The sequence below is a fragment of the Taudactylus pleione genome, unplaced genomic scaffold (genome assembly GCF_031769625.1).
Source record: "Taudactylus pleione unplaced genomic scaffold, aTauple2 ptg000444l, whole genome shotgun sequence".
Classification (NCBI taxonomy): domain Eukaryota; kingdom Metazoa; phylum Chordata; class Amphibia; order Anura; family Myobatrachidae; genus Taudactylus; species Taudactylus pleione.
Genome location: NW_028284846.1, coordinates 703,541 through 847,719, shown reverse-complemented (window position 1 = coordinate 847,719; position 144,179 = coordinate 703,541).

The window sequence follows — 144,179 nt, the reverse complement described above, 5'->3', positions numbered from 1 at the left end:
TAAAAATTTTCTGATTGGCTAATGTATTTTGGAAATTAACAGGAGCAATTTTATTGGTTAGTGTATGAGTCATGTGTTCGACAGGGCCAGAAATCTCTGGAGAGTTAGGATAGGCTTGATGCAGTGACATGCGTAAGCAAATTTAAATAAAGAAATGAACCCAGGGAAATATGCGGGGATCCACAGCAATAGTACAATTGTTTAATTGTGGTTCACATGTTTTTTGAACAATAAAAGCGAATGTTTCATCCGTACGTATTCTGCGGGTAAACACAAACACGCACAAGAGTAAAGTTTCTTGCATTGTGTTGAAAAAAAAAAAACAATTAAGCTAATTGATACATTGATTGGCATGATACGATTGATGGAGGTAGGCAGAATAAAGGAGCAGGTAATCGACATCTGACAAGGCCACTTCCTGTTTATACGTGTGCGTGCGTTCCTTTCAAGCCATTTCGGGGATGTACGCTCGCTATTTCGTACGCTCGTTAGTTAGAGGAGGGGTCGTCAGAGTTTAGGGAGGAATTTTAGATGCGAACGAAAATACGAGCGAGCCATTGAATTTAAATATTTTTGTACGTACGCCTAACGTACGTGCGCCCGCTTGCGAGTGGGTCTGAATGAGGGCCAATATCCGCTAAATACTCTAATAATGTTATGAAAACCCTTGATCTCATGATATTCAGCCTAATCTCCCTCACTCTACCTGAATGACTACTGAATCTGATTCAACAAAGTGGTGAAACTCATGGGGAATACAGTCATAATAATCCTAATTATATTTTATAATATATATTTTTACATGGAGTTTAGAAAGAATATTGTCCATGAATTCAACCTGTATCCATTCATGCATAATTCCTTTCTTCTATACACTGAAAACCCAACATCTGTATTGCGCAAGGAACACGTCCATTAAGGCATCAGCCTTAATGATCAGAATTTCATTGCTTTTTTTAGTTTGAGTGGCAGAAATTCAGTAGGTTTTGTGAAAATTCAGATCATGTCTAAGAAGCCTTAATGGGACATGTGAAACCGTAAGGTTTTTTGTCTATGGAATACTTACCTTTCCTGTAATGCAATCCCAAAAAGAGGGCTCTGGCGGTGCAATCTTCTCCTGCAGTCCTCAGATTTGGCTTTGAATAGGAGGTCAGTTCTGTGCATACACCGGGTCACCTCACAGCTCAGAGCAGCAGAGTAGATATGAGCAGAGCAAGCTGGGCAGGGGGTAATCGGCAGTCTTGAGTAAGGGTCCCATTGCTGGTATGTATGCACAGTGCAGAGTGGACTGCCTAATACATACATATGTTTACATAATGGGTGGACTGATTCTGCAAGGATTGCAGTTGCTCATACGCACGCAATTGGGCGATTGTTTCGAACTGCGCTTGTGTATGCATCGCAGTGCATTTGTGCGATTGGAACTGTGATCGCAGCGGCGATGCAGACCCATCGCAGAGTGATTGACAGGAACTGCCGTTTGTGGGTGTTGATGGGGGGCAGTCGGGCGAACGTATGCGTGACAGTACATTTCAATTTTGTTGCAGGGGCTTGCATAAATTAGCCACTGCGATACCATACGCAGTCTGTCGGCCTCATAGCGTGTGCTGAAGTAAGCAGTTCCTGAGTGAGGTCTGACCCTGCCTTAACTGTGCGTATGGGTCCGATGTTAAACGATGTTACAGATTCTTTCACTATGTTGCCAAAGTATATGGATGTGAGTAAGGGGAAGTGAGCGTCCTTATGTTAGGCTGCGGTCGCAATGCGAATGCAAACATTTACATATCACCACTGATATTAGCAACTGCGTACCGTACGTATTATCAGAATAGCGATCTTTGCTGAATCAGTCCCTATATACATACACATACTATATATATATATATATATATATATATATATATATGTGTGTCACAGAGTGCCCTTCCGCAGATCGCCAAACACAACTCTGAATCAGGCTCGTTTTTCAGATTGAGGTTAAATGAACTACATTTAGAAGTTTAGCCTAGCTTGAATGCATTTGTATATATTCAGCAAACAGAAAATTTGCGATCTCACTTTTGTTGTGTCATCAATCTCAAATCCTTGAGCCTCAAGAAATCCTTTAGGATCAATAACTGAATTTAACATTAGAAGCTAAAGACTGGGATCATAGAGTAGCTGAAGCCACAAATAATAAAGCAATAACGAAAACTGCATATAAAATTTAAACTAGATGGTACTCCATGCATGCTTGCCGAAATTTAGCTCCCTCCTTCCGGGAGGGAGCTGTCGGGCTTACAGGGCTGGGGACGTGACGCGGCCAAAGGGGGCGTGGCCCGGCACATGACGCGGCATTGGGGGCGGAGCATGGGGCGTGACAGCACGATTGCGTCATCGTGGCTCCACCCCCTCTTCACAATGCCGTGATTAATGGCATTGTGCAGCCGGGGGTGGAGCCACGATGACGCGATTCAGCGCGAATCGCGTCACCGGCCCCCCTGCTGCCGGGGTTTGTGATTTAAAAGCTCGGGGGGGTGCGGGCACATCGCCGGGGGCCGGGAGGATTGCCTGCCTTCCCGGGAGGTCGGGAGCGGCACCCGATTTTCGTGAGGCTCCCGCTCAAATCGGGAGGGTAGGCAAGTATGACTCCATGCCTGATTCAGAGATGGGGCCGAATTCAATTAGCCGCGAAAAGCAGAGCCACAATGTTTTCGCCGCCTTCACCTGATTTTGGGCGATACTTTTTCTCTGCGCGCTCCCTCTTATCTCCGTATTCAATTCCAAAAGACACAGAAAGTCAAACAGGCAAAATCGTCGAAAAGCAAAACCGTCGAAAAGTCCACGAGATTTTGGAGAAATCAGTTTGTACCCCAGGAAAAGCTGCACTAACAAGAAATCAATATAGAAGTGTTCTAATAGCCCTAATAAAAGTGTTTTGTGTTCTTAAAGTGTCAGAATTGACTGTTATATGCTTTTATGCATAACTGCTGAAAAATTATAGAAAGGAATTTTTTTGTGGAAAAATAAGTACCGAGGTTAAATTTGGGGTACATGAAAATGGGTACTAGCATATTTTGAAGTCTCTAAGTGAAGTGAAGATTTTAAAAAATCTGAAAAATACCCCTGCTGCAGCCTCGTGCAATGACAAAAACACCTGTCCCATCCATATAGCCCCCCAAAGTACCAGGCCCCCCACTTTTTACCCAATTTCCAACACTTTTTTCATTTTCCAAACAATTTGAAGGGTTTTTTTTGACTGATTAGTCATTAGGGTGGTTCTGGACCAAATCCCCACATTTGCACCCCAAAATAGAGATTTTGCCCTTCCAATTTGCCTGCCTATACATAGAGAAGACTTTTCTCCTGCTTTTTTTCTGCTTAGGCGAAAACTCCTGCAACCGAAAACAGAGATAAGTTGAAAACAGGCGAAAAGTGAAAATCGGCAAAAACTTTTCTCCAAACAGCACTTTTCTCGGGTAATTGAATACGGCCAGATGGACGCTAATGCAATGGCAGCTGCGATTTCATATGGACTGCAGCTGCGAATATATGCTAATAGTTACAAAGCTTACCTGTGCATAGGGATGCCCACTACTGCCTTCTCAACTGCATCTGACGTCGCTTACTAGCATAAATATCGGTAATATCTCATCTGCCCCCTCTCTCCCTCCCTCACTTCCTCCCTACCAGTGACTCAATTTGAGGCTCCGCCCCCCACCCTCCCCCCGGACTAGGAGCTGAAGAGATGATGGCACAGAGAAGACTGTTGGAGCAGAGGAGCACCTGCAAAAAACAGTAAGCAATATTTGGTTTGTGTATGTGTAGCTTTTATGTCATTTATATTAATATTTTAAATACTGCAGAACTAGGTCCGTAATTCAGATATATTTGTATTTTTCCCCATTACATTCAGATTTCACTAATAAATAAAGTAGAGATGAGTGGATCCGGTTTTCTGAGAACCGGACCAATCCAAACATACCTGAGCCGAGGGGGTTCCGAGTCCGGCTCGGGGTTTCCCGCCAGTCTCAGTTTTAAAAAACGAGGCAAAACGTCATCCATTCTCGCAGGTTTTGGATTGCATATAAGTCCCTTCCCGTGGTGATCGCCGCCATTTGCTTCACTCCAGCTGTGCTCTGCTCTGCTGTGTGGTTGAGCTGTGGGTTGTGCTGAGTCCGTCCAGGGGCTGTACTATCCAGGGGCTGTGCTGTCCGTCTAGAGGCCGTGCTATCCAGGGGCTGTGCTTTGTCCATCCAGGGATGTGCTGTCCGTCCAGGGGTTGTGCTGTGTCCATCCAGGGGCTGTGCTATCCAGGGGCTGTGCTGTCCGTCTAGGGGCTGTGCTGTCTATCCAGGGACTGTGCTATGTCCACCCAGGGGGATGTGCCGTCCATGGGCTGTGCTGTGTCCATCCAGGGGCTGTGCTGTCCGTCCAGGGGCTGTGCTGAGTCCATCCAGGGGCTGTGCTTTGTCCATCCATGGATGTGCTGTCCATCCAGGGGCTGTGCTTTGTCCATCCATGGATGTGCTGTCCATCCAGGGGCTGTGCTATGTCCATCCTGGGGCTGTGCTGTACATACAGGGGCTGTACTAAGTCCATCCAGGGGATGTGCTTTGTCTATCCAGGGATGTGCTGCCTGTCCAGGGCCTTTGCTGTGTCCTTCCAGGGGCTATGTTGAACATCCAGGGGCTGTGCTGTGTCCATCCAGGGGCTGTGCTGTCCTCCCAGGGGCTGTACTGAGTCCATCCAGGGGCTGTGCTTTGTCCATCCAAGGGCTGTACTGTCCGTTAAGTGGCTATGCTGTGCTCCATCCATACACTCCAGTGGCTTATCCTGCGCTCAGTTCTGTACTGTGGGCATGATTCAGACCCCCTCGCTATCTGCGTACGCTCGCTGGATGCGTATGCAAATTTGTCAAAGTGATGCCACGGGAAGCGAACGCTCGCAAAGGCATAAGCACGCCCAAAATGTCTTAGCGAGTGGCCACTTTGTGTATGCATACTCCCAATCGCACAGGCAGAGCCGCCCACCAGCACCACGTCATCTCCAAGAAGTGCTTTAAAACATTGGTACATTGAGCACCATCGGATGTGAATGCAGTGCTTGAGGTTGCTTTACCCTACCGCAAGCATTGTGAGGAAATCAGTGTAAAAAAAGGCAAGTGACGTGTACTATGACGCTGCCTGTTAATAATGCACGCCTCTAAAACGGCGTTGATACACTCAGGCACACCTGCGTTGGTTGCATCTCCAACCCCCCGTTATTAGTGTCCTGCCCCTGTAACCACCCACAAATGGCCTCTCCTGTTACTCATTACCCTGGGCTGCCTTTGTTGGGCGAGCGAGAGGGATGCGATTGCATTGTGTAGTTCGCGCATGCGCAGAACGAAGCATTCGCGTACGCAGAGATCGGGCCGCTTGCAAACGCACAGCTCGAGCGAGCGGCTCTGAATCAGGCCCTGTGTCCATCCACTCCTGTGCTGTCGACGCACCTGTCCAGTGTCCATCCGCTCCAGTGCTGCTCATGCTCCTGTCCGGTGTCCATCTGCTCCAGTGTTAAAGAAAAAAAAAGTTGAAAAAAAAAAAAAATTAAAAAGTGAAAAAACACAAGTACTGTGATGCTCCAGGTCGTACCTCAGTGTTATCCATATAAGTACTGTGACGCTGCAGGCCGTACCCCAGTGTGTATACCTAACGCACAAGTACTATGGTGCTTCAGGCTGTACCTCGATGTATCCATACAAGTACTGTGAAACTGCAGGCTGTACCCCAAAGTATTCATATAAGCACTGTGACGCTCCAGACCATACCCCAGTGTGTATCCCTAACACGTAAGTACTGTGACGGTGCAGGCTGTACCCCAGTGTATCCATACAAGTACTGTGACACTGCAGGTCGTAACCCAGTGTGTATCCATAACACAAGTGCTGTGACACTACAGGCCGTACCCTTAGTGTGTTTTAGTAGTTTGCCATACTGTCTGCCACTGCAGTGCCAATCTGGGCCTGATTCAGACCCGGTCGCAAGCGCTGAGTGCTCGCAACCGGGTCGATGGTGGCCCAGAGCGCATGCGCATGATGGAGCCGGCTCCGTCGTGCGCATGCGCGAGAACCAGATAGCGACGGGCAATCCGTCGCTCCGGGTCTCGCACCAAAGGGGGCGTGCTGTCGATGTTGAGTGACAGCACGCCCCCTTTGGTGGGCGGGTCGGGGGGGTGGCTGCCCAGGCGGAGGCGTTCCCATGGGAACGCCTACCGTTTGGGGACCCAAGTGCTATCAGTGGGAGGGCTTTCGGCTCTGTTTGAGTCGAAAGCTCTCTGGGGCTTGCGGCCAAAAGACCCTACCACAAGGGTCTCGTTGCAAGCCCGATGGTCGCGATGATCTTGACCATCGCGACCATCATCCTGGCCGCTCGCATTAGCTGTGGGTGGCAACCCACAGCAATGCGAGTGGCCAGGAGGCCGCTCCATGAAAAAAATAAGACGCCCTGATTCAGAGCGAGCGCTCTGTCAGATCGTCCGGCTCTGAATCAGGGCCACTGTTTCCTAGATGTGCCATGTTTGAAGCTGAACTGCCACATGTTTGTGACGCCCATTGCTGTCGCTTAGCTTGGTCAGCCAGCTAGCTCGGTGCAACTTTTTGGCCTAAACTGGATTAAATCAATATTGTGATCTGTGAGGTGGTCAAAACTGAATGGAAATTAATTTATTGAGGTTAATAATACTGTAGGAACAAAAACAGGCCCAAATTATATGATTTCAGCTGTTTTTATGATTTTTTTAGAAGAAAATACAGATCCAAAACCAAATCAAGGGGGTCTGCGCACATCACTATAATAAATACTTGCCTACTCTCCCAAAAAAGCCATGGTGCCATCACACACCCCGCACCGTCCACCTATGGTTATATTTGTATTGTATTTTTTTTTTCATTACGTTGGGATCCCAGCAATGCCCCGCATCCTAAAGCATAACTCCCAACATTGGTTAGTATGGGATCAGGTCGCCATATGGGCGTGTGTTAAAAAAAAATAAAGGTGTGGCTTCATGGTATGTGAGGCCATGCCTCATTGTTTGTAATTTTTGCAGTCAAGCCCACCTTTCTTGTCACCCTGTGGGCATGCACGGTGTTCCCCGTTCTGTTGGCTGCCCCAGGCTTAATTGGTGTGTACAGGGCCGGTGCTAGGGTGTTCGGCGCCCCCTGCAATCTATAAATTTGCGCCCTCTTTCCCAGCTTTTACAAAGGGACAGTGCGCCCCTTCAGCGTGCACCATAAAAAGGCGCGTGATCTCACAAGGAAGGAACATGGCTACACAATAGTACCCCCAATTCAAATTACTCCACACAGTAGCACAATCTTATTCACAATACACTGCACATAGTGCCCTTGATTCACATTACACCACATACACCTTATGTTATACATAATGCCCACAGTAATGCCTCTTATACACAATGCCAAAAGTAGTGCCCCTTACACAATGACTACAGTAATGGTGCCCATTACACAATACCCACAGAAATGGTGCCTCTTACATAATGCCCACAATAGTAGTGCCTCTTATACACAATGCCCAAAGTAGTAGCGCCCCTCATACAATGCCCACAGTAGTAGTGCCCCTCATACAATGCCCACAGTACTAGTGCCCCTTTTACATAATGACACACAGTAATAATACCCCTTACATATACTTGCACACAGACACACTATACCTACCTAAAGCACTGCTCCTGCGCTCGCCGCTGTCCGACAGCTCCTCACGCTCGGCACTATGGGAGAGACATGATGATGTCTCTCCCTTCACCCACTGCTGGAGCTGGAAGGTGGAGCTCAGGAGTGTTCCCCAGCCTCTGGTTGCAGGGAGGGAGACGCTGGGCGTCCGCTGGTAACAAAATCTCAGCGAGTGCCCGGCAAATGGAGAAGGTGGCAGTGGCACCTCTCCAGCCTGGCACCGCCCTGCTGCATGGGGCCAGCTTACAGTATCGCGCCGACCCTGCCAACAGACACCTCCCACATGGGTCACCCTCTCTGCCATCTCCCGGGCTCTTAGAAAAACAAGAAATTTCGAAGATTTTAAAATGCAAGTAAACCTATAGGATATATAATATGAAAAGCTGTATATTACTGAGCTAAATTATATACCTAGAAATGACACTATAAACCAAACAGCTAATTCATTCAGGTAGCAGCGCATGAGTCAATGCCCCTTACTTAACATTCATGTAAACTCATGTACAATATTACTATTAGTTTGAAACAGGCCCATATTAGAACAAAAGCAGATTGCAGAACTGTTTAGCTTGGACGGAGTTAATTTGAAAGTAAAGGTGACTGCTAAATAATGCAGATAATGTTGTAGTGACCCCAGATAATACAGAGAGCATCGCAGTGACCACCAGATAATGCAGAGAGCGCAGCAATGACCATCAGATAATGCACAGAGCGTAACTGTGACCGCCAAATAATGCAGAGAGCATCACAGTGACCATCAAATCATGCAGAGTGTCGCAATGAACATCAGATAATGAATGGAACAGGTAATGAATGGAACATCGCAGTGACCACCAGATAATGCAGGAAACATTGCAGAGAGCTTAGCAATGACCATAATATAATGCATAGAGCATCGCCATGACCAACAGATAATACAGAGAACTTAGCAATGACCATCAAATAATGCAGAGAGTAACAGTGGCCACCAGATAATGCAGAGGGTGTAGCAATTACCATCAGATAATGCATAGAGTGTAACAGTGACCACCAAATAATGCAGAGAGAATCACAGTGACCTCCGAGATAATGCAGAGTGTCACAGTGAACACCAGACAATGCAGAGACCATCATTGACCCACATATAACACATAATATGAAAACACCCCTAACACATAAACACAATAATACCCATAAACACACATTAATACACCAGCCCAGAGGCATAACTAGAACTTTGTGGGCCCCATAGCAAAAGTTCTAAAGGGGTCCCCCAACACAGGCTTTCTTAGCTTATGCTGCCTAAATCGTTAAAGATATGGACTTTATTATACTCCTTGTACAGATTAATATGTATTATCCGGTTTCTCCAGAAAAATTGATGTAAGTCCTGCTGATACAAAATTTCAGTTTTTCCCTTTTTTTACCATTACTATTTCATTTATTTGAAAAATTATTCTTTAATTTCAAATTAGTCCCAATTACTGGTAAGAGTCCACTTTGGTATTACAATAAATAAAGCACAGGGACAGACACTTAACGTGGCTTGAGCTGACCTGAGTTTTTCTCATGGACTTTATGTGGCCTTTTTACATGTCACATCAAAACTAAATACTTTGTGTAATATAATACTAATGGGCATATTATATTTAAAAACAATGAGCAGGGGGGCATGTCCTAGCGGGCAGCATGAACAGACGTGTCTGCAGGGAGCTCCTACCTAGCGTCCTCTATTTTGGCCCTGTTCAGCCTCCAAAAGACTGCTTATGGTGCCCAATCTGCTCTGACATTAAGGGGCAGCCTACCTGTACTGGAGGACTAGGTGTGCGGAACCGGGGTCCTCTTTATTGTGGTCCTGCGAGTTGCACCTGTCTGCCCATCTCAAGCTGAGGTGTTGCCTGCCTGTGTGATCCGGCCGGGTGCCATTCGGCACTGTGAACTCCAGAGGTCCGGATTCTCCCCTGCTTCAGCCTGACGCCGGTGGACCTAGCGGACTTTCCTCCCTCCAGCTTCCTGCCCACTGTGGGTGACTGAATGCCTCCTGTCCGGGGTGTCTGCGGAGGTCAGAGCCTGCGGCCTCTTCACCCTTCCTCCCTGTGGCTGGCTGCTGCAAATTGGGCTCAGTTCAGGGGATAACTGGAGCGCTGTGAAAGCAGGCTGTACTTGATTAGCCCTGCTAAAATACCTCTCCCAGGGGCCTCTCTGTGGTGCCCTTACTGGATAGTAGTGAGTCCTGTGGGGCCGGAGAGTGCTGTGCCAGTCTCCCTCCTGGGGGTTGCATCCCCCCCCATCTCCAGCCTATTGTTGCTCCTGGCATCCTATGTTATGCTCCTCTACCCCTTGTGTGTACATGTTTGTATTTGTATGTATATGCATATGTATGTTTTCCTCTCTCTCCCTTTACCTGAGTGATATAGTGCCTTAGCTTGTAACAACTTATATATATATCCACTTGGCTCTGCACACTTGAGGCCATCACTGTTGTGACTATTCACACTATAACATTTTTGGGCTTGCAGCTCCCCCCTGTGGTCACATGCTGCTGTCTGGCCATGACCCCCTGACTCACCCATATACTATTGGGGAGGGTACGTGGTAACTGCGTCCCGGGTATGTCTCTCCTGAGGCTCTACATGTCTTAGTATTTTCAGCCAATATTTCTGCTGTGTTTGCTCTTTTTCGCTTTTCTATTTGTGTGTTTTCTTTCTTATCTCCACCCAGTGCTAGGAGAATCGTGGATACATCATCACGGTCCAATCTATTTTGCTATCTCACTCCTAACGGTGGTGCTTTTGGAGACAACGCACATTCCGACTCTAAGTCTTCTCCGTCATCTTATAATACTGGCCTTATGGCAACACCACCTCATACTAGTTTGGGAAGTATGGTAGACACCACTATGGCTAATATCCTGGCTCACTTACGCTCTTTTCCCACGAAACAGGACTTTTTGGACCTTGATAAGTTGGGGCCACAGTCAAAGCAGAAATCTCTACCCTTCAAGCGGGCATTTCTCATGTCACCCATTGGGTATCTGATAAGGAAACCAACCTGGAAGAAGTAGATTCTTTCCAATGACAACTTTGAGACTCTGTTTCTATACATGCATAGGAGATGAGAGCAATGCAGCGGATGACCTCGACAATAGAGGTCGACGCAACAATTTACGTATATTCGGGGGATCCCCGAGGACGTTCAAGGTCTGGATATTATTGATGCGCTTACCAAAGTATTTTACGAACTCACAGACGCAGAGCTGGATAATACGATTCTCTTCAACCGTGCTCACCGGGGCCTGTGCACAAAGGGTCTCCAATCTGAGGCCCCCAGAGACATTATCTGTCATCTCCATTACCACCATATTAAAGAAGAGATCCTCAGCAAAGCACGCAAATTGGATGGTATTGAGTTCAATGGCAGCAAAGTTAAAATTTTCCCTGACCTCTCTTGAAACACACTCCAACAGACACGCCTCCTTCAGTCTATCACTGACATTCTCAAACAGAAAAATATCCGTTTTTGTTGGGGTTTTTGTTGGGGTTTTCCCTTGAGTATACAAGTCTCTCATGATGGCCGTCAAATCATCCTACAGACACCTGATGATCTGGACAAGTTCTGTGACACACTTTCTATTCCTATACCACCTCTTCAGGATTGGACCCAGCTATTTTCTCATTTAGATCCTCCTAATCCCCCCAACACACGAGCTCCTTGGACACCGGTAAAGGGGCAGAAACGTGGTCCGTCCTCTCCACGTCCTGAACGTGTGGCTTCCGGCACTTGATGGACTATAATATCTTGACGTGGCTCTCTGTATCCATCTTGGCTTGGACAAGGATCTTGTCCAGATGCGTATCCTTTTTATACTTTTTGTGGTTAGATTATTTTACTGATTATTTGCTAACCATAGATTCTCCTGTCTCTGTCCAATGATTCGTTGTTTTAAGGGAGTAAGTCCCTGGGAGTGGCTTTACTCTTCTCTCGTAGGCTTGCTGTTTCTGACGTCTCTCATCATACTTTAGTGGAAGAAAGATGTCAGGTATTAAAATGCAAGATGCACAACTGTATACTATTGTGAACATTGTTTCCTCTAATAAAGAACAGAGGCAATTTTTTAGCAAGATTTTAAGACTTCTGGAGCCACTGAGAGAGGGATGTTTAGTATTAGGTGGGGACTTCAATTGGTCTTTGGACCCTGTTTTAGATTGCTCCTCGAGATCATCTCGAGCCCCACTACGAGACCACTGTAGAGTGCATCAACTTTTTTTTTAATATCAATTGATAGATCTATGGAGGGCTCAGCACCCAACGGTCAAAGACTACACGTTCTATTCTACCCCGCAATCAGTGTACTCACGTATTGACTATTTTCTTATAGACTATAGGAGCCTTCAATATTTTCCCCATAGTCATATAGGCCAAATTACATGGTCCGACCATGCTCCAGTGTTTGCCATTGTATGCCTTCCTAATGAGCTTACCAGACCATGGACATGGTGTTTTAATGAGCTTTCACTTAGTGACCCTTGTACTAAAAATTACCTTCTTAAAGCCATTACTGAATAATTTGCTATTAATGATGCTCCAGATATGTCTGCAGTTGTGGTTTGGGAGGCACATAAATGCGTGATTAGAGGAAACTGTATTCAGCTGGCCTCCCAATAAAAAAAGGAAAAGATGGCCCAGCGACAACAACTATTGGTCCATATTAAATCTCCGTAAACATCCCATAAGTCTTCTTTAGATGCGTCTGTACTGCGTGACCTCACTGAAGCTAGACTGGATCTTAACAAGCTTCTCCAGGACAGAACTAAGGGCCTGATTCAGAACCGGTCGCTATTTGCGCTCGCTCGTCCAGAAAATAGGGGTGGCTATTCAAATGAACCGTTCGCTGTTTGCGGTCTGTTCACGCCTCTAGGTCTGAACGAGTGAACAAAACTTGCGGTCGTTTTTTGGGAAACTACGCCCCCTGGCCGCTCGCATCCTACGTCATGTCCGCTATTTATTAGATTAATCGAGTACATCGACCAGGGTATGAACTGCTCGCTATTCTTGTGGTTGGTTTTTGCTACCACAATTTTGCGAGCAGTTCTGGCTATTAAATAACCCAGTGACGTGGTCAATGACGCTGCTGTTTTAATTATGCACTCCCATAAAACGCCCGTTTTGACCTTTAAGCACGCCTGCGTTCTGATTTCCACTCCCCGTTTTCAAGCACCTTCCCCTGTTACCACCCACATACGCCTCATTCTGTCACTCAAATTATCAGGCATTTGCTATTTTGCGAGCACATGATTTTCGACCAAACTGACTGGTTCGCGCATGCGTATAACGATCCGTACGCATGCGCAGTTGGCCAAACATCGCTCGGAGCGAACGAGCTGCCGCTTACGAGTGGCTCTGAATCAGGCCCTAAATTAGATCTACAGAAATCCAGACACAAATTTTATCAATGGGGTAACAAACCTGGCACTAAGAGCTCAGAGGCTAAAATCTTACGTTTCTTCTGTTCGGGACTCTGGGGGTAATACTGTTCACACGTTTCCCCAAATTACAGCCGCCTTTCAAAATTATTATATGAATCTTTATAATTTACGAAAAGACCAACCCCTTGGTACTCCCTTATCACCTAAGGAAGCGGTCAGAGATTATCTCTCCTCAGTCAATTTCCCGTGAATTGCGGAAAATGATCTGACCTCCCTTGGTTGTCCCTTTACTGATGAAGAGTTGGATTTGGCTCTGTCAAATATACCACTTGGAAAGAGTCCCAGCCCCGATGGCTTTCCTGTGAGCTATTATAAGACATTCCGCTCCACTCTTATGCCACTTTTTTGAAGGCTTGCAATGGAGTATCCGACACGGTGGGCTTTTCTCCCCAGAATCTTGAGGCCCACATTTCCATAATCCCCAAAGAGGGAAAAGACCCTGCCCAATGTTCAAGCTATAGGCCCATCTCTTTATTGAATAATGATTTAAAATTATAGCTAAAATGTTGGCAATTAGGTTGAGTTCCCTTCTTCCTGGCTTGAGCCATGGAGATCAAGTAGGATTTGTTCGGGGTAGGGAAGCCAAGGATAATACCTCTAAGATCATTGATATCATCCATCATATTAGAGGTGCTGGGGCTCCTGTTATCATATTATCAACAGATGCAGAGAAGGCCTTTGACAGGATTGATTGGCAGTTCATGGAAGGTCTTCTTCATTATATGGGATTAGGCTCTCACCGTCTTCATCGTATTTTGGCCCTTTATCATTTTTCTTCTGCTAAGGTGAGGGTTAATGGGGCCCTCTCAGACCCCTTTCCGATTCACAAAGGCACGCGCGAGGGATGCCCATTGTCTCCCCTTATGTTTGTGCTCTGCATGGAGGCACTGGCGAGGGCTATTCGGTGTAACAGTGATATTAAGGGTGTGCAGATTGGTGGTCATGATTATAAATTGCCATTATTTGTCGATGATCTCCTTGCTACCATCTCTGCACTGGTAACCTCTCTCCCTGCCCACATGCATGAGTTTAATAGGTTCAGTGAGGTCTCTAATTTTAAGATTAATTATTCCAAGTCTGTTGCCATGAATATATCATCTTCTGACGGTATGGTGGCGGGTCTCAAAGGCTCATTTCCCTTTTTCTGGACCTCATCTCACCTCAAATATTTAGGTATTCTTTTATCTCCCTCTAATAATAACTTGTTTCAACCCAATCCCCCCCCTTTTCTTAAAAAGTTTAAGATAGATTTTCAAAAATGGTCTCTATTGAAACTATCCTGGTTAGGCACGAATAATACGGTTAAGATGTCTATCTTGCCTAAGGTCCTATACTTGATGCAAGTTCTGCCCATTGCGATCCCAGCCTCCTATTTCATTTTGTTTGGGTGTCAGGTCGACCCCGACTGTCGCAGGCTGTATTGACTCACAGTTGCACAAAGGGTGGTCTTCAGCTTCCTCACTTTCTCACTTATTATTTGGTCCTCCTGGCTAGGATCGTTGAGATGTCAGACTACCTGTCAATAAACAATGGCCGCTTATAGTGGGTCATGCAGTTGCTATACCATCCTTTGTTCTCCCTTGGATTGTCAAGTGTCCGTCTCTGACTCACCCAACGCTAGGGCCTACACTTCGCTGTTGGAAAAAATTTAGGAACTCTCCTTTGTTTAGCCCAGGCAACTCATTGCGTATGGAAGATCTCTCCTAAAAGATCTCTCTTTAAAATTGCCTCCCTCTGACTTTACAGCATCTTGCTATGGTTGGTTGAATTTTAAAGAGACTTCTGAGTATAGCTCACATATAACCTTTCCGCCCCCTGTGACATAACACAGTGACTCTTTTCTTACCATATTTTTATAATTTATCTACTATATTTCTTTTATTTTTTAATATATACTGTTCTATTAGTTATGTTTGTTTTTATTTCATTCAGCAATATTTTGAAGGTACAGCAAGATATTTGTCTTTCTGGGGGTTTTTTTATGTTTTTATGTGAGTATGTTTACTCACTGTCTCTGTATTGTTCTTTATACTCATTTTGTTTCTATGTAGGCCGTTGTTGGCCGTATGTGTGTTATGCTGATTTTGCCTCAATAAAATCAGATTACACAAAAAAAAAAAAGAATGAGCAGGATGCAGCACTCTCTAATAGGGAGTAACTCACTCTTAAGACATCACTCCTCACTTACTGCTGCTGCAGTGTTGCACCACACGCGATCCTCTCAGTCCCTTGCCGCCATCCGGAGGAGAAAGTGGTCACAAGTGGCCAGTGATCGCGCTGAGCAAAGTCATTTGTGGGTCCCAGGGACTAATCACTTTAAAAGATTGGGATCCTACTCCACTATTTGTGGGTCCCATCACATATTATCGGGGATGTGAGCAGGAAGCTGTCCCTCACTGCCTGTAGTGCGTAAAAATGTGCTATAGCACATATTTTGCTATTACTGTAGCGTTCCCTCTAGGCTGTTTCAGCGGGGCGCTGCACCCTGCCCTATTTCTGAAGGGCAGAAAGCACTCTGCCCTCCAGCGCGGCATCGCGCTGAAACAGCCTGTGGGTTCTTTCCTCCGTCCCCGGGTCGCAGTGTCCCACAGGTGCAGAAAACGGCAGAGCTGCAGTCACCACCGGTGAATAGATGCCGGGCGCATGCGCCCAGCATTCATTCAGTGACCGCGGCGCTTGGGGGCTGCCCGGCATGTCCGTAAGTGCGAGGCACGCCCCCATGAGTGACGAAAAACGAACGTGTCATAAAGACATGCCCCCTTTTCAGACACGCACACCTTCAGTGCACAGATGTGCCCGAGCTCTAGGTCCGGCGCCCTGCCTGCCACCAGACTTCGAGTGAACACTATGCTGTATTATACTTTACTATTGTTTTGTACAAATATACAGACACAAATATTGACATTAAAATGAAATACACAATCATTAAAAACTCAAGATTGTAACCCAAGATATTTAATAAAACATAAAATAATGGTATCATCCATATACATACAAAAAGGCACAACCACCGTGTTTCCGGCGCTGCACAATAATACCCCTTTCAGACATAATTTCCTAGCTTCAATCGGCTCGTAACCCGGGACACCGAGCATGTGTTGAAGCCGGGATACCCATTTCACACCAAGGGGGGAGACCCAGGTTATTCCCAGGTCGTCACCCCTCTTTCGGCATTCAGTGGGCGCTTGGAGATGAGATCACTGTTTCCGGCCAATCAGTTTGTATAAGGCGGGTCTAAAGACCTGAGTACCACCTTTCACAAACGAGCTGGCCCGTCTACCCAGGTTGCAAGTTCTGGGAAAAGCCCTGCTAGCTAGCAGGGTAGCGGACCCGGGACTATCAACGCACCTTTCAGGCATACGCCAGACCCGGATTGATGCGCGTTCACGCGCAAAAATCCGGGTATTTGGCATAAGTATGAAAGGGCTATTGATTTCCTCCTTATGTGCTCTGATATTTTTCAGAAAAAGAGCCTACTGACAGAATTTTACATGTGTGCAGCTTCCTATGTCACACTAACGGAATATTACGCCAATTTGACATAGAAAGCTGCACACATGTAATGTTCTATGTCACACTAACAGAATATTACATCAGTGTGACATAGAAAGCTGCACACATGTAATGTTCTATGTCACATTAACAGAATATTATGCCAGTGTGACATAGCGTGACAACATTACATGTGTGCAGCTTTCTAACAGAATATTACATCAGTGTGACATAGAAAGCTGCACACATGTAATGTTGTCACACTAACAGAATATTACATCAGTGTGACATAGAAAGCTGCACACATGTAATGTTCTATGTCACACTAACAGAATATTATGACAGTGTGACATAGAAAGCTGCACACATGTAATGTTCTAAGTCACACTAACAGAATATTACATCAGTGTGACATAGAAAGCTGCACACATGTAATGTTCTATGTCACACTAACAGAATATTTCGCCAGTATGACATAGAAAGCTGCACACATATAATGTTCTATGTCACACTAACAGAATATTACATCAGTGTGACATAGAAAGCTGCACATGTAAGTTTGTATGTCACACTAACAGAATATTTCATCAGTGTGACATAGAAAGCTGCGCACATGTAATGTTCTATGTCACATTAACAGAATATTACGCCAGTGTGACATAGAAAGCTGCACACATGTAATGTTCTATGTCACACTAACAGAATATTACATCAGTGTGACATAGAAAGCTGCACACATGTAATGTTCTATGTCACATTAACAGAATATAATGCCAGTGTGACATAGTGTGACAACATTACATGTGTGCAGCTTTCTAACAGAATATTACATCAGTGTGACATAGAAAGCTGCACACATGTAATGTTGTCACACTAACAGAATATTACATCAGTGTGACATAGAAAGCTGCAAACATGTAATGTTCTATGTCACACTAACATAATATTATGACAGTGTGACATAGAAAGCTGCACACATGTAATGTTCTATGTCACACTAACAGAATATTACATCAGTGTGACATAGAAAGCTGCACACATGTAATGTTCTATGTCATACTAACAGAATATTTTGCCAGTATGACATAGAAAGCAGCACACATATAATGTTCTATGTCACACTAACAGAATATTACATCAGTGTGACATAGAAAGCTGCACATGTAAGTTTGTATGTCACACTAACAGAATATTTCATCAGTGTGACATAGAAAGCTGCGCACATGTAATGTTCTATGTCACATTAACAGAATATTACGCCAGTGTGACATAGAAAGCTGCACACATATAATGTTCTATGTCACACTAATAAAATATTACGCCAGTGTGACAAAGAAAGCTGCACACATATAATGTTCTATGTCACACTAACAGAATATTACGTCAGTGTGACATAGAAAGCTGCACATGTAATGTTTGTATGTCACACTAACAGAATATTTCATCAGTGTGACATAGAAAGCTGCGCACATGTAATGTTCTATGTCACACTAACAGAATATTACGCCAGTGTGACATAGAAAGCTGCACACATGTAATGTTGTCACACTAACAGAATATTACGTCAGTGTGACATAGAAAGCTGCACACATGTAATGTTCTATGTCACACTAACAGAATATTTCATCAGTGTGACATAGAAAGCTGCGCACATGTAATGTTCTATGTCACACTAACAGAATATTACATCAGTGTGACATAGAAAGCTGCACACATGTAATGTTCTATGTCACACTAACAGAATATTACATCAGTGTGATATAAAAAGCTGCACTCATGTAATGTTCTATGTCACACTAACAGAATATTATGCCAGAGTGACATAGAAAGCTGCACACATGTAATGTTCTATGTCACACTAACAGAATATTACATCAGTGTGACATAGAAAGCTGCATATGTAAGTTTGTATGTCACACTAACAGAATATTTCATCAGTGTGACATAGAAAGCTGCACACATGTAATGTTCTATGTCACACTAACAGAATATTATGCCAGAGTGACATAGAAAGCTGCACTCATGTAATGTTCTATGTCACACTAACAGAATATTATGCCAGAGTGACATAGAAAGCTGCACACATGAAATGTTCTATGTCACACTAACAGAATATTACATCAGTGTGACATAGAAAGCTGCACATGTAAGTTTGTATGTCACACTAACAGAATATTTCATCAGTGTGACATAGAAACTGCACACATGTAATGTTCTATGTCACACTAACAGAATATTATGCCAGTGTGACATAGAAAGCTGCATTCATGTAATGTTCTGTCACACTAACACAATATTATGCCAGAGTGACATAGAGAGCTGCACACATGTAATGTTCTATGTCACACTAACAGAATATTAAATCAGTGTGACATAGAAAGCTGCACATGTAAGTTTGTATGTAACACTAACAGAATATTTCATCAGTGTGACATAGAAAGCTGCACACATGTAATGTTCTATGTCACACTAACAGAATATTACATCAGTGTGATATAGAAAGCTGCACTAATGTAATGTTCTATGTCACACTAACAGAATATTACGCCAGTGTGACATAGAAAGCTGCACACATGTAATGTTCTATGTCACACTAACAGAATATTACATCAGTGTGATATAGAAAGCTGCACTCATGTAATGTTCTATGTCACACTAACAGAATATTATGCCAGAGTGACATAGAAAGCTGCACACATGTACTGTTCTATGTCACACTAACAGAATATTATGCCAGTGTGACATAGAAAGCTGCACACATGTAATGTTCTATGTCACACTAACAGAATATTATGCCAGTGTGACATAGAAAGCTGCACTCATGTAATGTTCTATGTCACGCTAACAGAATATTATGCCAGAGTGACATAGAAAGCTGCACACATGTAATGTTCTATGTCACACTAACAGAATATTACATCAGTGTGACATAGAAAGCTGCACATGTAAGTTTGTGTGTCACACTAACAGAATATTTCATCAGTGTGACATAGAAAGCTGCGCACATGTAATGTTCTATGTCACACTAACAGAATATTATGCCAGAGTGACATAGAAAGCTGCACACATGTAATGTTCTATGTCACACTAACAGAATATTACGTCAGTGTGACATAGAAAGCTGCACACATGTAATGTTCTATGTCACACTAACAGAATATTATGCCAGAGTGACATAGAAAGCTGCACACATGTAATGTTCTATGTCACACTAACAGATTATTATGCCAGTGTGACTTAGAAAGCTGCACACATGTAATGTACTATGTCACACTAACAGAATATTATGCCAGTGTGATATAGAAAGCTGCACTCATGTAATGTTCTATGTCACACTAACAGAATATTACGCCAGTGTGACATAGAAAGCTGCACACATGTAATGTTCTATGTCACACTAACAGAATATTACATCAGTGTGACATAGAAAGCTGCACTCATGTAATGTTCTATGTCACACTATCAGAATATTACATCAGTGTGATATAGAAAGCTGCACTCATGTAATGTTCTATGTCACACTAACAGAATATTACATCAGTGTGATATAGAAAGCTGCACTCATGTAATGTTCTATGTCACACTAACAGAATATTATGCCAGAGTGACATAGAAATCTGCACACATGTAATGTTCTATGTCACACTAACAGAATATTATGCCAGTGTGACATAGAAAGCTGCACTCATGTATTGTTCTATGTCACACTAACAGAATATTATGCCAGAGTGACATAGAAAGCTGCACACATTTAATGTTCTATGTCACACTAACAGAATATTACATCAGTGTGACATAGAAAGCTGCACATGTAAGTTTGTATGTCACACTAACAGAATATTTCATCAGTGTGACATAGAAAGCTGCACACATGTAATGTTCTATGTCACACTAACAGAATATTATGCCAGAGTGACCTAGAAAGCTGCACACATGTAATGTTCTATGTCACACTAACAGAATATTACATCAGTGTGACATAGAAAGCTGCACATGTAAGTTTGTATGTCACACTAACAGAATATTTCATCAGTGTGACATAGAAAGCTGCGCACATGTAATGTTCTATGTCACACTAACAGAATATTATGCCAGAGTGACATAGAAAGCTGCACATGTAAGTTTGTATGTCACACTAACAGAATATTTCATCAGTGTGACATAGAAAGCTACACACATGTAATGTTCTATGTCACACTAACAGAATATTACATCAGTGTGATATAGAAAGCTGCACTCATGTAATGTTCTATGTCACACTAACAGAATATTACGCCAGTGTGACATAGAAAGCTGCACACATGTAATGTTCTATGTCACAGTAACAGAATATTACATCAGTGTGATATAGAAAGCTGCACATGTAATGTTCTATGTCACACTAACAGAATATTACATCAGTGTGATATAGAAAGCTGCACTCATGTAATGTTCTATGTCACACTAACAGAATATTACATCAGTGTGACATAGAAAGCTGCACATGTAAGTTTGTATGTCACACTAACAGAATATTACACCAGTGTGACATAGAAAGCTGCACACATGTAATGTTCTATGTCACACTAACAGAATATTACATCAGTGTGATATAGAAAGCTGCACATGTAATGTTCTATGTCACACTAACAGAATATTACATCAGTGTGATATAGAAAGCTGCGCACATTTAATGTTCTATGTCACACTAACAGAATATTATGCCAGAGTGACATGGAAAGCTGCACATGTAAGTTTGTATGTCACACTAACAGAATATTACACCAGTGTGACATAGAAATCTGCACACATGTAATGTTCTATGTCACACTAACAGAATATTACATCAGTGTGATATAGAAAGCTGCACTCATGTAATGTTCTATGTCACACTAACAGAATATTACGCCAGTGTGACATAGAAAGCTGCACACATGTAATGTTCTATGTCACACTAACAGAATATTACATCAGTGTGATATAGAAAGCTGCACTCATGTAATGTTCTATGTCACACTAACAGAATATTATGCCAGAGTGACATAGAAAGCTGCACACATGTAATGTTCTATGTCACACTAACAGAATATTATGCCAGTGTGACATAGAAAGCTACACATGTAAGTTTGTATGTCACACTAACAGAATATTTCATCAGTGTGACTTAGAAAGCTGCGCACATGTAATGTTCTATGTCACACTAACAGAATATTACATCAGTGTGATATAGAAAGCTGCACTCATGTAATGTTCTATGTCACACTAACAGAATATTATGCCAGAGTGACATAGAAAGCTGCACACATGTAATGTTCTATGTCACACTAACAGAATATTATGCCAGTGTGACATAGAAAGCTGCACTCATGTAATGTTCTATGTCACACTAACAGAATATTATGCCAGAGTGACATAGAAAGCTGCACACATGTAATGTTCTATGTCACACTAACAGAATATTACATCAGTGTGACATAGAAAGCTGCACATGTAAGTTTGTATGTCACACTAACAGAATATTTCATCAGTGTGACATAGAAAGCTGCGCACATGTAATGTTCTATATCACATTAACAGAATATTATGCCAGAGTGACATAGAAAGCTGCACACATGTAATGTTCTATGTCACACTAACAGAATATTACATCAGTGTGACATAGACAGCTGCACACATGTAATGTTCTATGTCACACTGACAGAATATTATGCCAGAGTGACATAGAAACTGCACACATGTAATGTTCTATGTCACACTAACAGAATATTATGCCGGTGTGACATAGAAAGCTGCACTCATGTAATGTTCTGTCACACTAACACAATATTATGCCAGAATGACATAGAGAGCTGCACACATGTAATGTTCTATGTCACACTAACAGAATATTAAATTAGTTTGACATAGAAAGCTGCACATGTAAGTTTGTATGTAACACTAACAGAATATTTCATCAGTGTGACATAGAAAGCTGCACACATGTAATGTTCTATGTCACACTAACAGAATATTACATCAGTGTGATATAGAAAGCTGCACTAATGTAATGTTCTATGTCACACTAACAGAATATTACGCCAGTGTGACATAGAAAGCTGCACACATGTAATGTTCTATGTCACACTAACAGAATATTACATCAGTGTGATATAGAAAGCTGCACTCATGTAATGTTCTATGTCACACTAACAGAATATTATGCCAGAGTGACATAGAAAGCTGCACACATGTACTGTTCTATGTCACACTAACAGAATATTATGCCAGTGTGATATAGAAAGCTGCACACATGTAATGTTCTATGTCACACTAACAGAATATTATGCCAGTGTGACATAGAAAGCTGCACTCATGTAATGTTCTATGTCACACTAACAGAATATTATGCCAGAGTGACATAGAAAGCTGCACACATTTAATGTTCTATGTCACACTAACAGAATATTACATCAGTGTGACATAGAAAGCTGCACATGTAAGTTTGTATGTCACACTAACAGAATATTTCATCAGTGTAACATAGAAAGCTGCGCACATGTAATGTTCTATGTCACACTAACAGAATATTATGCCAGAGTGACATAGAAAGCTGCACACATGTAATGTTCTATGTCACACTAACAGAATATTACGTCAGTGTGACATAGAAAGCTGCACACATGTAATGTTCTATGTCACACTAACAGAATATTATGCCAGAGTGACATAGAAAGCTGCACACATGTAATGTTCTATGTCACACTAACAGAATATTATGCCAGTGTGACTTAGAAAGCTGCACACATGTAATGTACTATGTCACACTAACAGAATATTATGCAAGTGTGATATAGAAAGCTGCACTCATGTAATGTTCTATGTCACACTAACAGAATATTACGCCAGTGTGACATAGAAAGCTGCACACATGTAATGTTCTATGTCACACTAACAGAATATTACATCAGTGTGATATAGAAAGCTGCACTCATGTAATGTTCTATGTCACACTAACAGAATATTACATCAGTGTGATATAGAAAGCTGCACTCATGTAATGTTCTATGTCACACTAACAGAATATTATGCCAGAGTGACATAGAAATCTGCACACATGTAATGTTCTATGTCACACTAACAGAATATTATGCCAGTGTGACATAGAAAGCTGCACTCATGTATTGTTCTATGTCACACTAACAGAATATTATGCCAGAGTGACATAGAAAGCTGCACACATGTAATATTCTATGTCACACTAACAGAATATTACATCAGTGTGACATAGAAAGCTGCACATGTAAGTTTGTATGTCACACTAACAGAATATTTCATCAGTGTGACATAGAAAGCTGCACACATGTAATGTTCTATGTCACACTAACAGAATATTATGCCAGAGTGACATAGAAAGCTGCACACATGTAATGTTCTATGTCACACTAACAGAATATTACATCAGTGTGACATAGAAAGCTGCACATGTAAGTTTGTATGTCACACTAACAGAATATTTCATCAGTGTGACATAGAAAGCTGCTCACATGTAATGTTCTATGTCACACTAACAGAATATTATGCCAGAGTGACATAGAAAGCTGCACATGTAAGTTTGTATGTCACACTAACAGAATATTTCATCAGTGTGACATAGAAAGCTGCACACATGTAATGTTCTATGTCACACTAACAGAATATTACATCAGTGTGATATAGAAAGCTGCACTCATGTAATGTTCTATGTCACACTAACAGAATATTACGCCAGTGTGACATAGAAAGCTGCACACATGTAATGTTCTATGTCACAGTAACAGAATATTACATCAGTGTGATATAGAAAGCTGCACTCATGTAATGTTCTATGTCACACTAACAGAATATTACGCCAGTGTGACATAGAAAGCTGCACACATGTAATGTTCTATGTCACTCTAACAGAATATTACATCAGTGTGATATAGAAAGCTGCACTCATGTAATGTTCTATGTCACACTAACAGAATATTATGCCAGAGTGACATAGAAAGCTGCACACATGTAATGTTCTATGTCACACTAACAGAATATTATGCCAGTGTGACATAGAAAGCTGCACTCATGTAATGTTCTATGTCACACTAACAGAATATTATGCCAGAGTGACATAGAAAGCTGCACACATGTAATGTTCTATGTCACACTAACAGAATATTACATCAGTGTGATATAGAAAGCTGCACTCATGTAATGTTCTATGTCACACTAACAGAATATTACGCCAGTGTGACATAGAAAGCTGCACACATGTAATGTTCTATGTCACTCTAACAGAATATTACATCAGTGTGATATAGAAAGCTGCACTCATGTAATGTTCTATGTCACACTAACAGAATATTATGCCAGAGTGACATCGAAAGCTGCACACATGTAATGTTCTATGTCACACTAACAGAATATTATGCCAGTGTGACATAGAAAGCTGCACATGTAAGTTTGTATGTCACACTAACAGAATATTTCATCAGTGTGACATAGAAAGCTGCGCACATGTAATGTTCTATGTCACACTAACAGAATATTACATCAGTGTGATATAGAAAGCTGCACTCATGTAATGTTCTATGTCACACTAACAGAATATTATGCCAGAGTGACATAGAAAGCTGCACACATGTAATGTTCTATGTCACACTAACAGAATATTACATCAGTGTGACATAGAAAGCTGCACATGTAAGTTTGTATGTCACACTAACAGAATATTTCATCAGTGTGACATAGAAAGCTGCGCACATGTAATGTTCTATGTCACATTAACAGAATATTATGCCAGAGTGACATAGAAAGCTGCACACATGTAATGTTCTATGTCACACTAACAGAATATTACATCAGTGTGACATAGAAAGCTGCACATGAAAGTTTGTATGTCACACTAACAGAATATTTCATCAGTGTGACATAGAAAGCTGCACACATGTAATGTTCTATGTCACACTAACAGAATATTACATCAGTGTGATATAGAAAGCTGCACTAATGTAATGTTCTATGTCACACTAACAGAATATTACGCCAGTGTGACATAGAAAGCTGCTCACATGTAATGTTCTATGTCACACTAACAGAATATTACATCAGTGTGATATAGAAAGCTGCACTCATGTAATGTTCTATGTCACACTAACAGAATATTATGCCAGAGTGACATAGAAAGCTGCACACATGTACTGTTCTATGTCACACTAACAGAATATTATGCCAGTGTGACATAGAAAGCTGCACACATGTAATTTTCTATGTCACACTAACAGAATATTATGCCAGTGTGACATAGAAAGCTGCACTCATGTAATGTTCTATGTCACACTAACAGAATATTATGCCAGAGTGACATAGAAAGCTGCACACATGTAATGTTCTATGTCACACTAACAGAATATTACATCAGTGTGACATAGAAAGCTGCACATGTAAGTTTGTATGTCACACTAACAGAATATTTCATCAGTGTGACATAGAAAGCTGCGCACATGTAATGTTCTATGTCACACTAACAGAATATTATGCCAGTGTGACATAGAAAGCTGCACACATGTAATGCTCTGTTAGTTCGAGCGGGTCTGAATCTTGCCCACAGCACATACATGACATCAGGAGTTAGCATGCTAAGTGTAATTATCAGATGTGGCACACAAACTGTACAGAAGCAGCCTGTGCCTCTGCTGACTAACTGAGGTATTTCAAATGCCAGCGTGATCTGTCAGGGCATGCTGGTTTTTGTAGTTCTGCAGCAGCTGGGGGAGACATAGGGATTCCAGTGATACATGGTCAGGCAAGTAATTAGATAAAATGTCTGGCTAGCTGGCTAATGGGTGGTCCGGTGCACACCCGGACCATACGTCTGTTTTGCCTATGATAGGAGGGGGTGGAAACCTCTCAGGCAGGAGGGAGGAAGGGATCCCTGGGGGATCTGCACCAGGGGTTGGCTGGCAACTTTTAGCCTGGGGGGCAAATGCATGCAGGCGGCCCTGGCAGAGGAGTAGCGTGTAGCCAGGGTGCCCAAAAGAACGTGCGTACTATGGCGCCCCCCCCTCCCCCCGCATTAGGAGAGCACACCCTTATGCAGGCCTCGAGTAGTGCCCCCAGTAGTGATCCCCCCTATGCAGTGCCCCTTGTGCCCCCAGTAGTAAGCCCCTTATATAGTGCCCCCAGTAGTGGTAACCCTTATGCAGTGCCCCTTAAATAGTGGCCCCAGTTGTAGTCTTCCCCCTATGCAGTACCCCCACTATTGCCCTTTATATAGAGCCCCCAGCAGTGGTCCCTCGATGCAGTGCCTCCAGTGGTAATCCCCTCCTCCCTATGTAGTGCCCCTAGTAGTAGTCCCCTCCCCCCTATGCAATGCCCCTAGTAGTAGTCCCCTTGTAGTGCCCCTAGTAGTAGTCCCCCCCCAGTAGTAGTCCCCCCCTTGTAGTGCCCCCAGTAGTAGTCCCCCCCTTGTAGTGCCCCCAGTAGTAGTAGTCCCCCCCTTGTAGTGCCCCCAGTAGTAGTAGTCCCCCCCTTGTAGCGCCCCCAGTAGTAGTAGTCCCCCCCTTTGTAGTGCCCCCAGTAGTGGTCTCCTCCTTATAGTGCCAGACCCCCCGCAGTAGACACATAATATAAAAAAAAACCACTTACCTGACACCCGCTCCTGCTCCTGGTCCCGCCGCCGAGATCAGCTCCTCCGTCCGCCGCTTTGCATTATGGGAGTGACGCGTCATGGGAGTGACGCGTCACTCCCATTACCCACTGCGGGAGCCGCAAGATGTCCGACTCTGGCATTGGGAGCAGCAGCCGATGAGAGTCTGCCGGCGGCTGTGTGTTTGCCACTTGTGTAGCGCTGACCGAACTCCGTCCGGTCAGTGCTAGACACGAGGTGCACCCTGCCCCCGGCCCAGCCCGCCACTGATCTGCACTGTGTGCAGCACAGACAGCCGTTCAGAGGACTCCCGATGAGCAAGGGGTGGGACTGTGACACTGTGTGAAGAGCCGCTCAGGCTCGGCAGTGCTTCTTCTCTGCTTTTCTCCAGTAGGCTGCCGCTGCCTGTCATACATTGTGACAGGCACAGCAGCAGCCGGCAGCAACAAGAACTGGCTCGGCAGCAGCTGCAGTGAGAGTGCCTCTCCAGCCTGGCGCCTCCCTGCAGTGCAGGATCTGCTGAGCGGGTTGCGCCAGCCCTGGGTGTGTGTATGTATATATATATAATTTTATTTTATTTTTTATTTTTTTATTTTTTTTTTATTTTCAGTGCACCTGTGTGACTCGGAATAGCTCATACATGTGCAGAAGGAACCCTAAGATGATGCATCACTTTGTTCAGCTAACATTTTGAATCACTCCCCACAACTAGAAAACATGCATGTGAACCTGGGTAGCAGAGGAGCCTGAACAGAGTTTGGCATCAGACGTCACTACATCTGGACTCGCCAGCCAGTCAGGAGCAGGTAACAGTTATTATTTTGATTTTGATAAGGAAATGTGTGTGAGGGGCTGGGAATTGTGTACTAGAGGAAGGAAGAGAGCAGGAGCGGATTAAGAGAGGAAGGGATCCACATGCAGTCTCCATGTGGACCCCTCCTCTCTCTGCGAGTCTACTGTACATGTGCGAGTCTACGGGAACAAGTCACCCCCGTCATCTTCCTGGTGATTTCTGTACTGCGCATGCACACATCTCAGGGAAAATGGGGCCACACTATGTTCCGGGGCACTCTGGAGAGATAAGTATACTAAATGGGTGCAGGGAGTGCGGACTCAGGGGACCATGTGCACTACACACCCTGCACCCATTACAGATATGCTACTGGAGGGCTGACAAGAAACCTTGCACCAGCCCTGATCCAGATGCATAGTAAATAGTCTTTTTTTTAGACTTCAATCCGACATCGATACACGTCAGTTTCAACGGAAAACCCGATGCTTAGTAAAATTTACCCCTGAATGTTTTGTACATGATTAATCAAATAACAGATATTCAGGTATCTATCTATCAATCTTGTCATTTTAAAAGCCCATAAAATACTACAACAAATATTTGTGACTCATATAAACAACGCAGCAAAACTTTTGATAGCAAGGGAATGGAGTATGCAACCCCCCTGCTAGTAACTGCTTGTTGAAATGAATATTGGGCGGGCCTCTTTCAGAGATGCACACTAACCCAATTGTTAGCACACATCTGTGATGGTTTAGTGCCTGCGCAGAACGGGTCCTGTGATCTCGCTTGCAGACCCTCTCCCAAGTCGCACGCAGTGAGTACTCATGCTGCGTATACCATTGCAGTGGCTAATTTATGCATGTCCAAGTAACAGCGGTTAAACAGGCAGGTACACCTGCGTTTCTCCAAGCACTCTTCTGTCACCATCTCCAAACGCTGATCTGATGTCACTCACTCTGCGATGACTTTCTATCTGCGTAGGTGGTCGCAGAGCGATTGCAATGCTAACACACACACGCGCAATGCAGTGCATGTGCAGTACACACCATCGACCAATCTGTGTATGCATCCATGCTGAATCAGGCCCTGAATTCAGCATGGAACTCTGAGAAAACACATACTGCATATACCAAAGGATAGTGATCAGTACACTGATTCATGGTATTAGAGAAATAACAGAGATACTAAATCAATGACTGTCATGGCTGGAACAGAAGACCTCAATAATCTTGAACGATGTGTAACAAGATCTTAATTGAGACATTCAAACTTACTGATGTTTCATGAGAAACGGAGGACACATTGATATCTGTATTGGATTCCAAGGTGAAGACGTCAACAAAGAAAACATAACTGCCCCCATACATCTTTTATGTACATCTCCTAGAGTTATGGCATCTGTCATTTCTTTCAAATAGCAAAACAGATACACATCCCTCAATTAACTGTACTTACCATGAAGCATTAAAAGGGTATGTTAAGATAAATCTGTCTTGAAGTTCTTACTTTGTATACAATGTACATACTATTCTCCTTTTTTTTCCCACCACCTATATTTCTAAGCAGTTCTCACATCTAGCTTTGTCATTGTTAGGGCAATAGGGACTACAGAATGTTCTTCATGACACTGGTGGCTTTCATTGCTTCGTATACAACTATGAATTTGTAAAATGCCCATAGTAATAATATGTGCCCCTAGCACTATGTCATAAATACATCATAATACTAGTGTTCACTCTAGCTCCGGCGGCAGGCAGGGCGCCGGAGCTAGAGAGGGCAACCTTGTGCGCGCACCACAGGCGCGCGCACGCATGAAAAGGGGCGTGGTCATGAAAAGGGGGCGTGTCTATAACACGCGTCCCCTTTTCGTCATACTTGGGGGCGTGCCCGGTGCTTACGGACATGCCGGGCAGCCCCCAAGCACTGCAGAAAGGGAGAATAGATGCCGGGCGCATGCGCCCGGCGTCTATTCTCCGGCGGTGACCGGGTCACCGCATGATTGTCCACCCGCGGGACACTGCGTCCCGCGGGTGAAAACGGCTTCCGCAGGCTGTTAGGGCAGGGCACGTTTTGCCCTCCTCCTGGAGGGCAGGGTGCTTTTTGCCCTCCAGAAGGAGGGCAGGGCGCCGCGCCCCGCTAAAACAGCCTAGCGGGAACGCTATAATACTTTATGCATTCCTCCCAAGATGACCCATTCCAGGAGGGAAAAAATGCTCTGTTCCTGGACTTCATTCTTAATTTATGATTGTCATCACCTGTTTTGAACTATTTGGGAGGTGTTTCAACTAGAGATGTGCGCCAACCCCCGTGTTTTGGATCTGTATTTCCCCTGGTTTTGAATCTGGATTGGTTTTGCCAAAACGTCCCTACAGTGTTTTGTTTTTTGGTTTTGGATCTGGATTTTTTCTTAAAAAATCATAAAAACAGCTAAAATCACATAAAATGGGCCTGTTTTTGTTCCTACAGTATTATTAACCTCAATAACATTTATTTCCACTCATTTCCAGTCAATTTTGACCACCTCACAGCTCACTATATTGTTTTGATCCAGTTTAGGCCCAAAATTTGCACGAAGTTAGCTGGCTGACGGCTAAGCGGCAGCAGTGGGCGGCACAAACACGTGGCAGTTTAACTTCCAACATGGTACATCAGGAAACAAATATTTTTATAATTCAAGAGAGGCCTGAGGGAGTTGGAGTATGTAAGTAGTTGAAGGCAGGGACAGGAAGGGTTGATTGGTAGTAAAGTTAATTAAATTTTTTGATTCCGAAGTAAATTTATGAGGGAGAAGGGGATGGGAGGAGGGGCGGCACTTACAATAAAAATTTGACACATTCACATCAGTCCTTGCCCCAGAAGAATCCTTGAGTGTAATGCCTGCTGCTGGGAGTGGATTTTTTTTCATCCCAGCAGGGGACCAGGAAGTGCTTTCCAAAACAATTGACTGTTAAAAAATCCTTTGCAAAGCTTCCACATGAAATATAATTTCCCAACCTGTACAGGGACATTAACAAAACATAGTTAGCTAGTGGCCTCCAAACTGCCACTTAACCAGCACAGATATGTGGGCAAGCGCAAGATTTAAGATTTAAGATCTTACGTTGTGTCTTTCTTGAGAATCCTGCACCTGCTTCTGCTGCTAGGAGTGAATTTTCATTCCAGAAGAGTACTAGGAAGAGTGCTACTGCTTTCCAAAAAACTTGACTGTTAAATAATCCTTTGCAAATCTTCCACGTAAAAAGCATTTCCCAACCTGTACAAGGACATTAAAAAAAACATAGTTATTTATTTATTATTTTTATTATGCAGCACTTTACAGAGAACATTTGTTTATTCAAATCAGTCCCTGCTCCAGTGGAGCTTACAATCTATATTCCCTACCACATGCTCACATACACACACTAGGGTTAATTTTTTTAGGACCCAATTAACCTACCAGTATATTTTTGGAGTGTGGGAGGAAACCAGAGTACCCAGAGGAAACCCACGCAAGCACAGGGAGAATATACAAACTCCACACAGTTAGGGCCATAGTGGGAATTGAACCCACAACCTCAGTGCTGTGTGGCAGTAATGCTAACCATTACACCATCTGTGCTGCCCAGTTAGTTAGTTAGTTATTTAGTGACCTTAAAACTGCTATTGTACCCACTGTCCACTTAACCAGAGCAGATATGTGGATAAGCGGAACAGAGCAGCAAATGCAACATTTCAGATTTAAGGTTTAAGTCTTACCTTGTGTCTTTCTTGAGCACCATGCCTGCTGCTGGGAGTGGATTTTCATCCCAGAAGGGAAAGAAGACATTGTTTCGTCTTCCCAATGGACACAGATCTGAAGAGATGTAAAGAACTACTTGAAAAAGAGGCGATTTGTAGGCCCTTACACAAACTGCCTTTGCTTTACCTGAGCTGCCCACCTTCCAGTGTGTACTTTTCAACACAGCCGGGAACCTTGTCAGTGATCGGCATGTAACTACTTCCCCAAAATGTGGAAAAGATGATGTCCATCAAAATTAACTACAAATTCTACAAGAAAGACCTTTATCATCAATTACGTGCAAAATTACAAAGGCACTTGTAATGGTGGATTCCAGCGGGGACAAATTAATATTGTGTGAAGAAGATGATATATACATCACCCCAGATTATACCATCACCCAAGCCTATATCATCATCCCATCCTGTGTTGTGTATAAATTATAGCTGCGCTCCCTGTTAGATTGGGGGTTCATTGCCAACTTTAGTGGATGTGAGCTCCATTTTAGTTCATATCACCACACCCCCTACACATCTTCTGACCTGGGCTGCAGAAGGAGTATCTGCACTCTGGAATTCGGTTGCATGGAGTTGCCCCTCTGACTTGACGAAATTCAGGTAGAGGGGCCATGGGTAGGGAGTAGGGACACTATAATCAGAGAACGCAGTTTTAGCTGCTTTATTCCATTTTTTAAACAATATTCTCTATTTTCACCTTTTGAAAATGTTTATGCAAATCTCAGCTGAGGCGTTTGTGATGTCATGGCTAATGCGCACACACACACACACACACAGAAAAAAACAACACATTGATTGATTGGATTATTTTTTTTTGGCACTAGGGGGGAGAGCACCCCTGAATGAGGAAGCAGCCCCTGATAAACAACACAGGCAGAACCCCTGCGCAGCTATGTTGCTGGTGAAAAGTGTGGCTAATGCGCACACACACAGAAAAAAAACACATTGATTGATTAATTTTTGTTTTGGCACTTGGGGCATAGAGCACCCCTGAATGAAGCAGCAGCCCCTTGATAAATGACACAGGCAGCACCCCTGTGCTGCTACGTTGCTTGTGATAAGTGTGGGTAATGCATGGACACACATACACAAAGAAAAAAAAAACACATTGATTGATTAATTTTTTTTGGCACTTTGGGGGAGAGCACCCCCGAACAAGGCAGCAGCCCCTTGATAAACGACACAGGCAGCACACCCGCACAGCTATGTTGCTGATGATAAGTGTGGCTAATGCGCACACACACACAGAAAAAAATAACACATTGATTGATTGGATTAAGTTTTGGGGGGGGCACTTGGGGGGAGAGCACCCCTGAACGAGGCAGCAGCCCCTTGATAAATGACACAGGCAGCATCCCTGCCCAGCTATGTTGCTGATGATAAGTGTGGCTAATGCGCACACACACACAGAAAAAAATAACACATTGATTGATTGGATTAAGTTTTGGGGGGGGCACTTGGGGGGAGAGCACCCCTGAACGAGGCAGCAGCCCCTTGATAAATGACACAGGCAGCATCCCTGCCCAGCTATGTTGCTGATGATAAGTGTGGCTAATGCGCACACACACACAGAAAAAATAACACATTGATTGATTGATTGGATTAATTTTTTTTTTGGCACTTGGGGGGAGAACACCCCTGAACAAGGCAGTAGCCCCTTTATAAACAACATGGGCAGCACCCTTGCGCAGCTATGTTGCTGCTGATAAGTGTGACTAATGCGCAAACACACACACAGAAAAAAAAATGATTGATTTATTGGATTCATTTGGGGGGGGGCACTTGGGGGGAGAGCACCCCTGAACAAGGCAGCAGCTTCTTGATAAATGACACTGGCATCACTTCTGCACAGCTACGTTGCTGATAAGTGTGGGTAACGCACGCACACACAGAAAAAAAAACAATTTCTTTATTTTTTTCACACTGGGGGTGAAGAGAGCACCTCTGTTGGACAGAGCACCCCCTGGACAACACAGCAGCACCCCTTATGGACTGAAGTGACACAGGAGCCACTGAAGCCGCCCTCTTCTGTCTGCAACACAGCTCCTAGTAACACAGCCCTTATGGATAACAGGCACAGCCCAGCACAGCAGCCAGCCCTAGTATGGACTAGTGGACAACAGCCAGCCCCTATGACAAGTGACAACAGCCAGCCAGCCCCTATGCAGTATGGACATTAATCATTCAGCTCATGACAAGTGACAACAGTAGCCAGCCCCTATGCACACACAGCAACAGCAGAGCACAGCAACCACAGCCCTCTCATTCCTCTTCACTCTCCACAGCCAAAATGAAAATGGTGGCGATCGTGGACCTTTTCTAGAATCCAAAACTCGCGAGAATCTGACAGTGGGATGATGATGTTTTGCCTCGTTTTGAGATCCGAGTCAGGTGGGAAAACCCGAGCCGACTCGGATCTCGTCTCAGATCCCTAAGTTTGGGTGGGTTTGGATCTCTGAGATCCGAACCCGCTCATCTCTAGTTTCAACACAGGTGATGGCGATCACAAATTAAGAGGGAAGTCCAGGAAAAGAGCAATTTGTCCCTCCTGTAATGGGTCATGTTGGAAGCTATGCTTTATGTAATAGTTTTACATCTTCACTGAGACATCAAATACATACAGGGGCATAGGGAGGGTGATTCCAGTGGAGCACAAGCTCCAGGCGCCGAAGGTGTCCGGAGGCGCAGCCCGATGTGTACCCGGCAGCTGTCTAAGCTGACAGCCTGCCAGGCAGAGGCGGACAGGGCCGGGGGTGAAGGGTGCCATGTGCCCCCCGGGCTGCAGCGCCATGCGGGCCGCAGGTAGTCTGTGTCTCTGTGACACAGCTGCACCACGCGTATAGCGCTGACCGGACGGAGTTCGATCAGCACTACACAGTGACTGACAAACACACAGCCGCTGGCGCCGGCAGCAGTGTGTTTGTTTTAATTAGTGGCCAATCAGAGTCTGTCAGATGCTCCATCTTCCAGCTCCTGCAGTGGGTAATGGGAGAGATGTCATGACGTCTCTCCCATATTGCAGAGTGGGCCGGCCTGGGAGGACAGACAGAGGAGCGTATGGCGGCGTCAATAGCGGGGATTCAGGAAAGTGTTCTGTTTTTTTATTACGTGTGTCTACTGGGGGGGTGGACACTACTGGTGGCACTACAAGAGGGAGACCACTACTGGCAGCCCTACAAAGGGGGGGAGACCACTACTGGCGGCCCTACAAGGGGGGAGACCACTACTGGGGGCCCTACAAGGTGGGGGACTACTACTAGTGGCAGTACAAGGGGGGGGACTACAACTGTGGGGCTGCTACTGGGGGCACTACAAGGGGGGACTACTACTGGGGGCACCACAAGGGGGAGATCACTACTGGGGGCTCTACAAGGGGAGAGACCACTATTACTAGGGTACTAGGGGCACTACAAGGGGAGGGGACTACTACTAGGGGCACTACAAGGGGAGGAGACTACTACTAGGGGCACTGCATAGGGGAGAGGGGACTACCACTGGGGGCACTGCATCGGGGGACCACTACTGGGCTACTGGGGGCTCTATATAACGGGCAACACTGGGTACTGCATAGGGGGGGCTACAACTTGGGCCACTATTTAATGGGCACTGAATAAGGGTTACCACTAACGGGGGCACTGCATGGGGGGTACTATATGGGGCACTGCATAGGGGGTACCACTATTGGGGGCACTGCATAGGGGGTATCACTACTGGGGTACTATATAAGGGACTTACTACTGGGGGCACAAGGGGCACTGCACAAGGGGGACCACTACTGGGAGCACTATATAAGGGGCAATGCATAGGGGGATCACTACTGGAGGCACCACTGGAGGCCTGCATAAGGGGGTCCTCTCCTGGGTCACAGAAGGCACTACTATAGAGGGCTGCCCCATATCTTCCTCCCTGGAACACTTGAGGGGGGGGGCGCCATAGCACGCACATGCTCCGGGCATCCTGCCTGCACACTACTCCTCTGAATACATATAAAGTTGGTCCTATACCCAGTGGTCCACAGGGGTACAGGGGAATTCCTCTGTGGGCTCCACTGCCTGAGGGCCCACCCCCTCCTCTAGGGATCAGGTTCAAGACTGTGCACTTAAACTATGCATTCTACATATGTTACATTATACTGCACAGGACAATGATGTATTTTCTACAATGCATTGCTGTTATTGATCTGGTATATTATCATGCATGCACTAGCAGTACAGTATTTACTATATATAAATTTTTAAGGTGCCCAGTCCATGCACTCTCTAATGGTTAGCCAAGCCTCTGTGGAGGCTGGCCTCACCCCCTCTGGAGGCTGGCCATACCCCTTAACATGGGCTCCTATCATTGCATGCCCCCATGGGAATCAAGAGGGGTGGAGCGGGTACTGTTTACACAGGCCCGTGCTTCCTGAGGGGCCTGGCGGGGGCCCAGGTCCGGCGCCACCCCCCCTCCCTTCTCTCTCCCACACAGCAGCCCAGCACACAGCATGTGCTGACTTGCAGTGGGAGACTGCTCGTGGCTGCTGAGCAGCAGCCACAGCAGTCTCCTATGCCTGTGGGGGGGAGCGATCACACTGATCGTGCCTCCCCTGGCTTTGCGCCGGGCTGAGGGGCTCACAGCGCCCCCCTTCCCGGCGCGCAGCGCAGCGAAAGTGTTTATTTACTTATGTTCAAGGGGGCGTGACCATGCCTCCCACAATTAGGCCACGCCCCCTCTGTACCTGGGACCGGCAGAGCTCTCTATGGCCCTGCATACCCCCGGTGGGCCTTTCATGCCCCATTCTGACTTTGCACTAGAATATGTGCATTAAAAGTGTGTGGTAGTATCTTGCTCCATTAAAGTTTGAGTCTCCCATATCTGAAGTTCCAAAATCGTAATACTCTGAATACCATAAATTTTCAACATGACGCTGACTTCATGCACACATTACGCTGCTTGCTGAACCTGCCCTGCATAAGTGAAACCTCACTGCAACACCCAGTTTCCACCATGGTAGCAAAGCCACTACGGGTAATACAGGTACACACTGTGTGAAAATATTCCAAAACACAGAAAAATTCCAAAATGCTTCTGGTGCCAAGCTTTTCGGATATGGAAGACTCAGCTTGTAGTAAGCTATTGGTTTTTATCTTTTTTTTTTTTAGAAAAGCCTATTCATTTATGGGGAAATTACATTACAGAATAAATCATTAACATTTGTTTATTAGATGTAGTACTTTACATACACAAATACAGAGGAAAGGGTGGGGATCAGGGACTTAGACTGCACATCCTAATTTTAAACATAATAACTTAAGAGGTGCTACCATGCTGAGACTTCTAGTGACATGTAGGAAATTGAAAATGCAGCTGCCCACTCTTAAGTTCTTAGCACATGTTTGGACAAAAATGTGTGCCCATCTACCATGTGCTAAAATAACCTGTGTTCTGAGAGTAAGGATTTGGAACTCAATGAATACGTACAGTGGTCCTGGAGAAGTGGTGGAACTCATCTCCCCTGCCACCTACTCCGCCCCTCTCCCCTGCGAGGCAGAGCTACTCTGAGAGACCAGAACAACTCTGAAAACTGTTCTTTACACACACACACACACACACACACACTGTTGTGTATAGGAAACTATAGGCCCCCAGAAGCTTTGGGGGTTATAATAGAGTAAAATACATTTTAGATGCTTTTTTAGCACTCCTGCCATCAGCTGAGACTACAATGTTAGGTCACTTAAAAAGAAAAAAAATGTTCTATATCATCAGTGTTACTCTTAATTATTTTTCTGCCGTGCCTCTGAGTTTTTTTATGGGGTCCCCATAAACAAGTCTATGTCACTTGGGTGCCCCATGTTTTTTTCAACCCCTATGTATTGCCTTCGCTTGAGTCTTTTCTTACCTATATGCTGGTTTCTCTGCAATGAGGGATCTCTGAAAATATTGAGCCTCCCTAGGCAGACAGTGTCTTGAGTTAGTATTCAGTATGCATATAGGAGATAATATTTCATCTTCATACAAGAGGTTCAACTAGATAATACATGTGAACTTCCCTGATGAAACATCCCGGAGAGACAACATCCCCCTGCGTCATCCCCCTGCATCTCTACAGTGCCACCCCCTTGCTGCCCATCAATGCCATGCCCCCTGCATCTCACCAGCTTTATCCCCCTTGCGTCTAGACACACACTCACACACACAGAAGAAAAACGTCTCTCCCATCATCCGCTGCGGGTGGAGCCAGAAGACGGAGCTCATGAGTGAGCTCTAGCTGGCTCCCTCCGTGTACGACGCAGCAGCCAATGAGAATCTGTCTGACTCTCATTGGCTGGCTGCTATAATAAACACAAAGCCGCCGCTGGCGGCTGTGTGTTTGCAAACTGTGTGTAGGGCAGACCGCTCACACTGCCCTACACTTGTGAGGCCGGAGGACTAGCGGGGGTAGTCCACACCTTAGCTGCTGGTTGCACTGCCGGACGGCACCCCCCCTTTGTCGGTGCCCCTGGCGAGTGCCATCCTGGCCAATGCGTAGATACGCCCATGATCAGGACGCAGGCTGGCACCACAAAGTAAGTGAGAGGAGAGGTACGACATGGACGGAGTAGGAGGAGGACCATGGAGCCAGAAACTGTAGAAGGGAAGGCGTGGCGCTATGTCTGTGGGACCTCTGTGCAGGGAGAGGTCCACCCCATTCCGGCCCGCTTTAGCCCCTGAATACGTATATGAGACCATAATAAGCATCAAGATTGCTCTGGAACTCCAAGAATATTAGGCTCAAGCAATCGGAAGACCCATAGTTTCCAGAGGAACTGGAGTAGGTGTCAAACTAACCTGTATCCAGACTGGGAAACACCATATCTCAATGAATACCAGTAGAAGACAGGGATATGTTTCAAGCTAGCTGTTGGATTCAGTATAGTCTAAGAGAAATAGGTACAAGTGGAACACATGGAAGACATCAATGTAAAATTATACTTCCTGAGTGTATACAAAGCTGATAGCTGTAGCCATTATACAGTGTCACAACAGCAATTACTAAGGACTGAGAAAATCTGTCAGAGAGACAAGTTACATTTAAACTAGCTAGATGCAACTTGGAGAAAGACTTATTGCCTACCACCAGAAACTTTCCTCAATGAATGAACAGCTGCACCATCAGCCACTACTTATTTTGCTAGTTTGGAGTAACATTTTTAGAGAGAGTGTGGAATACAAGCTATTGTACAATTATATTGAGAGCTTTCTGATCAACTTTTGTGACACCTATACTATTGATTATACGTAATGTATTTTCTATTGTTCAAAGATGCCCTTATATCAGTGGTTTTCAACTACAATCCTCAAGTACTCTCTCCCCCCTTCCCCACAGATCATGTTTTTAAAATGTATTTAAACAAGCAGAGTTCATCTTTTTTGCTTAGTCAGTAATTATCCCATAGACAGAGATCATGAAAACATGACTTGTTGGGGATACTGGAGGTTTGGAGTTGAAAATCCATGCCATATATTGTATTTGAAAACATGACTTGTTGGGGATACTGGAGGTTTGGAGTTGAAAATCCATTAATACAGTTGGTGCGTGTATCATGTATGGGAAGGGAACCCTCTGGATCAAAAGTTTTGTTCCACAATAATAAATGTTTTTTATTATTTACTATGTTTACATTTTAGCATTAGTCTATTGTACTCAACATTTTATAAAGGTATACTGCTTTCAGTGCGCACCTTAAAGACATTTTCATAGCTGCACATAATGAAGACCCTCACAAGTGACAAAGACTAATCTCACAGCAGAACTTTAGTTTGGATTTTTGGCTTGCACCCATAAAAGTGCTATGCACAACACTTTGCAGGTTTGTGTGTCCAGCATTTCTAAAACACAGACAAAAGGCTGAAAGTAATGCTGGCCATACACGCTACAATTATTGGGGCGATCTGCCCGATACCCACGGATCGCCCCGATAATTGTAGCGTGTGTGCGGGCGACCATAGGTTAAATATTGCTCGGTCGGGGATGCCGGATTGTCCAGTATGCCCGTCCAATGCGATATAACAGGTAAACTGATGACAGCATCAGGCTGTGGGCCTGATTCAGGCCCTGAGCACTCGCAAGCGGGTCAATGGTGCCCTAGTGCGCATGCGCACGACGGAGGGAGCTCCGTCGTGCGCATGCGCGAGACCCGCATAGCGATGGCCAAGCCGTCGCTATGGGTCTCGCACCAAAGGGGGCGTGCTGTCGATGGTGAGTGACAGCACGCCCCCTTTGGTGGGCATGCCGGGGGCGTTGTTGCCCAGACGGGGGCGTTCCCTTGGGAACGCCTACCATCTGGGGCCGGCCCCACTGACATCACTAGTGATGTCAGTGGGAGTGCTTTTGGCTCTGATAGAGCCAAAAGCACTCCTGGGCTTGCGGCAGCGAGACCCTACCGCAGGGTCTCGTCGCAAGCCCGATGGTCACCCACAGCTATGCGAGCGGCCAGGAGTCTGCTCCAATTTTAGGTAGGAGGACCCTGATTCAGAGCGAGCGCTCTTGTCAGAGCGTCCGGCTCTGAATCAGGCCCTGTGTATGCCCAGCAACGGCCGACAGACAGACATTTCCTGTGTTCCTTCCCATGGTAGGAACAGGGAAATGTCTCCTCCCCCGGGGGTGGAGCGTAGATGTCGGGCTAATACACTGTGAGAAATAGTACAGTGTATGCCCCGGACATCTGCGGCTGGCAGGCTGCCAGGTAAAATGTCTGTCGGTCTGACAGGCATTTTATTTGGACGTGTATGCCCAGCTTTAGTGTGATGAGAAGAGTAAAATGTCACGTCAAAGTCCATCCCACTACCATGTTAGAACCATCCCTTTCATTAATTGAAACATTTGGGCAGTTTAAATGAATTTATTTATAAGTATGAGTGCAAGGACATCAGGACTATCATTATTACTCTTGTCACTGCTATGTGTTTGAATGTTTTTGAATGTGTCTAGATTAGAGATGTGCGGTTCAATTCTCCAGAGATCTGAATCCAACTGAATTCATGAATCCAGACTGATTCGAGGTTCAAATCTCCTAAAGAGATTCGGATAAATGCGAGTCACGGTCCTGATCTTCCAGCGGTTCGGAATTTGGATTTCTGATTCTGGGTTTTGGATTGCAAACATTACATGATTTTAGCTGTTTTAAAAAACTTTTTAGTATTTGTTGTTTTTTAAAAAAAAAATCCAGATCCAAAACCAAAAGCAAAACACTTGAGGGTGGTTTTGCTAAACCGAAACCAAAACAGAAAGATGCATCCAGATGCAGAATCAAAACACGGGGGTCGGCGCACATCTCTAGCCTAGATATAAACTTTCCCATGTACGGTACACTTGGGAAGTAAAGATGTGCGGGTCTAGATTTCTGAAATCCGAACACTCCCAAATTTAAGGGTTCTGAGTAGACCCGGGTCAATTTGGATTCACTTTTGTGACCCAGTTTGAAATGAGACTCAGGGGGCCATTCAGACCCGCTCGCGAGCAAAGGACGCTCGCAAGTGGGTTGATGTTTCCCCACTGCGCATGCGCACGATGGAGGGAGCTCCGTCGTGCGCATGCGCGAGACCCGGATAGCGACGGGCTCTCCGTCGCTCCGGGTCTCGCACCAAAGGGGGCGTGCTGTCGATGTTGATTGACAGCACGCCCCCTTTGGTGGGCGTGCCAGGGGCGTGGCTGCCAGATGGAGGCGTTCCCATGGGAACGCCTCCCGTCTGAAGCCGGCCCCACTGACATCACTAGTGATGTCAGTGGGAGTGATTTTGGCTCTGATAGTGCCAAATTCACTCCTGGGCTTGCAGCAGCGAGACCCTACCGAAGGGTCTCGTCGCAAGCCCGATGGTCGCGATGGTCAAAGACCATCGCGACCATCTTTTTGGCCACTCGCATATGCTGTGGGTGGTCACCCACAGCTATGCGAGCGGCCAGGAGGCCGCTCCATTTTCAGGTAGGAGGGCACTGATTCAGAGCGAGCGCTCTGGTCAGAGTGTTCAGCTCTGAATCAGGCCCTCAGTTCATATATGTTGCCGGTTCGGAACTTGGATTTAAAAACCGCTCGGGTCTTGGATTCAGACATTTTAGCTATTTTTATCGATGTTTAAAAAGTTTTATATATTTTTATCCTAATCCAAAACCAAAACACTTGAGGGTGAATTTGCAAAACCAAAGCACGAAGATGAATCCAGATCCAAAACCAAACCACGGGGGTGCGCGCACATCTCTATATAAAAGGCACCTGATATTGTCTCATTTTGCAGGGATACAAATGTCCAGCAGCCCTACATTAAGGAAGGAACTGCCACCTAAAGGCACCTTCTCCAACATTGATTCTCATTACAATTATCTTATTCTGCCAAACAAAATCTTAGTATTGTATTCATGTGCCTAACTATTCATGGTCCTAGCTTGCAGTCTGCAAGGAATGCCCTTGTTTTCCCAGATCCTCCCAAAAAAAGATGGAAAACTTTGCACCCCCCTCTAATGGTACCATATCGGATGACATATCCATGTGCTACCGCATAAATATAAGTACATTGTCTCAAAAAATAGTATGTCTTAAGGGCACACTGCTTTTTGAGTGGCTACACCCCCTTTCCCGACACGTGCATAAGCACAACCTTAGATTTTTTATACCCCCACTTCGAAATTCCCATTTCAACCACTGAATTATATTGTGTACACGTGTTGCTATTGCAGTCATGAGGCATAAACAGTAACCAGTGGTGTTGGTTTATTTATAGATAGCAGGTACAGCTGTACTCACCGTTAAATGTACACTAGAAATGGAGCAGAGCTTGAGGAAGTGAGGTTCTATACAGTTCACCAACTGGTGAGTATATGCTGCTTGTGGGTAGCAGTGCAGGATGCTGGAATAGCGTTATATGCAGGTACTGTATTAAACAGATCTTAGATATAGGAGCTAAGCAGGAGACAACTGTCTCCCACCATGTCACTCTTACACACTAAAAGTCAAGATAGCCCCTGCACATGGCCAACTTGGAACAGGAAATGAAGCCTCCCAGGAGGGAAAGGAAGTTGGAGTCTGCACAGCAGCACACTCCTCTTTCAACATCTCCCCTCGCTACAAGCTTCTCCATGTTACACAAACATTCAATTTCAGCTTATCTATAGAAAACTGTAAAATAAATTGGGTGAAACATATGAAAAAGCATCAACATATCATATGACTTTAGCTTGGCCTTCTTGGAGTATACATTAGCAAAAGTTCTTTTACTGCCAGCATGGGCCATAACCACAGTCTCTCGACTCATAAACTTGTGACTGCTGTCACTATCACAATTCTTGATGTTTTTCACACTTGTAGTTTTTAAATCTTGCAAAGTCTCATCAAATATTGGATTTCCATTCACACCATTCAGACTTTAGTTTTGGCTTCTGTATATCTTCAGTCTCACTGACTGCAATGTTTGCAAATTCTTCATAATACCTCTTAGGTGGTTTGCCACTATTTGATCTTACAGTATACCTTTTCTGTGGCTGAACTTCCATGCCAATGGTCTCTGACTCAGATATATCTCCCAACTGCTGGTATGTCCAGTGACACATACCTGCTCTGCATATCAGCTTTCAATTTTTCTTCAATTTGTGTTGTTTCTTTAAAATAACATCTTGTGACTTAAGAAGCTTTCTGATATTTGGATTTCACAATCTGTAACCTTTGCACTCATGGCAAAAGCCAAATATGATGCATTTTACTGACTTTGAATTCAGATTTAATCTTTTTTCCTTTGGTATATGCACATAGGCCATACTCCCAAAAGTTCTGACGTGTCTTACACTTGGTTTTTTCTTTGACCAAACTTCAATATGTGTTTTGCCCTTTAGGGCAACTGTAGAAGAATGGTTCTTGAGATAAGCTGCATGTTTAGGCCTGCATCCTTTAATATGCATCTTGCTCTCTCTACTAGTGTACAGTTTGCTAGTTCACTGATATTCAGAGTCTTAAGTCTGTAACTGGTTTGATTTTCTACAAGTCTCTTGTAATCTGCAGTCTTTTTTCCACTTCAGATTTTTCTCTGATGGAGTACACGTGTTTTCCTTGTGAAGTCATCTATAAATGTCACAAAGTATCTGTATCCACTCACAGATGTCACTTCCATCGGACTACACACATCTGAATGTACTGTTTCTTGTGGTTTTGTAGCTCTGTTTCCCCTTAGATCTAGCAACTGTACTCAGCTTTCACTGACTGCCGATACTTTATACTTGGAGCCATAGTAGTGACATCTTGTGCCGACTCCTATCAACTACCTCACTCACATGTCCCAAATGTACATTCTGGACCATAAAGCACACTGAATCTGAAAAAGATGAGGTAGTAAAATACATTGTTGTAACCTTTACAAAATTATAGTTCTGATGAAGATAATAACTATGAAGATTGTCAATAAGTCTCTTAGGGATGCGTTCGACATCACGGCGGTTGGGATGCCAACACTTACATTACCGGTGCCGAAATACAGACACCGGTCAGAAACCCAGCACCAGCATCCCGGCCGCTGGGATGCCGAAGGTAAGTAGTGGGGTTGGGGAGAGGGTTAGGATTAGGGTTTAGGGTTAGGCACTAGGGGGAGGGTTATGGTTAGGCACTAAGGGGGGATGGTTAGGTTTAGCGTGTGGGGAGGGGGAGGTTAGATTCAGGCACTAGGGGGAGGTTAGGGTTAGGCACCAAAGAGGGAGGGTTAGAGTAGAGAGACAGACCCACAAGTGTCGGTATCTTATCCCTATAAGAATCCCAGTGTCGGGATTCTGACCAAAAGGATCCCGACTGTCAGTATTTCATACCGATCCCATCTCTTGTTATAAAAGATAGGGAAAAAGACAGCTGTCACTCTGAAGAAGATAATGATGATGGCAGATGTAATCTCAATTAGGGAAGGAGCAGTCTGGGTAATATAAGGCAGTTCAAAGCATGCCTCTCCTTCTCTTAGGCAGTAGAATTGGCAGTTGGTATGCGTTTATGATGCCTGCAGTCGCTATGCCGACCGCCGGCATCTCCACTACAGAATCCATGTCGAGGGTTAATTAACCTACGCCGGGAAACCAGTGCCCAGCATCCCGATCAAAGGGATGCCGGGCGCCGAGCCCAGTTAAGGAAGTATATATATATTATCTATATATACACACTTACATATATATATATATATATATATCACTACACTTTTTTAACTGTATAAATATTTTTTCTAAAAATTTACCCAAAATTATGGAATTTTTTTGAATTATCAGATTATATAATGATTATTTAGCCCTGGTTCAGTATAATTTTATTAACAAGTCAGCATATGTGTTAATAAATTTATAGTAAATAGGTATTATTTACATAATTTTATAATAAAAAATAGACAATTTTGGGATGTTTTTGGAAAAAACTTAGCCAGTTTTGTGGTTAAATATACATCAAAAGCCTTTCTTCAGTAATGATTCTTTCTGATTGGTATTATATTTTTAATTTTAGTAACATCAGCAGCATTAACCTAAAACAATAATAATGAACAGGACAACCTGCAATTATCTGGAACAATTCCAGACTGACCCAGGACCTCTAAACTTAACCTCACCACTGTCTGTTCCCATGGGGTGAACTCAGACTCCCACTGTTCCTTTGGCTTGGACCTGGATTTCCTCTGTTCTTCTGTATTAGGTCTAGACTCTCTGTGTTCCTGAGGTACCTTGGACATGATCTTTAGCTGATTAATCTTTGACAATTACAAATTGTCCTCTAGGATTGACAGTTTCATCTGTTACTCTGGCAGCTATCTCTTGTAACCTGTCAGCGCTTCCTGATAGATTGCCAGCTCTTTCAGCAAGACAGTAGAGTTGGTAACTGTTTCTGTCAAATGTCCAGCTTTCTCTACACAGCTCTGTCTAAGGGATGTGTTGCCCACCTCAACTCATACAGTGTCTATGCTGGGGATCCCCTCTACATTTTTGCCTGACTCTGCTGCACTTGCCCACATTGTACTCACTCTCACAGTGATTCAGTGGCTATGGCTGTGTTACTGTCTGTTATCCAGTGGCTTATCATGTGATAGTGATGGTCAATGCAATGACCCTGTCTACCTATACACTCCTGCGCTATTTTTATTTTTGGCACCAATTCCACTTGTTTTGTGGACTCTGATGTCACTTCCTTTGTCCTCACTTCCCAGACACACTGGGATGTGTCATTTTCAGCACTCAAGGCAGCAATGGACAGCCACTGCTGCTGATGATAGCTACTCCTCCAGTGGTGCTCAACTCTGAGGTCCTCCCCCCAACATACAAGTTATGGGGTCTATCCACTAGGCGACCTGAAAGACTGAACGTCTAGCGTTCAGACCTTCAGGTCGCCGAGGTGCAGTGCCCGCACTGAACGGCGTTCATTGAACATCATTCAGTGAAGGAGCCCGACCTCCTATCTCTGAACATGCTGAACCTGACGAGCGTCGTCAGGTCGATGGGCATGTTCACCAGTCGGGGTCAGCAAGGGCCCTGCTTGCACGCGCATCGCTGGTCCTTGCCAGCTATCCATTACCCAACTTTGTTAACAATGCGACCAAAACCTCCTGGTTTTGGTTGGATTGTTCAAAAAGTCAGGTAATGGATAGGCCCCTTAAGCGCTGAGTTTGGTGGTTACACTTCAAAACCATTCTTCTACATTTGCTCTGATCGGTCAGTTCCTACATTGTTTGCCTGTACTTTACAGAATCAAATTTAAAACACTTTTCACATACACAAAGCTGAAGTTCGACCTTTCCATTCTGCACTGTGCCACTAGGCACAGTGTCACTGTTGGAGTATTTGGAGATTTGACCACAAATCAATGCAGGGCTGGGGGAAATGATAAATGTCTAGGAGAGGGTATGCGAGAAAGGTAAATACTTCAACAACCACATAGTCGACATAACAAGTTGATAGGGGTAGTGAGCAGGAGGAAGAGGCTTTCTTTTGGGCCTATTTATCCAGTAATATTTGCACAATATCCCCCAAAAACACCCAACTTGTTTTTTACCAGCACTAACCTTGAGAGACATGTGTTTACTGCCATGCAGGAACTAAGTTCTGTTTTTTTACTTCCAATTGAATATAAAGTTTGTTCTATAAAAAGACATAAAAAGGACATTCCAAACATCCTTGATAAGTGCCCGCAGTGGCGTGAAACGAATTGGTATATCAAGTAGTGAGACTACTGAATCCTGCGGGGCATTGCTGGATTTGCTACACACCATCCGGGGGGCGTCTGATGTCATCGACGAGCACCGCGGCAACACATCATGATCCTTACTTGGAAGAAGACGGCCAGTGAAGAGATAGGGTAAGTCGGGGCAAGTGTTTAGTTACCTGGACTGTGGTGTGATCATTTGCACAGGAAAAGGACCACAATTTCATTTACTCCCACAAATATTGCCCAATTAGGGCTATAAGCATTACTTTTATGGAGTTTTTATTATATTTTTGATACATTTTGATTTTACAATTGTCTCTTAAATTTTATGCTTGCTTCTCTTCTTATCTAGCGCTCGGTTATTTGGTTTTCATACAGTATTTATTGTTACTGAGCTGCTTGTAACATTTTTATTCACTTCATGAGCGCGGAATACTGTTATATCGTTTATAGAGGGACAGTGATATATATCTCTGATATCTGCCATGGCCTCTCCATTTCCAACAGCAAAACAGCCCCCATAGTTTTCTATGGAGGCTGCTATGCAGTCAATTTTACCATGCCCTGGAATGTAAAGTATTCTGGAGCTTGGCCCCGGTTGCTCGTGACTATCTGAAGATGGTGTTAGCCTAATGTGCTATGGTATAGAGAATTATTTTTGGAGATGGATCCTTCAGGTCCCTCTTCATGTCCCATCACTGACATATGCACTCGCAACCTGACATGCATGGGAAGTGTGAGCCAGGGAACCAAAACAGGAAGTAGAGTGATAGTGTTACACAATCACGCTGCTCCCAGCTCTTCGCCAGGATGGGCTCTTATCACAAATCTAGGCAAACTATAATTATCACATCTGCATTAAACGTGTGATAAATATGCCTCTTTGGAAGATGAGCAGGGAGCAAGAACAAAGCAGGATAATTCAGTGCATGATACTGAGGAAGAGAAAGGGGGTGGACTATACCTTTTCATTTCAACATATTTTTTTCTTTTGGTGAAGGTCTCTTCTGATGTACAATGGCTGTGTTAAAATATAGTACAGTACATATTTTAATAATGTAATTGATACATTTGATTGTGATGTTTTGAGTGTGACTATTGTATATGAATAATTGGGTATGGAAGTGTTTTAAGTTTTGGTGTGTAGTTCTGTGAGCATTTGTTATTTTTACATTTACAACTTATTATTGATTTTGAAAGGTCTAATATTTGGGTATGCAGTCGGGAAGCCGGCGGACCTAATCCTGGCAGCCGGCTTCCCGACTGTCATATCCCGGCAAGGGTCTAAAGACAGGCGTCGCTATGCCATGCCGACGCCTGTCGTTAGACATACGCCGGGAGCCCGACACCCGGCATCCCGATCGAAGGGACGCCGGGCGCCGACCGCGGATAGCCGCGGGGGGGAGGGTTAGGTTTAGGGTTCCGGGGGGGACATAGGGTTAGGCACCCTCAGGAGATTAGGTTTAGGCTAGGGGATGGGGGGTTAGCATTAGCCACCCCCGGGGGACTTAGGTTTAAGCACTTAGAGGGGGGATTAGGGTTAGGCACTGGGGGGAAGGTTAGGGGTAGGCACCCCTAAGGGAGGGTTAGGGGGTAGAAAAGGTAAATAAAGGGTTGTAGACAGATATTGAGAGTAAGATACATCCCTTATACAGCAATGCAAAGCAAGGGGTGACAGCTGGATTGGCAATGCAAGTGAGTCATTAGTAAGGTGATTGATTAGCTGATGTGCAGTGAATAAGCTTAGCCTCTCCTCTGTCTACCTACATATATACCAGGCCAATCAATACTGGTGGCCTCTATTAATTTAGGTTTCCATTAGGTGAGATCATGAACGTACTTTAGCACTAGTTGGTTGATAAATGCTTATATAAACCCTGGATGTGCCTCTGCATAAGTAGAGCTGTAAGATCGACTTTTTGTGTGTACTCTTTAAACCAACTGACCACTTATTCCTGGCAAAATTGGTAACAGGCCTATCTCTGTACTCATGTCTAGGAACCACAGTTTGAATATTTAGCTTTCCTTTCAGAACATTCACATGTCATCCATCCTGAAGTTGTCCCAATCGGTTTAACAAACGCCATATTTAATAAGTTCCTTTACCTACCAGCACAGAATATTTGACCTTTTGTGACCCATCTCCTGCCAGACAAAGTTTAAGATTGCTTTGTGAAATAAAGCTGTCGCCAAGATCAGCCTCATAAAAAATGGATTGTGCTTGAAAACCTGTACTACGAACACTGACAGCTCTGAAATATGGAATTAAATTGAAACTAGATTAGTTTGGGAGAAGATATAAGGAGAGAAAAACATATCTTTGAACTTTGGAGTTTTAAAGTTTTTTTAATGAAAGTATTTATCATTTTGTAAGCATTTTTTTTTATCTTCGTTATCTTTGCTCTGTAACCTTAAAGCCAAGTCTTTGACAGTTTACGTTGTAAATAAAGTACTATCTTTTATATTAAACTCCATAAGCGGCATGAACATGTCCTGCTGGTAACTGCAATATAAAAATTGTCACCTTTTATAGTGTAAAGTTAAGAGACCCAGTGTATTAGGCTTAAGCATGACGTATTGCTTCAAGAGAGTTAAAAAGCGTGTTGTGTTTGGATTAATCTGTGTATTTATCTCAGAGCATATCAACTGTAGTTAAAAGGATCTGTGGGCAGAATTTTCACAAAATATTATTGTAAACACATTTTAGAAACTGAATGAACCTTTAATATGAACACTAAAATAATACAGCATTCACAAATGTATCCACACACTTCTTTAAAAAAAAAAATATATATATCTATCAGGTTTTAAATTTATTGTAATATTTATAATGGAAGAGACATCATTTTTTTTTTTTTTTGGGGGGGGGAGGGTCTGATCCTTATTTGGGACACCAAAGGATTCACACTCTTCACAGATTCAATCGAGTCAATTTCATAAATCAAAAAAAATTTTTAACTCAGAATTATTATATTTTTGTATTTTACAAAATATATTGCATCATCTAATCCTATAAATGACCATATTCATGTAAAAAAATTGCCCCTGTTGTATATTTATTTTGTGCCTACACAAATGTATTGGAAATAAATGAGTAGTTTGTAGTGTCTCCTGGTGACTATAACGTATTGTACAGTAGTTATGCACAGTATAATATACTGGTATACAGAGCCGTAACTAGACTTTTTGGTGCCCTGTGCCAGAAAGAGCATTGGCGCCCCCTCATTTTTCAAAGGGACATAATGCACCCAAAAAAGGGCCATGGCTTCATGGGGAAGGGCCAGGGAAGAGATAGGAGAGGCCAGGAGATGCTGGAGATGAAATAAGAGGACGCTACAAGCAAGAATGATAATAAACAGAAATTTGACAGGCCCAAACAGCGCCCCCTGACCTGTGGTGCCCTGTGTGATGGCACCGGCCGCACTACCCTAGCTACGGCCCTGCTGATATACCTGTCACACTGTAAATTAACTGGTACTGGTGCCACAACTACTGTACAGCGCTTTATCAGTTATTAATGGCAGCATGTTCTAACATTTGTTTCAATTCTACTCACACCCTGGAATTGGAGAGAAGTAATTTAGTTTATTGATTATATACCTGATCCTCAGTGGGACGCAAAGCACCCGTAAGTGCAGATATACTAAGTAGTAGGTAGCCAGATCTACCACCTCATGCTAATGTGACTATCTATAAGCTTCATGCATAAGGTCACACCACCCACTTTTTTTCATCCGCAAGCATGATCATTAGCATCGGCACTTATACCAGTAGCATACTCGCTGCTAGGGATACTTCAGAAACCAGCTTCCCTTCTCCGTACACATACCTCTAATTAGCATAATATACTGACTACATGCACACCTTTAAGCCACTCTCATGTGTTCGCAAGATGGTAAACAGTTGCTGTCCAGAAACACCCTATTAGGTGGAGAGATCCAGACATTCACAGAGCGAACTATCTGCTCTCGTATCTTCCACCAAGGTGCGGTGCATGCTAAGTCTGCATCCGCCTAACACAGGAACAGACCCAATGTGTTCAACCAGCACTAGGATGCAGTGGCACACTATTGTGAGAACCATCATGGAGAAGGTAGGAGTATGTGGGGACCAGCCAAGTTAAGGTAGAGAGTAAAGAGAGAGGAGCCAAAAGTATCGGAGAGCGGCGCTGGTGAGGAAAGTGACAGAGAAGGAGTTGTGAAACTCCAGATGAATCAGTGAGACATTCCAAGCTAGCCTTTAGTGAAGAAGCGAGACACCTGACCTTGGTGAATGTTGTGTGAGCAGAGGACTTCATTCAAGAAGAGACTCATGAGCTGTCACACATCATTCCTCCCTGACAGATAGGTGTGCATCTGTGTGGTCTGTGTTTGTATTGTGAGGCATTGGCTATAAATGCACTCAAGGTAGATGGGCTAGCTGGTGTTAGGTGAGAGCTGCTGCAAGCTGGAGGTCACCATCCTCCCAAATGATACAGGTTAGCACTTTTATTCAACTTCTTTACTGTGAGCATAGTGGACACATAGGAGACAGTGCTGAACAAGCTCCTATTGTACTTGGAAGCCCAATATTTGCTGCAAAGACAGTAACATCAGAGGATGCTGTACACAGGATTATAGGGTGTCTGTTTCCAATACTACTATACTGCTGTCTTTCACCCAAGGGCATCTTGTTGGCCCATTTACAAACTCTTTACATCGTCAGGTAACCCATACACAACATAGGTATTGCATTAACAGTACTAAGTACATACTGTATAACAGTAACAGTTATTAAAATAACATGATGTGTGATTGTGTGTCATTTATATTGTGTTTAATTATATAGGGACTTATTTACCATTATCTGTATTATTGTACCGGAAATTACCATGGCTTTATTGCTGCATATCGTGGCAATTTGGAATATTATTTCTAGGCAATTTACTTTAGGGACATCACCAGTACATAGGCTCCAATAAGACACATTGGGGTCCAAGACGCTGTTTCAAGCTTCACTAGCCAGGTTCCCTCAGTTGCGCTCACATAACCTGCCTGGCCAATAGGCTCAAGGAACACCCTATTTTAAAGCTGTCTGGCACTATGCTCATTGCTAAAACAACACTTCTTTCCTGGAGACCAATATCCTGGCTCTTAGCCTCTGTTGCTCCTGCTTCTGTTCCAGATCATGTATCTGACTCAGTCACCAGCTAATTGCATTACCAAATGCATTCTGACTCCATATTCAGTCATTTGCATTACCAAATATATTCTGTATCTGACTCAGGACCTGATTGAGCAAGGAACTCAAAGGAGAAAACGCACGTGATCGGTCAATTAATTTGCACTGCGCATGCGTATGCATCGCACTGCGCGTGCGCGAACTAGCAAGTGCGATCGGGTTATTGTACGCAGACTACATGCAGTGTGCACGCAGACCCTTCCGATATTGATTTACTGGAAGGGACGTTTGTGGGTGGTGACGGGGGTGTGGTCAGGCGAACGCAGGCATTATACCGCCATTATAGGGGCGTGCATAATTAAGGCAGTGCGGCAGCATACACAGCCATACCCGTAAGCTGTACACAGGAAGCAGCCAAAATCCTGCGGCAGCTCAGGTCAACCACTATTGTGCGTATGAGTTGATGGTTCTCGATGTTACCGATGTTTACGCTATCTTGTGTACTGATCAGGCTGTGAGTAATAGGAGATGGGCGTTTTAATATGGGGCTGGGCATTTGCATCTTGTGTTGCAGTCTCCATGCGTATGCATTGATTAGCATATTCTCGCAGCGGAGGGGTGCGTGTGTCTGCTAGCGTGCTTTCCTTGCTGAATCAGGCCCACAGTCTGTAGCCATTTGCATTACCAAGTGCATTTTACATCTTACTCAGTCTCCAGTCATTTGTATTACCAAGTGCATTCGTACAGGTGTCTGCTTTTAGTCTGGGTTCCTATGGGATTAAAAAATGAAGTAACCATTTCGAAAAATAGCAATGCTGTTTCTTTAAACTATTTTCCATATATGATCATTTATGTTCAGCAGATACTGAATATTACCTGTTACCTGTCTTTCCAGCAGATATAGGTTCTGATTCTGAGTGTTACAGATTTCTGTGCATGGGTGCAAACTATAGACCCAAAACCAAAACCACCCTCAAGTGTTTTGGTTGGGATTTGGATTTTTTTATAAATTGATAAAAAGACCTACAATAATGTATCTTGGACCTGTTTTTGTTCCTATAGTATTATTAACATTAATTTCTAGTCCATGCTGACCACCTCCCAGCACCTGATATCATAAGAGAGAAACTTAAAGGCAATCCAAAACACATGAGATCCGAATTGCGAGAAGATCCATTTCGGGACTCAGTGCTACTCAGAACCCCAAAGTAATTCCGCAACTGGGACTCTGTTCAACTCGGAATCCCTAATTTCGGGTGTGTTTGGTTTTCACAAAAACTGAACCGCTCATTTCTAATGCAAACAGCTAGTTTTTGCATGCAGCACATGTGCAGATGCGAATTTACGCATTTTTGGTATCTCTGTCCTATCCTGAGTCAGACAGAACTTGGCTGGATCTGTCTTTCTGTGAAATTGGGCATATTGAGTCATGAACTGGGTGGTGACAATGTGATCACACTTAACCACCCTGACTTGTGGGTGTGTTGTGCATGTACAGTACCAAAAGCTCCATGCGATTCTGAGCTGTGAATACAGGGAAGGGAAGCCTCTTTCTGACATACAATATCTATTGCACCTGCAATGGGGCTGGTGTAAGTGCAGATACTAATAATGTAGGTTGCAGTAGTTTGCGTAAAATCAATGGGCACCACAGCTTCCTGCTTGCAGATGCACAGACCCCTGCATTAGCCCTACGGAATCTCGCATTAGCATAAGGTAGAAAATATGGTTTCCTCGGCTGCCCACAACTACAGCCCCTACAGCCACAGTGTGATTTAGAATCAGCCCCTTAAACAACTGACAGGACCATTGTACTGGAGTGTACAGAGTGTAGAAGCAGCAAGATCCTACAAGGAGTACACTACACTTTTGCCCTTCTAGCTGTTTGTAACCTCAATTCTCAGTAAAGGGATACTACTAAATCACTATACTAGCCTGCACATTTGTGGACTGGTGGTATTAGTGGTAAGAGAACACAAATATGAACACCTGCATGTGTGACACCCCTAACAGTGGGTGACCATATTCAATGTGAATCATATCTGGTCCCTGGAGGCTCTTCTTCCTGTCATGGAACCGCAGAGGAACATAGATCCCCCAAATCCCCAACACAAGAGTGACTACAAAAGTAAAGTGTTGTTTGGTTTAGTAAACGGGATCACTCAATCACTATGAATCTGTTTAGGCAGTAAGGAGTCAATAACATACACGATGCAATACTTTACACTTTAGGACACTGGACCTTGGTTGTCGCTATTGGCAACACTGTAGGGCCTTAACTGTAGTATAAACCATGCAGTATCAATACCACAATCTGCAAATACTATTGTAGTATTAAATATGATTGTTACTGTTACTGTTTCACTTCACAGTACTCTGAGTACTTTAAATACATGTCACATGACCAAAGGCCCAACAGCAATCTGTGCTGTGACCATTATACACTATAATAACTGCACATGTATATCTAAGCAAATATAATGCCTGAGAATGCGGTAACAAAGTATATTCTCAATACCATAAATAACACTCAATATAATCTATGTAGTGTAAGGTAAATTAAACCACAATAAATATACAGATAAATGTAACCCGTAATACAGTATATAAATAACATTTTCCAGGACCGGTGGCCAGCAATGCCCCCACTCTACACCCCAAATGCTGCAGCATGTCATGCTGTGGCTTTGGAGGGTCTGCGGGTGAGATCACTGGACCCGTTCTCAATTTTAACAGCCATACATAGTACAGAGTTCATGGAACAGCTGGAACTAGCAGGCTGGGCTTTGGTCTGTCAAGATTCGATTGGGGTATCAGTAGGGGCAGGAAAATTTCTTCATGAAAACATCTCCAGTTGTCTACCAGGTCAGGTCCCATACTGGAATGGCCACGAAGAGTTTACTGTAGTGATCTCTGATGGGAGGGCGTACTAGAATCCTGATAGGGTGTAATCAAGAGTAATAGATTGGGTTTGTTTGTTTTTTGCAGTTTAAACAAGTGTTTTATTTGTTCTCACAATGGAACAATAAAAACAGTTAAAAACCATGAAAAGTATGATAAAAAATATCCCAAAAATATGCAATATAAAACTGATATCAGGGCCAAAAAAAATAAGTATGATACCGGACTTCTCGGGAAAAGGTTATAAATGTGTGCAGCCATACTCTGGGACTGAATCACCACAAATCACAATTGCAACTGCGCATGGTGAATGACGGTACATCAGCATTTGGGATTGGTGACGGGGGAGTGGTCGGAGAAACACAGGCGTGCCTGTTCATTTGAACGCTGTTGCATGGGTGTGCATAAATTATCCACTGCAATGGCTTCAGTATTCACAGTGTGCGATGTGACTTGCAATTTCTGAGACAGGTCAGAGCTGCTGTAATTCTGCGTTAGGGTCCAATGCAGGGTTGCCTACTTTTAACATTCTCTTCCCGGGAGAAGCCCGGGTAAGAGATACAGCAGGGGGCCGACAGGGGCGGGGCTTGACGATTCACGTCATTAAGCCCCGCCCCCTCACGGTAAAATTGCCGCGATTGGGCACAATTTACATAGGGGGCGGGGCCAAATGCTGTGATTCATGCAGAATCACAGCTTAAGCCCCGCCCCCTTCACAGAGACCCGCGATTGCCGCGGGTATTCTCCTAATTCTGCCCACTTCACTAGGAAGTGGGCAGAATGCGGGAGAAATGCCTACCCTTCCGGGGGTGCGGGGGGTTACCCGAAAAATCGGGAGCCTCCTGCGAAAACCGGGAGGGTAGGCATGTATGGTCCAATGTTACTCAATGTTACCGATGTGCACGCAGGACTGCGAGGTATTACGGATGTGAGAGAGCGGTAGTGGGCGTCTCTATGCTGGTTGAGCGTTTACAAACTTTAGCATATTTTCGCAGCAGAACTGCGTGCGATTACGCAGCCGCGATCGCATTAGTGATCTATGCTGAATAAGGCCCATTGTACTGCAGTTGTCAGTCAGAACTGAAAAGGTCTTTCCAAAAGTACAGTTTCACTAGTTTATATCTCCAGTCCCTTACTTCTGCAGTCCAAGTGGCATCAATGTGTTTCAGACACATGGGGGTAAATTTACTAAAGTGAGAGTTTTAGAAGTGGAGATGTTGCCCATAGCAACCAATCAGATTCTAGCTATTATCTTACAGAAGGTGCTAGTTATGTAACCCCTTTTCTTATTGGGTCAATAAAATGTGCCTCCACCCAAGCTTAATTATATGCGTGTATAATACCTAGGCTCGCTTGGGTAAGCCTGATTAAACTTAAGTGTATTTTGCAATGTGGTGCACACAATAATTATCACAATAAATCACCTACTTCTTTCTCCCTTTTGAATCCTGTAGGTACAGATGAAATGGGACCTTCTTAATGCTCTTCCAGGTAAGTAAACACACAGTATTATAGACTTTTGTTATTTTATGTTAACAGATGTGAAAGAATGAGAGCAAATACATTAACAACACATCATAGTTTTCAGCATACATTTAGGGAATATGTATATATACCAATATACATTACTGTGTTCAAGAATAACAAAGTTACACCTTCCTCTAACACTAATGTCTCTTTGATGAACATACAAATTGATGAAGTCCTCTATCAATTGTGTATATAGACATCCTTGTTAATATCCACCATGTGTTGGTCAGTTTTCAATGTCTTTGAAACATTCAAATATGACTTATTGTATTACCAATAGTTTCTTAAACTAACATAAATAGCACAATAAGGGCGGGCGAAACAGGAGTCAATGAAGGAGTTTTATGTATCTCTAGCTATTTATCACTCCTCTGTAACATAAATTACACAATAAGGGGGGTGAAACAGGAGTCAATGAAGGAGTTTTATGTATCTCTAGCTATTTATCACTCCTCTGTAAAATAAGTTCTGAAAAGAATTTGTAGCATTACCCCAATTAAGCCACAATGTCATATATAAGTCCTCCAGAAGTGGGGATGTTATTGATATAATATAATCCTTTTACTTTGTACCTAGGCTAGAGCTATGTCCCCATTTATTGATGAGATCAATCAGTACTTATACTGTAGATAATTTGAAGGTCACTGCTTGCCCAAAACCTCAGGATAAAGCAGTACTCCAGGTGCTCTTCTCTCCTTAGGATTATCTCCCTAGTACTTATCCTCCTATTTTGCTATATGTTTGACTAGGATTCCAAATAATAATGTTAGTATAAGTCTCAAGGTGACTTCTGGGGTAGAATAACTCCTATCTGTGCTGTTTACGTTTAGAGTCAATTATTAATGCTGTATAAGAGATCCAGCTGAGTGTGTTACTGGTGTAATAGTAGTCACTGTAGGTACAGCGCTGCTGCTGTTCCCACTACCACTAGTTAGCTTCACTCACTTCTGCTACCAGACTAGCTGTCAGCTGCCTGTATAATGCAGGCTCTCCTTGCCTTGGTATCAGTAGCTGGGACTCAGGCACGGCTGTCAGCTGTCTCAATATATGGGCGGTCCCTCTTACTGACCGGCCCCTCCTCTGACGCGACTGTACTCTTCACCTCCGGCCGCTTTCTACTGGAACAGCCACTGGTAACTGTGGTCACCTCTGACCAAGTCGCTACCCATCCAGCCTCACTCTGGCCCTGCGCAAACTCACACTCCTGGACGCTGCTAGGCTCTCCCTTCACACAGCGCCGGTGGAGTGATGAGTGGCAGCCTCTGGTGAGGGGAACTCCCGACTGTCAGCTGCTGCTAACAGTTCTTATCTACCACTCTCTAAACGGATCCTCTTTTCCTTACAGGAACCAAATCACTCCCACCTATATTATTCCGCCCCTGCTCTGCATGCTTTTGTTCAAACATTAACCCCTGCCAGTCCCGCCCTTTTACAATCAAAACATAACATTTTACAAAGATTCATCTCTATATTTAATCTAATATGCTAAAACAACTTTCCCTAATAAATTGTGATATATCATACCTCAGACATCTGTCACAATATCCCTATACTCCCTGTATAATAAACTCTAGGCATATATCAATATGGCTACAGTTACATGTTAAGTAGAATCTGTTTGCTATGGGCACTTCTAAAAACTCACTTTAGTAAATTTACCACATGGTAATCCTTTCTCAAAATCTGACGCTTACTCCTGGGTCTCTGTCTTTTCAAACCGGGTCTGTGGGTTACATTACCTAGATCAGCCTATCATGTCTCACTTACATCGGCTCCATGTAAACTTACAATCACTTGTTCTGAGATCGCTAATTATGCATAAAATATATGTTGCCTAGGTTATACAAACCCTATCTGTACAGCGATTTTATGTATATAATATCAAGGTACACATTAAAGGATTATAACATACTATTGTATTATTTTAAAGAAATAGATAAATACAGCGCTATGATAATACAAAATGGTTAATTAACCAGATGAAGTGCAATCAAGGTAAAATTCAATTATTTAATAATGGTAAAAAATAACATGTATAAATGTTAACCGATTGTAAATGCTACCCCTGCAAATATGCGGTATACAAATGGAAAGATTTTATAGGTGTAATCTCTGGAACTCCTTAGGATGACAGTGGTAAGATATTAAATGTTCGAAATGGGTAAGTCTCTAACCAACTCACGATAGTAGGGATCCGCAGTGTGCTAGAGCGACATCATGCTCTGATAGTGTCCCTTGGAGTGGTGAAACTTTGCAATCCAAATGGTGGTTTAAATATGGTGGTGTACATCCATCTGTCCCTTGGAGATTGCCCAAACAGGTAAGTATGGTCCACGGAGTCTGTTCCAGGTATAGAATAGCAGCAGTAGAAACAAAAGATCCAGATGTATCCTTTTGGTATGGAGGGGTGCTTGAACACCTAATGCGTTTCGCTGGGTAACCCCCAGCTTTATCAAAGGTGATTGTCTGTTAGGTTAGTGGGGATATTTATACAGAGTCAAAATGGCCCCTGATTATCCACACATGTTAGTGATTGCACTTCATCATTGTGAATATATTAAAAAACAACAAGTGTCCTAATAACATTAATAAAAACTACTATTAAGGCAAACCTTCCATTAAGAGAAGTGTGAAATGAAGTAAATAGTAAGGTTAATTACCTCAGGCTCATCCGTCCGTGTGTTGCCACGCCGATCACGTGGCGTCAACAGGAGATCATGTGATACTGGCAGATCACATGACCTCCTGTTTACACGGATAGGGATAGCACAGAGAGCCGGAAATTCCCACGTATTGTGAGATGCGAAGTGAAACACATGCTGATCAAAAATGACTAAAAGGATCAAATGAAAGAATCCAGCTATTTTTAAGATGGAATGTGTATATTGTTAGGATTAAATCTAGAATAACAAATTATAGCCCTGCCATATGAATCTCAAAATATATAGTCATACCACAGTCGCCATTTGTAATAAGGGCAAATGATATAACCTATAGAGTGGTCCTATGCCATAAAGTTATTATATGACTGATAACTAGATATAACTAAATATATAGGAGATATATAATATATAAAATATTGTATCTAAAAGGATATTAGTAAATCTCCTTTTCATTTATCTTTCTATATCTCTTTACATATAATCAATCTTTGTATATATGACTAATAATACTGAATCCGCCATTTTTGTAAAGGGCATTGGCCATATTAATAAGACGGTCACGGGAGATGAAGTGATCACGTAATGTGATGCGCTCGCAGATCGCGATGTTAGATCTGGGAGCTGAGGACGCTGTAATATGATGTTATTAAATGCAGCCTGTTTGTTGACTAATATCGGCGTTTGACCAGCATGTGTTTCACTTCCGCATCCCACAATACGTGGGAATTTCCGGCTCTCTGTGCTATCCCTATCCGTGTAAACAGGAGGTCATGTGATCTGCCAGAATCACATGATCTCCTGTTGACGCCACGTGATCGGCGTGGCAACACACGGACGGAGGAGCCTGAGGTAATTAACCTTACTATTTACTTCATTTCACACTTCTCTTAATGGAAGGTTTGCCTTAATAGTAGTTTTTATTAATGTTATTAGGACACTTGTTGTTTTTTAATATATTCACAATGATGAAGTGCAATCACTAACATGTGTGGATAATCAGGGGCCATTTTGACTCTGTATAAATATCCCCACTAACCTAACAGACAATCACCTTTGATAAAGCTGGGAGTTACCCAGCGAAACGCGTTAGGTGTTCAAGCACCCCTCCATACCAAAAGGATATATCTGGATCTTTTGTTTCTACTGCTGCTATTCTATACCTGGAACAGACTCCGTGGACCATACTTACCTGTTTGGGCAATCTCCAAGGAACAGATGGACGTACACCACCATAATTAAACCACCATTTGGATTGCAAAGTTTCACCACTCCAAGGGACACTATCAGAGCATGATGTCGCTCTAGCACACTGCAGATCCCTACTATCGTGAGTTGGTTAGAGACTTACCCATTTGGAACATTTAATATCTTACCACTGTCATCCTAAGGAGTTCCAGAGATTACATCTATAAAATCTTTCCATTTGTATACCGCATATTTGCAGGGGTAGCATTTACAATCGGTTAACATTTATACATGTTATTTTTTATCATTATTAAATAATTGAATTTTACCTTGATTGCACTTCATCTGGTTAATTAACCATTAGTTCTCATAGCGCTGTATTTATCTATTTCTTGTATTATATATTGAGTGTGGCTAAACTCATTTACTACAGCTGCTGTGGAAAAATTGCCTAATTAAGCGCCCGTTGTGAAGTTTATCTTCACACTTTTCTCTGGTATTGTATTATTTTGTTTGTATGTGGGATGGAGTGTACTCTTTGTGCAAAAACTATTTTTAATTTAGAAGTGCAAGGTCAGATTTTTGATTTTTTTGTTTTTGCCATATACAACACACACAATAAAGTACATATCACCACCTAGGTGCTGAACACAATATAACACCCCCAAGATGTATTGACATGATAAAGGGCAACTATCTCCAGAGGGTAACTTTTTTTAATTGGATGGAGTGGGTCTTTCTGTCCAGACTCTGCACTTCTCCTCACATTGCAGGCCGTGCAGTCTCGGCACCATTTTTCAATGTCCGCTCGTCCCAAATCAGAAGTATCTTCTCCTCAGGATTGCTTCTGTCTTCTGGGTGCCAAAGTGCCACTGATACCACTGATTGTGATACCCAGTCTACATGAAGTCTGGTATGTCCCGGGGTGAATGATATTCCGGATTTTTCGCCCCTTCTTGATCTCGATGCGATCTCTGTGTATCAACAACTAGACAAGTTCAGGGGTGGCATCCAGTCTTTGCAGATTGCTCACGAAACCTTTGTGTCGAATAAGCACCATTACTTCCTGAAGCATTGGACTCTCTTTTGCACTTGACTCTAGTCAAATCCCAGTGTATCTGGTTGAGGGCTGTCTGGTCTTGAGTCTGCCGAGGCAAACACAGTGTCGGAAGTGACGTCTTGTTGCTTGGTCGTTGGACACTTGAAAAATAAGGCCCTTAGTCATTTATAAATTATAATTCATAGGATATACCTTACCCCTGTGACATGCTTTTCACCAATAAAAACATAAAAACACTGTGCTCCTTGTGTTACCCAAATCCTCATAAAGACTTGGGGAAAACAAATTTAACACATGGTGAAAGGATGTCTCTTAGCCAGCTTCAAGATGATGGCTCCATTGTGATAAAACTGGCCAATAAGGGCGGGGGAGTCATCATCCTGAATAAACAGGATTACATCATGGAAGCATTAAATCAGCTCCAGGATGTCTCCTTCTACCAAACTTTGGGCGGTGATCCAACAATGGTGTTCCAGGGCGAACTTAAGACATTGTTGGAAGAGGTGAGAGATGAAGATATCATCAGCAAAGATGAATTTCACTTTTTATTTGTTTCACACCCTATCACAACGGTTTTTTATTATTTACCAAAATTGCACAAATCTTTAGTTGCACCACCCGGGCGCCCTATAATTTCTGGGATAGGTTCACTCACGTCTAATTTGTCTTTTTTTGTTGATCATTTTTCTACAGAGTCACGTTGTCTCGCAGAGGTCGCATATTCGTGATACGATTGATTTGTTGGATAAATTAAAAAATATTGTCTGGCATCCAAGTTATGGGTTTCTTACCCTGGACGTCGAGGCACTATATACAAATATTCCACATGAGGCAAGTATATCTGCAGTTCAGTGAGTATTGGAGAGTGATTTGGGTACCTCTGCGGGACAGCGTGACTTTCTATTAAATTGTATTCGGTTCGTTTTAACACACAATAATTTTATTTTTGACTCCACCCACTACTTACAAATTCACGGGATGGCCATGGGCACCAGATTCGCTCCGAGCTTTGCGAATATCTATATGGGCCTATTTGAAGATCTCCATATATGGGATGGCCCAGCCGGAACAAGTCTGGTGTTCTATGGCCGTTATATAGATGATTTAATTTTTGTTTGGGATGGGGATATTTTGTCAGCCACTCATTTTATTGATTTTTTGAACACTAACACAATGAATTTGAAATTCACTTCACATTTTAGTCATGATTCTGTTAATTTTTTGGATGTCACATTATCAATTGCTGAGGATAGAATCATTTCTACTCTCTATACTAAAAAAGTGGATTGTAGTTCATTCTTGCATTATACCAGTGGTCATCACTGCCCTTGGATTCAAAATATCCCTAGACGTCAAATGGGTAGGATTAGACGTAAATGCACTCGAGATGTTGACTTTGATTTACATGCTAAGAAATTGAGGGAAGATTTTTTGGATAGAGGTTATCCTCCAGAGTTGTTGAATGAAGCAAAAACTCATGCTGAATTTATTCATAAATCCAAACTTGAGCAAAGTAAGAACTTGGGTAATACTACTGATATAAATAGATTAGATCAAAAATTAAAAACCTCTGGGGAAATGAGACAAATAATTAATTCTACAAATGATTCTGAAGAGACAAGAAGAAAAATAAGTAAAACTACAACAACTAAGAAGAGAGATACGTCTTTATTATTTATCTCTCAATTTAATAATGAATCCAGACGGGTGAGGGCCATTATTAACAAAAATTACAAAATTCTTCAATGTGATCCAATACTTTCAAATAATATCGCATCAAGACCTACTATAGTGTTTAAAAAGAATAAGAATCTGAAAAGCTTTTTAGCCCTGAGTACTTTCAGTACCATTAATAATAAAAATAGATTGGAGACAACTAATATCTGGTTACCGCAGAAACCCAAAGGCTGTTATACTTGTAATCATACAAGATGCCTTACATGTAAACATATTATGAACAAAAGTAAACAGATAACATCAGTTGTCTCAGGAAATATTTTTGAAATAAACACCTTCATTAATTGTGAATCCTCCTATGTTGTTTGTTTTGAGTTGTAGCTGTCCTTTACAGTATGTGGGTCGTACAACACGTACTCTGAAGGAACGCTTTCGTGAACATAGGTTAAATATTAAAAAAAGTCTGGAGAAACATAGTGTCTCCAGATATTTTTCCGAGTTTCATAAAAGTAATCCAGATTGTCTCAAAGTTATGGGGCTAGAAATTGTTCAAAAACCGCTACGTGGTGGCGATATATTTGAGAAGTTATGTGAAGCTGAATCCAAGTGGATTTTTAGACTCCAATCTCTGTCCCCTGATGGGCTTAATGAAGCACTTGACTTCTGTGATTAGATTTGTTTGGGATACGCGATGGGCTGTCATCGCTCCATATGTACCTTTTGGCTAATGGAGCGGTCATGGCCCATCCTGCACCCCGTTATATGAACAAATTTTTTGTTGTATTTATATATTGATTCATTTGACCGAGTTGCTTTCCTTTTTTTTCTACCGTTATTTATTTAATTTTATTATATTTTTTTCTATATTTATTTTATTTTATGTTTCCTCTCTCACTTATTATATATTCTTTATTTAATGCGATATAAGACATTATATTAACTTATGTCTGATTTATTGACTTTTAGTTAACTGCTTATGTATTAAGACCTGTAAAATTAATTAGATTATATTTTTGATATATACTGCTTATGGTTTCTATATATATTCTTTATTTTATTTTTATATGTCAAATATTTTATTTTTTCTATATTTATTATTATTATTTTTTTATTTAATTCATTATTTAGTATTGTCATGTTTTTTGTTGGGACATTACACGCTATATAGATATGTGTATGTTCTAATTCATTTTTTACAAATATTTTAATAGTTATGCTATATAATTGTTACGCTAAGGATTAATATTACTAACAATATTATTATAAATATATATTGATATCAACTCATGTTTTCATGTAGAGAAATCTTTTGTTTAACCTAATGGATAAGACCTTTTAGATTCAGTTCCTTCTGGACTAGAAATGGTTAAAACTGGTTGTTCAATTATCCAATACCTACAATCATGCTGCTATTTATACTCCAAACTAAAAAAGGAGGGCATTCTGGCTTGAAAAAGGCTACAGTGTAGCCGAAACGCGTTGCTGCTGTTAATCTTCCTTAAAGGATTTCCACGATTCCTTCCCTGCTTGTTATGAGGATCTATTGACTGTTATACTGGCGTGAGATTCCATTGGAGATGCTAAGATTAGGACGGAGAAAGGCGCTGACTGTGGATTCACTATATGCAGCTATCCCGCTACTATTCATCACCTGATTGTGCTTCCTATTTGGCAAGTCAGTGAGACAGGAGCTGCCGGCTGCTGACCGCTATTTGTTCTTCAGCTCTGCCTGTCGAGTGAGATGGGAACCACTGACCGCCTGCCGCTATATGTCCGTTAGCCACTCCGTCTAATACATCTGTGACGGATTATACTTCAACCACGGAGCCGCCGATACATGCAGCATAAGTGTCCGACTGCCTTCGGTACTGAGTTCAATTGTCCCCGGCATTTGGTCTGATTAGAGACAGGAGTCTCTTTTTGTGGCAGGTACTCGAGCTGTCTAGTTACCCCCTGGGGCCACGTTGTTTTCAATTACAGATTTAACTTTATTCCATATACACAAGTGCCTCATTATACGGGACTTTACCAATCCCTGCAGGGATTTAAATTGAAATTTTTCCAGACCTTTATTATGGTCCTATTTGTCTCATTTTTATCAACTTTAGTCCCTGACTCACATATTACTCTAGGGATATTCTTATGTATCTGTTGTTCTGTCAATTGTGATTTTGTATCATTTGTATTTTTAGTATCTTACCAATTTGCTAACTGGTGCGCTACTTGTATGGTCATTTTGTGTGGACTAGGAACTTGATCAACTCCTGTCTTGCACTAATCGCTATATTGTTAGTGTCATTTAATATTTGTGTTTTATTGTATTTTCATGCATTTACTTTATGCTTAGGTGGATTAAATTGTTTATTCTTTAGAATATAATTGTGCACATGTTTGGTATTGTCTATGTCCCAACATAGTTCTCAGAGCGCAGTGTTTTTATGTTTTTTCTGCTGTTAGTGAGGTTGACAATCACCTCTTTTCACTGCTGCATTGTTAATAGATTTCTTTAGCTTATTAGTGCTAGGTTTTTGTCTTTGTGTGTGTTCATTTATGCTTTTCACCAGTGGTGGAACTCCCGGAGAGGGGCACCTGGCTCCATTGTCACCCGGCCATTCCAGGCACTGCTGAGGAGGAGCTGCATGGAGAAGGAGCACCGCTAATCGGCGCTCCATCTCTCCGCTCTCCCCTCTCCCCCCACCCCTCATTCACCCCCCACAGTGGCAGCCGGAGGACGGAGCTCACTCCCTCCTGAGCTCCGGCTTCCGGGTCCCGCAGTGCCCAGGTCATGGAGTCCTCCTACAGATGTGTGCCTATCATCATATTGTGCTAAAGTTTGGCACATCGCAGACATAGCCGCACCAAGCATCTTTTCTTAAAATATGCATCTTAGTTGAATCACTAATGCGACAAAAGTACATTGCACGGCTGCACTGAATACTGATTGTGGCATTTCATGTACTTCTGTGTGTGACATAGATGTTTATCTGGGAGAATAATTCAAAAGACAGATTTCTGATATGTGCGACCTGCGCCATGCCTCAAGCTATGTATCTTTATACTTAGGGCCTGATTCATCACAGATCGCAGTTACAAAGACATACGCAATCAGTCGATTGTTGCGTTCTGCGCATGCAAATGCATCGCAGTGCGCGCAAACTAGCAATTGCGATTGCAAAGGCTACACAAACCCAGAGCAGAGTGGTTGACAGAAAGTGCCATTTGTGGATGGTGACAGGGAGGTGGTTGGGCAAACACAAGCATGCATAAATTATCCACTGCGATACCAGATGCCGCCTGAGGCATCATAGCATGCGCATAAGTAAGCAATTCCTGAGTGAGGTCTGGGCTATTCTAACTGTCCGATGTTACTCAATGTTACCGATTATTTCACTATCTTGGTCAGGTATATGGATGTGAGTAAGGGGAAGTGGGCATCCTTATGTCAGGCAGCGTACGCAATGTGAGGGCAATCATTAAAATATCACCGCTGATATTAGCAACACAGTTGCGTGCGTATAAGCAGAATAGCGAACTGTAGTGAATCAGGCCCTTAATCTGAACTTTATAGCAAATCCTTATCAACAAAGCACTAATCAGGTGTGCTTGTTACACTGTGGACAACTATGTATGTGGCTGCCATGCGACTAAGACATATAATTCAGGAAAAAGTATGAATCGCCACCTGTGACACAGCGTCTAGTGAAGTGAATGAGGCCACATCTATATGCAACTGGCACATTTGTTGGATCTGAATAACACCACTTGATATATATTGTTTCATGCTGCTGTGGGGCTGTTTATGTGTAGGATCAGAATTATTTGAATCAACTTCTCTTTGTAATATCAATAATCTATTTTTGCATATCTACCTTGTGTTGAACATTGTTTGAATACTTAACTTTTTATTTTTTATGTGCACATGCTTACAGATCCAACCAAGGCCCTCATTCAGAGCCGTACGCTCTGAGCAGAGCGCACGCTCTGCATGAGGGCCGGGCTCCTTTTTCATGGAGCGTCCTCCTGGACGCTCGTATAGCTGTGGGTCACCACCCACAGGCTATACGAGCGTGCATTTTGATGGCCGCGATGGTCGTGACCATCGCGACCATCGAAATTGCGAGCCGGAGCCTGCGGTTGAGGTTTTCAACCGCAAGCTCCGGAGTGATTTTGGCTCTATCAGAGCCAAAATCACTCCCACTGACATCACTAGTGATGTCAGTGGGCCGGCTTCTGACGGGAGGCGTTCCCGTGGGAACGCCCCCGTCAGGGAGGCACGCCCCCGGCACGCCGACCAAAGGGGGCGTGCTGTCAATCAACATTGACAGCACGCCCCCTTTGATCGGACACAACGAGCGAAGGAAAGTCCTTCGCTCGTCGTGTCTGGCGCATGCGCACGACGGAGCTCCCTCCGTCGTGCGCATGCTCAGTGCAGACCATCGACCCACTTGCGAGCGTACAGCCGCTCGCGAGTGGGTCTGAATCAGGCCCCAAGTCTGTTTAAGTATGGTTTTCATTCTCACCATAATCATTTATTGATATTGCTTCAATATAGGTGACTTCCTGCTAAATACTGTTGTATTGTTATGTGTTGTTTTATCTTTTGTGTTTTGATATTCATGTGTTTTTGCCCCTCTATTTTTTCTCTCTGGTATAATGTTTAAAAGTTCATTAATACAACACATTATAAAAGAAAAAAGAATATGCTGAATAGTTTAATTAGTAAGTACATTCAATAAAGAGGGTGGCTCTGAAAAAGTATGTGATTGCTGACAGATCAGAAATATTATAATTTGTGTTTGTTGAATATATAATATGATATTATTTTGTTGAAGTTGGAAGCATTATAACAAACTATTTATAAAGTTCTACCATTATAATTTCACACACAAACACATGAACCTAAAATACCAAAATGTAATTGTATACAGTTAAAGTGAGGTGCAGATAGCACCTATTCTTGTATATCAAAGCAGCAGTTGTGATAGTTGGAAGCACCTATCAGATAATTACATCAATATAATATTTCTTTAACATTTGTTTAAACAAAACAATTCTGTTGGCTGACGAAAGGTGTTAAGAAAACAGGATCTAAAGACTAATTAAGGAATACACACAGAATTAGGAATTGCAGAACCATATTTTGGTGCAAAGCAGGGAATTTTATCTGAGCCCGTAGCTTTTACAAGTCGTCTTGGAATAAGATTCTGCAGGGTTTTCAGGTACAGTAAGCTCTACATTGTAGGTTTCTTTGTAAAATGGACATGGACATGATAGATACCACAATGTTAGACTATATACTGTACATTATTCTAGTGCTGGCTGCATTGGAGTGTGAAGGAATATGAGAAATGATAAAAGCATCAGGTTTTTATGCTTCTGTGCACACCAGTGTTGAAGTGAAAAATCTGAATTGGAAGTAACCCTACAGTAAAGATGTGTCCTCATAGACTTATCGTCCATATGCCACGTAGCACGGCAAGTTTGCCATGTCTAATATGGTGCACCAGGATGCATCATGAGATCAGGGGGCAGATGTACTAAGCTCTGGAAAGTAATACATTGGAGAGTGATAAACTACTAATCAATCAGCTCCTAATTGTCATTTTTCAAACACAGCCTGTAACATGACAGTTAGGATCTGAGTGGCTGGCAGTTTATCACTTTACAATTTATCACTTTCCAGTACACTTCCCCCCAGATGTCGCCTTCCTAAACTGCACGGCAAATGTGTCAAATAGCCAATTTAGTAAAACGAACCTTACAGTACAAGACTACTGTACATTATGTTTAAATACTCTGCTATTTTCTTTCCTTGTGCAAAAATATATTGCAAATCTGTGAGTACTGTATCTAGCAAATAAAGGGAATCGGTATCTATGATCACGTCTGGCGGTTGAAATCCCGATCCCAGCAATCCGATGGGTGAAAATCCCGACAGCGGAGGTAAGTAGGCTATCCCTACCCCTTTCCCCCCCTAACCCTCATCCTACCTTAGGGGTGCCTAACCCTAACCTCCCCCCTAGTGCCTAACCCTAACCTCCCCCCTAGTGCCTAACCCTAACCTCCCCCAGGAGTGCCTAAACCTAACCCCCCCTCCCCGCACCCTAAGCCTAACCCTCCCAGGGGTGGTGCCTTACCCTAACCTCCCCCTGGGGGTGTCTAACCCCCCCTTCCCCTAGCCTAACCCTCCTGGGGGGGTGCCTAACCCTAAGTCCCCCCAGGAGTCCCTAAACTTAACACCCCCTACCGCGGCTAAGAGGTCCCGATGCCCAGCTTACCTTCGTTGGGTATGCCGGGCATTGGGATTGAGGCGGGAGGATAATGATAGGCGTGGGGATTTTGATGCCTATCATTAGTGCCATGCCAGGATTTGACAGTCAGGAAGCCGGCGGTCAACATTTTGACTGCTGGCTTCCTGACTACATACCCAAATAAAGGGTTGTACGTCCTGCCTGATTTCAGGTACATACCGCGGTTCATTACCGCTGTATGTACCTAGGTTTTCACAAAGGACAGCTCTACCGATAAGAGCTGTCCATTGCAATGCTGCAGGGCAGGGGAACTTCCGGGTTTAACACCCAGAAGTCCCTCTGGCATCCTTCTGCGCATGCACAGGAGGCCGCAGGCCGCAGGGGCTCATGGGAGGGATTCGATTGGGGAGCGCCCATAGGCTTCTATTGGGTAAGTTTCCCATCGGGATGAAGCACCGGTGCTTTGTACATATGGGGAATGTGGTAAAACCCCTGAAAACTGCATTTTCGGGGGTTTTACAGCATTTTCCTATTTAGTACATCTTGGCCAAAAGCTTGGGAATTTTCTTCATATTTTGATCAAAACATTTAAGCTTGCAACTCACTGTCAAGGGGCCCCAATTCTCTACGGCTAAATAATTGTACTGAGGGCCTGATTCAAAGCCGGGCACTCTTTAAGAGCGCTCGCTCTGAATCAGGGCATTTTTTTTTTTGATGTGACCACCCACAACTTTTGCGAACGGCCAGGTGATGGTCGCGATGGTTGTGACCATCGTGATCAACGGGGCTTGCGACGAGACCCTTGTGGTAGGGTCTCGTCCGTTGCAAGCCCCAGAGAGGAAGCTCTCCACTGACATCACTGGTAATGTCGGTGGTGCCTCCCATAAACGGCAGCTACCCACAAAAGAACAGCTATGCTGAAGCTGCGATACCCTGATGTTTTGATGCCTGTCTTGATAAAGGTCAAGTGCTGATCGAAACGTTGACATGACATACTGAAGGTTATGCAAGCATTAAACTTCTTGTTGCTGTTATTTGCTCTGGTGAGTGCCCCCTTTACTGCTGACTGTATCTATCTGGACCCTGCTGGTTCCATTGGGAAGCACCCCGCTGTTTGACTATTCATAAGAGGATGTGAGTGCGGACTGATGTGGCTATATATATATATATATATATATATATATAAACTAGGGGTGAGCGGGTTCGGATTTCTGAAATCCGAACCCCCCCGAGCCCCCCCGATCCGAGGCAGATCCGAGTCAGGCTCGACTTTTCCCGCCTGACTCGGATCTGAAATCGAGGCAAAACGTCATCATCCCGCCTTCCGAGTCTCGCGGGTTTTGGAACCTATATAAGGTACCCGCGTCGGCGCCATTTTCTCACTCGGCTGTGGACAGTGAAGAGGGAGGGTGGGAGTTAGGGCTGGCTGGGCTGTGTAGTGTAGTGTAGTGCAGAGTAGTGTTGTGCTGTGCTGTGCTGCGCTGTGCTGCTGTTGTCCACTACTTCAAAGTCCATAGGGGCTGGCTGTGTTGTGCTGTGCTGCTGTTGTTAATAGGGGCTGTGTCCACTACTTCAAAGTCCATAGGGGCTGGCTGGACTGTGTTGTGAAGTCAGTTCTCCATAGGGGCTGTGTCCACTCCAAAGTCCTGTGCAGTGTCCCAGTCCTAAAGGGGTGCTGTAGTGTTGTCCAGGGTGTGCTCTGTCCATCAGGGGTGCTCCCCCCAAGTGCTAAAAAAGTAATATTTTTTCTGTGTTTGTGAATTGTGTGCGCAGTAGCCGCACATGCATCAACAAAGTTGTGCCAAGCGTGCGCCTTTGTCATAAGTAAAGGGCCGGCTGGCTTGACCATTAAAGGGTGCTGTAACCCCCAAAGTACACTCCAGTCCAAACCAAAAAAAAAATTATTTTCTGTGTTTGTGAATTGTGTGCGCAGTAGCCGCACGTGCATCAACAAAGTAGTGCCAAGCGTGCGCCTGTGTCATAAGTAAAGGGCCGGCTGGCTTGACCGTTAATGGGTGCTGTAACCCTCAAAGTACACTCCAGTCCAAACCCAAAAAAAAATTATTTTCTGTGTTTGTGAATTGTGTGCACAGTAGCCGCACATGCATCAACAAAGTAGTGCCAAGCGTGCACCTGTGTCATAAGTAAAGGGCCAGCTGGCTTGACCGTTAAAGGGTGCTGTAACCCCCAAAGTACACTCCAGTCCAAACCAAAAAAAAATTATTTTCTGTGTTTGTGAATTGTGTGCACAGTAGCCACACGTGCATCCACAAAGTAGTGCCAAGTGTGTGCCTGTGTCATAAGCAAAGGGCCAGCTGGCTTGACCATTAAAGGGTGCTGTAACCCCCAAAGTACACTCCAGTCCAAACCAAAAAAAAAATTATTTTCTGTGTTTGTGAATTGTGTGCACAGTAGCCGCACGTGCATCAACAAAGTAGTGCCAAGCGTGCGCCTGTGTAATAAGTAAAGGGCCGGCTGGCTTGACCGTTAAAGGGTGCTGTAACCCCCAAAGTACACTCCAGTCCAAACCCAAAAAAAAAATATTTTCTGTGTTTGTGAATTGTGTGCGCAGTAGCCGCACGTGTATCAACAAAGTAGTGCCAAGCGTGCGCCTGTGTCATAAGTAAAGGGCCAGCTGGCTTGACCGTTAAAGGGTGCTGTAACCCCCAAAGTACACTCCAGTCCAAACCAAAAAAAAAATTATTTTCTGTGTTTGTGAATTGTGTGCGCAGTAGCCGCACGTGCATCAACAAAGTAGTGCCAAGCGTGCGCCTGTGTCATAAGTAAAGGGCCAGCTGGCTTCACCGTTAATGGGTGCTGTAACCCCCAAAGTACACTCCAGTCCAAACCAAAAAAAAAATTATTTTCTGTGTTTGTGATTTGTGTGCACAGTAGCCCCACGTGCATCAACAAAGTAGTGCCAAGCGTGCGCCTGTGTCATAAGTAAAGGGCCAGCTGGCTTGAACGTTAAAGGGTGCTGTAACCCCCAAAGTACACTCCAGTCCAAACCAAAAAAAAAATATTTTCTGTGTTTGTGAATTGTGTGCGCAGTAGCCGCACATGCATCAACAAAGTTGTGCCAAGCGTGTGCCTGTGTCATAAGTAAAGGGCCGGCTGGCTTGACCGTTAAAGGGTGCTGTAACCCCCAAAGTACACTCCAGTCCAAACCAAAAAAAAAAATATTTTCTGTGTTTGTGAATTGTGTGCACAGTAGCCGCACGTGCATCAACAAAGTAGTGCCAAGCGTGCGCCTTTGTCATAAGTAAAGGGCCAGCTGGCTTGACCGTTAAAGGGTGCTGTAACCCCCAAAGTACACTCCAGTCCAAACCAAAAAAAAAATTATTTTCTGTGTTTGTGAATTGTGTGCGCAGTAGCCGCACGTGCATCAACAAAGTAGTGCCAAGCGTGCGCCTGTGTTATAAGTAAAGGGCCGGCTGGCTTGACCGTTAAAGGGTGCTGTAACCCCCAAAGTACACTACAGTCCAAACCAAAAAAAAAATTATTTTCTGTGTTTGTGAATTGTGTGCACAGTAGCCGCACGTGCATCAACAAAGTAGTGCCAAGCGTGCGCCTGTGTCATAAGTATAGGGCCGGCTGGCTTGACCGTTAAAGGGTGCTGTAACCCCCAAAGTACACTCCAGTCCAAACCAAAAAAAAAATTATTTTCTGTGATTGTGAATTGTGTGCACAGTAGCCGCACGTGCATCAACAAAGTAGTGCCAAGCGTGCGCCTGTGTCATAAGTAAAGGGCCAGCTGGCTTGACCGTTAAAGGGTGCTGTAACCCTCAAAGTATACTCCAGTCCAAACCCAAAAAAAAATTATTTTCTGTGTTTGTGAATTGTGTGCGCAGTAGCCGCACGTGCATCAACAAAGTAGTGCCAAGCGTGCGCCTGTGTCATAAGTAAAGGGCCGGCTGGCTTGACCGTTAAAGGGTGCTGTAACCCCCAAAGTACACTCCAAACCAAAAAAAATATATATTTTCTGTGTTTGTGAATTGTGTGCGCAGTAGCCGCACGTGCATCAACAAAGGAGCAGTGCCAAGCGTGCTCCTGTGTCCCATAAGTATAGAGCCGGCTGGCTCATTTCTTTAAGGCTGGTGTAACCCACAAAGTGCACTACTCTCCAGCAAAAATAAAAAAATATTTTCTGTGTTTAGCAGCACGTATATATCAAATCGATATAACATAAATGGAGGACCAAACTTTCTCCGATAAAAATAAAATAGAGAAAGATCAAGAACCACTTCCTCCTAGTGCTGAAGCTGCTGCCACTAGTCATGACATAGACGATAACATGCCATCAACGTCGTCTGCCAAGGCCGATGCCCAATGTCATAATAGAGGGCACATACAATCCCAAATGACAAAGTTCAGGAAAATGACCTTGAAAAAAACATTTAAATCAGCTGAAGAGAAACGTAAACTTGCCAATATGCCATTTATGACACGGAGTGGCAAGGAACGGCTAAGGTCGATCCCTAGTATGTTCATGACTAGTGGTTCAGCTTCACATGACGATGGAAGCCCTCCTCCCACTAAAAAAATCAAAAGAGTTAAGCTGGCAAAAGCACAGCGAAGAACTGTGCTTTCTAAGAAGATATCACAAATCCCCAAGGAGAGTCCAAGTGTAGTGGTGGTTGCGATGCCTGACCTTCCCAGCACTGGACGGGAAGAGGTGGCTCTTTCCACCATTTGCACGCCCCCTGCAAGTGCTGAAAGGAGCACCCACAGTCCACTTGCTGATATGCAAATTGAAGATGTCACTGTTGAAGTACAACAGGATGAGGATACTGGTGTAGCTGGCGCTGAGGAGGAAGTTGGCGAGGAGGATTCTGATGGTGATGTGGTTTGTTTAAATCAGGCTCCGGGGGAGACAGTTGTCCGTGGGATGAAAAAGCCCATCACGGTCATGCCTGGGCAGAAGACCAAACATTCCACCTCTTTGGTCTGGCAATATTTCTATCCAAATCCGGACAACAACTGTCTTGCCATATGTACCTTATGTAAAGGTGGAATAAGTAGGGGTAGGGACGTTAACCACCTAGGAACATCCTCCCTTATACGGCACCTGCAGCGCGTTCATAATAAGTTACTGTCAAGTTCAGAAACTTTGGCTAAGACCGTAAGCAGTCCAGGGACACCTAAATCCCGTTGTCCTGTTGTATCCAAGTGCCTGCAAACCACACCGTCAACTCCCTCCTCGTCAATTTCCTCCTTAGTCAGGATCGGAAGTAGTCCTGGAGGCCATGTCACTGGCATGACTGACTCTCCTATCAGGGATTCCTCCGGAGGATCCTGCATTGCTACGCCTCCTGCTGCCACTGCTGCTGTTGCTGCTGCTGGGAGTCGTTCATCATCCCAGAGAGGAAGTAGGAACACCACTACTTTTACTAAACAAATGACCCTCCAACAGTCCTTAGCGAGGAGGATGAAGTACGACAGCAGTCATCCTGAAGCAAAACGTATAACTGAGGCCTTGACTGCTATGTTGGTGTTAGACGTGCGTCCGGTATCCGCCATTAGTGCAGTGGGATTTAGACAATTGATGGAGGTAGTGTGTCCCCGGTTCCAAATCCCGTCTAGATTCCACTTCACTAGGCAGGCGATACCGAGACTGTACAGAAACGTCAGAAAAAGTGTCCTCAGTGTCCTGAAAAATGCCGTTGTACCCAATGTCCACTTAACCACGGACATGTGGACAAGTGGAACAGGGCACACTAAGGACTATATGACTGTGACAGCCCACTGGGTAGATGTATCACCTTACGCAGCAACAGCAGCAGCGTCACCAGTCGCAGCATCTCAGAAACGCCAGCTCGTTCCAAGGCAGGCTATGCTGTGTATCACCGGTTTCAGTAAGAGGCACACCGCCGACAACCTCTTAGAGAAACTGAGGGAAATCATCGCCCAGTGGCTAACCCCACTTAGACTCTCCTGGGGATTTGTGATATCTGACAACGCCACCAATATTGTGCGGGCATTACATCTGGGCAAATTCCAGCACGTCCCATGTTTTGCTCACACAATAAACTTGGTGGTGCAGAATTTTCTGAAAAGGGACAGGGGCGTGCAGGAGACGCTTTGGGTGGCCCGAAAAATTTCAGGCCACTTTCGCCATTCAGCGACTGCGTGCCGAAGACTGGAGCACCAGCAAACACTCTTGAACCTGCCCCGCCATCACCTGAAGCAAGAGGTTGTGACGCGGTGGAACTCAACCCTCTATATGATTCAGAGGATGGAGGAGCAGCAAAAGGCCATTCAAGCCTATACATCCACCTATGACATTGGCAAAGGAGGGGGTATGCACCTGACTCAAGCGCAGTGGAGAATGATTTCCGTGTTGTGCAAGGTTCTCCAGCCCTTCGAACTTGCCACACGTGAAGTCAGTTCAGACACTGCCAGCTTGAGTCAGGTCATTCCCCTCATCAGGCTTTTGCAGAAGCAGCTGGAGAAAGTGAAGGAGGAGCTAAGACGGAGCGATTCCGCTTGGCATGTGGGACTTGTGGATGAAGCCCTTCATTCGCTTTGCCAGGATTCCAGGGTGGTCAATCTGTTGAAATCAGACCACTACATTTTGGCCACCGTGCTCGATCCTAGGTTTAAAGCCTATGTGGTGTCTCTCTTTCCGGCCGACACAAGCCTGCAGAGGTGCAAAGACCTGCTGGTGAACACACTGTCAGCTGAAGCGGAACGTGACATGTCAACAGCTCCTTCTTCATTTTCTCCCGCAACTGGGGCTGCCAGGAAAAAACTTAGGTATCCTAAGCAACCCGCTGGCGGTGATGCAGGGCAGGCAGGACCAAGTTTGGACATCTGGTCCGGACTGAAGGACCTGGCAACAATTTCTGACATGTCTACTGTCACTGCATATGATACTGTCACCATTGACAGAATGGTGGAGGATTACATCGGTGACAGCATCCAAGTAGGCATGTCAGACAGTCCATACCTGTACTGGCAGGAAAAAAAGGCAATTTGGAGGCCCCTGTACAAACTGGCTCTATTATACCTGAGTTGCCCCCCCTCCAGTGTGTACTCCGAAAGAGTGTTTAGTGCAGCTGGGAACCTTGTCAGCAAAAGGCGTAGGAGGTTGCTTCCACAGAATGTGGAGAAGATGATGTTCATCAAAATGAATTATCAGCTCTTCCAGGGAGACCAGCCTCCAGAACGTACAGAGGGACCTGTGGTGGTGGATTCAAGTGGGGACAAGTTAATACTTTGTGAGGATGAGGATGTACACACTGAAGAGGGTGAGGAATCGGTGGATGAGGAGGATGAGGATGACATCTTGCCTCCGTAGAGCCAGTTTGTGCAGGGACAGATTAATTGCCAGCTTGTTTTGTGGGGGCCCAAACGAACCAATCATTTCAGCCACAGTCGTGTGGCAGACCCTGGCGCTGAAATGATTGGTTTGTTAAAGTGTGCAGGTCCTGTTTATACAACATAAGGGTGTGTGGGAGGGCCCAAGGACAATTCCATCTTGCACCTCTTTTTTTTCTTTGCATTATGTACAGTTTGGGGCCTAGTTTTTCAAACTGCCATCCTGTCTGCCACTGCAGTATCACGCCTAGATGGGTCACGTGTTTGTGCCGCCCACTCGTGTCGCTTAGCATAGTCATCCAGCTACCTCGGTGCAACCTTTTGGACATAAAAACACTATTGTGAGGTGTGAGGTGTTCAGAATAGACTGGAAATGAGTGGAAATTAAGGTTATTGAGGTTAATAATAGCATAGGAGCAGAAAAACCTACAAATTCTGTGATTTTAGCTGTTTTTATGCTTTTTTTCAAAAAAATACAGATCCAAAACACAAAACCCAGAACCCAAAACACGGAAGGGTGGTTTTGGCAAAACCAATCCAGATCCAAAACACGAAGAAAGATCCAGATCCAAAACCAAAACACAAAACACGAAAAGTGGCTGGTGCACACCCCTAATATAAACCATATGCAGAGGTCCGGCTCTCCCTTTACAGCCTGCAAATGAATGAATAGCATACTACAACGACTGATGCAGCACTCCTGGCGAAGAATAATCACAGATATGTCAACGTGATAGTCTATCACGTTGACGTATCTGTGATTATTCTGCGCCAGGAGTGCCGCATCAATCGGTGTAGTATATATATATTAGAGATGAGCGGTTCGGATTCTGTGGAATCCGAACCGCTCCGAACATTGGGGATCCGAGTCCACCCGAACCCTGTTCGGGTGTTCACCGCCTGACTCGGATCCCCGTTCGGGGCCGAACGGCGGTCGCCTGATGTCGGATTCTCACTAGAGAATCTGACATCAGGTCTCCTCGCGTGTAGGGCAGAGCGCAGTGATAGCGCTCTGCCCTACACAGACACAGACACACAGCCGCCAGCGGCAGCTGTGTGTTTGTTACAGCAGCCAATGAGAGTCACACAGACTCTCATTGGCTGCTGCACGGAGGGAGCCGGCTGGAGCTCACGCATGAGCTCCGTCTTCCGGATCCCTCCTCAGCGTGTGACAGAGCGGACGGCGCGGGAGCGGGGAATCAGGTAAGTTTTATTTTTTTTATTTTTTTACTTGTCAAAGGTCCGGGGGCGCTACTGGGGGGGGGGTCTGCACTACTGGGGGGGTCTGCTACTGGGGGGGGCTATACTACTGGGGGGGCCATACTACAGAGGGGCCTGCTACTGGGGGGGGCTATACTACTGGGGGTGGGTCTGCACTACTGGGGGGGGGTCTGCTACTGGGGGGGGCAATACTACTGGGGGGGCCATACTACAGAGGGGCCTGCTACTGGGGGGGGCTATACTACTGGGGGGGGGTCTGCTACTGGGGGGGCCATACTACTGGGGGGGATCTGCACTATTGGGGGCCATACTACAGAGGGGCCTGCTACTGGGGGGGGGCTATACTACTGGGGGGGTCTGCACTACTGGGGGGGTCTGCTACTGGGTGGGGCTATACTACTGGGGGGGCCATACTACAGAGGGGCCTGCTACTGGGGGGGGCTATACTACTGGGGGGGGTCTGCTACTGGGGGGGCCATACTACTGAGGGGCCTGCTACTGGGGGGGCCATACTACTGGGGGGGCTTACTACTACTGGGGGGGGGCTGCTACTGGGGCAGCCTACTGCAGGGGGGGCCATACTACAGGGGGGGCCCATACTACAGGGGGGGCTACTACTGGGGCAGCCTACTACTGGGGGGGCCTGCTACTGGGGCAGCCTACTACTGGGGGAGCCATACTACTGGGGGGGCATACTACTGGGTGGCATGCTAATGGGGGGCATACTACTGGGGGGGGCCTGCTAATGGGGGGCATACTACTGGGGGGGGCCTGCTAATGGGGGGCATACTACTGGGGGGCATTCTACTGGGGGCACCGCATAGTGGACCCTACTACTAAGGGGACTGCATAGGGGGCACCACTGCTGAGGGACATTGTGTAAGGGACACCGCTACTGTGGGCATTGTGTAAAAGGTTCACTACTGTGGGCATTGTGTAAAAGGGGCACTACTGTGTGTCGTAACATAAATAAGAGACACTACTTTATGGTGTAATGTGAATCAGGCCCTATGTGCGGTGTAATGCTAATAAGATTGTGCACTGTGACTCCTAGGGCCGTAGCCCACTTTGTAAACAAGTACTGTGACTCTGCTGGCCGTACCCCACTGGGTGGGTGCACTACTTTTCATTTCTGCCACTGCTGTGTGGCAATGTGTCATAGATGTGCTTTATACTGTGGTGTCTGTGTCGTTGTGCCGCTGCTTTGTCGCTTAGTAACCAGTCAGCTCACTGCAACCTTTGGCCAATAATGTTGAAAACAATATTATAAGCTGTGATATGGTCTAAATTCACTGGAAATTAATGTTATTGAGGTTAATAATACTCTAGGAAGAAAAAAAAGACCAATTTATGTGATTTTAGCTTTTTTTGTCAATTTTTGTAAAAAAATCCAAATCCAAATCCAAATCCAAATCCAAAGCCAGTCACCGCAGTTTGGCAAATCCAAATCCAAAGCCGGACGACGAATTAGAACCAAATCCAAATCCAAATCCGGCAAAAATGGTCCGGCGCACATCCCTAATATATATATATATATATATATATATATAATCCACGATCTGCCGGCACTCCCAACAACACCACAGCTACCTCCGATGCACAATCCAAGAAATAAGCATAAATCCAAGAAAAGAGCGGCACTCAGAGTTGTCAAAATTGCAAATAAATTGTATTGTATAAGGTCTACGACCGTTTCTGGGCCGAAGCCCCGTCTTCAGGACCACAATGACATCAAAAATAACAAGTGAAACATCAACAAAAAAAACCCCATATGTACCTTACCACCAGCTGGTGCGCGCATCCAGCCGTCCGTCAGGAACCGCCCGCCGGAAGCACGTGACCGCCGCACTTCCGGAAACAGCAGCCGACGTTGTCATAGGAACCACAGTGTGCGTTCCACAGACCTGGAAGCCTGCGTTCCACAGTCGTCAGCAGGCCACCCCACCCGGCAGTTCCCTTAATAGCGCATGTACAGAGAAAACAGCCTGGATGTTATAGGTGTAGTAATTGCACGACGTGTTCTTATCTGTACACGTGTCAATCTTTTAAACATCCACATATGAATAAGACTTTTGACATTAGGTATGTGATGACCATCCAGAATTTGGAATATGGGGGGTTTTTTTGTTGATGTTTCACTTGTTTGTGTTGATATCATTGCGATCCTAAAGACGGGGCTTCAACCCGGAAACGGTCTAGACCTTATACAATACAATTTATATGCATTTTTGACAACTCTGAGTGCCGCTCTTCTCTTGGATTTATATATATATATATATATATATATATGATTTATTTTTTTATATATAACTGCAAAGACCTAAATTGGCATTTTGTTTTTATACCTTATAGAAAAAAGAGCCCATTATTTAAATTTCCAAAAATCGTTAAGATGGACGTATGGTGTTTAAAAAGCAAATTATATATTGTTAACGATCTATTGACCAAACGATGCAAGACATATTGATTCATCATTTGGAGGATTGAATAGTGTGTACAAACTATGGACCTCATTCAGAGCCGGACTCTATTTGCGCTCGCTCGTTCAGAACAAAGGGGTGGCTATTCAAATGAACCGTTCGCTCTTTGCGGTCTGTTCACGCCTCTAGGTCTGAAGGAGCGAACAAAACATGCGGTCGTTTTTTGGAAAACTACGCCCCCTGGCCGCTCGCATCCTACATCATGTCCGCTATTTATTTGATTAATCGAGTACATCAACCAGCGTATGAACTGCTCGCTATTCTTGTGGTTGGTTTTTCCTACTGCAATCTTGCGAGCAGTTCTGACTATAAAATAACCCAGTGACGTGGTCAATGACGCTGCTGTATTAATTATGCACACCCTTAAAACGTCCGTTTTGACCTTTAAGCGTGCCTGCGTTCGGATCTCCACTCCCCGTTTTCAAGCACCTTCCCCTGTTACCACCCAACAACACCACAGCTACCTCCGATGCACAATCCAAGAAATAAACATAAATCCAAGAAAAGAGCGGCACTCAGAGTTGTCAAAATTGCATATAAATTGTATAGTATAAGGTCTACGACCGTTTCTGGGCCGAAGCCCCGTCTTCAGGACCACAATGACATCAAAAATAACAAGTGAAACATCAACAAAAAAACCCCCATATGTACCTTACCCCCAGCTGATGCGCGCATCCAGCCGTCCGTCAGGAACCGCCCGCCGGAAGCACGTGACCGCCGCACTTCCGGAAACAGCAGCCGATGTTGTCATAGGAACCACAGTGTGCGTTCCACAGACCTGGAAGCCTGCGTTCCACAGTCGTCAGCAGGCCACCCCACCCGGCAGTTCCCTTAATAGCGCATGTACAGAGAAAACAGCATGGATGTTATAGGTGTAGTAATTGCACAACGTGTTCTTATCTGTACACGTGTCAATCTTTTAAACATCCACATATGAATAAGACTTTTGACATTAGGTATGTGATGACCATCCAGAATTTGGAATATGGGGGTTTTTTTTGTTGATGTTTCACTTGTTTGTTTTGATATCATTGCGATCCTAAAGACGAGGCTTCAACCCGGAAACGGTCTAGACCTTATACAATACAATTTATATGCATTTTTGACAACTCTGAGTGCCGCTCTTTTCTTGGATTTATATATATATATATATATATATATAATTTATTTTCTTATATATAACTGCAAAGACCTAAATTGGCATTTTGTTTTTATACCTTATAGAAAAAAGAGCCCATTATTTAAATTTCCAAAAATCGTTAAGATGGACGTATGGTGTTTAAAAAGCAAATTATATATTGTTAACGATCTATTGACCAAACGATGCAAGACATATTGATTCATCATTTGGAGGATTGAATAGTGTGTAAAAACTATGGACCTCATTCAGAGCCGGACTCTATTTGCGCTCGCTCGTTCAGAAAAAAGGGGTGGCTATTCAAATGAACCGTTCGCTCTTTGCGGTCTGTTCACGCCTCTAGGTCTGAAGGAGCGAACAAAACATGCGGTCGTTTTTTGGAAAACTACGCCCCCTGGCCGCTCGCATCCTACATCATGTCCACTATTTATTTGATTAATCGAGTACATCAACCAGCGTATGAACTGCTCGCTATTCTTGTGGTTGGTTTTTCCTACCGCAATCTTGCGAGCAGTTCTGACTATAAAATAACCCAGTGACGTGGTCAATGACGCTGCTGTATTAATTATGCACACCCTTAAAACGTCCGTTTTGACCTTTAAGCGCGCCTGCGTTCGGATCTCCACTCCCCGTTTTCAAGCACCTTCCCCTGTTACCACCCACATACGCCTCCTCCTGTCACTCAAAATAGCAGGCATTCGCTATTTAGCGAACAAACGATTTTTTGCCGCACTGACTGGTGCGCGCATGCGTATTACGATCCGTACGCATGCGCAGTTGTGCAAACATCGCTCGGAACGAACGAGCGGCCGCTTACGAGTGGCTCTGAATCAGGCCCTATATCTTTTGTTCGGGAGATGAAGGGAAATCGGAAGGACCATCACGTCATTTGCACATCGTCTATCGTGTACCCAGCTTAAGATTCTAAAACATCTGTAATTTAATTTTCTTACGTGTGTAATTTTAATGCATTATTCCCATTCTCTGTAACCAGAAAAACCATATGTAATACACAGACAACGAGAGGTAACGTTCTCCTGACAAACCATGCTAAATACAGCCCCAACTATTGTTTAAATAAATAGTTAAATAGATCAGCACAACATTGTAATTATTAGTTGCCAGGGTCATAGAGGTAGAGCTTTTACCAGGAATAAGCAGGGAATAGAAATCAGCATACTATTATCTGATCTGGGATTACACTATTTTTTATTAATAATATATACATAAAGAACACATCACAGTTGGTGCCTATTATGGTATCAGAACACATCCAGAACCTGTTTAAATTAGGAAATGAAAATTTTACAAGACTTGTTAATTCACGAAACTCTCTAAACACGAATAAAAATAATTGGATAAAATGTAACTGCTCATGTAACAGCTTATTCATTTGCAGTGAATTTATCATTACTTTGGAGGGATGGTTTTGCCTTGTAAAATGATGTCTGCTTTTCCCTGTGTACAAATGTTTTGTGGTCCTGGGTAATTCTCATTAGGATATCCTCATTGATTTCTTTGTAATAAGTAGGTCTCTCTAGACATGAAAGCAGAATATTTCTATGCAGATGGTCTCTAGCATACAAACTAAATTTGTATCAAACACAAAGAAATATGTATATCCAATCATTGGATCTATGGTTATTTTTTATCAATATGTATTTGGTTTATTTAGCAAAGCAGCCACAGATGCTAGCTAGAAGCATGTATTATACAACAGTCTTTACCACATACCCATAAACAGAATTTCATGCCATTCAATGACCTGTCCATTTGGGACACATACAGTATGTTTGGCCGATAGTACTGTCAACATATTAGCTGTCAACAGAATTACTATGTCAAAGGGAGAATGCCATCACAGTTATAATGTTATTTAAAGCATTTTAACCATGTTGGCATTATAACTTTATACATGATACTTTACTATTTTGCTACTTTAAAGTTATAATGCCGACACAGTTAAAATACTTTAAATAACGTGACATCGGCATTTTCCCGTTGACATAATGTTGTCAATTTATTGACTGTCGACAGCATCAGTGTTAATGAAATAACGACTTCCTATTCATTTAAGTGATTCTGGTAGTACGCTATTTCCACCTAATACAAGTTATCTCTTTTGTCTACAAGCTGAAGAAATTCTAGAACATAGGTTCTCAAACTCAGGACCCCAAACAGATCATGTTTCCAGGTCTTCTCACAGAAACACAAGTAAAATATTTAGCTCAACCTGTGGATATTTTAAAATATATCAGTGAGTAATGTATACACCTGTGTACCTGCTGGGTGACCTGGAAAATGTAAACAGCTTGGGGCCCTGAGGACCGAGTTTGAGAACCACTGTGCCATGAAAGTATCTTGCTGCATTGAACCAAGGTTGTTCATAATATTTTATATAATCTGGCACCCCTGGATTACAAGAAACTGTTTCACCCTACCCATTGTAAAGGGAATTTTGGGGAGATATTTCCTAAATTATTCAAGGAGGACCTTGAGAAGTTGTGGAAAAGGAGATGAAATCACCAGAATAATCTCACTAACAAAGAGAGAAAAGCTCTTCAAGATTTACAGAAAGACAACTCTGTAGTAGTTATGAATCCTGCAGAGAAGGAGGAGTCATTACAATGGACCGTAATAAATTTGAGGAAGAAATCCTCCATCAACTTCAGGACAAGACTACGTACCAAAAATTGAGACATGACCCTAGTAACAAAATCATAAGGAAACATGAAAAAAATTTCTCAACAAATACTAAGGGCACTTTTAGATAGAATACCTTTTTAATTATGGTCACTATAATTGTCACTATAGGTAGAAGCTGTAAGCTGTTTATATCTAAGCTTTATGCCCCAAGTTTCAGAATTAGCACACAATAATGCAATGGGATCCAGCATACATCTAAGATTAAGGGGAAGATGTAGAGAGAGAGAGATAAAGTACAAACTAATCAGCTCCTAACAATCACTTTACAGTGTTTGAAAAATGAGTTAGGAGCTGATTGGTTGGCATTTTATATCAAACCACTTTATCTCTCTTCAGGGCTTAGTACATCTGCCCCTATTTGTTCTATTTATAAAAAATATCACTTTATTCCAAAATGTCAGAGTTTTTGGACACAACAAAAAATTAAGAAAGAACAACGCATTAGAAGCATGATATTTGGGACACTGACCCATCTCCTCCCTAATTACAGTATGTGTTTTTGCAGCCCTTGAGATCTATAAGCTCTATGTAGGGTTTGAATGTAACATCTTGTAATTGAGCTTATTGTAAGTACCTTAACATACAGTCTAAAATATCCAATATATCTGAAGAATGTAATGGATAATATACTGGAAGTGAACTACAAGAGTAAATGCCAAAATATCTGGAAATGGCAGCCCCCCTTTTGATGCTGTAATCTAAGTTTTCCCATTGATAATCAGGGTTTCTTTCCCATCCACATACATTTATTCCAAGCGCTGTCTTTGCCTGTAACATAGGGGTCACTTCCGCCCGGTACCCTCCAGAGTTCATGTCATCCTCTCTTCCGCCCACAACATTCACCAATTAATCATCCCGCTCTTAGCTACTGAGTTTGCTGCTGCGCCCAGCAGCAAACTCAGTAGCTAAGAGTGGGATGATTAATTGGTGAATGTTGTGGGCGGAAGAGAGGATCACATGAACTCTGGAGGCTACCGGGCGGAAGTGACCCCTATGTTACACGCACAGACAGCGATTGTAGCAGATGATATCCGGCAGTGGAACCTTATAGAAAAACGGAAGTGACGCTTGTGAACTGGCATCGTCCGCAAACCGGAAGTGACACTCCGCCGCCGGGCGGACGTGACGTATACGGAAGGACCCGGGCGGTAGTGACGTCACTGGAAGCTACCGCATGGCAAACCGGCGGAAGTGAGGGGGAGGACCCACAGTCAGTGGGTACTTAAGGAGGAACAGAGGGACGTTCTCACCATCCTGACGAAGCCCGAGGTGCAGGCGAAACGCGTAGATCCAGTGAGGTGGGGGACATCTGGAGATGTGGTTCACATGTTCTCCACCCTTACAAGTTTGCCGGCAAACAACCTCTACCTCTACAGACACCCCTGACATACAAGGTATTGGGCTGTTTAGCCCCTGATTAAGGTACAGCTTTTATTGACTTTCTTTTACAATAAGACATTGGAGCAATACACCCCAGAGGGTGTTACACACTATCTGAGAGACCAAGAACTTAGCACTATAAGTGAACTTCCTCATTACCGACCCAGTGAGGGCTGCAACTCATAATTTTTGTTTTATGTGGTTTGTCTTTATATGTTGTCTACTAGTAGTAGCTGTTTTATATATTTACTTAGAATTTTTGAATGCCCTTTTATCTAATTGTGTACTAAATTTCATATACATTTTTATATACGCTTACTGATTATTTTTTTACGATCCTCATACTGAAGCGCCAGGGATAATTCTATTTTCCAACTAATTTATACAGGGAAGGTGAACCCCTGTTATTTCATCCCCAGGCAGCATCCTAGAGGCGTTTAAGAGTTATAGCGCAGCCATCTCAACCCCTATTTTTGTTCACATGTCACAAGGGGCATGGCCACTGGAAAATAGGGGCATGTCAACATGAAACCCTCCATTTCTCATCACTCTGGGAACATTCCTTTATATTCCTTATGCACCTTAATGCCCCAAGTAGTAGTGCCCCTCTTGCAATGCCCACTATAGTAGTGCCCCTTATGCAATGTCCCCAGTAGCAGTGCCCTATGTATTAGTGCCGCAGTAGTGCCCCTTATACAGTGCCCCCAGTAGTGCACCTTTATACAGTGCCCCCAGTAGTGCCCTTTATACAGTGCATCTAGTAGCACACCCTTATATACAGTGCCCCCAGTAGTGCCCCTTATGCAGTGTCCCCAGTAGTACACCCTTATACAGTGCCCCTCTATGCAGTGTCCCCAGTAGTGCCCCTTATACAGTCCCCCTATGCAGTGCACCCAGTAGTGGTCCTTCTTATACAAGCCCCCAGTAGTGCCCCTTATACAGTACACCCAGTAGTGGTCCCTCTTATGCATGCCCCCAGTAATGCCCCTTATACAGTACCCCCAGTATGCAGGCCCCCAGTAGTGCACCTTATACAGTACCCCCGGTATGCATTGCCCCCAGTAGTGGTCCCACTAATGCAGGCCTCCAGTAGTGCCCCTTATGTAGTGCCCCCAGTATGCAGTGGCCCCAGTAGTGGTCCTCCTTATGCAGGCCCCCAGTAGTTCCCCTTATACAGTACCCCCCAGTATGAAGTGTCCCCAGTAATGGTCCCTCTTATGCAGGCCCCCAGTAGTTCCCCCAGTAGTGATCCCCCTATTAGTAGTGCCCCTTAGGGATCCGGTCTAAAGATTTACAGTAAAAAGTTAGGCAATGTCTAGATAGGGACAAAAGGTCAACAGGGACAAAAGATTGACACACTAAAGGTAGACATGTAAGAAGGTTGACTTGTACTGGTTCAACAGGGTCAAAAGGTCAACATGAAAATGGTCGACACAAAAATGGTCAACACATGATTTTTCTTTTATTATTTTTTTTTTTTGGTTAGGCACTTATCGGAGGGTTAGGGCTAGGCACTTACCCCAAAGGTTAGGGATAGACACTTACCCCCTTGGTTAGGGTTAGGCACAAGGAGGAGGGTTAGGGTTGGGCAACCAAGGAGAGGGTTAGGGTTACGGTGAAGATTAGGGTTAGAAAAAAAAAATTGTCGACCATTTTTATGTTGACCATTTACATGTTGACCTTTTGACCCTGTTGACCATTTGTACCTGTTGACCTTCTTACATGTCAATCTTTAGTGTGTCAACCTTTGTCCCAGTTGACCTATTGACTATCTAACATCTGGTGTCTATTTAGACATTGTCTACCTTTTTACTGTAGATCTTTCAATCGACATCCGCCCCTTATACAGTGCCCCCCAGTAGTGGTCCCCCCTATTCAGTGTGCTTAGTAGTGATACCTTGCCCCGTATACAGTGCCTCCAGCCAGAAGTGCCCTTTACATAACACACACAGACATACACACATACACAAACACTTAAGGGGCCTATCCATTAGCAGATGTTTTTCTGAAAGATGAAAGACAAAAGATATCTATTGAAAATTCCGGTAGCTGTGCTGAAAGATATTTGTCATGCACATGTCAGATTTTGGCAAAAGACGAAAAATGAACGATATCGCATGACTTCATTCTGGTAGTGGATTTTTTTTAACGATTGTTTGAATATTCATTAAACAGGGAGTTTACATTATGATTTTTTTTTTACGGCATGAGTGTTGCTCTCTGCAGCCTTCTAAAATCCTGATTACCTATTAATAATTAATAATAATTAATTAATAATTAATAATGTGACCATGTAATGTACAAACTGACACTTGTTCCCAAAACTAAAAATGTAAGTTTTTAAAATAAACGTGAAAAAAAATATGTTCTTTAATTAAAAAAATTGTTTTTTACACTGCTATTTTGTCTATTTTTATGTGTATATTTAAAATAATGTTTGGCAGGAATGATGACAAACCAAAACATTTATTGTGGTAAATAATGTAATCGTATATTTTTAGCCCTACCAACCTGTGTTTAGCATGAAGATGTTAATTTAAATATTTAATGGTTTGTATTATAAACCCAAGGTTCACCCCAACCCCCTCCCATAGGGGAGAAAAAAGAAAAATGTGCTATAATTACCCAGTCCAAAACCTACCCTCCCAAAGTGTGGTGTGTACCCGTAACCAAATACACCACCCGTATACTATAACCAAAGGCCCTAGACAATTGCAAAAATTTAACTGAACCCCTAATGCCAGGTCTGATCCGGGAGGTGGAACAGTGTTCCGGCCGGATCAGACCCTGTGCCGATCCAGCATATTCCTGAGTCAGCACCGTTTACACCAGAGCTGGGTCTCTACAGACCTGGCTCTTCCGTCATGAAAGTGGACACTTGGAGATTATGTCAACTCCAAGCGCTACTTAAGCCAGCCAATTGTCCGGCCTGCGGCGCTATGCAGGTCTTCCATACCCGCATTGCGCCGTTTACACTGCAGGGTGGCACAGGAACAACCCGTGGCCAACCCTGCAATTTACCCGGGGTCCATGGACCTGGCTGGATCCATTACATCGCCACAAATCCCGGTTTGATGCGCATCAACCCAGGATTTTTGACACAGTGTAAAAGGGTACCTTGTTGCTAATAATGTCCATCGTAGTTCTGCCTTTGTAGTTAACATAGGTGTCCAAGTAAAGACACCTATGTTATTTCAATGAGGCCCTTCTCCAGTTGTGATCCTGATAGCCAAATCTTTTAGAATTGCCTCTAAAAACCAACTTGATTAGCACAACACAACTTACCAATACTAAACATGTTAACAAACAAAATTTACCAATATTTAAAAAATAAAATAAAAATGCAACTCCTGTTTATTTCATTTAATTTTTTTTTACTTCTGATGAAGTATGGATGGGATTCATCCCTTGTTACCAGGCCAATGAGTGCTGTACTTCTCAAACAGAAAAAGAATCAGGCACATAACAATGTTGTGAAATACAGTCGAGGCCTTTGAAAAAAAATACTGACGTCAATAGGGTAAAGGGGAATAAACAAAACTCCAAAACAGTGTTCTTTGAGCACAATAAGTAACTATTGTAGATGACACAACATTCGGGCAGCAAGTTTGATGAAGTCCATTTGCCCAAGTCATGGCAACATGACCAAACTCACGGTCATTCTTGAAAAAACCCATAAGACAAAAGGACTGACCAATTAAAAAAAACACTTTAAAAACCATATATAAAAAAAACTACTAATTAAAAATATCCTCGTCAGCCTGGAGGGTAGCTTGTGCACTCATCCATGCTGAGTGCACACTACTCGATGTACTGGGATAGGGAGATGGTGGCGCTGGACTACACGATGCAGAATATGGGAGGGGATGTGACAGAGGAGGAATTGGATGTGTTGGATACGCCGGTCTATAAGGTGGGATGGGGAGATTGCCAGAGGCCGATGGGGTGGGCGGAGGTCTAATGTATGACCCTACATCCGTATGCTCATCCAATTTTTCTTGGTGATACATTATCCTCTTGAAATGGATTTGCTGACTCTGAGTCATCTTATCCATTTCGTGGCTGACATTGTTACCAAAAGATTGATTTGCACTCGGGGGATTCATCGAAACCTCCTCCGCGTGTTTTAGAATTGGACAGTACTTATTGGTCCAGAAGTTGGGGTCTTTATAGCCGGCCTTCGTCTCTTCCTCCCGGGAGGATTTGCAGAGGAAGATGCAGACTCGGCCGGCCTCTCCACATCCGACTCCAAAACCTCTGTGGGCTCGCTGGAGGGAGGTTCAGGATGAACGTCGATAACTTCGACCTTCAAAAAAAAATAATAATAATAATTAATATACATTTACTAAAACAATAATACTTACCATTAAGTGATCTGGAAATTAAGGAAGCCCTGGGAAAGGTAAAAATTTTGACGCACAATCAATAAACATTTTTTTTAAGGTAAGCAATAGACTTTACATAATCCAAATAGTATAACATTTTTAATAGTTTACCTCATCCTGACCGTCCAACTCTTCTTTGAGGTCCTCCTCCTCCTCGACCCTTGGCTACAGCGAGCACCGCGACCATGTCTTTGGGTTTTGTTCAAGAACAAATAGAAGCAGGTCATAATATCACAGCTTGGGCTTCTGGACTTCATCAGCACCTGCTCCCGAACATTGTGCATCTTTGTACTTATTATGCGCACTTAAGAACACTGGGCCTGATTCGGCTCCGTCGTGCGCATACGCGAGACCCGGCTAGCGACAGGCAATCCGTCGCTCCGGGTCTCGCACCAAAGGGGGCGAGCTGTCGATGTTGAGTGACAGCTCGCCCCCTTTGGTGGGCAGGCCGGGGGGGGTGGTTGCCCAAATGGAGGCGTTCCCATGAGCACGCCTGCCATTCGGGGGTGGCCCCACTGACATCACAAGTGATGTCAGTGGAGAACTTCCGGCTCTGTTAGAGCCGAAAGCTCTCTGGGGCTTGCGATGAACGAGACCCTACCACAAGGGTCTCATCGCAAGCCCGATGGTTGCCATGGTCTTGACCATCGCGACCATCATCATGGCCACTCACTACAGCTGTGGGTGGTCACCCACAGCTATGCGTGTGGCCAAGAGGCCGCACCAAAAAAAAAAAAGCCCGGCCCTGATTCAGAGCGAGCGAGCGGCTCTGAATCAGACCCACTGTTCTGAAGTTCTGAATTTTCGCCTTAACCCAGTCAATGTCAGCATCTTTTTCTCAGCCTCGGCTGTAGATTACAAGCTTATTAAGTGCCTGATTCTTTTTATCTCTGTTTGAGTAGTCCTTGCTGGATAACTTCCACAGGCACTCATTAGCCTGGTACAATTCGATGAATCCCATCCAAAATTTACGTATTTGGGAAACTGACATCTGCAAAATAATATATAAAAAAAATTTTAATAGACATTTGCAAACAGTAGTGCCACTGTGCTGCAAGTAGATCCCCTTTGCTGTGCTCCCATTTGTGCCCCTTTTCAGCCCTTTAGTGCCCCTTCAGCTCCCCTTTAGTGCCCCTTCAGTTCTCCTTGTATGCCCCTTCATATCCCCCGGTAATGCCCCTGTAGTGCCCCCTTTAGAGCCCCTGTAGTACCCCTGCAGTGTCTCCTTTAGAGCCCCTGTAGTGCCCCCTTTAGAGCCCCTGTAGTGCCCCCTTTAGAGTCCCTGTAGTGCCCCCTTTAGAGCCCCTGTAATGCCCCCTTTAGAGCCCCCTTTAGAGCATCTGTAGTGCCCCCTTTAGAGCCCCTGTATTGCCTCCTTTAGAGCCCCTGTAGTGCCCCTTTTAGAGCCCCTGTAGTGCCCCCTTTAGAGCTCCTGTAGGGCCCCTGTAGTGCCCCCTTTAGAGTCCCTGTAGTGCCCGAATAGTGACCGCTTTAGAGCCCCTGTAGTACCCCCTTTAAAGCCCCTGTAGTGCCCTCTTTTATTGCCCCCTTTATAGCCCTGTAGTGCCCCCTTTAGAGCCCCTGTAGTGCCCCTATTAGAGCCCCTGTAGTGCCCCATGTAGTTCCACTGTAGTACCCCCTTTAGAGCCCCTGTAGTGCCCCCTTTAGAGCCCAGGTAGTGCCCCCTTTAGAGCCCCTCTAGTGCCCCCTTTAGAGCCCCTGTAGTGCTCCTTTAGAGCCCCTGTAGTGCCCCCTTTAGAGCCCCTGTAGTGCTCCTGTAGTGCCCCCTTTAGAGCCCCTGTAGTACCCCCTTTAGAGCCCCTGTAGTGACCCCTTTTGAGCCCCTGTAGTGCCCCCTTTAGAGCCCCTGTAGTGCCCCTGTAGTGCCCACGTTAGAGCCCCTTTACTCGCTGGATACACATAAAAAAAGCGACCCACCTCCTTTGACCGCTGCAACACCTAGCCCCCCACCGCACTATAAACAAGCCCACTGCCCAACCACCGCATTATAAATAAGCCCACTACCCTCCCATAAAGCAAGTCCGCTGCCCCTCCACACTATAAACAAGCCCTCAGCCCCCTCACCGCACTATAAATAAGCCCGTTCCCCCCGTAGAAGCAAGCTCGCTGCCCCCCCCGCACTATAAACAAGCCCACTGCCCCCACACTGCACTATAAACAAATCCGCTACCTCCGCTAGAAACTGCTTTGCAAACCCCCCCACACTATAAACAACCCCCCGCTACCCCACCCCCACTGCACTACAAACTACCCCGCTACACTATAACCAATCCCCCCATAGATGCACTGTACTTACCCTTGTTATTTTGCAAAGCTACGTTGTCCTCCGGCGCTCTGTAGCTGCTGCTTCTCTCCAGGGAACTGTTGCGGGAATTCGGAGCGTCCTGGGTTTGGTTTGCAGAAATTATCTTTCGTCATTTGTCATTTGTCGTTTACCGCATATAAACTGCCAGATATTTGTAATAATATGCGATAATTGACCAACATGTTGGAGAGATGAAAGATTCAATTTATCAGCTGCAGGAGTGCGCATCTGTCATCGTTCAGGGCCTATCCATAGCAGATAAATTGAACGACTGAATGATATATTGTTCAGTCATTTAATTTATCTGCTAATGGATAGGCCCCTTTATCTGAATCCCAACTCCCGCTTTGCCCGCCGCTGTCCTCTCTTCCGTCCTCCCACTCGGTCCCGCTCGGTACTTTGGGAGAGACGTCATGATGTCATGACGTCTCTCCCATCTTCCACTGCAGGAGCCGGAAGACAGAGCTCATGAGTGAGTTCCAGAATGGCTCCTGCAGTGGGCGCAGCAGCCAATGAGAGTCTATCTGACTCTCATTGGCTGCTGAAACACACACACCACCGCTGGGTAGTATGAGTGTACTACCCAGCACCAGCGTCGATGTGTGTGTTACAGTGTAGTGCGGACCGCACTCACTGCGGTCTGCACTACACTGACTGACTTTACCAGACCTGGACTGTGGCTGGTGGTGCCCCCCCATCCCGCACCGCCGGTCCTACTGCGTCCAGGGCATAAGCCCCGGCCAACCTGCCCTGGATATGCCACTGGGTAGGAGTTCTGGTTTATTCATATCAATTTTAAAGCCTGAAAAAGAGCCAAAGTATTTTACCTTGTTAAAAATTGCTGGAATAGATATAGATGGTTCAGAAACAAAGAGCAGCATATCATCTGCGAATAATGCGAGTTTACTTCCAATTTATTAACATTTATCCCCCTAAATTCTCACATCTTTTGTAAGGCTATTGCCAATGGCTCTATTGCTATCACAAATAATTGAGCAGACAGCGGGCATCCTAACTGTGTTCGTCTCTGTTTAATAACTGGATCAGGTAAATATCAATTACGTGCGATATGAGAGATTGGAGATAAATATAATGTTTGAAGTATAGTAATAATTTCCTCTGGAAACACAAACCTTTTCATAGTTTCAAACAGGTAAAAAGCTTTCTCAGCATCCAGTGACAACAAAAACTGAGATTCTACTATACCAGTGGCCGAGATCCATTGTACTGCTGTTAATAACTTTTGAATATTGCCAACCGGATGTCGACCACAAATAAATCCTGTCTGGTCTGTATTGATAACATCAGGGAGTACTAACTTAATTCTATCTGCTAATAATTATTCAGAAGCTTGCAATCCACATTTAAAAGTGATACAGGTCTATATGCTCCTGGTAACTCTGGATCTTTACCTGGGTTTGGAAGAAGTTTAATTATTGCATAATTGAAATACCTTGGAAGTGTATTGTTAGCAATAATATTTTAAAAACCTACTGTTAAGGTATCAAAAATCTGTGGCAAAATTTTTTTATAACATTCCCCCATGAGGCTATCTGGGCCTGGAGCCTTCAGAGGTTTCAGTCCCTGAATAGCCTTACAAACTTCCTCCAATGTTATTGGTGCGCCTAGCTATACGAGTTTATCCGGATCTAGCATTAGCAGGCATACAGTATATTAGCCCAAAAAGAAGATTTAGCATCAGTATCCATAGGAATCTGTGCATAAATATCAGTATAAAAATTCGGAATACTTCCATTACTTCTTTACTTTTAATCGTATCATTATGATATGGCCTATAAAGATGTTTAATCACAGAAGAATTACGTGTTGCCTGAAGTGAATTTGCAAGTAACCTACCCACTTTATCTCCATATTTATGAAACCTAAAGGAACACTGGAAGGAGCACCAATTTTAATAATAAGATATGCTTTTTTGTTCTATTTGATGAGGAGTTTTTAAAGCTTCATAGGCCTCTGTTAGAGAAATTTGATATTTGTTTATATAGTAAGAAAGTTCTCGTCTTCTTTGAGAGGAATAGGTAATTATATAACCTTGAATAACCGCCTTTGAGGCTTGCCAGAATGTTAATGGATCTGATTGTCTGTACTGTGCATTATCTCTCCAGAACTCCTCCCAAAATTACTTAATTTTCCCGTTAAATTTCATAGATCATAATACATTTGTTGGAAATCTCCATTGTCTGTAAGATGCCCTATCTGTCGTGGTGGTGATCCTCATCGAGGTCAGTGAATGATCAGACAAGTTTCACCTCAGTGTCTAAAACATTGGGAAAGAAGGAACAGTCATATACATGTAATCTATTCTTGATAGTGTCATGAGCTGCTGAAAACATGAATATTTCTGATCCAAAGGATGATTTATGAGCTCTCCATACATCTGTCATTAGCAATTGTTGCAAAAAATAAGCAAGACTTAGCTTTGGAAGACACTGCTTTAAGTTAACATTAGAATTAGTGTCCATACATTGGATATTAAAAGATTAAAGTCGCCCCCTATGATTAAGGGTAAAGACATACATGGATATAATTTCAAAAGGAGAGCTTGAAAAAAATCCTTTTGAGCATGCATTCCGAGCATATACTGTATGTAACCCCCTTCAGTGTGCGGAGTGGTGCATGGTGCGTTTAGATTGATACACCTCCTATTGCCCCAGGCTAGCTCTCCGGGGTGTGGGCAATACCTGAGAAGGGGGTCCCTGCCCATGCAGGCTTTATAACAGTCACACATATAGATACAGGTATAGACACATGCAGCAACAGTTCTTTTGAATAACTTGGGCGCCAGACCTTCTCTTATAAAAAATAAACCACTTTATTTCTCTCCTCCTGCACATGACTTGAAAGGACAAGAATATGGTTATAGCAGCTTCTCCTCTCCCTCCAGCTCATATACTTGGCATGTCAGATGGTATAGGACAATCTTATGGATATGGTTACATTACATCACACTCTTCTTCACCAGCACAGTCTTTAAGCACAGTCACAATGAATGCTTTGCATTTTGCACACACAGGTTCACCTGGCCCTTTGCTGGCTGGTGCCTGTAGTTCTCCAATTCATATGTGCAGGTCCACCTAGCCCTTTGCTGGCTGGTGCCTCTAGTTCCCCACTTCATACGTGCAGATCCACCTAACCCTTTGCTGGCTGGTGCCTGTAGTTCTCCACTTCATACATGCAGGTTCACCTGGCCCTATGCTGGCTGGTGCCTGTAGTTCTCCAATTCATACGTGCAGGTCCACCTAGCCCTTCGCTGGATGGTGCCTGTAGTTCCACAGCTTCACACACATCTCACATAACTTCGTTTGCACTCTGCCTCTTCTTTGTCTCTTCTTAGACAATATACAGAGTCTCTCATACCCATTCTGCCTCTCTCTGCTCCCCTTCTCTTTCACATGGGACAGCAATATACAGACTTCTCTATTGCAGCTATCACACTCTCAGCAGCAGCCCATTCCTCTGCTACAGGAACGGCTCCTATAGCCACACTGCAACCACAGTGACCCCCCCTTTAATGGCTGCTGGGGGGGCTTTTATGCATAAGGGACTCCTCTTGTCCCCTAACAGTACAGTTCCTGGGAAATTCCTCTTCCCCATCTCTCCAACACATATACTGGCGTCTCTTACCCCTCTCGTGGGTGTTAAACACTTCACTGGGCTGCTCACACTGCAACCTTCCAGCTCTTTCTCTGTGGTCTCTCACAGACTTTATCTCAGTGGTCTCACTCCAGACCTCTCTCTCCTTTGGCGTTAGATGGGCATCATGGTAGCCACCAAGACCCTGCCAATCTCCCCCTGCCAGGGGAGCACGAGGGCTACATTTCTGCTTCCTGCTCTGGCTCTCCCGAAGGATGTCTGCTCTCTCCCAAATTCTTCTTCTCAATCCCTTTCTTTTACCTCCCCCTCCTTTCTCTTATCTGCATGTTACACACCCAGTCCCCCCACCCCTGCGTGTCTATCTCTACAGCCCCTCCTTCACCTGAAAACTGATCCCAGGGTCTCGGGAATGTAATATCTACAACAGGCAGCAAGCTTTAACACTGAGAGGGGTGTATTTACAAATACCATCCCTTAGAGGGTGTTACATGTACATAACACATATTGGGTTTGATTAACATGTACATCTGCAATCAAATATCGGCCTTCAGATTCTAATACTGTATGTAGCACTTCAACCTGCAATTGTTTTCTAACCAATCTAGAAACACCACGGGCTTTCGATATATAAGGCGCAGATGCTAATACATTATGTTAAGTTTAAGAATCTCTGGGAGATGAAGATTACATCTCCTGCATACATACAATAACTAATTTCAACTTGTTAAATATATAAACAGTTTTCTTCTTTTAATAGGTGAATGGATACAGCCTACATTACAGGAACCCAGTTTAATTACACTCATTGTTAATCATCTTAAACTGCAATAAACCATATGCATTTTTACCTATTTGATGCAATTTATATCCAGTATCGGGTCATCCAAGGTAAGGTAACTATTGTCCCAATTGACTTCATGTATCAACAAACAGTCTTTACAAAGAACAATTAGGAGTGGAATAGCTCCAAACCAAGCCTAGCCATGCTATATATAATAACATTCTAGTGTCATTGCTAGAAAGATTAGACACAAAATATATATATATATATATATATATATATATATATATATATAAAGATAGCAAATATTTACCTTTAAAATATACTTTCTAGTAAATTTCAGAAATGAACCAATTTTTCAGTCCCAATATTCCCCTCTAAAAATAGCAACATACAGTAAATAGCTATTTAAATTAAATAAATATTGTCAGTGCATATTTACATTTAACAATAAAACTTTCCATACATAAACTATAAATGAAGAAAAATAAAAAAAATATGAAAAACCATGTGCATTCTATTATAACTGTGCTTACTGATGTGATCATACGAGGTGTGGATATTAAATAATAAGGGGTAAATATACTAAGAATGGAGTTTTGTTTTTTTTAATCTCGATTTTCATCTCCGAATCTCGGGTGATTTTCCCGTTTTTCATCTCTCAAATTTACCAAGAAGTGAGTTTAGGTGAAAGTGAGTTTTCGGATGGTGAAGCAGATCGAGATATCTCCCCCAAGTAGAAAGTTTAGATGAGATTACTCACCCGAGATTGCAGTGTTTTCTCACTACAAAACTTTCCCGAGCTAGCACCTGCACATATCAGTGAGATATGTGAAGGCTGCTTGTGTGTTGTACCTGTAAAATACGGGTTATATGTTTTTAAAAAAATGACGTGGGGTCCCCCCCCAAAACCTAACCAGCCCGGGACTGGTCAGCTAACTGTAGAGCGGATGCTGATTGGCTGCGGCTCCTGACTCACTGACCAGCCCATGTGGGAACTGTCAGGAGCCAGAACCAATCAGCATCCACTCTACAGTTAGCGACTGTACATTAAAAACAAATGAAAATGTAGAAAAAAATTGAGAAACTTGTTCGAATTGACCGTCACCTCACATCCGAATGATAGCAGAAATGGTAAACATCGACAAAGAAACTGTTAGGCAAGCTTTGCAAAAAGATCTTAACATGACAAAAGTTTCTGCTAAGATGGTTCCGAGCAGAAAGAAAATCAAATGCAAATTTGTACAGTCATTTTGGAACAAATTCAGATGGATTCACATTTTTTAGATGAAGTTTTTTAGATGTAAAATCTCTAAAAAGTTTCTCCCTCAGCAGTGGCGTGACTGGAAGGGGTCGGCTGAGGCATGTGCTCTGGGCGCCGTCGGACCGGCGGCGTTGGGGCTGCTGGCCGCCGTCCAGGTCAGTGGTTTCAGTATGTACTGCAGACCGCACTGTGGGCTTGATTCAGCAAGGAACGCAAAGGAGAGAGCGCACGCACTTCGCCGATATTTTATCTCTGCGCATGCATCACACTGCATGTGCGCAAACTAGCCAGTGCCATCTGGTTATGGTACGCAGACTACACGCAGTGTGTATGCAGACCCTTCCGAAAATGATTGACATGAAGTCTGCATCCGTGCGTTCCTTGCTGAATCAGGCCCTGAGTGTGGTCCGCACTACACAGTAAACCAACCACACCAGCGCTGAGTAGTATACAGTGAGTGTACTACCCAGCGACGGTGTGTTTGTTTTAGCAGCCAATGAGAGTCAGCCAGACTCTCATTGGCTGCTGCACCCAGGGCTGGAGCCGAGCTAAAGCTCACTCATGAACTCCACCTTTCGGCTCCTGCAGTGGGGGAAGAGAGAGCCGTCATGACGTCTCTCCTATAGTGCCGAGCGGAAGGAGCGGATGGTGATGGGCGCAGCAGCAAGGATTTAGGTAAATATTGTGTTTTGTATTGTGTGTGTCTGTGTTATATAAGTAAGTGACACTACTGGGGCACTGTATTTGGGGCACTACTGGGGAACTGTATAAGGGGCACTGCATAAGGGGCACTACTGGGGGCACTGTATAAGGGGAACTACTGGAGGTACTACACAAGGGGCACTACTGGGGGCACTATATAAGGGGCACTACTAGGGGCACTGTATAAGGGGCACTACTGGGGGCACTGCATAAGGGGCACTGTATAAGGGGCACTACTGGAGACACTGTATAAGGGGGACTACTGGGGCACTGTATAAGGGGGACTACTATGAGCACTGTATAAGGGGTACTACATAAGGGGTACTGCATAAGGAGCTCTGCATAAGGGGCACTACTACTGGGGGCACTACATAATATGCACTACAACAGGGGGCATGGCATAGAGGGCACTACTATGGAGGGCACTGCATAAGGGGCACTACTACATGGGGCATTGCATATGGGGCACTACTACTGGGGAAATTGCATAAGGGGCACTACTACAGTGGGACATTGCATGAGGGGTACTATTACTAGGGGCATTGCATAGGGGGCACTACTACTGGGGGCATTAAGGTGCATATGGAATAGAAAGGAATGTTCCCAGAGTGACGAGAAATGGTGGTTTGTCATATTGACAATCCCCCATTTTTAAGTCACCAAACCCCTTGTGGCATGTGGTTACGCCCACTTTTTCATCGCGCACATACTTAAGGGGGGAGGGGCTTTGTTTTTCAACTTGCTCTGGGCTCCAAATACTGTAGTTACGCCACTGTCCCTCAGATACACTGAGGTGTGCTGGATACAATAGTGTAAATTTGTAACCTAATTGAAACAGTCCAGAACAGATGGCGACAAATGCGTTGCTAACCCTTGTAAGCACAGTGGAAGTTAACTTGAATAATAAAAACTTGGAACTATTGCATAATAAAAAATGTTGCTTACTTGAGGTTGCCCATATTTCTTCTTTATGTAAATAATAAAGACAGTGAAACAAAATAGCTCTAGGTTTAGATTCAGGTTGTGATCTAATTGGTCATACTTGCCTACTCTCCCAGGACCTGCGGGAGACTCCCGACTTTCCCCCCAGGAAAGTAGACACTTCTCCTGCATTCTACCCACTTCCTAGTGAAGTGAGCAAAATGGGGAAAATGTTCTTGCCGATCGTCGGGTCCTTGAGTAGGGGATGGGGCCTAATGACGCAATTCTATTATAACAACGCTGATCGTCTGGCCCCGCCCCCAATGCCACCTACCTGCTTCTTCTCTCGGGGAGGAACTTTAAGAAGTCGGTAAGTATGGCCCAGTCCTATTAGGTCTTTCAATCACAATGTCATTGCATATATCTTGTATCTGAACAATCTCATGTAGTGTGTTTCTCAAAAAGTGATACAAAGCAGGACCCTTAGGTGTTTCAGGCAAGCCCACAATTCTCAGATTATTACTGTACGCTGACATCTGTCTGTCTCAAAGTCATCTAAATTAGCTCATATTTGCTGGTCATACCGCTGTAGATTAGAAGTCAGTGCTTTAAACTTTATGATGTCCTGAGAGTTTTCCCCACACACTGTTCCAACAGAGACACTCCTTGTAACAATTGCTGTAACTGCTCTTTAATATCTGTTACTGCTTGCTGCAAAACCACAGCCTGTTCCTGTGCCTGCTCTTTAGAGGACTCACCATTTTTTGTATGACTTGAACCCTGCCCTCCCAGGACCTGCGGGAGGCTCACTATTTTTCAGGTAACCCCCTGCACCCCCAGAAGTGTAGGCACTACTCCCGCATTCCGCACACTTCCTAGTGTCGGAGAACTGGCGTTTGATACGGTCTTGATGTGTCTTCTGTGATTTAGGCATTGGGAGGTTAAACACCTCCCCATACAACCCCACTCAGTCACCATTGTTGGGAGGGATTGTTACTGCACAGTGTGGAGTTGAAAACGGAGGAGTAGGCCCGTGTGCACACTCAGCGTGGGCCCCTTCCACTCTCTAGCAGTGCCGCGGTGCCGTAGATAATGGCTTTGTGCCAGAATCTACTGCGCATGCTTGGGTCTCCGAGAAAATTATACCCATGCCTTTTTCCCGGGGACAGCAGTATTGCGAATGCGAGAGTCACCAGAAGAATTACCATTTTTTACTTTAAATGGTGATTTATGCATTACATAAGGTTCCTTTACTTATATTAAATAAAATGATTGTTGTAGAGAATCTCTCAGGCCTCATCTCAATCCCTGCCCTATTACAGCTGACTATTGAATGTGCCCTCATGCCATCACAAAGGGATCTGTGATGGAATTAGGAGCCAAGAAACTATCTAGAGGAAATTGATTCCAAACAAGTAGAATTACACAGAGACTTCAAATAGATCTGGGTGTGGACAATGGAACATAATCTGGAAATACAACAGCTATGAAATCATTCATACAACATGCTGACAGTTGGCCACAGTTGTATTTATAAATTATTTCTTAACATAGAGGAACATTACTAGAGGGGCACTTTCATGGTGGATGGAAAGTCAACTTTTTTGTTCTCAGAGATATTTATAGATCAATTGCACCCATCTTTATAAAATAAAATTATACTTCATTCTTATTTCTATAAAATTTCAATAAAATATATTGGCGTTTTGTTTGCTTCAATATTGAAAAGGTATCGGCATAATAGCATTTAGTACTAATAACAGACGCTACTATCAGGTGTTGGTAGTCACACAGACGCGAGTTTCGCTGCTGCTTTAACAAGGCTTTAACAAGGCCTTGTTAAAGAAGCAGTGAAATGCGTGTTGCAGTCACGCTGTGTGCCTGTGGTCATCCTAAAAAAAAACAATAATACCTGCTTGTAATATGTAATAAGTGTTTGTTGCCAAATATGATGCCGATACCCAGTGATATGTAAATTGACTAATAGTAGCGTCAGTGTACATGGGATTAAGCCGATTAATACTGTACTAACTGCGCCTCACACAAATTAAGGTGAGAAATTCAGGTTCATATTTAGAATAAAAAGACCAAATGCAGGGACACAGTTTAATTTTTACACACATATCTGCACTTTTATTTTTGTTTATTTTTGTCACATATATTTCGCTATTTTTAATCTGAATTATTTTAGATAGGATTTAATAAAAGATATATTTTAATTATAGTGCGCCATATACAGATTCTTTCCCCCTTTTCTTCTCTCCCGATTATTTATCTGTGGCAGCACCCCCTACACACAGAAGTAATTTATGCAATAGAAACTCTTTTCTTATTTAACATGATAAATATCTGAATACTTCAAAGTCATTACAAGAACAAACTTCTGAATAAAAGAGATAGATAGATAGATAGATCAGTGGCGTCGCAAGGGGGATGCGGCCCGCACCCGGGTGTCAACCGCTGAGGGGTGACACCAAAGTGCTGACTACCCCTCAGTGACAGGAGCCGGGTGCTGCACTGTAGCATTACGTGCAGCACTCAGCTCATAAAACAGTGAAGGAGCCGGCACTGTGAACTTACTGGTCCCCAGGTGCAGCCTGTACCTCCTGGACCACCTGAGCTACTTAAACAAGGGTTTGTGCTGAGAGGCCATGCCCCACCACCGTGCTGTAACACCCCCTCCCACGAAGCCATGCCCCCTTTTACTGCCACGCATACTACTAGCTGCCCAGGAGGAGTCTGCAGCGTGTGTCCCACAGGTAAGTGGCGCCACTGAAAAGATAGATAGATAGATAGATAGATAGATAGATAGATAGATAGATAGATAGATAGATTGATATTCCTTCAATGGGCTCCATGGCAAAATAAGTTAGAAATCTAGACACCAACATAGCTCTGCTTCATCACTAACATCACTAGGGCCGGCAACAGAAATCACGGGGCCCTGTACACATATTTTTTAGGGCCCTCCCACCATCTAGCAGGTAGGTACAGGTGTAGTGCTCAGGTGGGGGGCCTGGGAAAGGAGAGAGAGAGAGAGAGAGAGAGAGAACTTAAAATAGTCTATTATGGGAAAAACATCCCTGTATAGGTTTCTAAAGGGATGTTTTGCACATAATGCACAGTTGTAGTGCTCGGGGGGGTTGGAAAAGGGGAGAGAGTGAGAGAGAGAGAGAGAGAGAGAGAGACAGAGACAGAGAAACAGAAAAACACACACATAGAAATTAAGTCGGGAGGACACTGAACTGACCTCTCTGCAGCAGGCAACTTCCCGGACAGCAGGCAAAGTAACGGAGACCAGGACCGCATGAGGAGGGGGAAACACAGGCCACTTTCACCACTCTGTCTCGACTATTTGCGCTGGGGTCGGTCACTAGAGTGTGACGTCAGACCCCCGGCAACTGCACTGAGGCGAAGGTCAAAGGAGGGGATAAGCTGAGAGGGGAAAAGAGGGTATGGGGGGGTGAGATCATCCCCCTCCTTTGCAGTGGCCCATCAGTCTGACTCATTACAGCAATGCTGTCAATGCCGCCGCGGGCACCGGTTCCGTCAGTGTTGCAGGGTGCCTGCAGTGCACCCTGCATCGCAGCAGAGCAGCCAGCAGCTAAATGTATTTGTCTGTGGGTCCTCCAGGGCCCCTAGAATCTCGGGGCTTGGTACGGCTGTGCCCCTAGTCCCCCCCTGTCGCAGGGCCTGAACATCACACCCATCTGCAGGAAATCCAACTTCATCAATAAGGTCACATCCATCTGCAGTTCCACACTAAACTAAACAATAAGTGCCCCACACTAAATAACGTTTCGTTCGAATTGGTATGTAATGCCGGCGGACAAAATACCGATGCTTAAAGACCGAACCGTCAGGATCCCGACTAGGTCTGGTAAGTAACCAAACCCTCCCCTCTCTCCCCCTACTCCTCCCTTAGTGGTGCCTAACCCTAACCACCCCCCTCCCGGGGGTGCCTATCCCTAACCTCCCTCTGGTGATGCGACAAACCTAACCCCCCCTCCCCGCACCCTATACCTAACCTCCCCTAGGTGGTGCCTAACCCTAACCTCCCCCCAGTGATCCCTAAACCTACCGCCCCTTCCCCAAACCCTAAATCTAACCCTTCCAGGGTGGTGCCTAACCCTAACCACCCCCCAGTGGTGCCTAACCCTAACCCCCCCTCCCTGCACCCTAAACATAACCCTCTTGAGGTGCTGCCTAACTCTAAGTCCCCCGGGGGTTCCCTAACCTGACCCTCTCCCCCATGGCTAAGTGCTAACACTGCCCAACTTACCTTCGTTCGAGAAGCCTTCTGTCTAGATTCCGGCGTCGAAATCTAGACGGGCATGAGGATTTTGACACCTGTCTTTAGTCCCGCGACGGGATTTCGATACCGGGCATTTTGACCACCTCCCGTTCAAACAATATGTACATTTTAATTATTTTCAGTAGAAGACTTTACAGCTTAAATAAATGCAGCCAGCAGATACCTTTACATGAGCATCTGAGTCTGTGACAAATGACCATACAATATAGATGGGTCATAAATGACTGCAGGTTCATAAACGATTTATCGTTTGTAGCAAACAACCTCATGATGCTGGAATTTAAATATTGGGAGGAAAAGTGACAACATATCGTACAACGTATATCGCATCGTACATCATGCACACACACGGAACGTTCTCTTGTTCTACGATGATGATACACTAGGTGGGGACGCGCATCGGCATCGTGATCATCCCCACACACTGCACTTTTTACACGAGTGGTCGTTCTGATCGATCTAAAATGGCCAAATCGTGTAAAAAAATCACACCGTGTATGGGGGCCTTAAACAGAGGACACACCTATACAATCAGCAGGCCGTTCTTTCAATTTTTACCAGATTTTTTCGATATCGCAAGAGGGTGTACACACCTTCGATTATGTTTTGTTGTCTGAAAACTGGGCGAATCGAAGAATTGCATCTTATGTGCTGTTTAATATGTCTTCGATTTGACTGGACCATATGGGACCAAAAGTGACGTATATGTATACGCACCTTCGGACTAACTAAGATGAAGAAAACTTTCAAATACTATTAATCTTAATGCTTTGTAATGCAGCATTGGGGCCCCTAATAAGTCCTAGTCTCAGGGATGCTGAAAGCTCTGCCAGGCCCCGATACTAGAAGGGGGTGTTGCCAACTTGGAGAGGTGCAGCCAGACCTCCTCCTTACAAAAAAATATAATGTGTTTGCGGCCGCGTGCCGCACAGGGGCTGCTGGTGTCCAGGGGCAGGGCTGGGGAAAGAGGCTACCCAAAGTATTGAATCTTGTTTTGAGGGTGGGGGGCCCCTGCCTGGTCGTACTAATTATTTAAAAGACCCTCTTGCCAGAGTACTGTACATCTGAACATGCTCTTCTGTAAAGAAAAAAAACAATTCCATATTATTTATTTATATAGTACCACCATATTACACAGTACTGTACAAAGAATATTTCTATATTCACAGTCCTTGCCACAGTGGAGCTTCTAAACTCCCCCCATACAAACTCCACACATATAGGGCTCTGGACAGTAGCAAACCTATGACACCAGTACTGTGAGACAGCAGTGCTAACCCCTGTGCCATTGTGCACCAAAGCAAATTTCTAATAGTGCTGTATGATGGATATAGGTAAATATATGAACACAATATGGAAGCTGCACAAATCAATTTACAAGTATCAGCAGGTGCTAGAAAGAGGGGTTACCTGCATGAAAAACAAGCACAAACATATTTTTTTCCTAACATACAGAAGTCAGCCAGTAACAACGCTTACATTATATTTGTAAATAAAATACAGAACCCTTAGTTACACACTTGCAGATATATATATATATATGCAGGGGAAGATTACAGCGCCAATTTAGTACAGAGCCTTGTGGACGGTACTTTTGATGTATTTCTCACATGTGTATATGTTACTTTGCTACATAGATCAAACAAAAAAGAAAATATAGAAATATACTATATATGCCAAGCACTTCCCAACAATATGGGTGTCAGCTCAACCAATAGAAAATGTATCAGTGGTGATCTGTTACATGTAAACAAATGCAAATATTAAAACTGGAATAGAGCGCTTCACATGCTTATATACCCTTGTATTCTTATATTTCCAATAGCAACCTTATAATATTAAGTGCTAAGTGACAGGCATAAAGTGCTGAGTGTATAAATACAATTCATATGAAAATAATAGAAACTCCAAATGACTTAATACTCGTAATATTTACAAGGTGATAAAAGTATAATTCACAATGTGTGTGAGAACCTTAATACAAAAAAAATAATAATATATGCGTACAGCAGTGCATTAATTATCAAGATTATAAATATGTGCAAAATAATCATAAAATGTGTGTATAAAATATATAAAAACAATTTTTATTCAAAGACAAAAGGAATATCCTCATACATGTAGGATAGTATGCTCAAAATGCACAAATAAATATAAATATACAAAAATACTGTTTGAAAAAGTTCCCTAAGAAGATCAAATAAAATAAGGGTAAAATTGGCTTATCTGATCATAATAAGTGATAATTAATACACTGCTGTACACATAAATCAAATTTTAACAAAAATGTTATTAAGGTTCTCACACACATTGTGAATTATACTTTTATCACCTTGTAAACATTACGAGTATTAAGTCATTTGGAGTTTCTATTATTTTCATTTGAATTGTATTTATACACTCTGCACTTTATGCCTGTCACTTAGCACTTTATAATGTAAGGTTGCTATTGGAAATATACAAATACAAGGGTATGTAAGCATGTGTGGCGCTCTATTCCAGTTTTACATATTTGCATATTTATATATATATATATATATATATATATATATATGGCCACTCACTTTTTCACAGCACTTCTGCTAAAGGTGCGTAACACACGGTACGACCTGCACAACCAACAATATCGCTGAAAAATTTCCCCACAATTTTCTGTAGTGCAGGACAAACGATATTGGGTGTACACACTGATAGCTATCTATGATAGATATCTCTCATTGAAGTCATCGTGCCACATCTCTGAACATATAAATTGTGATGAAATCATCCAAGTTGGCCTGCATGTACGGACGACCATAGATATCTTTATCGTCCATGCAGGAACACATCGTTGGTCGTTTGTTGGTCGTTCACTGCATAAAAATGAACGATTTATTGTTGAATGATATCGTTATCATTCATATCGTTCATAGATATTGTACCGTGTGTACGCACCTTAAAAGTGGTTGTTTCTTTAGACAATGATACTCCATATATTGTGTCACACATTCATTTTGTAACTTACCAGGAGGTACCCAAAAGGGTCTCTTTAATGGCACTTCAAGCTCCCTCAATCCCTGCCAGCTGCTGGCCTCCCACATGTTTCACAGATAATGATACACATAATGGAAATTAATCAAATAAACATATTAGCATTAGCTGGTGCTCAAAAGGGAGGAGGGAGGTATTATCTGACCTATTACATTTATAAGAAACACTCACAAATATAATTTCTTCCTAGTGCACTGCTGTTAACCAGCAATAAACTTACATTCTATTTGTAAATAAAATGCACATTCTACTAATAGCGTGCCTTAATTCAAACAATAAGACTCCCTATTTTGGGTCATATATTCATGTGTTTTTAAATGTAGAGCTAGCTTACCCCAATACATGCTTCACAGACAATGACATACAGTTGTTACTGTATCTGCAATGCACACAACAAAATTCCCCAGCGCACTGCTGTCAACTAGTGATTTTTTTCAGCTGGTTGTTAGAAGTGTGCTGGGGGGAATTTATCTTTGTGTGTGCTTCTGTTGTATAAATATATATACAAATATGGCTCTTTGATCAGCCATAAAGAAGAAAAAAACATTGCAATGATGTCTCATTGGCAGAAAGAGTTAACCAACTTCCTGGGAATAACCTTTGACTTTGCCTGTAAGCTTTAGGAAATAGTCTGCTGTATTTTTTATCCTTATTTGTTTGGTTTGGGAATACTCTCAAATAAGAAAGATAAATCTTATATAGATGAGGCTGCATCTTCTACAAAGCGGGGTCACAATCCAGCGGCCCCTTGCATGGCTATTTATTCTGTTTGTATAAAACACCAGTAGACAAAGAACAGCATGTTTCGGTGTTCAAAAATTGCCAAGCCCTCAGGTCAAGGGAATTCACGTTAAAAGCTTGAGACAAAATGTATTTCATAGAGTGAAACCGCTACTTAAGCAATAATGCCGATACAATTTATCTTGTAAAGTTTTATAGGTGGCAACATTGTGTTCTCGCCCAAAAATTTGACATACTACTGGCATCTTTCATCACCCATTCCTTGCCAGACTTTACTTTGCAATGACAAGAGAATACTAATGTTGAGACTGTGGGGCAGATTTATCAGAGCGAAAAGTATACTTGTACCGTGGTAAAATCTGTCCTTTAATCACCATCTCAGAAAGTTGATAACAGTTTAAAATCATTAAAAAAAAATGTTTTATTCTTTGAATAGAGAATTTTTATTGAATAGAGCATTTTTATTGAATAAAAAATGAATTAATTAAATCTCTTTTGAAACCTTTTTTTATCTCACATTAGTGGAAATCTAGGCTTTTAGTTCCACAATGCGTTTGTGACATGTCAGGCTAACTCATGGATGCGCATTTCTGGAGATTGGCCCAGCAAACATTTGATCCTTAGCTCTACAGATAAATATTGTTAAGGTAGCTGAATAATACAATATACATTTTTACTAATGGGAGAAGTAGTGATAAAAAAATCAACCACACAGCATGCAGATGGCTATGTACAAGGAGCTGTTTCATTAGAGTAATAAATTATGTAATGAATATTTTTTGCAATTAACAAGTTCAATGCTAATCATTCTCTAAAGAGAAAATGTGTTGTCATTAGGGCTGTAGGAAGGGATGTTCAACCTGTGTCGTTGCCCAGGACGCAGGGCATTGGGGGCGACACCGTTGCTGACCCACAGCCCCTGTATCTGGCTAGAAGGGTGCCTGGAACTGCACCTTGTGGCCAGTAGCGCAACTACAGTGCTGCACGACGCTCCGGGCACACACCCTGCAGTGTGTAGAGCTGCCCAAAGTGTCTGGGCAGCTCTACACATTTTCCTGCCAGTGGCCCCACTCCCTTGCATGATGTAATGCATTTGTGAGGCCGGGCCAGCAGCCAGCACAGGGAGGCAGTGAGCCCTGCTCCAGCTTTGATTGTCCCATATTTAGCTTTGCACAAAAAAACCCTACTGTGGTACCCCAAATGTGTGAAAGTGTAGGCACAGATAAGTTATGTGTAGGTGGTACCTTACAGTAGACACGGCAGCTCCAGTGGACCTTCATTCCTTCTGGCAATAACTAGACCGACTTTCCCTTCCCACACTTCTAGCAGGGAGGCTAGTTCCATAGACAGTAAAATTAATTAATGTGACAACCTTGATAGGCAGAATAATGTGGCAAATCTATTACAAAGTACCAAATAAGGACAGTAACCCTTATTCAGCAGTGGTCAGGAATCTGTGCAAACGCCCAACCCGTACTCCACATGTGCAGTACGGGTTCTGCATGATCCCATGCAGATTAGCAGCAGACTGTTAGTGATTGACAGTCTTCTGCCACTTTGAGTGAGAGGGGGCGGTGATGGTCTCCGTTTCCTGAAAGTTAAGCATGTCACTGCCGTTAGGGGGAGGGAAGAGGCCAGATTTCCTGGCCTCTTTCTCTTATCTGCGGTGGATGGCTTGCATGACCCCAAGGGTCACTTAACCGGCCAATGATCCCCCAGGTTATCTGATGCGGCATTGTACAACGCAGCTCGGATAAGTAATGTAGCAGGAGACGTGATGCCTCCTGCTGTATTACCATATCTGCAAGGGCGGGATTGCAAGCTGCTTGCATGCAGCTTTGATTCCATTCTGTACTGATTCAGGCCCTGTATTTCCAAATAGTAAGATGAAGCAATGACTTAATAGACGTAAATAATTAACAACATACAAATGACATGTAGTTTCACACAATGAAGATTACAAAAACAGATATGCAAGTGACATGTAGTTCCACACAAATAAGATAATATGAAGTTGCACTAAATTGTTATTAATAATCTCTGTTGTGAATCACCAGCAAACAGAGTCACACTTGTCAATCAAAACACAATTTTTAGCCTCAGCTGCTGAAACATCTCTAATTATTACTCTGTAAAAAGCACAATTTTCAAGCTTCTACAATACCTCCTATTTTATTGTATTCTAAATACACACAGTGTCTCTCACTATATATATATTAGGGGTGTGCACCAGCCACTTTTCGTGTTTTGTGTTTTGGTTTTGGATCTGGATCTTTCTTTGTGTTTTGGATCTGGATTGGTTTTGCCAAAACCACCCTTCCGTGTTTTGGGTTCTGGGTTTTGTGTTTTGGATCTGTATTTTTTTGAAAAAAAGCATAAAAACAGCTAAAATCACAGAATTTGTAGGTTTTTCTGCTCCTATGCTATTATAATTTCCACTAATTTCCAGTCTATTCTGAACACCTCACACCTCACAATAGTGTTTTTATGTCCAAAAGGTTGCACCGAGGTAGCTGGATAACTATGCTAAGCGACACGAGTGGGCGGCACAAACACGTGACCCATCTAGGCATGATACTGCAGTGGCAGACAGGATGGCAGTTTGAAAAACTAGGCCGCAAACTGTACATAATGCAAAGAACAAAAAGAGGTGCAAGATGGAATTGTCCTTGGGCCCTCCCATGCACCCTTATGTTGTATAAACAGGACATGCACACTTTAACAAACCAATCATTTCAGCGCCAGGGTCTGCCACACAACTGTGGCTGAAATGATTGGTTCATTTGGGCCCCCACAAAACAAGCTGACAATTAATCTGTCCCTGCACAAACTGGCTCTACGGAGGCAAGATGTCATCCTCATCCTCCTCATCCACCGATTCCTCACCCTCTTCAGTGTTGTGTACATCCTCATCCTCACAGAGTATTAACTCGTCCTCACTGGTATCCACCACCACAGGTCCCTCTGTACGTTCTGGAGGCTGGTCTCCCTGGAAGAGCTGATAATTCATTTTGATGAACATCATCTTCTCCACATTCTGTGGAAGCAACCTCCTACGCCTTTCGCTGACAAGGTTCCCGGCTGCACTAAACACTCTTTCGGAGTACACACTGGAGGGGGGACAACTCAGGTAAAATAGAGCCAGTTTGTACAGGGGCCTCCAAATTGCCTCTTTTTCCTGCCAGTACAGGTATGGACTGTCTGACATGCCTACTTGGATGCTGTCACCGATGTAATCCTCCACCATTCTGTCAATGGTGACAGTATCATATGCAGTGACAGTAGACATGTCAGAAATTGTTGCCAGGTCCTTCAGTCCGGACCAGATGTCCAAACTTGGTCCTGCCTGCCCTGCATCACCGCCAGCGGGTTGCTTAGGATACCTAAGTTTTTTCCTGGCAGCCCCAGTTGCGGGAGAAAATGAAGAAGGAGCTGTTGACGTGTCACGTTCTGCTTCAGCTGACAGTGTTTTCACCAGCAGGTCTTTGCACCTCTGCAGGCTTGTGTCGGCCAGAAAGAGAGACACCACATAGGCTTTAAACCTAGGATCGAGCACGGTGGCCAAAATGTAGTGGTCTGATTTCAACAGATTGACCACCCTGGAATCCTGGCAAAGCGAATGAAGGGCTTCATCACAAGTCCCACATGCCGAGCGGAATCGCTCCGTCTTAGCTCCTCCTTCACTTTCTCCAGCTGCTTCTGCAAAAGCCTGATGAGGGGAATGACCTGACTCAAGCTGGCAGTGTCTGAACTGACTTCACGTGTGGCAAGTTCGAAGGGCTGGAGAACCTTGCACAACACGGAAATCATTCTCCACTGCGCTTGAGTCAGGTGCATACCCCCTCCTTTGCCTATGTCATAGGTGGATGTATAGGCTTGAATGGCCTTTTGCTGCTCCTCCATCCTCTGAAGCATATAGAGGGTTGAGTTCCACTGCGTCACAACCTCTTGCTTCAGGTGATGGCGGGGCAGGTTCAAAAGTGTTTGCTGGCGCTCCAGTCTTCGGCACGCAGTCGCTGAATGGCGAAAGTGGCAAGAGATTTTTCGGGCCACCCAAAGTGTCTCCTGCACGCCCCTGTCGCTTTTCAGAAAATTCTGCACCACCAAGTTTATTGTGTGAGCAAAACATGGGACGTGCTGGAATTTGCCCAGATGTAATGCCCGCACAATATTGGTGGCGTTGTCAGATATCACAAATCCCCAGGAGAGTCTAAGTGGGGTAAGCCACTGGGCGATGATTTCCCTCAGTTTCTCTAAGAGGTTGTCGGCGGTGTGCCTCTTACTGAAACCGGTGATACACAATGTAGCCTGCCTTGGAACAAGCTGGCATTTCTGAGATGCTGCTACTGGTGACGCTAATGCTGTTGCTGCGTAAGGTGATACATTTACCCAGTGGGCTGTCACAGTCATATAGTCTTTAGTCTGCCCTGTTCCACTTGTCCACATGTCCGTGGTTAAGTGGACATTGGGTACAACCGCATTTTTCAGGACACTGAGGACACTTTTTCTGATGTTTCTGTACAGTCTCGGTATCGCCTGCCTAGTGAAGTGGAATCTAGACGGTATTTTAGAACCGGGGACACACTACCTCCATCAATTGTCTAAATCCCACTGCACTAATGGCGGATACCGGACGCACGTCTAACACCAACATAGCAGTCAAGGCCTCAGTTATACGTTTTGCTTCAGGATGACTGCTGTCGTACTTCATCCTCCTCGCTAAGGACTGTTGGAGGGTCAATTGTTTAGTAAAAGTAGTGGTGTTCCTACTTCCTCTCTGGGATGATGAACGACTCCCAGCAACAGCAACAGCAGCAGCGGCAGCAGGAGGAGTAGCAATGTAGGATCCTCCGGAGGAATCCCGGATAGGAGAGTCAGTCATGCCAGTGACATGGCCTGCAGGACTACTTCTGATCCTGACTAAGGAGGAAATTGACGAGGAGGGAGTTGACGGTGTGGTTTGCAGGTGCTTGGATACAACAGGACAATGGGATTTAGGTGTCCCTGGACTGCTTACGGTCTTAGCCAAAGTTTCTGAACTTGACAGTAACTTTTTATGAACGCGCTGCAGGTGCCGTATAAGGGAGGATGTTCCTAGGTGGTTAACGTCCCTACCCCTACTTATTTCACCTTTACATATGGTACTTATGGCAAGACAGTTGTTGTCCGGATTTGGATAGAAATATTGCCAGACCAAAGAAGTGGAATGTTTGGTCTTCTGCCCAGGCATGACCGTGATGGGCTTTTTCATCCCACGGAGAACAACTGTCTCCCCCGGAGCCTGATTTAAACAAACCACATCACCATCAGAATCCTCCTCGCCAACTTCCTCCTCAGCGCCAGCTACACCAGTATCCTCATCCTGTTGTACTTCAACAGTGACATCTTCAATTTGCATATCAGCAAGTGGACTGTGGGTGCTCCTTTCAGCACTTGCAGGGGGTCCAGTGCTGGGAAGGTCAGGCATCGCAACCACCACCACACTTGGACTCTCCTTGGGGATTTGTGATATCTTCTTAGAAAGCACAGTTCTTTGCTGTGCTTTTGCCAGCTTAACTCTTTTGATTTTTTTAGTGGGAGGAGGGCTTCCATCGTCATGTGAAGCTGAACCACTAGTCATGAACATAGGGATCGACCTTAGCCGTTCCTTGCCACTCCGTGTCGTAAATGGCATATTGGCAAGTTTACGTTTCTCTTCAGATGATTTAAATGTTTTTTCAAGGTCATTTTCCTGAACTTGGTCATTTGGGATTGTATGTGCTCTCTACTATGACATTGGGCATCGGCCTTGGCAGACAACGTTGATGGCATGTTATCGTCTATGTCATGACTAGTGGCAGCAGCTTCAGCACTAGGAGGAAGTGGTTCTTGATCTTTTCCTATTTTATTTTAATCGGAGAAAGTTTGGTCCTCCATTTATGTTATATTGATATATGCGTGCGGCTAAGGCGCACACAAACACAGAAAATTATTTTTTATTTTTGGTGGAGACTAGTGCACTTTGTGGGTTACACCACCCTTTAGCGGTCAATCCAGAAATGAGCAAGCCGGCCCTTTACTTATGGGACACAGGCGCACGCTTGGCGCTGCTCCTCTGTTGATGTACGTGCAGCCACAGTGCCCACAATTCACAAACACAGAAATATATTATTTTATTTTGTTTGGAGTGCCCTTTGGGGGTTACAGCACCCTTTAGCGGTCAATCCAGCCGGCCCTTTATTTATGACACAGGCGCACGCTTGGCACTACTTTGTTGATGCACGTGCGGCTACTGCGTACACACAATTCACAAACACAGAAAATATTCTTTTATTTTGTTTGGAGTGCCCTTTGGGGGTTACAGCACCCTTTAGCGTTCAATCCAGCTGGCCCTTTATTTATGGGACACAGGCGCACGCTTGGCACTACTTTGTTGATGCACGTGCGGTAACAGTGCACACAATTCACAAACACAGAAAATATTTTTTTATTTTGTTTGGAGTGCCCTTTGGGGGTTACAGCACCCTTTAGCGGTCAATCCAGCCGGCCCTTTATTTATAGGACACAGGCGCACGCTTGGCACTACTTTCTTGATGCACGTGCAGCTACTGCGTACACACAATTCACAAACACAGAAAATATTCTTTTATTTTGTTTGGAGTGCCCTTTGGGGGTTACAGCACCCTTTAGCGGTCAATCCAGCTGGCCCTTTACTTATGACACAGGCTCACGCTTGGCACTACTTTGTTGATGCACGTGCGGCTACTGCGCACACAATTCACAAACACAGAAAATATTTTTTTATTTGGTTTGGAGTGCCCTTTGGGGGTTACAGCACCCTTTAGCGATCAATCCAGCCGGCACTTTATTTATGGGACACAGGCGCACGCTTGGCACTACTTTGTTGATGCACGTGCGGCTACTGCGCACACAATTCACAAACACAGAAAATATTTTTTTTATTTGGTTTGGAGTGTACTTTGGGGGTTACAGCACCCTTTAATGGTCAAGCCAGCCGGCCCTTTACTTATGACACAGGCGCACCCTTGGCACTACTTTGTTGATGCACGTGCGGCTACTGCGCACACAATTCACAATCACAGAAAATATTTTTTTATTTGGTTTGGATAGCCCTTTGGGGTTACAGCACCCTTTAACGGTCAAGCCAGCCGGCCCTTTACTTATGACACAGGCGCACGCTTGGCACTACTTTGTTGATGCACGTGCAGCTACTGCGCACACAATTCACAAACACAGAAATTTTTTATTTTTTTTTAGCACTTGGGGGGAGCACCCCTGATGGACAGAGCACCCCCTGGACAACACTACAGCACCCCTTTAGGACTGGGACACTGCACAGGACTTTGGAGTGGACACAGCCCCTAGGACAACTGACTGCACAACACAGTCCAGCCAGCCCCTATGGACTTTGAAGTAGTGGACACTGCCCCTATGGACAACAGCAGCACAGCACAACACAGCCAGCCCCTATGGACTTTGAAGTAGTGGACACAGCCCCTATGGATAACAGCAGCACAGCGCAGCACAGCACAGCACAACACTACTCTGCACTACACTACACTACACTACACAGCCCAGCCAGCCCTAACTCCCATCCTCCCTCTTCACTGTCCACAGCCGAGTGAGAAAATGGCGCCGACGCGGGTACTTTATATAGGATCCAAAACCCGCGAGACCCGGAAGGCGGGATGATGACGTTTTGCCTCGATTTCAGATCCGAGTCAGGCGGGAAAAGTCAAGCCTGACTCGGATCGGCCTCGGATCGGGGGGGCTCGGGGGGGTTCGGATTTCAGAAATCCGAACCCGCTCACCCCTAATATATATATATATATATATATAAATAGCAACATGTAGACGGGCACTCGATATAGAGGTAAATAGCCGGGGTGCCTTCCTATGAATGTATATAGCATGTCAAAAGGCTCTGATAAACACAAAGCAGGCGGCACTCCTCCGGGCTTGGTGAAAAAAATGAAGGTTTAATCCAACATGGATTCATGTTGGATTAAACCTTCATTTTTTTCACCAAGTCCGGAGGAGTGCCGCCTGCTTTGTGTTTATCAGAGCCTTTTGACATGCTATATATATATATATATATATATATATATATATATATTAGGGATGTGCAGGCTCGGATAGGTTCGAGTTTGCACGTGGAGTTCGGATTTTTCCCTCCAAAAAAACGGAACTCAGAACGAGGCAAAACGTCATCTTACATGGACGAACATCATCATTCCTGGACAAAAGTCCAGGAATGATGATGTTCGTCCATGTAAGATGACGTTTTGCCTCGTTCTGAGTTCCGTTTTTTTGGAGGGAAAAATCCGAACTCCACGTGCAAACTCGAACCTATCCGAGCCTGCACATCCCTAATATATATATATATATATATATATATATATAAATGTAGCAATAACCGGCACTCCTTTGCTAGGAAGATGATGAAGTGCATCTGGTGCCATCCTATTTACCGCTCATACGTGAGGGAAAAAATACAGCTCTGTATTTCAGGTGGCACTCGAGACGTCTTTGAAATTAAAAGACAGACCCGCTAGTTGTTAAATCAATTTTTCAGAACTTTAGTTGATGTCCTTTCCATATATTCAGACAAAAGAACATCAACTAAAGTTCTGAAACGTTGATTTAACAACCAGCGGGTCTGTCTTTTTATTTCAATGACGTTTCGAGTGCCACCTGAAATACAGAGCTATATACACGAGGGCTGATTGAAAAGCTGATTGAAAAGTAATGAGACTGTCCCATAGGTAGCCATGGCAATGTTATGCTGGTCATTGTGAAGCTCATACATCGATGTGTCTGAACCTACCGTAGTCTTCTTTGTTTGGTCACAGCGAGTGGGAGATCTTTGTACAATTCTTCATGGTGGATGAGGAATACATGTCTATGAGATTACATCAGAGATGTGTGATTGAATTTTGTGTTAAACTTTGCAATAGCAGAAATGAAACTCATGAAATGTTACGGCAAGCATATGGCGGAGAAACAATTAACCATGCTGCAGTATTTTGGTGGCGGAAGACATTCAAAGAGGGTAAAACGTGAGTGACTGCCAAAGCTCGTTCTGGGAGACCATCCACTGCGATTACAGATGTCAACATTGCCAAAGCTGCTGTGATGTTGCAGAAGTTTAACTTTATGTGAACTTTCGGCTACACTTGGCATCTTATTCAAATGGGTTCAGCATATTCACAAAGGAACTGAAAATGCATCGCGTCTGTGCCAGGTGGGTACCTGAAATCTCACAGAAGAGCAGATGCAAGGATGAGTTGAATCATGCAAAAACATTGTTCGAATGTCAGAGAGAATACCAGATTTTCTGACATCGATTGTGACGTGTGACAAATTATAGATTTGTCATTATGATCCAGAATCCAAACAACAGTCCAGTGTATGGAAACTCAAATTCGCCTCTACCCATAAAATTCTGTGTAATTCCTTTGGTGTATAAAGTCATGCTTCTGCTGTTCTTTGATGCGCACGGTATGATCCTACAGCACTGGGTTCCCAGTGGACAGACAATTAATGGTGACTACTATGCAAACGTCCTGAAAACCTATTTGCGTGGAGCCATGAGGAGGAAAAGACCACATTTGCTGTAGAAACAACGGTTTTTGCTCCAAGACAATGCCCGACCACATGTTGCTGCTGTTGCATTGGCAGCACCGACTGAAATTAATTGGACAGCACTGGAACACCCTCCATATAGCCCGGACTTAGCACCCTGTGATTTCTGGACATTCACAACCCTGAAAAAACAACTGCACTGAAAGAAGTTCTCAACAGATGATGAAGTAAAAAATGCCACAGCTGCAACACTAACTGTGATGTCACAAAACAGACTACTGCACGTCTATGATTCATTGTTTGAAACACTGCAAAAATGTATTGTATGTGAAGGATGCTACTTTGAAAAGAAAAATGTTCAGATCCTGTGGAGTCATCTGATTCTAAATAAAAATAGAGGTCTCATTACTTTTCAATCAATCCTCAAATATATACACAGATGTACCCAGCTAGTTTGTTGTTCATGGCGCACCATTTAGGGCTCTGTGTCATGCTATGGAACATTCAACTAAGGATACGCTATGGCATGTAATACAGCGCTTAACCGCTTGGTGGCTAGTCCTCCATTTCTGGCGCATGCTCAGTGGGTCGGGAGTTACACACAGTGCATCAGGTCCCTTCCCCCAAAGCAAACAAGAGACTTTAATTACCATAATACAGGACGCTCTGTTAGCCATTTACTGTAAGCAGTCAGCTCTGCCTTTGTGTCCTTAAAAGGCTACGAATGGTGACCATTGCCAAGGACATCATCCCCCATCTGCTAGGACAACTAGTGTGCCGCTATGAATGTGTCTATATATTAAAAACTGACTGTGCGGTTGAATTTGCACTCTTGCACCACTCTCTGCGCTGTCAAAGACTTGGACACAGTAGTGATTTCATGACTTCACAAACTGGTAGTGAGTGGGCTCTGCTTGACAGAGAGGTCTCTGTATTACAAACTTATTGTGAGTTTAGAGCGCAAAGTTGCGTCAATGTCGGCGCTGTCCCAGTCTTGGACACTATAGTGATTTCTCGTGACCAGTAACTGGTAGTGGCCTCTGTTTGAGAGAGAGGTCTCTGCATTACAAACTGACTGTGCGTGTAAAGCGCAAACTTCCGTCAATATCTGCACGGTTGGCGCTGTGGTGGCTGTCAGCCAGCTCTTAGGGGTTACAAATGGGATCTCTGGTGCATGCCCAGTGGAGGGGTTGCAATGGGATCTCTGGTGCATGCCCAGTGGAGCCAAGCCATACAGTATGCCATGTAGCACTACAGTATGCCATGGCATATGGAAGATCACAGCACTGCGCATGCCCAGTGGGTCGGGAGTCAAATGCAGTGAAAGTGGGATGTCTATATCATAGTACATACTTTAGATCGCAAACTTGCGTCAATGTCGGCACTGTCCCAGACTTGAACACTATAGTGATTTCTCATGACCAGTAACTGGTAGTGGGCTCTGTTTGAGAGAGAGGTCTCTGCATTACAAACTTATTGTGCGTTTAAAGAGCAAACTTGCATCAATGTCTGCACGGTTGGCACTGTGGTGGCTGTCAGCCAGCTCCAAGGGGTTACAAATGGGATCTCTGGTGCATGTCCAGTGGAGGGGTTGCAATGGGATTTCTGGTGCATGCCCAGTGGAACCAAGCCATACAATATGCCATGTAGCGCTATAGTATGCCATGGCGTATGGAAGAGCGCAATTTTGCGCTTTAAACGCATAGTCAGTATGTACTTTAATACAGACATCCCACTTTTGCTGCATATGACTCCTGACCCACTGGGCTTGCGCAGTGCTGTGACCTTCCATATGCCATGGCATACTGTAGCGCCACATGGTGTACTGTATGGCTTGGTTCCACTGGGCGTGTGCCAGAAATCCCAATGCAACCCCTCCACTGGGCATGCGCCAGAGATCCCATTTGTAACCCCTTGGAGCTGGCTGACAACCACCACAGAGCCAACCGTGCAGACATTGACGTAAGTTTGCGCTTTAAATGCACAGTCAGTTTGCAATGCAGAGACCTCTCTCTCAATCAGAGCCCACTACCAGTTACTGGTCATGAGAAATCACTATAGTGTCCAAGTCTGGGACAGCGTCGACATTGACGCAATTTTGCGCTTTATACACACAGTCAGTATATACTGTAATACAGACATCCCAGTTTCGCTGTGTTTGACTCCCGACCCACTGGGCATGAGCAGTAGAAATAGACTCAAAATGCCATACTGTAGCGTGACTAGCTTTGTGCTACAGTACGTGGGTACTATATTGGAGTGCCATATACCCCTTTCTTGAGCACACAGTGGCATAAAGTAGCATAGAAATGCCAGGTGGTGGGAAGTTGTGGATTATGTATTGAATACTGAATATGTGAAGATTAAAAAAAAATTCTATATTTTCAAGGTCTCAGACCCACAGGACAAGAAGATGGGAGAATCAGTGAGACTAGGCATTAGCCCCCTAGGCCACACGCCTCATCCTAATAGTACAGTAGTTCCTAAAGTAATGAAATCACTACAATGTCTAAGTCTGGGACAGTGCCGACAGTACTTACATTGGCGCAAGTGTGCAATTTCAACCACACAATCAGTGTGTAATACAGATCTTAATGATTTCAAACTTTATTAGACATTCTTCTACAGCTTTATCTACATTCCTGATTCCATGTGGAAAATGTTGTACTACTGTATAGTGTACCAAATCACCACTTCTGTCAGCCAATCATCGGGCGGTGATACAGAACATGCATTGGAAATCAGACACATGCGCTGTATAGTTTAGGAAAAGTGACACCTGGTGGACAAAAAGTTGTATTACACGTTATGACTTTTTACAGCGCTATGCTATGCTACATTACGAAACTTTCTGTGTGGTGTGTGGCGCGCCTTGCGTGGTGCGCTGCATAGCTTATGGAGCGACAAACTAGCTGGACACATTTTATATATATATATATATATCTATATATAGAACAGCAAGATAGAATCCTTGCACGTTAGCATGCAAACCTCTATTTACCCTACACTGTTGTTTACTTAATATAAGTGATCAAAGAGGGCCTGATTCAGAGATGTACGCTGATCCTAATATTTATGCAGTTGAGCGACTATCGGTCAACTGCTCTTGCATCATGGTCGCACTGCGCACGTGCCAAGGTACCTTTGCGATGATGCAAAGGTACTTTGCAAAGTGATTGACAGTCAGGGAGTATTTGGTGGAGGTAATGGGGAGTGGCGGCAAAAAACCCACGCATGTCCAGGCCGTTTCCAACGTGTGTCTTAGCCTGCATCTGCAATCCCATTTGACGATAAAGTGGTTCCAGCATCTCAGTCCAGGCGGCCATTCAGCATGACCATAGGGCTACCCTGATGGCTGATCAGCGAATGATCTGCAATGGCATATTTGTATCCACTTGCTTGGACATCTCAATACATTTCCAGCTGGCTACAGCATTAGCAGCATCGTAGCTGTGAATGCATTAATGTACCTCTCTGAATCAGGTCCAGAGTTCTTTCTTTGGAGTACTCTTTTGCTAGATGGTCACTGTCCTATTACATGTATTTGTAATCCACAACAAGATAACGATTAACATCTAATGCTGATGTCCTGCAGAAACAGAAAAAGAATCAGCAGCACTCTATCAATTATATCTCTTAGTCCTGAGTCCTTAGTGCACACATAGCTTCAGCACTCTATCTATTATATCTCCTTGAGAAATCAAGATGAGGTACAGACTATGGGGTATATTCATCAAAGTTCGTTTTTACTTTTGTTTTGATGTTCAATTTAGCTCACCTCAAATCGAATCAAGTCGAAAGTACAAATCCCTCTTCAAATCCCACATTTACTAAAATTAAATTTTAGAAACATTTTCTAAATCGAATTCAATTTGGTTCGTTTTTGAACAGTGATTTGCTGTTCGATTTTGCATGTTTATGTACAAATCGTACAGCAAATCCCACTTCAAAACGAACTGAAAGCCCAGACTGAATAGAACTGCTTCATGCTTTCATTTTCAGCATGAGCAGTTTGTTTTCAAACAGATACATGCAGACATCAGTGAGATGCATGCATATATCTTACTGTAAAAAGCTTAAAAAGAGTTAAAGTTAAAAAAAATGACATGGGGTCCCCCCCTAAATACACATCCAGCCCATGGAGAGCTGCAGGGTTACAAAGTTGATTCTGCGGTTCTCACCATTGACTTCAATGGAGGGAGCCGTTCATTGGCTGAGAGAGGCGGGGGCTGACCTCTCTCAGCCAATGAACGCCAAGATACGGCTCTACAAAAGGGAGAAGCCGCATCTGAGCTCTTCATTCGGGAGGTAACAACCATCGTAGTTGTTACCTAGTTCGAGGGTCGAGTTTCTCATTATTTTAATTATACGAAGACCATGGATACCTACAGGGAAAAGGGGACAAGTCCAGGTAATGTAGGTGAGTATGTGTGAGTGTGTGTGTATGTATGTATTAAAGCTATACGGTCACGGTGTTTGTGTATTGTGTTTATTTAAACATTTCTTTACAGGTGAACTACAGGTACACCAGGCATGTAATGCCCCGCATGCTGGTACTTGTGGTTCTCCAAGTACCAGCATGCAGGGGAGGCTTGCTGGGACCTGCAGTTCTACTCATAAAGACAATGTTTATACTCTTCATTTTATACACTACACTTACATTATCAACCCACCACCCCCTTTATTGGGGGGTCCCCAACTCCCCAGGGATCCCTGGCCTGGGCTGACTAGCGGTCAGGGCTGAAGCTTCGGCTGGGGGGCCTGGTGAAAGGGCGCCCCTGGCTGTGGCATCAGCCCCCCGCTAGAAAGGGTCCGGTGCTGGTTGTGGAAATTACAGGGGAACCCTACACATTTTTTACCCTGTAATTCCAGAACCAGGACTGGATCTGAGCCTGGTGCTGGTTGTGCTAAGTACAGTGGAATCCTATGCAATTTTTTCCCTGCACTTACACAATCAGGACTTGCTATGAAAAGTCTGGGCTAGTTGTGTATTTAGGGGGGGACCCCATGTGATTTTTATTTAACTTTAACTCTTTGTAAGCTTTTTACAGTAAGATACATGCATGCATCTTACTGTTGTGTGCATATACCTGTGTGAAAACGAACTGCTCATGTTAAAATCGAAAGCATAAAGCAGGTCTATTCATTTGGGGATTTGAAGTTCAATTTGAAGTTCGATTTTGTGCTTGACTTAAAATCGTATAAAAGTAAATAAGGGATTTGTATGTCGGTCTATGTAAAAGTACCGATGTTTTTCCGATGTTCGATTCTGAGTGGGATTTCAGTGAAATTCGGTTGTATGTTCGATTTTGCCTTTAATAAATCTCCAAATGCAAAATCGAATGAAAATCAAATGAAAAACGAATGTGAAATCACACTAAAATCAAAATCGTACCTTTGTAAATATATCCCTCAGCGTACACACAGTGGCAGTTATTCGGTGGCCCTTCAGTTCTGGCTATACCTTGGTGTTCTCACTCTCACCCAGGGGTCTATTTACTAAGTCTTGGATGGAGATAAAGTGAACGGAGATAAGGTACCAGCCAATCAGCTCCTAACTGCCATGTCACAAACTGTGTTTGAAAAATGACAGTTAGGAGCTAGTTTGTTGGCACCTAATCTCCATTGACTTTATCTCCATCCAAGGCTTAGTAAATAGACCCTCCAGTCTGTTCATGGTGGACGAAGAACTCCAGGGAGATCCTGTGCTCACCCGTACATGCCTCAACAGCATTTCCCACTCTACACTGCACATGTCTGCACCAACAATCTCTTTTCCACCTTCCAGAATGTCTCTCCTGTGGTCCACAGCACCACCATGGTAGACCCCAGTAACACCCAGTCGTTATTACAGAATAGTAAGTCACTTCTTAAGGGTATCACACATAATATATAGATTTATGGCCAAGATGAACACATCTGAGTAAGTGTAAGAGGGTGCACCATTTTAAATTGATCAAATCTATTATATTTGACCTTTAGTAAATATGCCCCTTAATCTCCGCCACCTCAGAGATACTGGCAGATTGAAGTCCCTTTGCTCGGAGAAAGAAGACTGTGCATGATCCCCCAAAGTAGGAAACTCCTCTTCAGTTAACTAACTTTAACTGATTTACTGATTTACTGGGTATATTTACTAAACGTCGATTTTAATAGATTTTGATCAATTTAAAATCTATTAATATTGATCAACATTTATGTTGTTTTTCTGGGGCTAAATCACACATTTACTAATACTTGAAAAGCCTAATCAAACGTTGTCTGTTAGTAAATATGTGTTTTAGCCTCGGAAACACAACATCAATGAATAATTTACGGTGTTCAAAAGCACTGGCACACCTGCGATTCCCTGACCACCCCCCATCACCACCCTCAAACAGTGCTTCCTGTCAATCACTCTGCGATGGGTCTGCGTAGTCACTGTAATCGCAGTTCCGATTGCAGTGGCCAGTTCGCGCACTTGCACTGCGATGCATACGCATGCACCGAACGCAACAATTGGCCAATTACGTGCATAATCTCAGTTGCGATCGGTAGTGAATCAGGCCCTGAGTTTATTATGTATCCTTGAGATATAGCCAGGACTTAGCAGTGGAGAAACGTGTTAATGTGTCCTTTGTATCAGAATATTTCTTACAACTGGAATTGTTCTTACTTCACGGATTTCACTGCTAACAACAGGAGTCATTCTCTGGGACCCCAAAGTCTATGGCTGTTTTCTGCTGTTGGAATATCAAACTATCAATTAAAACTCTATTGTTTGCATCTTAGAGAGTTATTACAGAAGGACTGTTGCAATAGTTCTGTATAGTATATATCTTCACTTATCCTCATTCCAGGATTATTAGGGAAGACCAATTTGTTCCAGCACTGTCAGCACAAACAGGGCACCACTTTGAATCCTCAGAAGAGCAGACTGGGGCCTCCAAAGTGAATGTACCAGCACCACTGCATCACACCCAAAATGTAACTATGGTATGTTATGCCCCTGGCTATATTAGATTTTTTACGGCTGGATTCAATTAGCAGCGATAAGCCTGCAACCAGCGCTAAGTGGCTTTTTCTCCTTTACTTTGTTATCGCCAGTTTTTTCGGGACTCCAGTTATTAGTGGACAACTCAGGAAATAAAAATATTTATGAATGAAAATTGCATGCAGAAGCCAATGACATTTTCAAAGTGTCAATCCAATATGCCCTCTACAAGTGAGAATAGGGTTGGAACTCATTTTGTTTTAGCTCTAATTGGAAAGAATTCAAAATCAACATCTGAGCTGTGCTGGAGCTGGACTCACACTGGGGGTTAAAGAAGCAGGGTCATGGTGGTCAGTGTGATGCTCCCTGATGGTTCTCCGGTTAATATCAACTGTGCCTCAAAAAGCCGCTGAGCAGCTGGAATCAGAGGAGCCCAAGTAAAATGTGGGTGCATGTGAGGCCTGCCCACTGGAATAACTCCTATAATATAAAAGCCTTTATGATCCCCTAGTTTAGGGCCACCATGTTAGTAAGGATCCAAGGCAATCGGCCTGTGGTCACAGTTATGATTTTCTGATCAGTGTTTAATATTTTTTTCAATTTTACATTTGTGGCATCTTACTGACTATTACTGGTGACAGATGTTGAGAATGGTATAAGCACATGTTAATAAATATTAATTTCATTAACTGAAGTATAAGGTGATGAAGAAGTCACCAGTTAAATGTTTTAGGGGCATATTTCATAACGAGTGATATTCTTGTCATCACTCATTGCTAATCTTACATGGTGCTCCAACCAATCAGCTCCTGTCATTTTACAGGCTGTTTTTGAAAAATGACAGTTAGGAGGTGATTGGTTGGAGTACCATTTGAAATTAGTAACTAGTGAAATTATTAAAATGGGGCCCTTCGTTTGAGAACAGCTCTGGAGCCATCAAGGCCATGTCAATAGTAATTTGGCTGGTTACATCTTCATCTTCCTTTGACCACTTTCCTCTCACATTGACTTCTAGTCAGCCAGCCTCATACATCTCTATTTGTTATCATCTCCAGAGGCTTTTGTTTGATACTTTCTCAGATGACCTCCCCTGCCCATTCCATCAAATAGTGTCAATCTATTCTCCTCCCTGTTTCAAAGTGATTATTCTTTCTTGTTCTCACACTTTCACTCATGCTAGACCTTGTCATTCCTCTTGTCTGAAGGCTTTTTACTGTGATAAGTCAAATCTCAGTACTCACACAAATCTGAGATCAGTGACATAAAAGATTCAAAAGGGAAAAGGGTACTACTCTAAACCAAAATACAGTAAACAAAATATAGAGAATATATGAACAGATGACATTTGTAAGCATATCTAGTGAATTTAGATAACATATACTCCAATAGACCATTGCTTGACAAACTGTATGAAATTACAAAAATCAGCCCTATGAGATGTTTTGTAAAGGTTGTGAATGTATTAGACTTCACTGGACATTCTGATCCTGTAGCGAAATCACTGTCATATTACCACCATGTAAAAATTCTACTACTACCTGACAATAACTAAGCACTTACTGTACCTTAGGTACCCAATGTATACCTAAAGTTTTAAAGCACCATCAGAGTCATAGAATACCAGAAGAGGGGGTCTTTTTATTCTCTAAATACACTTATTATGGCAAAAGGTATAATTTCTTTTTGGCGAGTTTTATGCATATTTCAGTGCTCAACGATAGCTGTCACAGTGAAAGCTATACAGATAAATAAGACTTATCACTTATTAATGACAATACTTGATATCACCTATTATTTTGAATAATTATCAATCCGGAGGTTCTGTTCTGTTTTAAGCTGGGTACACATCCAGGGGTGCCGAGAGGGGGGGAGCGGGTACAAATTACCCGGGCACGGGCTTGCAGCAGGGGCCCGGGGAGGGCCCGACCCCAGCACTGCTCCCCTTCCTCTTAAGTCACAGCAGCCCAGTACATGCTGCTGTGTGCTGGGCTGCACTGGGAGACTGCTCGTGGCTGCTAAAGCAGCAACCGGAGTAGTCTCCTATGCCTATGGGGGGAGCGATCACGCTGATCGCGCCCCCCATTGGCTGTGCAACGGGCTGAGGGGCACACAGCGGCCCCTCCCTAGCGCGCAGCTCGCGGCACTGAATTTAAAAAAGTTTTTCATTTTTTTTCTAAGGGGGCGTGACCACGTCTCCCACGATTAGCCCACGCGGCTCTCGTCATCCCTGTACACACCCAACAGATATATCTGCAGAGCAAATGATCTACAGATAATGGTTGTTCATACTCACTGAACAACCATCATCTGTCATCTGGCTGCCTGGGGCTTCCGCTGCAAGTGTATGGGCGGTCGGCTGCCCGCCCGTACACACAGCATGATGGTCAGATATATCTGCCATCGGCTGTACAGCACAGCCGGTGTGATATGTCTGTGAACCACGTTACTCACAGACATATCGCTGGCATACACTGCCGATGGGTACGCAATATTTTGTGTGGAAACGCAGCACATGTACCCGTTCGTGGGCGCTTGTCTCACACCATACATGCCGCAATTTTCTGCATCAGTGGCAAAGATACAAGAGGACACATCTGTATGTTTAACACAAACTGAACAATCAAGATCTGAGAATTGTATATTTCAATAGCCCCGTTGGATTATGAAAGAGATCATGCAGATTTACTAAGAATCATGTTTGCCTGCCTATTTTGATTCAATGGTGTCACTGATCGTGTTGTATCGTGTGCAAGTTCAGTCATATTGATCCCTTCTAAATAGACCCCACTGGGTTCTGCACAGATTAGTGTGATCTGTGCAGTGCTTCTGTGTGTTATAGGTAGGGGTGAGTGGGTTCGGATTTCTGAAATCCGAACCCCCCCGAGCCTCCCCGATCCGAGGCCGATCCGAGTCAGGCTCGACTTTTCCCGCCTGACTCGGATCTGAAATCGAGGCAAAACGTCATCATCCCGCCATCCGAGTGTCGCGGGTTTTGGATCCTATATAAGGTACCCGCGTCGGCGCCATTTTCTCACTCGGCTGTGGACAGTGAAGAGGGAGGGTGGGAGTTAGGGCTGGCTGGGCTGTGTAATGTAGTGTAGTGTTGTAGTGTAGTGTAGTGCAGTGTAGTGTTGTGCAGTGCTGTGCTGTGCTGTGCTGTGCTGCGCTGTGCTGCGCTGTGCTGCTGTTGTCCATAGGGGCTGTGTCCACTACTTCAAAGTCCATAGGGGCTGGCTGGACTGTGTTGTGCAGTCAGTTGTCCATAGGGGCTGTGTCCACTCTAAAGTCCTGTGCAGTGTCCCAGTCCTAAAGGGGTGATGTAGTGTTGTCCAGGGGGTGCTCTATCCCATAAGTAAAAGGCCGGCTGGCTTGTACGTTAAAGGGTGCTGTAACCCCCAAAGGGCACTCCAAACAAAACAAAAAAATATATTTTTTTGTGTTTGTGAATTGTGTGCGCAGTAGCCGCACGTGCATCAACAAAGTAGTGCCAAGCGTGCGCCTGTGTCCCATAAATAAAGGGCCGGCTGGATTGACCACTAAAGGGTGCTGTAACCCCCAAAGGGCACTCCAAACAAAATAAAAATATATTTTTTTTTGTGTTTGTGAATTGTGTGCGCAGTAGCCGCACGTGCATCAACAAAGTAGTGCCAAGCGTGCTCCTGTGTCCCATAAATAAAGGGCAGGCTGGATTGACCCCTAAAGGGTGCTGTAACCCCCAAAGGGCACTCCAAAAAAAATAAAAACATTTTTTCTGTGTTTGTGAATTGTGTGCACTGTGGCTGCACGTGCATCAACGAAGGAGCAGCGCCAAGCGTGTGCCTGTGTCCCATAAGTAAAAGGCTGGCTGGCTTGTCCGTTAAAGGGTGCTGTAACCCCCAAAGGGCACTCCAAACAAAATAAAAAATATATTTTTTTGTGTTTGTGAATTGTGTGCGCAGTAGCCGCAAGTGCATCAACAAAGTAGTGCCAAGCGTGCGCCTGTGTCATAAGTAAAGGGCCAGCTGGCTTGACCATTAAAGGGTGCTGTAACCCCCAAAGTACACTCCAAACAAAATAAAAAAATATTTTATGTGTTTGTGGATTGTGTGCGCAGTAGCCGCACGTGCATCAACAAAGTAGTGCCAAGCGTGCGCCTGTGTCATAAGTAAAGGGTCGGCTGGCTTGTCCGTTAAAGGGTGCTGTAACCCCCAAAGTACACTCCAAACAAAACAAAAAAATATTTTCTGTGTTTGTGAATTGTGTGCGCAGTAGCCGCACGTGCATCAACAGAGTAGTGCCAAGCGTGCGCCTGTGTCCCATAAATAAAGGGCCACCTCGATTGACCGCTAAAAGGTGCTGTAACCCGCAAAGGGCACTCCAAACAAAATAAAAAAATATTTTTGTGTGTGTTTGTGAATTGTGTGCGCAGTTGCCGCACGTGCATCAACAAAGCAGTGCCAAGCGTGCGCCTGTGTCATAAGTAAAGGGCCAGCTGGCTTGACCGTTAAAGGGTGCTGTAACCCCCAAAGTACACTCCAAACAAAATAAAAAAATATTTTCTGTGTTTGTGAATTGTGTGCGCAGTAGCCGCACGTGCATCAACAAAGTAGTGCCAAGCGTGCGCCTGTGTCATAAGTAAAGGGCCAGCTGGCTTGTCCGTTAAAGGGTGCTGTAACCCCCAAAGTATACTCCAAACAAAATAAAAAAATATTATCTGTGTTTGTGAATTGTGTGCGCAGTAGCCGCACGTGCATCAACAAAGTAGTTCCAAGGGTGCGCCTGTGTCCCATAAATAAAGGGCCAGCTGGATTGACCGCTAATGGGTGCTGTAACCCCCAAAGGGCACTCCAAACAAAATAAAAAAATATTTTTTTTGTGTTTGTGAATTGTGTGCGCAGTAGCCGCACGTGCATCAACAAAGTAGTGCCAAGCGTGCGCCTGTGTCCCATAAATAAAGGGCCAGCTGGATTGACCTTTAAAGGGTGCTGTAACCCCCAAAGGGCACTCCAAACAAAATAAAAAAATATTTTCTGTGTTTGTGATTTGTGTGCACTGTAGCCGCACGTGCATCAACAAAGGAGCAGCGCCAAGCGTGCACCTGTGTGCCATAAGTAAAGAGCCAGCTGGCTCATTTCTTAAAGGGTGATGTAACCCACAAAGTGCATTATCCAGCAAAAATAAAAAAATATTTTCTGTGTTTGTGTGCGCCTTAGCCGCACGTATATATCAATATAACATAAATGGAGGACCAAACTTTCTCAGATAAAAATAAAATAGGGAAAGATCAAGAACCACTTCCTCCTAGTGCTGTTGCTGCTGCTGGGAGTTGTTCATCATCCCAGAGAGGAAGTAGGAACACCACTACTTTTACTAAACAATTGACCCTCCAACAGTCCTTAGCGAGGAGGATGAAGTACGACAGCAGTCATCCTGAAGCAAAACGTATAATGGCCTTGACTGCTATGTTGGTGTTAGACGTGCGTCCGGTATCCGCCATTAGTGCAGTGGGATTTAGACAATTGATGGAGGTAGTGTGTCCCCGGTTCCAAATCCCGTCTAGATTCTACCTGCATCCTCAAAGCAGCAGTGACAAGCGTGCGTCTGTCTGTTAAAGGGTGATGTAACCCTCAAAGTGCGCTCCACAAACAATAAAAAAATTCTTCTTTTTTTTCTCTTTGTGAAATGTGTGGGCTGTAGCCGCACCTGCTTCCTTAAAGCAGCAGCGACAAGCGTGCGGCTGTCTGTTAAAGGGTGGTGTAACCCTCAAAGTGCTCCAAAAAATAAAAACTATTTTTTTATGTGTTTGTGACTTGTGTGCGATGTAGCCGCACGTGCACCAACACAGTAGCAGCGCCAAGCGTGCGCCTGTGTCATAAGTCAAGGGCCGGTTTGGACATCTGGTCCGGACTGAAGGACGTGCCAACAATTTCTGACAAGTCTACTGTCACTGCATATGATACTGTCCTCAAAGCAGCAGTGACAAGCGTGCGTCTGTCTGTTAAAGGGTGGTGTAACCCTCAAAGTGCACTCCACAAACAATAAAAAATTCTTATTTTTTTTTCTCTTTGTGAAATGTGTGGGCTGTAGCCGCACCTGCATCCTTAAAGCAGCAGCGACAAGCGTGCGTCTGTCTGTTAAAGGGTGGTGTAACCCTCAAAGTGCGCTCCACAAACAATAAAAAAATCTTATTTTTTTTTCTCTTTGTGAAATGTGTGGGCTGTAGCCGCACCTGCATCCTTAAAGCAGCAGCGACAAGCGTGCGTCTGTCTGTTAAAGGGTGGTGTAACCCTCAAAGTGCGTCCACAAACAATAAAAAAAATCTTTTTTTTATGTCTATGTGAAATGTGTGGGCTGTAGCCGCACCTGCATCGTTAAAGCAGCAGAGACAAACGTGCGTCTGTCTGTTAAAGGGTGGTGTAACTCTCAAAGTGCGCTCCACAAACAATAAAAAAATTCTTCTTTTTTTTCCTGTCTTTGTGAATTGTGTGGGCTGTAGCCGCACTTGCATCCTCAAAGCAGCAGCGACAAGCGTGCGTCTGTCTGTTAAGCATCCAAGTAGGCATGTCAGACAGTCCGTACATGTACTGGCAGGAAAAAGAGGCAATTTGGAGGCCCCTGTACAAACTGGCTCTATTTTACCTGAGTTGCCCCCCCTCCAGTGTGCACTCCGAAAGAGTGTTTAGTGCAGCCGGGAACCTTGTCAGCAAAAGGCGTAGGAGGTTGCTTCCACAAAATGTGGAGAAGATGATGTTCATAAAAATGAATTATCAACTTTTCCAGGGAGACCAGCCTCCAGAACGTACAGAGGGACCTGTGGTGGTGGATTCCAGCAGGGACGAATTAATACTCTGTGAGGATGAGGATGTACACAACACTGAAGAGGGTGAGGAATCGGTGAATGAGGAGGATGAGGACGACATCTTGCCTCCGTAGAGCCAGTTTGTGCAGGGCCAGATTAATTTCCAGCTTGTTTTGTGGGGGCCCAAACGAACCAATCATTTCAGCCACAGTCGTGTGGCAGACCCTGGCGCTGAAATGATTGGTTTGTTAAAGTGTCCATGTCCTGTTTATACAACATAAGTGTGGGTGGGAGGGCCCAAGGACAATTCCATCTTGCACCTCTTTTTTTTCTTTGCATTATGTACTGTTTGGGGTCTAGTTTTTCAAACTGCCATCCTGTCTGCCACTGCAGTGTCACTCCTAGATGGGCCACGTGTTTGTGCCGCCCACTCGTGTCGCTTAGCATAGTCATCCATCTACCTCGGTGCAACCTTTTGGACATAAAAACACTATTGTGAGGTGTGAGGTGTTCAGGTTAAACTGGAAATGAGTGGAAATTAAGGTTTTTGAGGTTAATAATAGCATAGGAGCAGAAAAATCAACACATTCTGTGATTTTAGCTGTTTTTATGCTTTTTTTAAAAAAAATACAGATCCAAAACACAAAACCCAGAACCCAAAACACCGAAGGGTGGTTTTGGCAAAACCAATCCAGATCCAAAACACGGAGAAAGATCCAGATCCAAAACCAAAACACAAAACACGAAAAGTGGCCGGTGCACACCCCTAGATATAGATTAAATGAATGTGCTAGTTATAGGAAAATAGGGGTAACCCCATGCCAGTTTTCCCCCTGATTTCCTGTACCAGAACGGGCTTAGAGAGCCGAAGCTGGTTATGCTTTTTGGGTGCCTCACGCTGCTTTTTTTCTTAAATTTTTTAATCCTTTTTTTACACTACACACAGAAGTACCACACAGTCCACACTGCTCTGTGCAGTGCTTCTGCAGAACATTCAGCTCATACGCACTTCTATTAATTTCTTATATTCCGCTCGGTGTTCTATTGTATTTTTAAATATGATTCTTAATAAATCCGTTAGTTGTATTTATGTCTATGGAAACTACTTGCGTGTTGGCTCAATGGTCTGTTGACTTCTATTTGGGTTTCAGTGCGAGATTGTGTTTCTGCACGTGTGTTTGTCTTAGTAAATCTCTAAGAAACTTGCACAGGAATGCAATCTGAGCCAGATACGATTCTTAGTAAATATACCCTTAAAGACAGCTCCTTGAAATTTGTGAGTCTACTGGACGTTCTAGGGAGAGTAGGCAAGAATGCACAAGAGTGGTAAGCATCTGCATTAATACACCTGATCTGTGCCCTGGGAAAGTATGTGCAACATACTCACAGATGCTGTCATTCATAATCACTTTAAATGCCCAGAACAATCACTTGCACTCACCTGCAGTTTCAATATAATATGAAGCAAGTCCAGTTCTGACAAGTTATGGAGGCAGTTACATACATTGTTAATTATTTTATATTATTGTATATTAGAAGATACTGTAATTTCCAGGGCCATCTTAATGTTTAAGCACACTGGGCAGCTGCTCAGGGCCCCAAAATTTTAAGGGCCCTTGAGCAGGGGCAGGCTGAGCCAGAGGGCATCTACATGGTGTGTGGGGCCGGCTCGCTCTGTGCATAGAGCAGCCAGCTGAGGGGCAGGCACATAAAGATGCTCCCTGGCCACTCTGATTGCGAATTACACACAATCAGAGCAGTCAGACAGCATTCTCTACCTGCCTCCAAGCCTGCAACCACAGACCCCTCCTCCCTCTCAGTGGGACCCCATAATTTAATCACAACTGCTGTAAAGAGCAGGAACTCCACTGCGAGCTAGAGAAGAGAAAAGGAAGGTGGAGTCCGTAATCCTCGCTTTAAATCATGTTTTCTTATGTTTAAAGTAACATTGATTTTGATTTTTGATAAAGTACCAATAAATCTAAAGGTTTAATTTTATTGACCATTTACCTTTGTATTCTCGTGAATGGGTAAGTAGGGTCCCCAGTGGATTGCTTTGCCCAGGGCCTACAATGCTTTAAAGATGGCTCTGGTCATATCTTCCCCTTTCTGTAAATCTGTGACAGTACTTATTGGCCATGGAGACTAGAGAACCTGTTATTTAGAATTCTGAATATGCCAATTGCTTGAAACCTCTAAAAAAGTCAGCTTGGGACAGAGCTTAGCACAGTCTGCCTCTTGACTCAGAAATCAAGCCAAGCAATGAGAATACAGAGCAAAACAATAAACAGAAGGTGTTGATGGTATAGTAATAAGCATTGCTGCTTTTCAAGCAGTTCACCTGGGTTCAATGCAGGAGTTTCTTGTACAGAGCATATTATAAGCTAATTACGGAATGAACAGAAATACTTTTTAGTGATAAATGCATACCCTTTATGGTAGTTTTCTTGCATGTTTGTTGCTTGTGCTACTTGTGCATACTCTCATTAACTGGGCATGGGTCTCACACTGACAGTCAGTATACAGTAAATGCTTTATCTGACACTAAAAGGAAATATAGTAAAGGTGATCATAAAAGGACCTGAGTTCATTACACCATTGTGCATAGCATAAATTGCACAAATTTGCATAGCCGTGACTAGACATTTTGGTGCCCTGTGCAAGAAAGAGCATTGGCGCCCCCCCCCCCCCCCCAAAAAAAAAAACTGCAAACTTCAAACAGGCACAGCGCGTGTGGACGTGGCCAGACAATAGTACTAATTCAGTTTACACTACACAGTAGTGCAACCTTATTCAAATGAATCCACACACGAGTACCCCTTATTCATGTTACTCCACATAGTATTGCCCCTTATTCATGTTACTCCACATAGTATTGCCCCTTATTCGCGTTACTCCACATAGTATTGCCCCTTATTCGCGTTGCGTCACACAGTAGAGGCCCTTATTCATGTAACGTCACACAGTACTACCCCTTATTCATGTTATATTACACAGTAGAGCCCCTTATTCACGTTATGCCACACAATTGTAATGCCCCTTACACACATAATAGCAGTAGTGTCCCTTATATACACAATGCCACACACTGGCATCATATAAATAAAAGATAACACTGGGCTTTGGTGCAACTGGGATAGTAATTATAGTGTTATAGTGCAGGGAGAACAGTGTATACTGTTATACTGGAAAATGTTTAAATGAGAATAACACCGCAAAGACTGCTTATTCCATATTTAAGACATTATTGGGACTCCAGTGAGTACAGAAAATATATAGGAAGGAATTATAAGTGACATAAAAATAATTTTCATGCATGTCTATTCTGTTATGGTCAGGTAAGTAGCGGTTCATATTGCAGAAAGGTGATGTGTGTGTGTGTTTGGTGGAGAATAGGTGCAATTGTGTGGGCAGGAAATACTGAAGGGCTGCTGTGGAGCCACGATCGTGGGAGGGGCATGGAGGTGGATAAGTGACTGTAGGGGGACAGCGGGGGGTAATGGGATACTGAAGGTGATGCTGCTTGGGGGGGGGGCATGCGGGCATGAAGAGACAGTAACCTGCACTTCTGAAGCTGCTAGTGTTCTCCCCTTTGTCCAGCTTACACTCCTTTAGTCCAGGCCGGTAACTAATCAGCCATTGCCCTGCCCACAGCCATAGCTATTAGCTTCTACCCCACTATCCTGCTGCTGCCATTGGCCCAGGAATCTGTCTGGGAGGCGGAGCACCGCAAGACATGCAGGCACCCGGCAAATAGAGATTTTGGTGGCGGCCAGTTCCGCCCCAGGGCATCCTGCACTCTATGCGGCAGCACCGGCCACACCACCCTAGTTATGGCCAGGCAAATTCACACTGCACAAGCCCATAAAGTGAGCGCACATATATGCACTAGTGCAGACTTAGACATATTTGGCCTTTGTGCCTCTTTACGACTGAAGAGGTAAAATAGGGGAGGGAAAGGGTTTGCATTGCAGGCTAAGTAAAGTAAAGCCCCATGTAGACCTACAGAAACAAAACTATATTCCTGTTACGAGGGGCTTACCTTTTATACCTGCTAGGGGGCAAGTACTGATGAGGAGTACTTAGTGTAACTGTAAACTAAGCTCATATTTACACTATAACTAAATACATGGAGCTGTTTCCTTTGTATTAGCTTTATTAATGCCAAAAGAGTGAAGACATATTTTTGCAAACAAAAAATGAAAAACATTGAAGTTTGTGTATGTGACGTACGCCAAGCCTAACCAGGCGCAGTATGCTACTGGTGCGTCTTACGATAGTTGCAGCTTGGCATACGCACGTGATTGCAGCTCTATTATTGAACTCAATGTCTGCTTGTGATTTGGGGCTTAATTGCCGCCAACCTTGCATCAGCCCTAAAGTGCCCTAAGTTGATGATAACTTTTATTTTGATACATGTTGACATTAGATACATAAATAAATAAATACATTATGAGTAAAATTTGGTGTTTCATAGTACATTTTCCTAAAACTGTTGGTCTAGGCCTGTGGGGCATCCTGTTTATAATATTTGCTGCTCCTGACCTTGTGAAGTTAAAATCTAGCAGCAAAGGGACAAGGCAGCCATAACATTATCAGAAATAGTATGTTGTTGTTATGCTGCTAACAAAATATACAGACAAGAACCACACACATTTTATTTCTCTCTAGGAAGTTTGGAAAGTTGCAATCACTTGAGCCCAGTCAGGTGTTCATTCAGCGCTGGGGGAATTCTGAAACTTTAAAACGGCTATAAAATATTAGCTAGCACGTATGAAGAATGAGGCTGTTCCTCTTAACTCGGAGAGACTGTGTTTAATGGTGAGCTGAAATGCATATAAGCCAACCCAGGCATGAAGGGCAGCGTAACGGTCATATGGAAAAGCCAACTGCTGTCCCTTAGTTATCAAGATAAGGGACCTGCCAACTCCTTCATTCACTCTGTCAACCTTGAGAGACTTGAAGCAGACTCTACCTTATACGCTGAACATCTCATATATCAGCAAGATAGAAAGACACTGTAAAATAAAGAGCAGCGGGAAAGCTGTTAACGCTAATCATTTCACCGCTCGCACCTGATATAAACTCACTCGAGAACAGCCAAGGAAGGAAAAAAAACACTTTATCAAGGTCAATTTATTCCTCTATTTTTCAAGATTACTGGCCGGGACTGAAGACAGGTGTATGATAATGGATAGATAGCGGCAGGTAGAGATTCAGGTAGGGTTACAAGGTAAGACGTCGTTATGCACACGTATGAAATACACATGTTTCAAGGCTACAAAGAAATTAGTTCACCTACATTTTCCTTGTCAGCATATTAAAAATTGTAGACAAGTAACGTGTGTGGGAGCTAATTGCTGAAGAGCCATGCACAATATGCATTTCATAAGATTATACAGTTTTGCATTTTGTAAGACCAGATTCAGAAGGATCGTATAGTAACATTAAATACCTACCTTTATAATAGGCTGATGGGATTAACTGATTAAACAAGTACCTACAGTATATATATATAAATATATATATATATATAAAAAAAAATTCAGTTATTGAAGCGGGTATTACTTACCCGAGCCCGGGCCGGTTGGAGGGGCCATACAGGGGTCTGGGTCAGAGACCTCCCCCACTGCTCTGCCCACTACTGATGGCCGTGCCTGTATAGCAGTGCAGTGATAGAGACGGTTACTGCAGCTGTCTCCTCTCACTGCTTATGTGCCACTGCGTCTGCGCTGCTATACAGGTGTAGCCAGTAGAAGTGGGCAAAGAGGAGAAGTGTAAAGCTGGGCATCCACTATACAATTTTCTGTCAGATATCTGTCCAATCTGGCTGGTTGGAATGAAAACCTGGTAATGTATGGGAGCAAATGACAGTCGATCATAGGGTTTAAAGTTTAAACACTGAATAAAGGACAAATCTGAATAAGGCCCATAATGCACAATGGGCCTGATACAGAGTTGTACGATATAACGCAGTTGCAGGGAAGCGGCTGTGCAATACCGTACAACTAATATGCTAATGTTGCAGGAGGTATCTAGTGTAAATAGTCACCACCTGACCAGGGGAGACGGTCCAGGCCTGGGGAAGGGGTGTGGCCTAATTGCAGGAGGCGTGCCTATGCCCCCTTTGGAAAAGAAAAAAAATTGTTCAATCGCCTGCAAATCTCACTTAGTGGATACGCTCCTTTAGACATAGCATCAGATCTTCTGCAAGACCAACAGCAATCTGATTAACCCTGAGGTTACTCAGATTGTCCCTCGCAGCTCCGAAGCTGAGGCCACGAATCTGTGTTGGAAGATGCAGATACTGGTCTGGCCACACCTACAAAACATTTTGTAGAACGATCCAGTCGCTACACCTGCTGTGCCCATCAAAACCCACAGCATGTCAACCATGCTACAGCTTTGAGGGAACTGCAAGCAATCTCGCAGAGGGAGACCTGCACATGCGCAGTGCAGATCACAATCACAGTAGTACACAAATCATCAGGTTTGCGTACCACTCTGATTTAGGTCCAATGTGCATAAATATGAGCAAGTCGTTCAGTATTTATTAATGTTTTCAGAAAATAAAAGATTATCCCTATGTCCCCTTATTTTCAAAGTTGATATGAAGCATTAACAGAGTATCTGGCAATATTAAAACCTAAAGAGAGAGAGAGAGAGCGCGAGAGAGAGAGGAGTGTTGCTATAATAAGCAAATAATAGTTTCTTATATTTAGCTCTTTATAATAAGATCAGCATTACTTGGAGTTTGACAGAAGTAACCATGATCTCACATGGTTCAGCAGCAGTCTGTCCCCACTGTCATCATATTAGCTAGCACCCTCTTCAGCTTACAGAACACAGCGTAACGCGTGACACCGCAGTAATGTAACAGCTGTACTCTCTCCTACCCAAAGTACTCCCAACTATTTTCTGGTGTACTTTTAGGTGTTAAATGTGGGTTAAAATTATATAAGCCTAGAGAACATGAATTGGCAAGTAAAATATCACATACTGTAAGTATCTTGCTACAGTATATAATATAATATCCTGTTGTTATTGTTAACTACATGTAGTGAAATGTAATTTACAGACAATGTGATAATTTGTTAGGGTGTCCCAGGGCAGGAGGCTCTTCTAATAATAGAAGGTGATGTACTTCTAGGTTGTGAGGATGTGCAAGCACGCAGTCAGGCAGATTTTCAGTGAGTCTGTCTCTGTTGGGGGCGGGGGGAGTGGAGAGGTCAGGATCTCCATCGGCTGACGGAGATTTCCTGGCCTATTTCCCTCATCTGTGGCAGCCAGCTTGTGTGACCCCATGGTCAGTTGGCTGGATGATGGTAGCGCAGATGATCCAAGGACGCAGCTTGGATCAGTAATACATGCAGGAGACATGACGCATCCTGCTGCATTACCATATTAATTCTATCACAGCTGCCACCATGTTAGCAGCTGCAATAGCCTCTGCGTCAACAGCTGAATCAGCCCCACTTTCAGCACCAATGTCTCCCTAAATATGTAAAAGTAGAAACATTTCCATCATTTTGTGAGGAAAGTAGAAATATGAATGTATTACTCTTGATTTATAGCTGACAATGTGGCCAACTGAGTGAATGGTCATCATTCTGTCATGAAGTTGGGCCTACTGTTACTGTTATGTTATGTTAAGAGCTATAGGCCCTCATTCAGAGCCACTCGCTAGCGGCAGTACGCTCGTTCCGAGCGATGTTCACACATCTGCGCATGCGTATGGTTTTTAGTACGCATGCGCGAACCTGTCAGTGCGGCCGAAAATCATTTGTACGCAATATAGCGAGTGCCTGCTATTTTGAGTGACAGAATGAAGCGTATGTGGGTGGTAACAGGGGAAGGTGCTTGAAAACGGGGAGTGGAGATCCGTTCGCAGGCGTGCTTAAAGGTCAAAACGGGCGTTTTATGGGTGTGCATAATTAATACAGCAGCGTCAATGACCACGTCACTTGGTTTTTTTAACTCAGAACTGCTCGCAAAATAGCGGTTGAAATAACCAACCACAAGAATAGCGAGCAGTTCATATCCTGTTCGATGTACTCGATTAATCTAATAAATAGCGGACATGACGTATGGTGCGAGCGGCCAGGGGGCGTTTTTAAGAAATAAAAGAGCGTATGTTTTGCTCGCTCGTTCAGACTTAGAGGTGTGAACAGACTGCAATGTGCGAACGGATCATTTGCATAGCCACCCCTTGTTTTTGAACGAACGAACGCAAATAGCGAACGGCTCTGAATGAGGGCCATAGTCCCATCTGTCCTATTACTAATCTGTCACTGCCTGGCTAGGTGTGCAGGGATTTCCAAATGTTAGATTTGAAAAAGCAAAGCAAAAACCATCAGCTGCAATAGTCACGTTAGGATTGATTGTGAGTCGGACGCAGCCACATCCATGCCTGCATCGTTTGTCTCAGTTGCATCTGACTTTATGCTAATGCCACTACAAAGACCACCCCTAGTGTACATCCGTGTGCCCCAATGTGCAAGGACTGAGACACCAACGTTGAGCATCTTCAGATACGGCAAACGTGCTTGGTGCGTCTTTAGTCGCACCATTAACACACCATTGAAACTTGCACCATGCCTATGGCAGATGCATATTATGTGACTAAATATGCACTCCTATGTGATCAATTCTGCGTCTCTGTGTCTATCAGCGACATGCCCACAATGCGCCCACGACACTCCAGTAAGAAGCACATACTGAGACTCAGGGCCTGATTCAGAGCCGCTCGTAAGCGGCCGCTCGTTCGCTCTGAGCGATGTTCGCACAACTGCGCATGCGTATGGTTCGCAATGCACATGCGCATACCAGTCATTGTGGTCGGAAATCGCGCGCTCGTAAAACAACGTGGGGCTGCTAATTTGATTGACAGAATGTACCGTTTGTGTGTGGTAACAGGGGAAGGTGCTTGAAAACGGGGGAGTGGAGATCCGAATGCAGGCGAGCCCAACGGTCAAAACGGCGTTTAATGGGAGTGCATAATTAGTAAAGGAGCGTCATCTACCACGTCACTTGGTTGTCTTTTAGCCTGAACTGCTCGCAGTGATAGCGGGAAGTAAATCCTACCACAAGCACTGCGAGCAGTTCAGATGCCTTTCAATGTTCCCGATTAATCTAATAAATAATGGAGATGACGTGTGATGCGAACAGCAAAGGGGTGTCTTTACAAAATAGCAAACACATTTTTCAGACGTTCGCTCAGACATAGAGGCATCAACACACCGCAAAGAGCGAGCACTTAATTTAAATATCCGGCCCCTTTTTAAGAACGAGCGTCCGCAAGTAGCGTCCGGGTCTGAATCAGGCCAACAGTACGTACAAAACTGGGATGCATGCACTTTGCAACTCAGATACATGTGCAGATAAAAAAACATCACTCCACTGCGTCCAACTTAGATTCAGGCCCTTTTTGTGATGAGTCTTTACCTATGAGCTTGATTTAGAGATGTACGCAACCCGATGGTTTGCATACATCTCTGGTCACAGTGTCGGAGAAGCTGCAGCCTGTCAATCAGTTTAGTGGTGGCATGGCCGACCCTAGCCCAAATTTTTTGGTAAGCGAGTATATTTTTTGGCGCCCCCAGGCATATTGTTGCGCGTGCCCAAACAAATTAAGGGGCTGTGGTCTCATGGAAAAAGCCATAACCATGACACACACCCCTTTCTTGTCACTCTGGGGACAGTGCTTTCCATTCCTTAATGCAGTGCCCACAGTAGTGCCCCTTATACAGTACCCCCAGTATGCAATATCCCCCAGTAGTGGTCCCTCTTATGCAGGCCCCAAGTAGTACCCCTTATACATTGCCCCCAGTAGTGGTCGCCCTTCTGCAGGCCTCCAGTAGTGATCCCCCTATGCAGTGCCCCTTATACAGTGCCCCCAGTAGTTGTTCCCCTTGTGCAGTACCCCTTGTGCCACTGGAGTGGTCCCCCTTATGCAATCCCCCAGTAGTGCCCCTTATATAGTGCCCACAGAAGTAGTCCTCACTATGCAGTGCCCCCTGTAATGGTCCTCCCTATGCAGTGCCCCTTGTGCCCCAGGAGAGGTCCCCCTTATGCAGGACTAGAGTAGTGCCCCCAGCAGTGATTTGTATAAGGGGCACTGTATAAGGGGCTATACAGTGCCCCTTATACAGTGCCCCCAGTAGTTGTACTCCTGTTCAGTACCCCTTGTGCCCCAGGAGTGGTCCCCCTTATGCAGTCCCCCAGTAGTAGTCTCCCTTATGCAGTGCCCCTTGTACCCCAGGAGAGGTCCCCCTTATGCTGGACTCCAGTAGTCCCCACAGTAGTGATCCCCTCTATCCAGTGCCCCCAGTAGTGGTCCCCCCTGTGCTGTGCCCCTTATATAGTGCCCCCAGTATAGTCCCCCCCATTGCAGTGCCCCCAATAGTGGTAACCCTTATGCAGTGGCCCAAGTTGTAGTTCCCCCCCTATGCAGTACCCCCAGTATTACCCTTTATATAGTGCCCCCAGTAGTGGTCCCCTGTATGTGTGCCCCCAGTAGTAATGCCCCCTGTTAGTGTGCCCCCAGTAGTAATTCCCCTGTTAGTGTGCCCCCAGTAGTAATGCCCCCATTAATGTGCCCCCAGTAGTAATACCCCTGTTAGTGTGCCCCCAGTAGTAATGCCCCCTGTTAGTGTGCCCCCAGTAGTAATGCCCCCGTTAGTGTACCCCAGGTAGTAATGCACCCATTAGTGTGCCCCCAGTAGTAATGCCTCCGTTAGTGTGCCCCCAGTAGTAATGCCCCCGTTAGTGTGCCCCCAGTCGTAATGTCCCGTTAGTGTGCCACGCCCACACAAAAAAAACCCACAATATTTAACTTTAGCCCCGATCCTACATCCGCTTCCATCCGCCGCTCCTCGAAACTATGGGAGAGACGTCATGACATCTCTCCCATAGTGCCCGCGGCGGGAGCCAGACGCCGGAGGTCAGGTCTGAGCTCCAGCATCTGCCGCTCATCAGAACTATGGGAGAGACATCACGACATCTCTCCCATAGTGCCCGTAGGGGGGGAGCCGGAGCTCACTCTTGTCACTGCCGGGGGGAGGGGGAAGTGTGGCGGTGGCAGCAAAGAGGGGGTGGGGAGAGGAGGAGGAGTGTGGAGGCGGTGGTGCTAGGGTGCAAGAAGGACTGTGGTGCTGGGGACCACCACCCACAGCGCCATCTGCTGGCTGGCGCTCTACGCAGCTGCGTAGTTTGCATAACGGGCTGGCCGGCCCTGAGCGGTGGGATGAGGCAGGGATGCCCTGTGTCCCAGAAAGCGAGAGTCACATAGCCGGCAGGAAGCATCTATTTACACATCCAAAGATGCAGCAGCGATGCTTATAGCGTACAACTCTGAAATAGGCCCTATGAATCATGCAGTTATTCAAAGACAATGTGAAATTCCTATACACCTACACAAAACATAAAGGGGCTGATTTTGAGTCCCAGGCAAGTCACAATAAGCATGGCTCTTGCAGATTGCACCAAAGAAAGAAAAAGGCTTCTGCATATGCGCCAAATCAGGTATCTGCCCATGGACGGAGATCGCTAGTGTGTATGGAATGGATTGATCTGTCTGGCAACAAAACAAACTATTGATAAAATGGCCATTTCTGGGTGGTAACTGGGCTGTGACTATGCGATCACACAGAACTCTACTGTTTCCTGGGAGTGTCATGAGAGTGTCATAGGTAGGCTGACTGACTTCCATGCTCATTTGCAGTGTGCACATAGAGATGGGACATCTGTTTCAGTCAGATCTTCTGCTCCCAGCATGGGGCTAGTTTATGTACAGATATTGTTGATGACGGCTGCGGCAACAGTGTTCAGGACAGGCTTCCACATTTAGTCACACATATTTTTGCCGTAGACAACCTCGACCAGACGGAAGATCACAGAGATCACTCCAGTGCCCTGCTTCTACATCGCTGTATAGCTGCATGTAGCTTCAGTGTGTCAGACCTAGTCCTCCTCTTGTGCCCACAGCAGAAAAAAAGAGTGTCTCTCCTGGTTCCTCATTGGTCACTGGTCTGTGTACTGCCTTACACTGTGTAACTAGGTCAAACTGGATTCAAGACTGTCCACCTAATATTTTTCCTGAATGGTGACACAGTGGACCTTATTCAGAGTCGGTCGCGAGCGCTGAGCGCTCGCAACCGACTCGATGTTGGTCCACAGGGCATGCGCACGACGGAGACTGCTCCGTCGTGCGCATGCGCGAGCCCCTGCTAATGATGGATCACCCGTCGTTAGCGGGCTCGAAGCAGATGGAGCGAGCTGTTAATGTTGATTGACAGCTCGCTCCGTTTGCTGGGCAGGCAGGGGGCGTGCCCGGCCAAACGGAGGCGTTCCTTTCGGAACGCTTGCTGTTTTCTGGGCGTCCCTACTGACATCATCAGTGATGTCAGTGGGGAGATTCCTTCTCAAACAGAGCAGGAAGCTCCCTGGGGCTTAAGGTTGACGAGACCCTACCCTAGGGTCTCGTCGTAAGCCCCGATGATCGCGATGGTCTTGACCATCGCAACCATCTCCCTTAGCGGTCGTTAGAGCTGTGGGTGTTAACCCACAGCCTAACGACTGACATGGAGGCGGCCGTTCATGATGCAAGCGGCCGTCCTGTTTCTGAGCGACCGCTTGCATCCTACGACCGCCTCTGAATGAGGCCCACAATGTAAGTCTTCTTTTTCTAATCCCAACCTACTTATACTATAAACCAGCCAGCAAAACTCTCAAAAAATAACCTGCCCTGGCTCTTCCAGCTTAGAGTTGCCCGTGGATGATGACATTCCGCCTCATCAACTCCCTTTTTCAGGGCATTAAGTGACTTTTCACACTGAATTGTGCCAAGCCATCTCAGACTTTCGAAAGGATACCACATAAATTGGAAATTATACTGATGCTTTAGAATCCAAGACTGATAAGATTTGCTCTTATGGAATCCCAAAAAGAGATCTCTTCTCTCCATGAGAATATGTCATTCTTATTTGAATAATGTGAGGATCTCAAGAACAGGACAAGAACAGGCAGATTAACATTTGTCTAAAGAATGTCCCTGAGTCAATTGATGCC